This window comes from Hemibagrus wyckioides, linkage group LG05 (genome assembly GCF_019097595.1).
Source record: "Hemibagrus wyckioides isolate EC202008001 linkage group LG05, SWU_Hwy_1.0, whole genome shotgun sequence".
NCBI lineage: Eukaryota > Metazoa > Chordata > Actinopteri > Siluriformes > Bagridae > Hemibagrus > Hemibagrus wyckioides.
Genome location: NC_080714.1, coordinates 16798479 through 16942657, shown reverse-complemented (window position 1 = coordinate 16942657; position 144179 = coordinate 16798479). Strand labels below are relative to the sequence as shown.

At 38.0% G+C, this 144179-nt stretch overlaps 9 protein-coding genes across 22 annotated transcripts in view; 3 read left to right on the top strand and 6 right to left on the bottom strand.

Moving 5' to 3' along the window:
• The window catches only part of slc38a5b (solute carrier family 38 member 5b), a 22680-nt gene extending 13629 nt beyond the window's left edge, over window positions 1-9051 (top strand). For both annotated transcript variants that reach the window (XM_058389370.1, XM_058389369.1), the window contains exons 8-16: window positions 243-325; window positions 2433-2491; window positions 2751-2867; window positions 3119-3198; window positions 3420-3520; window positions 4014-4138; window positions 6304-6448; window positions 6595-6698; window positions 6797-9051. In XM_058389370.1, the coding sequence (XP_058245353.1) occupies window positions 243-325; window positions 2433-2491; window positions 2751-2867; window positions 3119-3198; window positions 3420-3520; window positions 4014-4138; window positions 6304-6448; window positions 6595-6698; window positions 6797-6901 (919 nt within the window). In that variant the 3' untranslated portion in view covers window positions 6902-9051. The remainder of the gene's footprint in view (window positions 1-242; window positions 326-2432; window positions 2492-2750; window positions 2868-3118; window positions 3199-3419; window positions 3521-4013; window positions 4139-6303; window positions 6449-6594; window positions 6699-6796) is intronic.
• Window positions 9052-10239: 1188 nt separating this feature from the next.
• wasb (WASP actin nucleation promoting factor b) lies at window positions 10240-19589 on the top strand. The gene is made up of 12 exons (XM_058389706.1): window positions 10240-10480; window positions 11157-11297; window positions 11528-11614; window positions 12588-12684; window positions 15910-15936; window positions 16043-16078; window positions 16257-16440; window positions 16539-16581; window positions 16686-16839; window positions 16982-17403; window positions 18742-18853; window positions 18948-19589. Exons 1-12 carry the CDS (start codon window positions 10379-10381, stop codon window positions 19001-19003), a joined length of 1461 nt encoding a protein of 486 aa, XP_058245689.1. The 5' UTR covers window positions 10240-10378; the 3' UTR covers window positions 19004-19589.
• Window positions 19590-20328: 739 nt separating this feature from the next.
• sema3gb (sema domain, immunoglobulin domain (Ig), short basic domain, secreted, (semaphorin) 3Gb) lies at window positions 20329-53144 on the bottom strand. 2 transcript variants are annotated; one of them, XM_058389704.1, is made up of 18 exons: window positions 52763-53144; window positions 40628-40770; window positions 31088-31248; window positions 30227-30289; window positions 29932-30051; window positions 29732-29825; window positions 29480-29599; window positions 29202-29347; window positions 28427-28541; window positions 28256-28325; window positions 27681-27825; window positions 27279-27501; window positions 27005-27093; window positions 26822-26863; window positions 25936-26093; window positions 25766-25833; window positions 25386-25513; window positions 20329-23472 (listed from the first exon to the last, which is right to left on the bottom strand). In XM_058389704.1, the coding sequence occupies exons 2-18, from the start codon at window positions 40737-40739 to the stop codon at window positions 23065-23067; spliced, it is 2262 nt and encodes a 753-aa protein (XP_058245687.1). In that variant the 5' UTR covers window positions 40740-40770; window positions 52763-53144; the 3' UTR covers window positions 20329-23064. The 2 variants fall into 2 exon arrangements, with proteins under 2 accessions (XP_058245687.1, XP_058245688.1); XM_058389705.1 differs by having other exon boundaries at window positions 25386-25510.
• A 13947-nt stretch (window positions 53145-67091) lies between these two features.
• foxp3b (forkhead box P3b) lies at window positions 67092-76043 on the bottom strand. The gene is made up of 12 exons (XM_058389058.1): window positions 75778-76043; window positions 73927-74091; window positions 73535-73643; window positions 73185-73317; window positions 72820-72918; window positions 72616-72703; window positions 71224-71286; window positions 70849-70987; window positions 70595-70671; window positions 70306-70407; window positions 68754-68875; window positions 67092-67425 (listed from the first exon to the last, which is right to left on the bottom strand). Exons 1-12 carry the CDS (start codon window positions 75886-75888, stop codon window positions 67374-67376), a joined length of 1260 nt encoding a protein of 419 aa, XP_058245041.1. The 5' UTR covers window positions 75889-76043; the 3' UTR covers window positions 67092-67373.
• Window positions 76044-83519: 7476 nt separating this feature from the next.
• On the top strand, window positions 83520-91931 carry gpr173 (G protein-coupled receptor 173). The gene is made up of 2 exons (XM_058388964.1): window positions 83520-84570; window positions 88968-91931. Exon 2 carries the CDS (start codon window positions 89215-89217, stop codon window positions 90376-90378), a length of 1164 nt encoding a protein of 387 aa, XP_058244947.1. The 5' UTR covers window positions 83520-84570; window positions 88968-89214; the 3' UTR covers window positions 90379-91931.
• A 6526-nt stretch (window positions 91932-98457) lies between these two features.
• Window positions 98458-102211, bottom strand: suv39h1a (SUV39H1 histone lysine methyltransferase a). The gene is made up of 6 exons (XM_058390065.1): window positions 102139-102211; window positions 101841-101986; window positions 101082-101741; window positions 100148-100294; window positions 99617-99746; window positions 98458-99479 (listed from the first exon to the last, which is right to left on the bottom strand). Exons 1-6 carry the CDS (start codon window positions 102155-102157, stop codon window positions 99346-99348), a joined length of 1236 nt encoding a protein of 411 aa, XP_058246048.1. The 5' UTR covers window positions 102158-102211; the 3' UTR covers window positions 98458-99345.
• A 2067-nt stretch (window positions 102212-104278) lies between these two features.
• si:dkey-16n15.6 (organic solute transporter subunit alpha) lies at window positions 104279-108626 on the bottom strand. The gene is made up of 7 exons (XM_058390357.1): window positions 108473-108626; window positions 107833-107984; window positions 107648-107721; window positions 107373-107528; window positions 107115-107226; window positions 105691-105943; window positions 104279-105597 (listed from the first exon to the last, which is right to left on the bottom strand). The coding sequence occupies exons 1-7, from the start codon at window positions 108540-108542 to the stop codon at window positions 105182-105184; spliced, it is 1233 nt and encodes a 410-aa protein (XP_058246340.1). The 5' UTR covers window positions 108543-108626; the 3' UTR covers window positions 104279-105181.
• Window positions 108627-118304: 9678 nt separating this feature from the next.
• mapre1a (microtubule-associated protein, RP/EB family, member 1a) lies at window positions 118305-122100 on the bottom strand. 7 transcript variants are annotated; one of them, XM_058389038.1, is made up of 8 exons: window positions 121994-122046; window positions 121327-121449; window positions 120241-120443; window positions 119897-120092; window positions 119212-119250; window positions 119022-119113; window positions 118685-118837; window positions 118305-118597 (listed from the first exon to the last, which is right to left on the bottom strand). In XM_058389038.1, exons 2-8 carry the CDS (start codon window positions 121445-121447, stop codon window positions 118544-118546), a joined length of 858 nt encoding a protein of 285 aa, XP_058245021.1. In that variant the 5' UTR covers window positions 121448-121449; window positions 121994-122046; the 3' UTR covers window positions 118305-118543. The 7 variants fall into 7 exon arrangements, with proteins under 7 accessions (XP_058245021.1, XP_058245019.1, XP_058245018.1 ...); XM_058389036.1 differs by having other exon boundaries at window positions 118305-118594; window positions 121945-122022; XM_058389035.1 differs by having other exon boundaries at window positions 121945-122021.
• Window positions 122101-123574: 1474 nt separating this feature from the next.
• On the bottom strand, window positions 123575-143080 carry dnmt3ba (DNA (cytosine-5-)-methyltransferase 3 beta, duplicate a). 6 transcript variants are annotated; one of them, XM_058390557.1, is made up of 26 exons: window positions 143014-143080; window positions 138611-138745; window positions 138361-138506; window positions 138027-138231; window positions 136137-137857; window positions 135742-135901; window positions 135024-135092; window positions 134725-134789; window positions 134394-134525; window positions 132383-132463; window positions 131496-131645; window positions 130765-130872; window positions 130551-130683; window positions 128504-128623; window positions 128335-128379; window positions 128167-128246; window positions 127954-128066; window positions 127668-127851; window positions 127346-127430; window positions 127103-127248; window positions 126879-126969; window positions 126628-126776; window positions 126017-126102; window positions 125808-125877; window positions 125607-125725; window positions 123575-125443 (listed from the first exon to the last, which is right to left on the bottom strand). In XM_058390557.1, exons 2-26 carry the CDS (start codon window positions 138732-138734, stop codon window positions 125299-125301), a joined length of 4527 nt encoding a protein of 1508 aa, XP_058246540.1. In that variant the 5' UTR covers window positions 138735-138745; window positions 143014-143080; the 3' UTR covers window positions 123575-125298. The 6 variants fall into 6 exon arrangements, with proteins under 6 accessions (XP_058246540.1, XP_058246539.1, XP_058246541.1 ...); XM_058390556.1 differs by lacking the exon at window positions 143014-143080 and adding an exon at window positions 140451-140575; XM_058390558.1 differs by lacking the exon at window positions 143014-143080 and adding an exon at window positions 139453-139471.
• Window positions 143081-144179: the final 1099 nt, after the last annotated feature.

The following is a 144179-nucleotide window of genomic DNA, read 5'->3' as shown; positions in this document are numbered from 1 at the left end:
GCAACTTCCAGCTTATTATTAAGTGATGTGTGTTAAAGTGAAGCTAATAACATAGGTATGTAGCTATGAGCGTGGGAACTAAGGCAGCTCCTGAGAGTTTAAGGGATTAAATAAGGTTTTAAAAGTATCAAATATTAGAATATTGTACTGTTTGGCATGTTGTACTATAAACTTTCAATACTGTGTATAGCACTAGGTCTAAATAACCTATTTAATTTTTTTTTTTTTTTTTTTGTATCTAGACAGTGGTACCTGAATGGCAACTATTTGATCATCATTGTGTCTATCTGTATTATTCTACCACTGGCTATGATGAGACAGCTTGGTAAGTCTATTCTTAACTTAAAGTTTATTTACTTTGCACATTCTTTCCTTAACCCTCAAACCCCACCCCTCAACCCACCCACTCCGACCTAACACACACACACACACACACACGGATAAATAAATCATAAGCACTCTGCAACTTTATAATAATTATTTATTTTATATAAAGCAGTGTAACAAGCCTAGCTCAAAATTGTACAGTTCAGTACTTCTACCTGATCACCTCTTAAAGCTGACCATCTGTCATTGCATACATAACTTAGGGCAGTCCTAGACAACTAACTGTCCTTCTCACTACTCATCACTTGACATACTCGCTCATGCAAGTTTCTCCGTTACAAATTCAGAAAGATTTGGCATTTTCTATCCACAGAGGCCACTTGTTCAGTCCCTTGTCATTTCAAGAGTGAACTTCTGCCACTCGCTCCTGGCAGGTCTTCCTCTGCACGCCATCTGACCCTCTGCAACTAATCCAGAATGCAGATGCATGGCTTGTTTCCAACCTTCCAAAGTTCTCCAACTCAACCCACCCGATTTCTACTCTCAGTCCAAAGGCTTCATGTAGTTGCCCACATCAGATTTAAAACACTGGTGTTTGCCAGCAAAGTAGACCAGCACTCATCTTTCTTAACCTGTTAAAGCACTACAATATGCTCAGTCCAAGCCTCTTGCACTGCTTGATTGGAACCACCATCTCTCAGAGTATGGGAAACATATATTAAAGTAGCTGTCTGTAGACTTGAATCAGTACATGTCTGTTTCCCAAGCACTTAAATTAGCACAATGTTAATTCCTTATCTTGTATATTTTGCATACTAGACTAGCCTCCCCAACAGGGTTTTTACCCTGATGGTGCTCTTAGTCCCTGACAACTGTAAATCATGCTGAATAAATAATATAATGTAAATGCTAACTTAAATATAAAATGTCATAGGTCAAACTGACATTACTGGCATGGTACAGAACAAAATATTTGTAACATTTTAGCACTAATGTTATGCTTTATTCTGTTATTCAGATTTAAATGGCCGACTTTTTGCTGTCTTTCATTGCTTTTGGTTGTTAGTAAAATGCGTTTGTTGTATAAGAGCTCAAGCAGAACAAATGCAAATCCAAATCCAAGACACTGGAGAGACAGAACTTGCTTGAAGTAAGGTTAAACAAAAAAAAAAGAAGAAGAAGAAGAAGAAGAAAAAAAGAAAATAGGCATTAACCCCTTCCCCACATCTTGGCCATGAATGTTGTATTTCTTGTTTGTTTTTTTTTGGATCACATTTCTAATTGGCTGGTGATGGTGAAATACATTAATTTGTGTGACAAAGTCTTGATTTACAATCACTTTACACCAAACATACAACATAACTTAAGTGTCTGTGGTGCAACTGAAATTCTGCACCACACCACTCCCAGTGTATGGTTTCCGATTGTTTGGTAAAGTATAATTCACACCCTAAGTTGCAACTGGCTGTACAACAAAAAATTGTTTGCTTTGGCAAACCATGCAGGGTAAAATTTTGAACTTTACCTCCGGGAAGCTTGGAATGCAATGGTGAGAATTATTTTTACTTGCCTGTGAATTTCACACGAAAGACTTTTGTGACTCCTGAAATATGACTACATGAACAGTTCAGTTTTGTTTTGCACACATAGATATCACATATTCATATGAAGGAATGTATGTAGCATCCTCATATGGAAGACAAAAAGTATATTCATTTATATTACAAAATATGAAGAAGTATAACCATTTAAAGAAGAACTCAAATTCCAAATATTTTTTTATATTCCGTCAAATTTTAAGAAAAAATATATAAAATATGTAATATTGTAATCATTTTAGATTTCTTTATTTATCACACTGTATATGACACACATACACACACAACATATGCAGTTTTACTGTCTTTTTCAAAAGCTCTGGTATATTTTGAGAACATGTGGTGTTCCAAAGTTGAAAATAATTATATGAAAAAGGAATCAAAACAGAGCACAAGAAGAAATGTAGAAGTAGAAATATATAGTGCTTATATTAGAAATATACTGTATAAGCACACATAGTGAAGTTTTATACAGTTAATGTGAAGTTGTGGCATGTGTGTCTTTAGGGTACCTGGGCTACACCAGTGGTTTCTCACTCACATGCATGGTTTTCTTCCTCATCTCAGTGAGTATCAAATGGGACAGAAACGTCATGCTTCTCTTACAGGATTCAATTCTACCTGTATACTATACCACTCTGCATTTCAGCAGTAGCACTGTATTTAATTTTTCAATGATTGTCTTTAATTTAACTACTACCGGTATTCTGAATGTTCTGAATGGAGAGACATAACTTTACTTTCACTGTTACTCAGTATCTTCTGTTACCCATAATTCCTTTCCTCTGTCTCTTTTTCTTCCTTATTTGTGTCATTCCGATCTAGGTCATTTATAAGAAGTTCAACATCCCCTGTCCTCTGAATAATTACAATAATCATACAACTATCAACAGCACAATAGAAGAAGCATGTGAGGCCAAGTTCTTCACTGTCAACCAGCAGGTCAGTGAAACAAAGCTGTTTCAGAACGAAACCTTTTCAAGGTCAAAGGCTGTCTACCATTTTAAGAAAAAATAATCCGGTGTGATAAAGCTTCCAGTCACCCAGGTCACATTTATGTGCCTGACTGTAGTGACATGACAAGTGACTGTGTTGAAGCAGTTTAGTGTTTTCACATGAAGTCTCTTGGGTTAATCCACATGTACTTTACATCCTACTCTCATTACCTGATTTTTTCTCCACATGTCTTGCAGACGGCCTATACAGTTCCCATTTTGGCTTTCGCATTTGTGTGCCACCCAGAAGTGCTGCCTATCTACACTGAATTGCGCAAGTATGTTTAGGAGCCCACACTGTAAACAAGCACATGTGAAGGATTTCAAATATTTACCATGTGAATCATAGGAGCAAGTAGAAATTAGTTGATGATAAGTTGCAGGAATATTATGACACATAATGAATATGTTTGTATGTAAATTGTTTTCCAGATGTGTTCTATGATAATCTAACACAAGTTATTTATCAATTTATGTATTTCCTTGGTTTCTTTAACAGCCCCACTAAGCGTCGTATGCAGGCCATCGCCAATGTGTCCATCCTAAGCATGTTTGTAATGTACCTGCTGACCGCAATTTTTGGATACCTCACCTTTTATGGTGAGCCTTTTATATCCCTATCCATTTATTTAGGCATTGCATTATCTAGAAAACATTTTGTTATGTGTATGGGGGCCAGAGAAAATGCCTGAATAATTTTTTGGTTTCCCTGTTGCATACGTGGACATCTCAAATTTTAAGAACACATAAATAAATTTCATTGCAAAAACCTGGAAACATCATGCTACCTTAAACCTTGCTATCTTAGAATAATTTCCTCGCAGAGTCAGTTTCATGCTTTGATCAATTTATTGGAAGAGGACATAGAATATTGAATACACATTTTCTCCATTGTAACTATTTAAGGTTGATATATAGAGAAGAGAAAATATTTCAGAATAAGAAGGCTATTGATTTTGCAAGTATTTCACCATGTTAAGAGATTTCCCAGGCTGTCACACATATTTCCAGTATGCTTTGGTCTAAAATGTCTAAGACATTTCTTGTTACATGCTTTTTATAGAGTGAACTTGATTTTTCTCTGTTTGAACAGGAAATACAGAGCCAGAGCTGCTACACACCTACAGTAGAGTGGACCCGCTGGACATACTGATCCTGTGTGTCAGAGTGGCTGTACTGGTGGCTGTCACACTGACTGTACCTGTGGTGCTTTTCCCGGTAACCTCACAATTTACATAAAATAATGCCATTTGGACCCTGTTATTCACTTTTCTTGCAATAATGTATCAACAACACTCTGCAGACAGTCAGAACAGGTTTAGGATCACTGTGCAATGAAAGCTCTCGGTTTGCTACCAAGCTTCATCACATTCTTTAATTCTTGGCTGTTGACTGACTAAAGTACTGATCTAATATGGTGTTGAACCACCACAAATTTAATTATTGTCCAAAATCAGCACAACCCAAAGTGTTATTCCTCTCATACCAGTGCAGTCTTTTGCATAAAAAAAAAAAAAAATTCATGAATGACATTTGATGAATGACATATCATGCTTGTTCATTTAATGTTGTGGGAAGTTGTTGTGGAAAGAGGTTTCTGCAATTGCTTATGAACAACCTCCTTTTTTGTGTCTTTGGTCCAACCTTCCTCTCTCTCTCTCTCTGTAACAGTTAATGCCTTACCTATGTGCAGAAACCAGTCTTCTCCTCATAGAATACTTCACAATATCAGCAATTACATGCTTTTTGAAAAACCTGTTTCTGTAGCACATCTGCCATGTTATAATAGGAACAATAGCATATATAGTAAGAACAAGTGCATTACTATAAAACTTGCAGCCAGTGTTATTGGCAGATCTGTGCTTTTACCGGAAATGAGCCAATACCTTCTGACCAATGACCCAGAATTTAGCTAGAGCTGTGAAGTAATTTTCAGTTTTCAGTTTCAGTGAGTAATCGCAATAAGCAAATCGCAATCAGTATTATAACATGTGTATATATATATATATATATATATATATATATATATATATACACACACACACACACACACACACACACACACACACACAGGGGTTGGACAATGAAACTGAAACACTGGCCAATTTAGTGTTGGAGGTTTCATGGCTAAATTTGACCAGCCTGGTGGCCAATCTTCATTGATTGCACATTCCACCAGTAAGAGCAGAGTGTGAAGGTTTAATTAGCAGAGTAATAGCACAGTTTTGCTTAAAATATTGCAATGCACAAAACATTATGGGTGACATATCAGAGTTCAAAAGAGGACAAATTGTTGGTGCATATCTCGCTGGCGCATCTGTGACTAAGACAGCAAGTCTTTGTGATGTATCAAGAGCCACAGTATCCAGGGTAATGTCAGCATACCACCAAGAAGGACGAACCACATCCAACAGGAGTAACTGTGGACGCAAGAGGAAGCTGTCTGAAAGGGATGTCCGGGTGCTAACCCGGATTGTATCCAAAAAACATGCTGCCCAACTCACTGCAGAATTAAACGTGCACCTCAACTCTCCTGTTTCCACCAAAACTGTCCGTCGGGAGCTCCACAGGGTCAATGTACATGGCCGGGCTGCTATAGCCAAACCTTTGGTCACTCGTGCCATTGCCAAACGTCGGTTTCATTGATGCCAGCAGCGAAAATCTTGGGCTGTGGACAATGTGAAACATGTATTGTTCTCTGATGAGTCCACCTTCACTGTCTTTCCCACATCCGGGAGAGTTACGGTGTGGAGAAGCCCCAAAGAAGCGTACCACCCAGACTGTTGTATGCCCAGAGTGAAGCATGGGGGTGGATCAGTGATGGTTTGGGCTGCAATATCATGGCATTCCCTAGGCCCAATACTTGTGCTAGATGGGCGCGTCACTACCAAGGACTACCGAACCATTCTGGTGGACCATGTGCACCCAATGGTTCAAACATTGTATCCTGAAGGCAGTGCCGTGTATCAGGATGATAATGCACCAATACACACAGCAAAACTGGTGACAGAGTGGTTTGATGAACATGAAAGTGAAGCTGAACATCTCCCATGGCCTCCACAGTCACCAGGTCTAAATATTATTGAGCCACTTTGGGGTGTTTTGGAGGAGCGAGTCAGGAAACGTTTTCCTCCTCCAGCATCACGTAGTGACCTGGCCACTATTCTGCAAGAAGAATGGCTCAAAATCCCTCTGGCCACTGTGCAGGACTTGTATCTCTCATTCCCAAGATGAATTGATGCTGTATTGGCCGCAAAAGGAGGCCCTACACCATACTAATGAATTATTGTGGTCTAAAACCAGGCGTTTCAGTTTCATTGTCCAACCTCTGTATATATATATGTATGATCAGTGATGTAAACATCAGTATTATTTTTGTTTAGATTCGGCGTGCTCTACTGCAGCTGATTTTCCCAGAGAAACCTTTTCACTGGGTTCGTCACATATCCATTGCTGTGTGCCTCCTATTTGCTGTCAATTTGCTTGTCATCTTTGTACCTAACATCCGAGACATCTTTGGTATCATCGGTATGTACAAATTTCCTCTTGTATATCTACAACAGATTGAAGAATTAAGCTCTGTCAGAAAATTCTTGTTTTGGACAAAACTAAATCATTGAACTGCCTATGTGACATTTTTCTGTCATGTGCATGCTGTGTTTCCTTATCTTCAGGTGCTACCTCTGCACCGAGCTTGATCTTCATCCTCCCGGGTCTTTTCTATATCCGCATTGTTCCAGTAGACCAGGAGCCATTGTTGTCAAGAACAAAAATTCAGGTGAGTTGAATGACAAATAAATAAAAGACATTTATGAATGGATTTCAGTGACAAGTCTTTAAGAACTGTCCATATATATCACTTTTTTCCCCCCTCAGGCTATTTGTTTCACAGCTCTGGGTTTCATCTTCATGTCGATGAGTTTAACATTCATTGCCCTGGACTGGTTTAATGGAGAGAGCCGCAGTGGTGGGGGACACTAATTCCCAACCACAAACACAAGGGGTCCAGTATGCCTGCTCAGCAGAACACCATCTATCTGTCCTCTTCCCTCAAATCCTGGTTTTGGAACCGGAGAGAAGAGCAAAAACAAACAAAAAAAAATATATCACTGATAGGCTGGGCCCATCTCACCTCTGGTCCCTTCCCTCACTGAGTGAGGGTAGGACCTGCTTCCCACCATATTTCAAATTAAATAGAGGAGTGTTGTTGTGGTGGAGGATCTTGGCCGAACATGATGACATCACGCCCTTTTGAGGCAGTGCCATTTAAGATCCTGTACAGCAGTCATTTGCTTTGACAATCCACAGAGATAAATGCCAATTAGGTTTCTGATTGCAACTGCTTACAGATGCAACTTCCAAGAGTTCTTTTGCAACATCTGTAAGAGAATCCCAAAACACAGATGTTGGTTTATTTTCTTCCTTCAGTGTAAACAGGAAAAATCCATTTTTACTGCAAAACCAAAACCTACAGAACTTTTGTTGATTCTGTTTAAGCTTGGTTTTAGGGCAAATAGATTTAAGCCATGCGCATAAAGCATATTATTTCACCCTGTTGGTCTGCTGCACTTCAGTTCTTGGAGAAAATGTTATACAAATTTCTCCATCACAGCCTGATTTTGGTAATGGGTGAGGTTTTCAGTCACAAACCGTAAACTTGAATGCTGAAACTAGCAAAATAAATAAATAAATAAACCACATATAAACAACATTAAAACCAAAATCAGTCATTTCTAAAGACAATTCTATTAACAGTAAATTCATTTCATTACAGCTATTCTTATGAATAGCTTCTTTACAGTATTTAAAGTGCCAAGTAAGGTAACTGGCATTACCTCAAAAAAAACCCCCAAAAAAACAAAAACATAATGTGAATTGAAAACTCTCGGTGTATTCCTTCTTCCCAGTTTCCTTTTTTTAAATGCCTTTTTCAGTACTGGGCCTCAAATGATTGCTTTCAAGTCCCTGACTGTGGTTTTACAGCTGAATGGACGAATTAGAAAGTACATTGTTTAATTGTAGACGTTTCAAAACAGTTTTTCTTTGGGTTTACGCAGGATTACACTTTCTCCGAATAAGAAAGGTACAGCTGATTAGAATCTCTGTAATGGACTTCAGTGCTGAGCTATTAGCTTTAAAGAAAAAATCATTTAAGCAGTAGAATAAGAGCAAAGGCCCCATCTGTATTTATATCCACATGAATGAGTGAAGATTGATCATTCAGAACTTATTATGTGCCATTTTCTTTTATGTATTTAGCAGCACTTCTACTGTGGCCTTTAGTTTTAGGTTGATATTTTTTTCCTGGGCCACAGATAAAATCTCCACAAATTTCCAAAGGGAAATATTAAGAAGGAAATTAAGAAAAAAAAGAAAAGAAAAGAAAGATCACTTTTTAAAAAAATGCCAAGCTATGAATTTAAGCCAATATGACAATGCAGTATCTGTTGGAATTATGGGTTAAATTGTTTTTCCTCTTACTGTAGAGGTTACTGTGAAATATGTTTTCAAATAAGACTAATATCCATGTCTATATATCCACAGATACACAGGAGTAACTAGAAATCCGAAACCTAAACTATTCACTATTAAAAGGAGACAAATCTGTCTGTTTAATGCATTTAGTGTCCGTAAATAAAAGGTAACATTTAGGATTATTGTCCATTTAGTAATGACCACTTGGACACCTGACTTGAATTTTTAGCCGATAGAATCTTCTACAATCATCACACTAATAAAGTGGGTCAATCTGACAATTTACATCCCATGAACTTGACAGTTTTACATTTATACATCTTATCTACACGGTTAGTTATCTAGCTTACACTCAAGTAACTCAAACCTGTTTCTTTGTTTTATCCCCGAATGCGAACCATGCTACTCTTCACGTATAGAAGTGTTGTACTTTGAGCTGTTTCAACAGTCCTGCATCTTCTCTGCGACCTTAAAGAAGATGGTGCTAATGTTTGATGAAGTTAAACAGATGTTAAACAGAATATCCAGTGATGCCAAAGATACTTTGCCGCTGATGAAGTTACTTCATCAACTGTTTTTTTGTTGTTTTTTGTTTACTGAATTGGCTGTAGACTTGGTCATGCTTACAGTTTTCAATAAAGATGAATTCTGAATGATATGAGTTTTTAGTTTGTTGTGATTTGCATAAGTATTCACTGAACTGAACTCAACTAAGATTACACTGAATCTATACAAAATAGCCCATCATACTGAACTGGGGGAAAATCAATAATTGTTTGTTTAATTATTATTATTATTTTTTACAAATAAAACAATAAAAGCTATGATTGCACATGTACTGACCCCATTGCTGTGTAATTCACCTGCGTGCAATTAAAGTATCATATGATCATATTACAAAAACAACTGTTCCTAGAAGGCCTCCAAATTTTTACCGAAACAAACAGCATAGGAAAGAGTAAGGAGCTAGCAAAACATTTTGGGACAAAGTTCTTGAAACACAACTCTCCTAGAGGAGGACAGTAAAAATCAGTATACAAGTGTACATACACTGACACACACACCTATGAAGCACTTTATTAGGAACACCGGTACACCTATTTATATTTACATTTCCAGAATTTAGCAGACACCCTTATACAGAGCAACTTACACTTTATCTTTTTATAAAACTAAGCAGTTGAGGTTTAAAGCTGCCTAAGGCCCCAGCAGTGGCAGCTTGGTGGACCTCTGATCAGTAGTCCACCACCTTAACGACTACCACTTCCCTGTTTTCCTTTCAAAAACAAAACAAAAACAAATTTACAAATTTATATAATTAGCTGGTCATGTGGAAAAAACCTGAAAGATATGGGCAATGGGTAAGCTCTGGGTAATGTTCATGTCATCCATCAAAATGAAGTAAATTGTGAACTTAGTTGACCTCATAGAGAACAATTGATTGATGCCACAAAGGAAAATTTGGCTGTTTTGAAATCAAATCAATCAGTCTAGCTGTATACATTATCAGTTGTGTTAAGACTTCCTGAGGTGAGCAGTGAATATAAAACTCCTCAAAGCACACAGGAACTGAGCAGGGTTGCAGAAACTAGCTGCAAAGTTTATGGTGTCCTAAATGCCTGAGCAGTCCCACAAAGAGCTTGTTAAAAGTGTGTCAGTGTGGGAAAATCATGTACAATTGTGCCATTGTGGTGTTCATGAAGAAATCCAATTGAGATGGAGAAAAAAGTCGACTCAGTCAGCAGATGACTAGAGGTTGTGTGTAGTTCTTGTTTAAGCTGTAGCTTGAGACTAATCAGGCCTAACGGAACAGATACACAGTGTGGTTGCTCTTCCTGTTCACAAAGACTGACATCATATCACAGAACGCGGAAGTCCCAGTTCCCCAACCTCTCGCCCAAATATATTTAGTTTTTGTACAGCAAAAGTGGACCAGATCAGGGCACTACTTTGGGTCCAATTGTGTTTCCACAGTGAGGAGAGATGAGCAAAGGGAAGTCTAAAGGGCAGGAGAACATGCCCAGCTCCCTCCTCAGCATCCAGGAGAATGAACGTCTTGTGGACCTGCTGGGCCGGAGATGTGTGGTGAGCAAGATGGTTTCTATCAAGCGAACCAAGCTTAAGGAGGATAAAGTCAGCTGTGAACTGGGATAATATCTGAAATTAGCATAAGTAATATGTAGATTAAAAGTATGCCTGGATGCTTCTAGAAAGTTTCAAAAATACTAAAAATAAATATAGTTTTCTTGTTATAGACTGAGAGACAGCATATGCTACTGCTAAGTTTTATCAAATGTAGCTACAGTATTAAACTAAATGTGTTCATGTTCTTTGTGGTTATTCTGTTAACACAATGCAGATTAAGCTGACATAACAATATATTGCCCTAGAATATAACCTGATCATTTAAATGAACTGGGGTATTTCCTTATGATGTGATCTGAACTGATCAAATGGCAGAAACAGGACTATTAACTGTATATTGATAAATTATATGACTGATATGTGGCTAAATTATTCAATGTAAAATATAGAAAAAAAGTATATACATAATTGATATGTGGCTAAATTAACGCCACACATGAATATGAGAAATGGTATTGAATCAAATGACAGGAAGCAGTGTTTGGAGCCACTTCCTGTTGTTGGCAGGAACTGCTATATTTGTGAACTGTTTTATATGTTTTAGCTGTATCTTTCTATATATGCATCCTTTTGTGTTTGTTTGTGTGTGCGTGTGTGTGTGTGTGTGTGTGTATAGGCTATGGCCACTGCTGTTGTGCAGCTCTATATGGCCCTTCCCAACAGTCCAGCCCACTGGAGTCTACAGCATACCGGAGTGGTTTGTTTTGTCAAGGACAACCCACGCCGCTCATACTTCATCCGCCTTTATGATCTCAAGGTTCCTTCTGCAAATATTTACTCTTATTTTATTTAATAGCTCCTTAAGTACATATGCTATATTTACAGTGTTCAAAAATAACATTGTTGCTGGTTTTAATAATAATAATAATAATAATAATAATAATAATAATAATAATAATAATAATAATAATAATAATAATAATAAATTTGATAAATGTGTACACATAGTAATGTAAGTGTGTGTTTATGTACGTTTCTGTATTTCAGGAAGGGAAAATGATATGGGAGCAAGAATTATACAATCAGATGACATACTCCACTCCAAAGCAGTTTTTCCACAGTTTCCCAGCAGATGTAAGAATATAGCCATTACTGACTAAATCTACTTTGTGATTTTTGAGGTAACTCTGAAAAAGCAAACATATGATGATTTACACTGATCAGGCATAACACAGACATAAAACAGACCTGACCTGTCGAGGCATGGACTCTAGATCCCTGAAGGTGTGCTGTGGTATCTGGCACCAAGATGTTAGCAGCAGATCCTTTAAGTCCTGTAAGTTGTGAGGTAGGGCCTCCATGGACCGCACCTCGCAACTTACAGGACTTAAAGGATACTTACAGGACTTAAATGACTTAAAGGACTTACAGGATACTTTTGATAGATACTGACCACTGCAGGCCAGGGAACACCCAACAAGAGCTGCAGTTTTGGAGATGCTCTGATCCAGTCGTCTAGCCATCACAAGTTGGCCCTTTTCAAACTCACTGAAATCCTTTTGCTTTCCCATTTTTCCTGCTTCTAACACATCAACTTTGAGGACAAAATTGCTGCCTAATATATCCCACCCACTAACAGGTGCCATGTTGAGGAGATAATCAGTGTTATTCACGGCATCTGTCGGTGGTCATAATGTTATGCATGATCTGTGTATATTACCATTACATACTGTGCCCTGAGTGATATGCTGAGCTTAAACATACAGTGGCATTTTTTAAATGTTTCTTTTATTTACAAAGAAAAAATTATGCTGCTTTATGTTCTTTTTTTAATTTATCAAACAATTCTCCTATTGAGTGTAAACAATGCTTATTTGTATGATGGGAGCCAAATATTATGGACTGCACTCTAATAAAATTAAGAGGGATTTGCAAAAGGTTCATTGTTTACAGTTGGTGTGTGGCATATAGTTAACCTACTTATTGCTCCAACTGAAAGCATGTGACATTCTCAGAGAGCCATGTTCTCAGAGATTGTAGCAGTTTGACACATTTTTAACCTACGAAAAAGGTCAGTCATTTATTTCGTTTCATCTGTATGTTTCAGGATTGCCAAGTGGGGCTAAACTTTGCAAATGAGCAGGAATCTGAGCTGTTCAGAAACACGGTAGAGGAAAAGATCAACCAGCGATCCAATCGCCAAGGTCACATAGCAACACTTTCACATACGCTATTGATTTACAGACCCTATTCATTTAGGCTGGTTAAAGGTGGAGAGGCCTATAGATGGTGTAGTATTAAACCTGTCTCATATCAAGAGTTTCTGAGAGTTTCAGGCTCAGTGGTTCCTGAAAAACTGTAGCATGTGTATGGCTCCAGCACCCACATTGTGTAGCTCAGATTTACTACACAATACGATAGCATTTAAATATGAGCATAAATCCTGTATTCTATGTTTTGATTAACTGTACAGTGTGAGCATATAACTGTAAGCTTTGGCCTTGCTGGACAGGCTGTGTGTGTTGTAAGCAAGTAACAAAAATTCTAAACTGTCTGTTTGTTCGTCATGTACAAATCGATCCAAGCCATCTACTACATCAAAAACCCAGATAACCCAAACCACAGAAACTGAAGTATCTTCTTTCTCACTCACTCAGCTTCTTTGTGCCTGAACAACCTTAAGTGAAACTGCATGTAGTTAGCACTACAAATTTTATATTCACCATTTAAGCACTGCACTTTATATGTACTAGTGGCAAGTCGTTCTGTTTTGTGAAAAAGAGCACTGAATGGAATACGTTTAGAAGAAAAGGTGCACATTACACCAACACACTCTGCCTGTTTTTATCTAGCACTGCCTGTGTTGTTCTTTACATTTGTTGGAAGATGCTACTGTGATTTGTAAAGTGATCTGGCACATCCAACCAGCACTACTGGAGAATGTCAAAGTCAAGAGGGATTTTATTCAATATAATAATATGCAATATATCTTTCCGTGAAAGAGAAAACAACCTTTAATATCATTATGCATTACCTCACTATTATTATTGATGGTATTATTATTATTGTTATTATTATTGCTGTTATAATAATAATAATAATAATAATAATAATAATAATAATAATAATTATTATTATTATTATTATTATAATAATAATTATTATTATTATTATTATTATTATTATTATTATTATTGCAAACATTCCATTTATTTTGGCATGGAGCACATTCTTGATACAAAGTTAAGGATATTTGGATTTTGGGTGAAATTTATGGAAAATGGAAAACATTCACACTACAGTGATATTATATCATGAAAGTAGGGCATTTAAGTTGAAGCATGCAATGGTGTTTGGTTTACAAAAGTAAAAGCCAACAACAGTGGTGGGTATACCACAACAAAAAATGTCAGTGTCTCAATAATTTGTCATGTGCCCTTGACCATCGATTACAGCTTGACAACGACGTCTCATGCTGTTCACGAGTAGACTTATTGTCTGCTTAGGCATGGCATTCCACTCTTCTTGAAGGGCGTCCCTCAGGTCATTGAGGTTCTGGGGTGCAGGGTTACGAGCCTCTACATGGCAACTCAGCTGATCCCATAGGTTTTCTATGGGATTCAGGTCTGGAGAAAGTGCAGGCCACTCCATTTGAGGTACCCCAGCCTCCAGCCGCTGTTCCCTAATGATGATGAAATTAGGCCTGTGTTGTTCATGCAGGGGCACAATGACTGGATAAATGATGTTATTCAGGTAGTATTGGCTTGTCACTGTACCATTCACACGATGTAGGGCAGTTCTGTATTGAGTAGACACACCTACCCAGACTGTAACACCACCACCACCAAAGGCTCATCTGGTGACAACAGTGGCTGATGCATAGCGCTCTCCTTGACGTCTCCAACATCATTGGCAGCCATCATTTCTGCTCAACGTGAATCGACTTTCATCAGAGAACAGCACTGAGGCCCACCGGTCCTCGTCCAGCGTAAATACTCCCTGGCCCATGCAGGTCGTCTAGCACGCAGACCACGCTGATGTAAACGGTTTTGAATGGTCTGACCTGACACTTGGGTGCCTCTCACCTCCCTTAAATGTGCCTGGAGTTGAGTGGCATTCATCATCCGGTTCCACAGGGCACTGTTCACAATGAAGCGGTCATCAACGTGGGATGTGGCCAAAGGACGTCCACTTCTATGCCTTTCTGTGACTCTTCCAGTATCTCTGTCGCAACCTGCTGATGACACTCTGTGACACTAAGCTCAGTGGCCACTTCCCTCTGAGAACATCCTGTTTGTACTGTTGATCAATTGTTAGGTGTGGTCTTGATCTCATGATGTCAAAATGTGAACAGCATGATGAAGAGGACTGTTTAAATTCCAGTTCTAATTGAACCAGAAAATTTATTGGTCGATTCATGGATCAAACACCAGTTGTGAATTTTGCCGTTAAGCACCTTGTGAACAGCAAGTTATGCAAAAAAGTACTGAAACACTGAACAGTTGGACATGTGCATTCAAAAGTGTAGAGAAGGTCAAATTAAGTTCACCTGTAAAGGTTATAGTGCATTTTAGGTGCATCCTGAAATTTCACCCGAAAGCCGAATATCCAAATATGTAAATGGTGCCTCAGATATTGTACATAGTGCTATTAACTCTAATTTGGTTATCACTTTTGGGTTCAGAGGAAAATGAACCACCAGCACTCCAGTTAATTCAATTTATTCAGTTCTGTGCTTTCTTCCGAAAGTGAATACAGTAAGCACACCTCCCAGAAAGATAGAAAAGAGGTGGGCTCTTCATTAACAATTTCTCAATACTACATCAATGTGATTTTAATAAAGACAATAAGTTATAATTACAGGTTAACACAGGGGTGCAGGCATGCTTCCTTAAAGCTCCATTGTCCATGAACTTAGGATATTATGTGTCCAGGTTCTCTGGTTTCCTACCACCTCTGAAAAGCATGATTGTAGATGAATTAGTTTCATAAATTGCCCCAGAATCATTATGAATGCGTGTGTGCAGTGTGTGATGGACTTATGTTCCATTCATTCCTGTGTCACAATCAGTGACTCCATATCTATCAGGACAATGAGATTACACAACCTGAGTGAGTAATAATCAAGTTAAATAAATTGAAGTTGAAAGGTTACAGTAACATTAAATATAGCCACACTCTTAATACTCTCTTTTATGTAAAGCCAAGGAACAACTATTATGTAATTTCACGTTTTGACATTAGCCTTACGGAAACTCTCCAGTATCGCTTTAGTGAATATTTATGAAATGCGTATGTGTTCTGAAGGCCCAATGTCGACATCCTTTCTACACTGCCTTTTCAAAAATGTTACTATTCGTAACCATGTTGCCTGAGCTTTTATCATACCTGCACCTCATCAGCCTTCATCTATATTTGTTTCTTATTAGAAAGAAGACAGAATGTTCCAAATGAAGGTAAGTCTCTGCAAATGTTCTTTGACATTTACTTTTCTTAAATTAAATGCCACTGTTCTATTTCATGTTCCGAAGAAAATAAGTTGACCTTCTTTTTTGCTGTCAGGAAAACGAGCGCTACCACCCATGCCACCATCGAATGGTCAGTACTATGCTGTTGTGAGCCTGGATATATAAGTCCCATAGGCTTATGTCTTAAAGCTATTTGCTGAGTATAAACATTTTCCTGTTGAATGATGCTAACGATGCTTGCTAACGGTGCCGCTGGTGTGTATACCTACCTTCTGGTTTCACATATTGAATGCTGTGCTTATTTTCAGGTCCAGTGATGTCAGGTGGCATGGCCACAACAGATGGCCCAAACCCAGACATTTTGGCCTCCCAGAATCGATCTCCTAGTGTCCCTGTGCCTGCACCTGCCAGCTTCAGCTTATTAAAAAAGAAGGGCAAGAAGAAGGGACCTCGACTTACCAAGGCAGATATTGGAGCACCCAGTGGTTTTAAGTAAGTTTGCTTAATAAGTGTCTTTTATAGTAAGCATCAGTTTAAATTCTAATTCTTTCTTTTTCTTTTATTTTTATCTTGCATTTGCCTCTTTTCAGGCATGTCACACATGTAGGATGGGATCCAAACACTGGTTTTGATGTAAGAAAGTCTGCTTTTCAATGCTATGTAAAATAAAGTGCAAATAGGATTGACCTTACCATGATTTATGTGTAACATTCCTGTTATTTTTTCTTTTATTCTAGACCAATAATCTGGACCCAGCCCTGAAAAAACTGTTTTCCTTTGCTGGAATCAGTGAAGACCAACTAACAGATAAAGAGACATCCAAACTTATCTTCGATGTTATTGAGCGGTCTGGTGGCCTGGATGCTGTCAGAGAGGAGATGAATAAGCAGGGTGAGTGCTGACTTCATGGATTCTTGTAGAACTAACAGGTTTTGAAATTACACAGACTTATTGTTGAATACAGCTAATTCTGTTTATGCAAATAACATAATTTACATTAGTTAAGATGTCACAAGTTCTACTTTCGTCACAGATGGAATAGGTCCTCCATCTCGGAGTATTCCCCCAGTCCCTGGTGGTGCACCTGCAGCCCCTCCACCTCGTGGAGACCGGGGTCTTCCTCCCATCCCTGGCCAACCTCCACCAGCTCCTCCAAACCGCAATCAGAGACCTCCCCAACGTGGACCGCTTCCACCACCTCCTCCCACTGGAAGAGCTGGACCCCCACGTCCTCCACCTCCCTCTGGTGGTTACTCAGCTCACCCACCTCCTCCTCCCGGTGCTCCTATGGGTGGAGGAGGAGCACCTCCCCCTCCCCCTCCCCCTCCACCTCCTCCACCTCCTGCTCCTGTCAGTAGCTCCAACAGTAGCAGCCCGGTTACTCCTTCTCCAAGTCCAGCAGGAGGCAGAGGAGCTTTATTGGACCAGATACGACATGGCACCAAGCTTAAGAATGTAAGAAAGTGTACTATGTGCAAACAAAGGGGAATGTTCAGAGTTGGCAATATATGGTCAATATTTAAATGGAGAATGTTACACATTATCTTGAGGCAGGTAGTGTGTTTATGCCTCTGATGTTTTTCTTGAGTAGAAACGTCTGAGGTGGGTTTTTTTTTAGTAACTTTTTGTCTACCACCTTGAACCACAAGCATTTCTTCATCTTTAAGCCTAGCTATCAACAAAAAATTAATATGATAATATATAACCAAGACCCTAGCAAGCATTCAAATAAACAATCTAATTGCAGCGTAGCATTTTGCCAATGTATCACTGCATAAACATATTGCTGAATGATTATCATATTAGCCACTAACAAAATTTGTTTTAGTTTGACCTATAGGGCTTCCACGGGTATTATTTTACAGCTTATAAAATAGCACTTGATCCAGCACTTCTTAAATATTGCTCTCTTAGGTAATTGTACACACAGAAAAAAATAATAATTATGACAACAGTCCTAAAGTGTACATGCGGAGTGGTTATTTCATCATGCTTTTAATTAAATAAAATAAAAATATTGCCAAGAAAAGGTGTCAACACATGGAAGAATAACCTGACCAAGTGATAATCTACTAATTCAGAAATGTATTAATCTCTCTGATTATGATGCTGTCTGTGAATGTGGAATGTGGTGTTCAGCGTTGAATTTCTTTGTCATATCACTCTCCACAGTGGTGGTTAATGGCTCATATGTATGTAGACACTCAGGGATTTAATAATTTGTAGCTTTTCATAAATATTTCTGTTTTTAACTTAAGCTACAAGGGGCAATAGTTATAACAATAAAATAAAATAAAAAACAAAACTGTTCATTTTTTCTTAAATCTTCGAAGTAAATGGTGATATCAAACCCATTTCTGCTCTCTGAGATGCTTGTTCATAGGCAACTAAAACCAAAAAGCGTTATCTTCAACCACTAAAATCTCATACTGAAACACAACAGTGTCCTGACAAATTTTATACCAAACTTGCAGCGATAAAATAATTAATTTGTTAATTGAAGATGTCTGGTATGTTGATTTCCGTTCTGCTGGTGGAATGCAATGCCAGTGTGCTGGTTGCAAAGTTTTAATATTTTGCATAACTCAACTTTGAATTTCATCAGGCACATGTAAATGGTTATGTTTAATGCATTAATAATATGTTTAAACAACTAATTCACCAATTACTCATGTTGTTAATGATAGATATATGCATGTTAATTTATTTTCTGATTTTTTGACTCTCTCATATTCAGTGATGACTCATTCATTTTGCTGAATTAATGCATCTCTGTCTTGCTGCTTGTTTCAGGTTACAGACAGTCCTGATCCTCATCCTACTTCACAAGATCAAGGTGGGGAAGGCATTGTTGGTGCGCTGATGATGGTGATGCAGAAAAGAAGCAAAGTCATTCATTCCTCAGGTAAAAATCCAAGTATTAAATATGTTGGATAAATGATGTATGACTGTATGAACTGCCTCATAGGGATGTCTAATTTCAATTGAACTTTCCTTAGATGATGAAGAAGATGATGGAATTGAGGATGAAGATGATGATGAATGGGATGACTAATATCATTATCCATCTCTGGTATAAACACCCTTGTGTACACACACACATACACAAACACACACACGCACACACACACACACACACACACACACACACAGACACACACACACACAAAGGGATACATTCATGTATAAGTATTGCATTTGGTGGTTAAAGTAGATAACAAGCTATTAAATGTGAATAATCTTAATCCTTTATTATATACCTAGGTGTCTTAGTAGGTATTTGTAGGTACCTCAGTTCATCTTGATATGATATCTAACATGAAAAATGATATCTAAGATGATTTCATCCAAATTGTTGTGATCATGTAATTCTCTCAGTAATAGTAAAATACATTTTTTCCACAGAATTTAGACATTACAGAACGTGGTTTACATGTAAATTGTTATTTTGTCAATCATTTAGATTTTTTTTTTTTTTTGCTCTTTTTGCTTTTGTTTGCCATTTTGTTACTGGTACTGATTGTAGGGGTAGAAAATGTCACAGGCCACTAAAAACCATGCATTTAAGGATTGAGGTAGTAACAAATCTAAGTATTATTAAAACTGAATAAAGCAAATTCACTGTGCAATCTTTGAGAATAGCATTGTGTCTGACTATTTTTTCCCTTCTGTCTGGATACATCTATTGTTGCTTAATTGATGCAAAGATAACTTTAAGTGAATATAACATATAACTATAACAGAACGTAGTTTAGCTCAGCATGTGCAAAATAAAAGCTGTTAAAGCTGTGAGAATTTTACATTTAATCTTATCCCCAACGTAACACCCAAATAAGCCCAAATGCACTTCAATCATACTCAGAAATACTTTGAGATGTGCGACAAATTAAAGGAAAAACTGAACTCTGCTGTCCTGTATGAGGAATTTTGCTGCCATGGTTTGTCCACTCATTCCCTGGTCACTGCAATTCAATACTCTGGTTTATCAATTTAATTCTATGATGAAAGAATCCCATCGTAATGGAATTGGTCTCTTCTAAGATGACAGTATCCACATCCACAGGGCATGAAAGCCCACAGAATGCTTTGCTAAGTATGAAAACCTATAGGAGATTTTGGAAAGACAGGTTAGACAGTGCTCTGCATCATTATCATCATCATCATCGTCATCATCATCAAAACACCACCTGAAGCAATATCTTTGATGTTTCTCCGTTCAGTACTGCTACAGGGATTCTACAAATTCCGATCCCAAGGCACTCTGAAGCTGCTCTGGCGTTTCAGGGAGTCCCAAATCCTTACTAACTTGCATCATGTTGTGTTTTCCTTTAATTAGTCACAAGTGTCTGCTTAAATATTTATTCAAAACATTTTTACAGATCAATACGGTATTGTCCATACAAAGAACTGGAACTGAACTGGAAAAAAAGCCTGAACTTGCTCTGATGGATTAAACTCATGGCATCATTTTATAAACTGGAAATCTTTAAATATGATGAAGTCTTCCTAGTTTCTAGATATTTTGATAACAGCTTCATTAAAAAAGACTAAAAAAGCAGAGGTTACATAAGAACAAATACAGCAGTTTATTGTTATGATTATAAAACATCTATGAGTATTTCCAACCTCACAATATAATCATAATAAAATATTATTTATTACAAATGACCACGTTAACTTAAGCTAACAAAAACACGGTGAATACATAAGAGAATTGTTGTAATATGCAGCCACTTGAGCAAAGATACAGAAGAACGAACATCATCTGGGTTGCATACGACATTTCCTCTAAAAGCCCATATCTTTCACCACAATAACATTTAAAAGACTAAAAACGATTACGGTTCAGACTTTTGTGCAAGTCCCCAGACAGCATCGCTGTGCTTTCTGGCCTAAATATACATACATACATATCACTGACGAGGATTTTTCTGTATTGTCCATAAACTTTTCATACAAAATTATTTGACTTTTTTCTAGTCAAATGACAAGTTTACATTTTATATTTTTTTCTTACCTGTCAGTTGAACTGCACTGAAACATTATTTCATTCTTTCTCACACTGTATTCAACATACTACCAAACCCTCCCAAAAAAACAAAACAAAACTAATACAAACAAACAAACAAACAAAAAAACCCACCCATGTCCATGAAACAAACTAGACTGTTGAATATCATCACAACTGCAGAAAAAACCCCAACTTGCACCATTTTGCTACAAGCATCTCTGTGAGTCTGTATATTCTGTACTGGTCCTGTTAGTGAGTACAAACAATAAAATCTGCTATTCCCACTCGTATTCCACCACCAAACAGTACAATGGCCATGAATATGTACATTCTCAAAATAAATATGTTGTGTGGAGAGAGAGAGAGAGAGAGAGAGAGAGACAGACAGAGAGAGAGAGAGAGAGAGAAATAGGTTAGAGTTCAAATTTGACCAACAATCAAATACCTACCACTTTTATGTACATGTGTAATAATCATACACAAAACCAAACACAAGGACTGCCTTTACACAAGCACAAGACCACAGCTGACCACAGGAAACATCTACCACTGATATGCAAACGCTGCAGGAGTTACAGAACGACTATTTTTGTGTGTGTTTTATCTGGAGGATGCAACCATAACAAGTTACAAAAATTCCCAGCAAAATATGACCGTGATTCTGATTATGCAAGAAAAATACCGTAGATGGTTGTCCCACATCACTTTCCCAGCACATGACTTTGTTTCACAGGACAGAAACAAGTAGACTGTTATTTTCCCCTAGGAGTATGTGCTTCTATTCATATGCAAAAATGTACCAGAGCCATAAAAATGTGTTTGACTCTACCTCAATATTCTCATTTTTGTGTGTGTGTGTGTGTGTGTGTGAGCTAGTGCTTCCATTTTCAAAGCTTCCCACCTTCCTCTACAGTATTTACGTATTTTCTTGCAGATCCCTCTTACTATGACAGGAGGCTGGAGCAGATTTTGGTCCATACATCTATCTTGCTGAAAAGTATCTTATCCTTCCAGTGAACCTGCAACCACCTCCAAATCCTAGTAGATTTCTTTAATATCTCCTCAATATTAATAGAACAGAGTAGAGTTTAGCTTTTAGAGTAATAATTACTTATAATTACCTGGTAATAATGCCACTTGGGACTTTCATAGGACTATTGCAAAAATTGTTATAAACACTGTTTGCTATTAATCGTTATAAATAAACACATTAGGACACTCGAGTTCATAATTTGCAGCTGTGATTTGTCTGATGCAGACTAGCTCAAGAGTACGTACTATCAAAAACCGAAAAGGAACGCTACCACATCTACCTTTACAAATCCTGATTATAATTCACCCTTGGTCTTGATTACATTAATATTGGTCAGCATAATGCATGTCATGATTACTTCCAAATACTGGACCGAAAGGCTTCTTTTTTGATGAATCAGCAGACAGCTGTGCCATGAAAGATGGTGGAATCATATAGAAGTCCTGCACAGCATTTTTCTTCCACTGCTGTTTTCCACACACTGAGGACTAACAATCATCTGACTCAACACAACAAGCTTTAAATACAAGCACTGCAAAGGAGCAGAGTTACACAACTACAAAGTTTATGGAACACTGTTTTTTTTTTTTTTTTCGCTCTTTAAATTATCAATGGTAAACAAAACAGATTAATCCTTATATACGTAATGCTGGTGTGAATCAGTTTTCTGTGTTTTTTTGGAAACATAAACACTTACTATAGGCAGATGTGACTGATAATCAGTGAGAAAAGTGCGTAGATACAATGTAGGTGTAGCATACCTGCTAAACTGCTAGCTCAGTGAATGTAAATGATTCCAAAATGCACTGCACAGCAAACATGTAGACATGAATTGTAATTTGTGTCAAAGCCAAAGTAAAAACCGAGCTGAAGGAACAGCACCATGCGTCTTACCCAATGTCCAACATGCAGTGTAAAATTCCAAATGTATAAAATAAGTCTATTAGCTTTGACCTTGTGCGTGGCCCCAGGGGATGAACATGACATTAAGCTTAGAAACAGTTTATAGTGAATCTGCCTGCTCACACAATGCACAGAATGCAACCAAAAAGTGGCTTTTCACTCAACATGATCACTGCACCTGCAGCTCCTCAGGCTCTGATTTCTCTGTATGCCTGCGGTTAGTGCGCTTGGGCTTGGGAGGCTGTTTCCAGTAGGTCTGGCAGTACTGGTTGATGAGCGTCACCTCGGGCTGTGGGTGCATCTGGAGAGGTGGGGGCAGGGTTTGAGGTGGGGGAGGAGGAGGAGGTGGGCGGTGCTGCTTGTCGTTTTGGTGATGGCGCTCGGGATCTGAGGGGCCGTCTGGAGCCGTCAGGGCCTCCACGATCTCACGGTCGAGGATGCGCAGGGCCACGCGAGCCACCGTGTGCTTAAAGTTGTTCTCCGTGGCCAGGCAGTGGTAGAGGCCGGCGTCTGATTGGCTCAGAGATTTCAGCAGAATGCCATGAGCTGTCTTTAGAACATCTTTATCACGAGTGAGCTGTGAAATGGACATTATTTCTGTTATTGTGGAAAGTGTTAAAAAATAGTGATCATCAGTGTCTAGTAGAAGAATGTCCATTATATACAAGATTTCACCACAACTCCAATCATAACAGGGCAGTGTAAGACACAAAGAAGAATATTCTTCCGAGTCTATGATTGGTTAGTGTTTTTGTGATTGACAGGACAGAGAGAGTATCCCATCCCTCCCAACTAACAACACAAACAGGTTTGCTCTCTTGGCTCTGCTCTTAGGTATCATCAGGTTTCAAGCTTGCAATCTCCTGATGATGGCATAACACTTTTCTGTCACAACAGGAGCAGAACTAGCATGGGTTTATTATCATCCTTAGATTACATGAAGCATCAGTCACATACATCCATGTGAAATAGCTATAACTGTATACACATTAACGGATTAAAACACAATATTATAAAATGTTTTAAGGGTAACAAATATCATCTTTAGTTTCAAGAATCAGACATTTTATGAACGTACATTTTTAATCATGACATATACACTATATTGCCAAAAGTATTCGCTCACCTGCCTTGACTCGCATATGAACTTAAGTGACATCCCATTCCTAATCCATAGGGTTCAATATGACGTCGGTCCACCCTTTGCAGCTATAACAGCTTCAACTCTTCTGGGAAGGCTGTCCACAAGGTTTAGGAGTGTGTTTATGGGAATTTTTGACCATTCTTCCAGAAGCGCATTTGTGAGGTCACACACTGATGTTGGACGAGAAGGCCTGGCTCTCAGTCTCTGCTCTAATTCATCCCAATGGTGTTCTATCGGGTTGAGGTCAGGACTCTGTGCAGGCCAGTCAAGTTCATCCACACCAGACTCTGTCATCCATGTCTTTATGGACCTTGCTTTGTGCACTGGTGCACAGTCATGTTGGAAGAGGAAGGGGCCAGCTCCAAACTGTTCCCACAAAGTTGGGAGCATGGAATTGTCCAAAATGTCTTGGTATGCTGAAGCATTCAGAGTTCCTTTCACTGGAACTAAGGGGCCAAGCCCAGCTCCTGAAAAACAACCCCACACCATAATCCCCCCTCCACCAAACTTTACACTTGGCACAATGCAGTCAGACAAGTACCGTTCTCCTGGCAACCGCCAAACCCAGACTCGTCCATCAGACTGCCAGATGGAGAAGCGTGATTCGTCACTCCAGAGAACGCGTCTCCACTGCTCTAGAGTCCAGTGGCGGCGTGCTTTACACCACTGCATCCGACGCTTTGCATTGCACTTGGTGATGTATGGCTTGGATGCAGCTGCTCGGCCATGGAAACCCATTCCATGAAGCTCTCTGCGCACTGTTCTTGAGCTAATCTGAAGGCCACATGAAGTTTGGAGGTCTGTAGCGATTGACCTCTTCGCACTATGCGCCTCAGCATCTGCTGACCCCGCTCCGTCAGTTTACGTGGCCTACCACTTCGTGGCTGAGTTGCTGTCGTTCCCAAACACTTCCACGTTCTTATAATACAGCTGACAGTTGACTGTGGAATATTTAGGAGCGAGGAAATTTCATGACTGGATTTGTTGCACAGGTGGCATCCTATCACAGTTCCACGCTGGAATTCACTGAGCTCCTGAGAGCGACCCATTCTTTCACAAATGTTTGTAAAAACAGTCTGCATGCCTAGGTGCTTGATTTTATACACCTGTGGCCATGGAAGTGATTGGAACACCTGATTCTGATTATTTGGATGGGTGAGCGAATACTTTTGGCAATATAGTGTATGAACATTTAAAATTTTTTTTAAATTCAAAACCATGAGGGTGCAAAAGTTTAAGGTCAACAGTGCAACAAAATGTTAGCTTTAATCTTATGCAGTGTCTGTACTTGTGCAGTGTGAAAACCTTCCCAGAATGTACTTGTAAGTTTTGATTTGTAATCTTACCGCTTTACGTTTTCCATCTTTCTGACAGAACCACTTCACAGTAGCCTGAGGAGACCTGGGCTGGCACTCCAGAAACGCACTGCTGCCCTCCACCCCGAACTGCACTGTCTCCCTCAGACGCTTCTCTACTGAGAGACAGGAAGAAATGTTTAAGCAGCGGACGTTATTTTTCTGCGGATTTTCAAATCATTTCACTGTAGCTTTCACATGCTGTGGCCTAATAATCAAAACTGCAATGTATATATGCACTTTAGTTTAATATTTCCCTGTTTTACAAAATGTGTAAAAGCCATGAAGCAAAAAAAAAATATACAGAGAGATTTCTTTTCTTTCTAGGATCTTTCTCTTATCCTTATGCATTCATAATCACATGCACAAACCTTTAGAGTTGAAGCCTCTGCATTGACGTAACGGATCGCCATGTTTGATATCCTGTCTCCTGCTTCTCCTAAAGAATTATCAACAGATTTTTTCCATGAACAAAAGCATGAACAATGATTCAGATCTTACACACACACACACACACACAGGCAGGCAGAGAAAACGACACCTCTTGGTGGCGGGGGTGAAAGCAGAGCAACTCTCTCCATCCCAGGCACAGTAAGGGTCTCTGGCCAGGCAGCAGTCAGAGCAGGCTTTACCATAAGCAGGACACCGATGCAAAGACACCTGGGTAAGTCCTCGTGCCGATGACACATACAGCTGTTGCTGTTAGTCATAATAGAGAAAAACAATAGTCATAACACACAGACAGGTCAACTTGAAGACATGAAATTTCATGAGGGATTTATAGCGCCAGTTCTTCTTTAGCCAGTTTTGCTCACTCTAGCTTATTGTTCTAACCTTTTATGACCACTGATTTCCATTTTCCCCCTGTTCTGCCTTTGACTCTGTGTTTTGACCTTTTTCCCTTCATGGTACTGAATTATATGTACGTTTTTCACCCTAGTGCTTTGAACAATATTTCTCAATTAAGATTCCATCATTTTCTAAAAACTATTAAACAAGGCATAGAGAATAGATCACTGTATGAGTGAGTTAATGATGTGTGCTGCAGTAATGTGGTCATTAACAACTGATAATTAATAACACATAATAGCACGACATATGTTGCTAAATGTAAATATGCAACATAACAGTTTAAGTGCAAGCAAAAAGCTGGATACTGTAAACTAGTTCAGTTTCAAATAAGGATTTCAAAAAATAGCAAAAACCAGTTTAAATATTCTTTCTTGAATAATAAATGGTGAATGAGTAGAATGTCTAAATAGTTTTAGATAGATCATTTAAATAGTAATTATAAAAAATGTAGACTAGTAAACCATAATCTGTAATAATATATTTTATATACTATAAATGATGTTTGCAAAAAAAATAAATAAATAAAATACAGGAAATTATAATTATAATATAGGAAATTAATTATAATTCCTTACCCTTTTAGAGGAAATTTTCAGCGTTTTCACTGGGGCTGGTGACTGAAAAAAAAAAAAATCAGTGATGGATATTCAGCTGCCTTGTGTAGTGTTTCAGTTATCATTTGATTTGTAAAGAACCTTTTTTAGTCAAAAGCGCTTTTATTCATAAAAAAAGTAGAATACATTTAATATTATCTTTACCCTAAAAACTTCCACCTCTTCAAGAATGAGCTCTTCTGTCGTGCTCGTATCTTTCGGCAGTACAATCACCTTCTGGACTGTTCCCCTGTCTGCCAAGCAACAAGTCAGAAGCATCACTTCAGGGAACTTGAAGAGATTTGAAAAGCAAGCAAAACTGTGCCAGAATTTTTTTTTATACTTAAATTATTTAAAAAAATGATTTTCAACATTTCTTTGTTTCTTTTTAAAAAAGGAAACTCTTTTATACTTATGCAACTAATCACATGAAATGTACCTGTTCCCAAAAAGAGCACCTCATATCTCCCATCCACAGCATCCACCATGTCCACAGCGATAGTGGTGAAACGGTAGTCCACTCCTGTCCGCACCACAAGGGGGCGCTTGTGTGTAGGGTATATGGGATGGTACATTAGAGGGTGAGCGCGAACAAAGTTGACAGCTTCGTCAGAGAAGGCTTTGGTGCTGTGGACTCCAGGAGTGAATGTTCCTCCAGGGCACTGGGTTTAGTCAGAGAAACAAAGAGAAGATTTGAATCATTTATAAAACCGTAAAAGCACAGCAATAGCCGTTCACAGTAGAAAAAAGGTTTAAAAGAGAATAAAATATAATGCACTAAAGAACTACTACAGTGCTTGATTTTTGAGGGTTAATAATTTTCCATCAGGTTTGTACTCACTGTCCCTGGGCGAGGATAAGGAATTTTTCCAGTGTAAGGTGTCCACTGGTAGTTGTGCCCATGTTTATGAGAAAAGGGTCCATTAAAGACATTTCTGATGTCAGACATGGAGTACACACACACTGCTGAACCTTTAAACACAGACCTAAAAAGTGAGATTGAGAGAAAGCAGAGAGACACTTGTCACCTTTTTATTGGAAGCTTATACATACAGTGACTCGCAGTGAAAAAGTGACCAGAGATCATTCATTATGAATGAGGTGCCAACATGAGCTACAGCAGCAACCCTTTAACTTTATCTAAACCTGGGAGCGACTTGGTACAACAACTAGGAACTGGAGTGAAATCAGTAGAGCACACGTGTCAAAGAGCACACACTGCTTCTCTCTTCATCTTGCATGACATGATGCATATATATGAATGTGAATTTTTATATACAAATCCTTTATATTTTAAATAATCACTTCATATTTGGATGAAGCATTTAACGTTATGGACGTCTAAAGGGTTTCACAAGCCACACTGACCTGAAGATTCGAAAAGGTGCAGTTAATACATTCCTGCACAGTCCTTACCCAGCAGTGGAGAAGAGAGCATACACCATGGGATTGCGTTCATCATTAGTCCGCTGAATGAAGACGTCCCCTGAACACAAAATATTAATCTCTCACACCAGTGGATTCAGAAAAGCAACACATCTCATTGTAGCAAAAGGAAAAAATATCTAAATACACACTCTTACTTACTTAGTTCATCAAAATATGTCTCGACTCCATCCGTCCCAATTACAGAACAGACCAGGCGTGCCTTCAGGAAAGTTGTCCACTTATTTACCAATGACCTTTGACCTCCATCGTCATTCTAAGGGAATAAAAAGACACAGAACATGCACTCTGTAATATAATGCATAAAAGCTTGTTGTTATTTTCTCAGCAGTTAATGAATCATAGAGCAAAGACCTACATTGAAGCTCTTTTCTATAAAACAAACTGCATGTGCATTATAATTCTAAACATTATAATATACTGTGATAATACACTTCCATGTGTTTTACAGCACCAGAGCTCTACTTGCTGTTCATATAAACCAAAAGTGAACTCTTTGCTTTTTTTCTGAAAATGTGTGTCCAAAATGATCTTTTATCAATTTAGTATCAAAGCTGTAATGATCAATTTTAGTCCTTGTGCTCATGTAATGCATGTAGTCATGTGTTTTAATCCTCAGTCCTTAAGTCAGGTGTATGTTCTGAAAGTTGTAATCCTTAGGTCATACATATATAATTATTAGTTTTTGAGTCCCATGTGCTTAAGTGATGTTTACTGTCCTTAGGTCATGTTCAGTATATGTTGAGACTTTATGTCTGGTGAATGTTATGAGTGCTACAGTTCTTAAATCTTAGTATGTTTTGAGTGTTTTAGGTAAGAACCATAAAATAAAAGAACTTTCTTTAAAATGTTTTTTTAAGGGAAATGAAGATTATGTCCTAATCAAAATGACATGTCTTTTTGTACAAGTTCTCACCAGACAAACTCTGCCCACTCTGGCCAGCACACTGGGGGTGCTGCCTCCTGCTGCATCCAAACTCTTTTCCCGAAAGAAAAAGTACAGCTTGTCATCATTCTTCTCTGTGCTATCTGGAATTTTCTGAATTTTTACAAACACAGGCTCTATGAGAAAAAGAGTATAATAAAGGTTAGTGTTAAAACCTGAAAAAAAAGATCAGAATCACTCCTATACATTTCTACTTAATACCCATGTTTGTTTTGCTCTTGGCATACATCTTTCTGTTCACATCCTACCATTGAGCCACCGTGAGTCGTACTGCTCTGTCCTGACAGCAGGTCTGTCTCCTAGGGTCCGGAATATGGCTGGGTCTGTGCCCATGAAGTCTACATGCACTCCAGCATACAGGTTCCCATCTGGCAAAGATAGAGAATTGTGTGGAGACAGAAAAAAATTAAATGTTAATGAAGCATGACTCTGCCATAGCAGCTCATTTCTTATGAATTACAGAGGAAGAGGGGAGAGAGAGGGAGTGAGTGAAGACTCACTAATTAAAGCGGCAGCATTTTCTTGGCGTGGATCATAGGGGCATTTTCCCTTTCCAGAGTCCACATAGCCAGGCACCAGTCGGAAGAGGTATTCCTGAACACATTGACACACATAGACAGGATCAACATCAAGCTTTTACTGTGACAGAGGTGTTGTATATAGACCTCATGTGTGGGTATGTGTACATTTGAGTGCACACCTCAGCCCTCCAGCCTCTGTTTACGAAGGTGCAGATGGGCTTGTAAGCTCCAGTACCACATGTGTACAGATGGGTCCTGTTCCATGGCTCGATCAGGCGCACAAAGTTTGCACACTCTCCCTGTAACGAAAGGAAGAAAAGCTGAGTATGCCTCAGGAGAACTCATTTCATCTTTCACCCACACATGGAAAGGTCATCAAAACCCCAAAACCAGACAGTCAGCTATAATTAGTCATTCACTTATGCCTACAGCTAAGCATTCATTCAGAAAGAGTCAGGATGACTGTAGACTTACTTGTCCTCCTTTTCCTGCCATCTTGCACTCCGCTTTTCTTTGGCCAGTAGCAGGCCAGTGGATCTAGGATCAAACACTGATTTATTCTCCACACACCATAGTATAATCTGTGTGCATACACTGCAATTGTAATAAATAAATGGACACTGTACAAAACTCCCAACAGGGTCTCACACTTGCAAAATCATAATCCTTTGTACAACTCAATTTGTATGAAAAGTTACAAAGTTTAAGGTGTAGGGTCACCATTCAGTTCCCTTAGGCCTACATTTAAATGAAATCAAATGTAATTCCAATAACTAAATTTGAATGCTAAAGTTTTACTAAAGAATGCTAAAGTTTGCATTCTACATGGTTTCTGCATGAAAAAGGGATTCATAAAAAGGAAACTATTCTGTTTTATCAAATTATTTGCAAAAACAATTCAAATGTATGGCAAAATTAACAGAAAAATAGAAAGAATTTGAAGAAGGCAAGCTAGTGAAGTGATGTGTACAACTGGACAACTGATAGGATTCAAAAGCTGATCAGAGAACATGACAAGTTTTGGAAGCATCGTGGAAACAAAGGCTGGGCATGGAAATTGTGAGAAAATATTGATATTAGATTTTCTATAATTAGTATCATAACATACACATATTTCAATACTCTAATTATGTCTACTAATAAAAGAACATTTGTAAAAGCTCCCAAACTGAATGTTTTTTTTTTTTGGTTCAAATTTTAAAATGTTAAAGTTATGGAAACATCTGTCCCATTTTTTTTTATCTTGCTATGTTAATTTGGTATTATCTAATACAGCTTACGGCTCTATTCAGTTCAATTCAGTGACTAAATTGTTGACTTGCAAAAGTGTATTACAATTAGTGGCTCCTTGTTGATGTTCTGCATGTCCAGAGAGACTATATACTCGCAGCTGCCCAAGTAAAGGCGGCCCTGGTCCTGGTCCATGTGGAGGATTCGGTAGTCGGTGGTGTTGAAGGAAAAGCTGAATGGCCGGATGGTCCTCGTTTCCAGCAGCTCTGTGGAGAAAAAAAAATTCAGCTTTGAATGGTTCAATCCTAGTGTTCTCATAACATAATAAAGCAGTTAAGGAATTTGTAAGTATTATAAGTACCCAAGTGGTAAGCAATGAATGCACTGTTGATATATTTTTGGTATTAATACAACTGCAGCATTCATTTTAAAATATGTAATATCCAAACACAGCTGGTATAAATGTGCCAGAAGGACTATGCCTGTATCGCTGGGGCACAAGGTCACAGGGTGTAAACCCCACACACACCCATTGTACAGACAATTTAGAGATGCCAACAAGCCAAACATACATGTCTTTGGACTGGAGGGACGAAACCAGAGTATGCAGATAAACCTAAAGCCCTCACAGTACAAAAAAGAATGCTATACAGAAGTGATGCTGTGGCTGGTTTCTTTCTAGCACAGACTATATTTTCAGACATTCTACCAGTGACAATTGTCTCAGGTGAGTACACTTGGGTAAATAATCTGCATTTGGGCTGATATTGCTTCCATTACTGATGTATTAGTAACACCACATCAGCAATGACTGTAAAGTTGAAATACTTTCATGGGAATAACGAGTGTAAATAATATTTACAAGATTTACTCTGCAAGGTTTTTGGAGATTTATTCCATTTTCCTTTTTCTCACAAAATGCCTTTAGAAGAGTAAATACATATAGACAGACTAAACACACAATGGCTTATCAATGTGCAAACAACACAAATAACACTGATGACAGAACTATAAAAATGATTGTTTCAGTTTTAATGAAAGTTTTAAAGTTACAGCTTTTCTGTTTGCTATGTTTGTTATTTAGAGGAAACATAGGTATGAAACCTGGTGGTCATTATGGATTTGAAACACTTAAAAAAAATCTAAATTGTTAATGCAGCCTCTTATCTAAGACCTTGTGATATAATGCATTGCTCAGCCTTAATAGTTTTTATGTCAAGCTATTGACAAGATGGCAGAAGTTAGGCATCAGCTCAAATATAATGACCAGCTCTCACTTAAATATAAGGAATTCTTTTCTACTGGGATCCTCCTTCCAGCAGGTACATGCAAAGTTGCGAGAAGTGATATGTATCAAACGTTTTAATCTTATGTATACACATACAGCTTCATTTCTCTCTGTCATACAGCAGGTGGCAGTCATTTCAGTGCTATTCTCACTGCGAATCTGTGTGCCTCTTGCTGAGTTCCTCTGTCTCTAATGCTGAGTGGGAACAAGGGACCAGAGCAGGTGCAGAGATGAAAGATGACTTCAGCTGTCTGAGTATGCTGGATGGCTGCACACTAAACTGTCCCGTTCTGTGATCTCAGGGCTTTCTCTTCAATTTGTCATATACACTAATCTAATGTTTTTAAGCAAATGTTTTTGTTACCACAAATGTACACAAGGCTTTATATTTCCCATGTTACAATGACGACTGATAATGTCATTGAGGTATCATGTAACTTGAGGTCAATTTAGAGAGGAAGCAAAAATACAAAGAGAGAAAAGGCTAGAGGGTGGGCTAGGGATTGGCTTTAGATATAAATCTGGAGTTATGAAGAGGTGATGACATCGTTGCCCTCTACTAGTACAAGTGGAAGTGCATGTTTAGCACAGAGAAAGGGTGTCACGGACCAAACCTATAAATTACTTCATGTTAACCTCATACCATTCTGCACTTTGATCTCAGAGGACCGCTGAGCTTCCTCCCAAATAATAACCTGACTCACCCAAGGTTCACTGAATAAATAGAAATAGAATTAGTGCTTAGTGGTGAGAAGGTCACATCCATGCACTTGTTTATGTTGTTGATGAGGTTTCAGGTAGTGTGCATGACAAACCTGAAATGAATGTTATTTAATATAACAGAGATGTAGGTCGGTACTGTCACAGTGGCTGTAATACCACAAAACTGAGTAAGAACTAAAAGCTAGTCATAGTGCAAGAGATGGGATTAATTACAGCTCAGGAGGAAAATGCAGGTAAGCATTTATTATATTTTAGTCATTTATTAAAATCATGTTCTGAATTGTGATTGTAAACAATGTGATATACCTTGCTATGATTTTAAAATTCTAAACATCTACTCATTTTATGTTTCTGTCTTTCTCCTGCACATGGTCATCCGGAACCTGAAGCCTATCACAGGGGACTCAAGGTACAAGGCAGGGGACTCCCTGGACATGGTGCCAACCTATTGCAGGGCACATTCACACACTGAAAATCTATGCCAAGCAGCCTACAACACATGTCTGGGGACTAGGGAAGGAAACTGGAGTACCCAGAGGAAACCCCTGAAGCACTGGGAGAACATGCAAACTTGAAGTGTGAAGTAAATGTGCTAAGTACTAAGCCATTTTATTATCGACATAGATGTATAACATATGGATTAATTTCCTTTACAATGTCAGTGCCATTAAAGATCTCACAGCCATGAAAAACTATATGAGTGTGTTTGTGTGCAAACTTCTGGCTGTGTGGTTGATTTTCTTCTTGGTGCTCTAACTAGGTGGTGAAGTGTGCTGATGGTATGTGTGTGTGAGTGTGTGAGTGTGTGTGCGTGTGTCTCCCTCTGGCAGCTATATGGGTGATCCTCCAGCCATGGACACAATCTTACTGGCACTCCCGGCATTCCTGACACCATCATGCTATTCTCAGAGCCCTCTTCTCATCCCTGTCCAACACAAAATCCAGGCCACAAAATCCACTATCTCCGGGTAAAGGAAGGACAGAAGGTCAAGCTCCTGTCTGCAAAGAACAAGCCAAACCGCCCAGATATGTATATGTATTTACTAAGACCTGTAACTAGGCGAGAATAAGACAGACATGATGTAGAATCTTTTACCCAGGAGTGACTGAAACTGGTAATGTGTAATTTCTTTTCTGCCATTATATAAAAACCGAGTCATTTTGTGTTCACTAAACCTGCAATCTGTGTTTGATGTTCATCTACACTTGTACACATTTTTCCTAAATGGATATTCATCTTCCTTTACTCATTCACCTGACTTAGTGACACCAGTCTGACCTCATTCCTATAATCCATACTTTGACATCTCCTAGTCTGCTGCGTACACAGTCAAACAAAAACAAAGCATGTTACTGCTCATAAGGCTTCAGGGAACGGAAATGTTATTGGACTGGCTGACGTTCTGTGGCCTCTGAACTCAGATAAGTCACAGTGCATTACCCCTCTTATGACACCTCCTTATTTACACACAGTTTAGTCAAGCATTTCAGCATTTCGTTGCTGAGATTAAGGTTTGGAGTACATGGTTAGGTGTAGACAAAGAATTAAGCAGATACAGTAATATCTTTATATCTAGATGGATATCACGTGCCAATAAGGAAGCAATATCTAACTGTTTTGACTTTGTGAGAAAACTTTTGGCAGGAAAACTGCCTTCCAACACCACCCTTCACCACATCCCCAAAACCTGCAGATTTTATTTTAAATGGGCCAAAAGATTCATTTAGGTTACCGTGGTTGAGATTAGAGTTAGGTTTATCTGGAGGCATAACAGTAAGTATTAATAATGTATTAATAATTATGTAAGGTCCTCAGAACAATATTTAGACAAACGTGTGTGTATGTGCAAACTTAAAGTCACATGAGCACAATGGAAGAGATGACATCATGGTGCACTGTTTTTCTGCTGATTTGGTGCAATTCATCAGCTATTAAGAAACTTTACTTCTGTTCAGAGTGCCAGTGTGTGATGTGTGATGAAATAAAGTAGGCTAAGAGTGAAAGGCGATGAATATGCATAATTGGCCTACAAGTAAACCGATCTGCCCTGAAATAAACTCCACTGAACAAAACCATATGGAGCAGACAGAACTGTACCTAGCTGTCTATGAACAGTGAAAAAATGTACATTATATATTATATATCTACTATTTATTATGTAACAGCAAAGAGAGGGTCTGAGCCATGTTTATGAATCTGATTGAATCGAAATATTTGCCAACTGGCCTTGACTAAGGTGAATATTAATGTGTATGTGGTGTGTGTGTGTGTGTGTGTACTAAATGGTGCCAGGGTTAAATCCTCCAGCCAAAAGCTGGTGTAATGCGATTCATTTATGGAGAACAAAAGTGGTCACATTTTCCACTGTCTCTCTCTCTCTCTCTCTCCCCCTCTCCCTCTCCTCAATAAGCATGGGGTTCAAGCTGGCCTCACAAACCCAGAGCCTCTTGTAAATGAAGAACTGAATCTTAGCACAAAGAGAAGAATAGTTTAAATACAGCATATGGATGAGAATAATAAATTCTATAAAATAATAATAAAACTGAGATGATAACACTGACTAAGTATAACTTTAGTGACTACATATATTACCCCTGACAGGTAAGAGTATATTCGGGGTTATAATTTTAGGGCATGTTTTTCACCTGGAACTCCACTAACCAGCTGGAGGTGACTTATTTCTGGGGAAGGTGGATGGATGTGCTCCAAGGCACAAAGGAGACCTTCTTTTCAGACAGTATTTGGTGTTTCTGTACATTTATATGTAATTCCATGCAGCACACATGCTCTTTCATTATCTGGATTTATGTTCCATAACTCAAATCTATCATTCATCATAATTTGCAGAGCAACCAACATGCATGTTTTAACTTGCTGTTTTTCAAATTCTTACAAAAATCTGCCCTGATAATTTCTGGCTTCAGAGAGCCACATGGTGTACACAATCACCACACACACACACACACACACACACACACTCTCCCTCTCTCTCTCTCTCTCTCTCTCTCTCTCTGATTGGACTAAATTGTTAATTCTAATAATGTGCAACACGTGACAAACCACATAGAGCTTTTGCTAAGTAGGTCATTAAAGCTTATTATGTGCCCAGAAATCAAGTGCAAGCTGGCACTTGAGTCAAGAGCACAAGATTTTAATGGACTGGCCACTAGGGCACTACATTGTATTTATGAAGAACACCTATAGGTGTATACAATTGGTGAAAATAATAACCACTTGTTATCAGCCATTTACTCTATCCACCAATAGAAAGAGACCACCTTAGGGCTACCACTGGTGCTAAGAATGCTCCACCACTTAAATAAAACCTTCAGCAGCAGTCCTAATGTACTCTATTTCCACTGATGGACTGGATAGAGGGGAGCTTATAAATTGTGCACAGCATCAGATATAGTCAAAATTGATCTAAAATAAATTTATTAAGTAAAATGTCCAATTAATTTTCAATTTAATGCATTGTGATATGCATAAGTAATAATTTGACCTTAATACAAAGTGACAGGCTGTCCAGAGTTCAGGGACTGGCTGAATTATAGGGCAGGGAAGTTTCCACATAATTAAAAACCCCACTGCTGCCTGCAATGTAACAGGGTCTAAATAAAAGCCTAAATACTTCAGTTTATTCATGGTGGAGATATGATATATTTATTAAATGTGTTTATGGTCCTAACCTAAGCAAACCCACTTTTGAAGGGCAAGCTATCTTTAAAATCCTTAAATTTGACATTATAATCTAGTTTTTTCAGCAGGAAAGTATGCTGACTGCTATGTCTACAGTTCAATCAGGTCAGAAAGCAGATTCTGACTGTTTAGAAAATGCAAAAAACAGTCTGTGTCTGAATGTTTCTTTTGGTAAATGCTAAGGTGAGCCTAGTCTAAACTCCAGCTGCAAACCCATCTTTACAGCTGTTTCACTGTGGGCAATACCAACCGATTCAGCAGTTTATCGGGAAAGGAAGCCATTAAAGCTGTCTCTTAGGTCTCATATCATTGCCATAACTTTGCTCTTAGGGATACAAAAAGTATATTAGAAATCTGTATTATTGCTCTACATTCTTTACTCAGATTTGCCCAAATAAGAAAGCAGCAGGACCTTGTGGTGTGATGATTAACAATCTAACACTAATCCCTAATATTTTTCAAACAGTAGGAGGACTCTGAGTTGACTGCCGGCCATTAGAGCTGGCTATAGGTCAGAACTCATGAAAACATGTCTAAAATGCCATGAAAGCCCATACAAATCCATAAAATTTCTATAACTCTATGACTAATTTTGTTCTTCGAGCACTAATTTTAGAACTTGGATGAGCTTATAATGGCAAAAACTAGGGTTTGATTCCATCAATTATCTTCCAAAATGTTACAAGAAGACCATAGCGAAGGGTTAAAAGGGTTTGTAGAATTCCTCAGTTTCTCTTGGGAAACAATGTAAAATGGGTCATTCGCACTGACCTATTAAGATTGTTGCTGTTTTACTCTCTCTTCATATTAAAGTTCCCAATTATGGAAACAAACTGTCTGTCCAAATATCTGGTTGCAATATGTTCAGGAAACACCTCACAGAATAAGCTCAACAAAGACAGAAAAGTCCATCATTACACTGAGAGACATCTAAAGGTTTTATACAAGATAGTGTATAAAATCAGTGTTAGATGAAATTTATCAATGCCTTTTCTCTCTTTTTTTCTTTTCTCTAAAACAGAGATCTGAAGCTTTTGTACTTTTAGCAAGTGTGCAGTAAAATTATCATTTAAATTCATCACTATTGCTCTGTTCTCATCCAAACCACTGTACTAGAGCCTGCAGACTTGAGTTCTGACATTAAAAGATTCATCAGAAGTAAGAAAAAACAAAAAGAAGCCTTTCCCATAAGGCTATTTCTGATCTCTCAGCTATTAATCCTACTCGTTTTTCCAGTTATTGAGCATATGCATGTCTTTCTACTTTCCAAAGCTGTTTCCCACATTTCCAAGGGAGCGTCACTATCAGTCCTGTGGCGTCAGGCAATCTGGGAAAAGGGCTTCATTCCAGGAAGAGACACCAGGCCTGCTATATCTCAATCTGTCCATTAGAAAACTACGGGGGTTGGAGGGATATGTAGACCCAGTACAAGTTTCTGACATTGCTTAGTTACTTGGTTACATATAAACCTACAGTGATTCAGACTGGAACTGGATAACACCAGCTGAAGCTCAGCATGTGTAGGTTTGTGTGTGTGTCTGTGTGTGTGTGTGTGTGTGTGTGTGTGTGTGCGTGCACCATACCAGAGCAGGTTGCTGGCGTCAGGTGCCTGCGTGCTCTGGGGGGCTTCCCTGTGCTCGGCTAAACACAGCAACCGCACAGGCTAATAATACTCTGGCAACTACACAAGCCTATCCCATTTCTCAGAACAGGGATCTGTTCCACTGTCACCTTCGCACACAATACCTCCACTCAGACCATGCTCATAATTAACCTCACACACACACACACACACACACACACACACACTCCGAGCTCACAGAAGATTGAAAATTCATATATAACTCTTCAATCATCAAGGTTGCCTTTAAACAAATACAATCTAAAACAATCATATGCAAATTCCACCATCAGCTCTCTTTTCCAATCACTTGTCCTCTCTTATCTCTTGTCCTAAATCTAAAATAAAAAAATCAATCTTCTGGGTATGTATACAATCAAACATGCTGAAAATGCTTGATCAGTCAATAAATATCAATATATTGGTATATAAGTAATATAATATAAGTATCATCAGTAATTATAGCAAGTTGATGGTGATGATATAGGAAGTATCATCAAACAGAAAGTGTGAATGTCAGTGTTTCATTACTTACTTTGTGTAGATGAACTAAAGATTTGTTTATTTCATTTGAACGGAAACATGATCAACAAGTTTTGTTTCATTATTTATGAAATCTTTTAATGAAATAATGAATTAATTCAGGTAAATGTGAGTTCTAAAATAAATATATAAATAAAAATCTCACTATAAAGAGTTCCTATTCCATGCAGGTGAGATTCAGTTTATGATTTTAGCCTTATACAGTATTTTTTAGCGTGCACAGTTGTGCAACTGATTTCTTTTTATTTACAGTAGACTCAGACAAAAGCACCTCTAACACAGATACATGGACATGTATATTATCCCTTCTTCTGTGTACTTTTTCCCTCCGAACTTGGACGACACTTACTTGAAGGTAGATCAGGGTGTGTCATTTGCATGCATAATAAGAGACTAGTGAGAGCTTGAGTCCACACAGTTGATTCATCCTTTGTGCTCAAACCACAGCTTGTTTTGATGCTGCATGACAGTTTCATTAATCAAATGCAGACTCGTTTATATCCATTTTGTGTGCTGAAATCTGCTCAAAACTTTGATGAATATGGGCCATAGTTTGCACACATCCTCTGTAACTTTTACACACATATCTGCATGCAAACATTCCCCACTTGTGCACACACACACACACACACACATACCTCTGTCCTTCTCTCTACCTCAACCTCCATCTCTCATGCCTCTGGGCTGCTCATCAGTCCTCTCCTTTCAGTTCCCTCCCACGATTCCCTCTTCCATATTTATCTTGTCTGTTTCCCCGTCCTCTGTCTCTCTCTCTCTCTCTCTCTCTCTCTCTCTCTCGCTCTCTCAGTGCACATTGTCCCCTACCTCTAGACCTTTCTTCTTCATCCATCCAATTTATTCTACAGTTCCTCTCTGCCATCCTGCTGTGGCATGCTATCTCTTTTCCTAACTCCAGTATCTTCTCACAAATTAATCATGCTTTTTCTCCTTTGTTAACCTCTCTGAACTTAGAGCATATTCATGCCAGTATCTGACCTACAGGCTGCAAGCATGTGTTAGATGCTCAGGGCTACGGACAGTTGTATAAACGTGTCTGTGTTTAGCCGTCACTTAATCGTGCAGAACAAACACCTTTTCAGCAACTAAAGTGTGTCATTATTCACTAGCTCTTTGTCTATAAGCAGCTCCTATAGTGATAAATTCTAATGGCATTGTGAGAGACTTTTTAACATCAAACGCTCCTCTCTCTGCATGACTCTCTTTGTGCCCCACAGTGACACGTCAACATGCAGGGGGGATGATGGGTAGTCACTTCTCTGGAGCATTAATTGGGCGATGAGGCATGCTGGTGATACACTCTGCCAGAGAAGGACAGAAAGCGATAGGCAGGGAGTGTGTGTGAGAGAAGGCACCGTGTAGTGAATATAGAGGCGAAAAACTGTCATGCTGCAAAACTCGGCAATGGATGACAGTTGTCACAGACGCACCATTAAAAAACATCTCCTTTAGAGAAGATCCTATATATATGCTTAATTCAAGTATGCCTAATGAAATGTCTTTTCCTACATGCCTTCAACAATTAGTGGCAGAAACAAACAGAGTAATTAATCATGCACTCGTTTAAACTGAATATACTGACGAGTTGGCCAATATGTTACACCTGTTTCATTAAATTGCAAAGCTGGTTTAATATAAAGAAAACATTAAACATGAATAGGGGAGGTGTTGAATTGTTGATCTGAGGTATTATGAGAAAACAAAGATTTCTCTTCTGTTACCGGTGCAGTAGTAAACAGAAACCATGCTCACCTTTGTAAGACAGATACACTCTGGGGGTCGGGCGGAGGTTGCCATGACAACTGTGTGCACACACACTCAGTAAGAGGAGGAGGAGTGGGAGGAGGGCCCGGGTCGTCTCCATGGAAATGACAGCAGAGTTAACCTTCCGAGACCTGCAAGGTGGCATGAGAGAAGTTCAGGAAAAGTTCCTGGCAAAACATGCTATACAACATTCATGTGGAGTTTTTGAGTTAATTCTAGTAAGTTTCCATAAATCAACAAGCGCCATTAACCAGAAGCTGTTTCGTTAGAAAAAAAAAAGCTTCCAGTCTTTAACTAGAAAGTTAAACACACCCTCGTAACGGCACTGAACCAAATTACAGGCCACACATCGGTCAGCACACATGTGACGCACGGCCTCTCCCTCCTGCCATATGAAGAGATTGTAAATGTAACACAAAAAGGAAACAAAGCCTTTAAAGGGGTGTGTTAGCTATAGATTGCCTGACATCTTCCCAGGGTGCACTAAGTTTGGCCTTAAGACAAAACTTCATTCCTTGATTTAGAAGCTTAGATAGAAAAAAATTTAAGAGACTTCAGTGAGGGAAAAAAAATGTTTCTTTTAAAAATTTAATGCCAAAACCCTGCTATTAAAATTGTTTGGATCATCTATTTTTTGTTAGCCATGACTCTTGAACCCATCCCTTCACAGTATGAGCAGTAACAAAGCTCTTGATTTAGTGGGAAAAGGGTAGCAGACCCTTCTGCGAAAGGGACACGCTCCCATGAGAGATTATATAAGGATGCACTTCAAATTGAAAGGGCTCTTAGATTCAGCAGCCAGGGCAAATCCCTGTCAAACTGCCTTGCTTTAAATCTTAAACTCTTAAAGTCTCAGCCAGCAGGGGTGACCACAAACACAGGGGGGTCTCTGCAACTTCTGTCTCCATGGTCATATCGCAAGAGAGAGCAAAGACAATGGAGCGCATGTCTGTGTTTCGATGTATGTGTAGTAATGATGAAGTTAACCTCTGGAGTTGTTTTTGGGTCCACACTCACATTCTCATAACTACATAACTTTCATATTAGTTTCATTGTACTGAATAATTCAGAGGTTACTGAACAATATAGTTTAAGCTGAATATCTGAACAAGCTAGGATTTTAATATTTGAAAGAAAATTTGCATGTGGAATGTAAAGTGTTGGAATAGCCCTAAGCAAAAAAACATATTTCTGTTGCATTAATACTTGAAAAGAGCCCATGACACTGGAACAATGGCTTATTTTGTTTGGGTTGAGGGGAATAATAATCAATTAATCTGATGTGCAGTTCATGTATAAAGCAGGATGCTTATATCATTTCCAAAACATTTAAGACATGAGATAATGAATAATGCAGTTGAAGAACTACTTTAGCTTTCACTGCCACGAGAAACAGAAACAAAAAAGACATTTGGAAACCTTTTAAAATTCCTTTATAAAAAAATAAATAAATAAACTGTTGATCTAGACTGACTGGAAGGAGAACGTTGTGTGCAAATGGCTTTCTTTTTATCCAGCACATAACACAGGGATGACACTTACTGCATATGACACTATAGACTCCCCAAAATAGTAGTGCTTTTATTATAGGTACTCATCCACAAATTTCCCATGGCTATGGTCAGTACAGAACTGGAAACTTTGAGCTAAACATAAACCTGTCTGTCCTATATCCTTGACTTCTCGTGGTAAAAAAAAAAGCAAGGTGTGTTCTGTGTGGCCTACAGAATACCTATCTTTAAAAATCTGCACATGTCTACTCACTAATTATGAGCCACAAGTGGCAGCGAATGTGTCATTATCTGTGTGTGTGTCGTGTGAGTGTGTTTGTGTGTAATGAGACCACACCTGGACACACACTAAGACTGAAGAGGCGTACAGTATGTAGAGCAAACAGACCTCTCAAAATAGACTGAGGTCTAAGAAATCAAGGTAGTCGTATAAAAAAACAACAACAAAAAGAATCCCGCAACACAATTAACTTGATCTGTGCTCATCTTGTTATATATTATATTCAGAGTAGAAGACTGTGTAGCTTTAAAAATCAGCCCCAAAATATGGAGAAACAGATGAATAAAATGAAATGGCCATCTATTCACCTCACATCAAAAACATAAATCAAGATTTGGGAGTCTTTACTTAAGCAATCTAACAGCAGCAGATCCTTATCTTCTGAGGCGATGCTTTGCCCCGGCAAAGTGCCACTAAATCACCCATGCGTGGTGAGCAAACATGAGGGTGTTTGTTGATGTGATGTCTGTATTTCAGGGTCAGCTTGAAATGAAGTCCTGCTTGCTGACAAAAAAAAAAAAAAAAAGGACAAAGGTTGAAGGTAGTCTCGTTAACGCAAGTCAGTCTTGTGATAAGGAATGCAACGTCCTCAGACAAAAGATCCACTGACAAATGAATGGTTTAAAGGCTCTTCTGAGTAGAAGTCTGAGAAAGCAGACAACAGCACTGACAGCATTTTTCACGAGCTTGCTTTTCAAAAGAATGTGTATTTAATGTTAATAGTGCTCTCTTATCACACAAAAAGATCGGTAAGATGAGAGCCATCTGTCTCAGTAATGCACACTGATAAATGACTCAAAGCTGAAGCTTGGAAAGCCTTCCCATGCATTAAGTGAGGGGAAAAAGCCCCAAGTCTGCTGTAGCTAGTTCTGAGCTAGAAACCTTAAACCTGAAAAGCCTTCAATCCTACACAGTTAAATCAAAAGGTAAGCTGGCTATTAAAGGGCAACTAATCCAAGCATAAAAGCTGTATTTTCTTTTGTCCAATCAATTTTCTTAGCTGTAAACAGGATAGTAAATCTATTGTCTTGAACCTGTCTTCCTGATCCAACTGTTGTTGGTGAAACTGGCGTTTATCCTGTGTGGAGTGGTGAATATTAATGAACACAGTGTTGTACACATTGCGTTGCGTTTGCCTCATTTATCAAGCTGGATACAAACAAATTTTGTTTGCAAATCATTCACACAAGCATTTACACAAAAAAATTTGGTATTCATGAAAATCCAGTCAGTCCAGGGAGGAAAAATATTTGTATTCTATGAGATCTTTTTGTAAATTTACATGTTCACTTAGAGGTAGGCATCAAAAGTATAACTAGCACGAGTCACTTTAATATTATATACAGATTGCACTGTTAAGTTTAAATTGCTTATATATTTCAGTTACACACAGATTTAGTGAAACCTTGACATGTCATATTAATGATATGAAAGAAACCAATCTGAAACAAGACCTTAAATATGATAAATAAGTCTAGCTGTCTGTTCAATTAGAGCAAATATAATGCCATTTAAAAGTAGCAATGGCCGAGCTGCATTAATTTAAGAGTTTTTCAGTTTTGAGATTATCATCGTTGCCATGAATGCATATAATTTGTCTGACTGACATTTACCAACATACACACATGAATATGAAAAAAATCAACATTATCTTTAAACCTTTGTAAATCTGGCGGGAATTTTTAACTCAGCTTAATGGCCTACAAAACCATTTACACCCATTTATAAAAATTGATAAATGAGGCCCAGTCTATTTACACTGAGTGGCCATTTTATGAGTTTAACCTACCATATTGTTGCACTTTGTATGCATAAAATGACTGACTGCAGCCCATCTGTTGCTCTGCAGTTTGTCAGCTACCCTCTACACCCTCTATCTAACGTAATCATATGCTATGATACAAATCACATAGAAGTACATAGAAAAATATGACCCAGAGTCTCTATACTCTCTGCTCAAGGTGTACAAACAAGGTGGGTGTGTCTAATAAAATCATCTACACAGTGTTTTGTTGTCTGCCCCTTAAGCATAAAAAAAAGGTCAGCAGTGGTTTTGCTGCATAAGTCTATGCAGCAATCACAGAGTTAGCTAACAGTGAAGAAAGAAATGTGGCAGTAAATGAGTTTGCTCTATGTTATGATATTTCATTTATGCAACACACGTTTTAGACAAGTGGCACAATAAAATCAGAGAGAAAGCAATCGTTTCACACAATCATCATCATGATAAGCAACAAAACCAGCACAGAACAGAGAGATACTATAAGAGGAAAAGTGGGGTATGTTTAATCACACAGGCAGACTCATTTTGATAGGAAAACTACACACCATTTATCCAGGAAATTGTCCAGTCAACCAATCGTGTGGCAGTGGTGCAAGGAATAATAAGTCAAGAGCTTCAGTTAACATTCATATCAAACATCAGAATGGTGAAAGAGAGGAAGCCTTAATTATTGCCACACATTGCATTACAGCACAGTGGAATTCTTTTCTTTGCATATCCCAGCTTCTTTTGTGGAGGTTGGGGTCAGGGCACAGGGTCAATCATTATACAGCACCCCTGGAGCAGAGAGGGTCGAGGGCCTTGCTCGGGGGTCCAGCAGAGGCAGCTTGGCAGTGCTGAGGTTTAAACCCGATCTTCCAATCCACAACCAAGAGCCTTAACCACTTGAGAATATTTCAAACATGGTTAATCTCTTGGGATCATCACAGTCAAATAGTTTGCAAAAAAAAAAAAATCCAGTGAGTGGCAGTTATGTGAGAAAAAATGCCTTGCTGGTGAGAGAGGTCAGAGGAGAATGGCCAGACTGGGTGGAGTTGCCAGGAAGTCAGATCATTCAAATAATGGCTTTTTACAACTATGGTGCACAGAAGAGCATCACAGAATGCACAACATGTTAAACATTGAGTGTATAACAGCAGAAGACCAAATCAGGTGTCAATCCTCTCAGCTTAGAACAGGAATCTGAGGCTACAATGGGCACACACTCACTAAATTGTACAGTTGAAAATTGGAAAAACATTGACTGAGTTTTTCTAATCTTCACCTATCCAATTTAATTGAATTTGATACTAATTATACTAACTTATACTAATACACACCTTTCAGGCTTTAAACTCAGTAAATCACATCGCAGGTGCAAATTGTATCCACCATGTTGACACCATGTTTTCTTTTTCACTTTCAGCTGGAAAAGCCCAAAGTGCATATTCATTAAGCCAGACAATCAAAACACACAAGATATTTTTTTTTCTTGTGTGAAAGACTTAATCCTCTACAGATCCTGTTAGTAAATCAGCTTCCACATTTTTGTGGGGCGTTTATCAAGTACAAACACAAACCTCTAGGAAATCAGGGATTGCATGTTACTTTAACAGCTCTGTCTTTTCCCAGAACAGTCTCTTTATTTCTGTTCAAGTGTGGTAGTTATACTACAGTGAATCTGAAAGGCCAAAGAGTCACTTGTCACCAAAATGGTAAATCCTGCCATTCTTTTCAAACTTGTCTCTATAAAAGGTCCAGAAAGAGTATTAAATTGTATAGCAAAATAGAATATTCCTTCTTCAATGCTAGAAGTGAAAATATTGATCTAATTGGAACTCTTGCCTTGTTCATTAAGCAAACTGTTCTCATAAAATACACAACAAAAGCAATCACATGTAACACAAAGAATCCAGAAACTCATTGCTTTATTCTGCAAAAGTAGCCCTGCAGTTCTTCTTAGCCAACAGCCAAAGGACTCAACAATTAATGACCAGACTTAAGTATGCATGCCAACAAAACAAAATAAAAAAACAATTTACTGAGAAAAAAACAGACTTTACAGGGAAAAAACAATAACTTACTTACAATAACTAACTGCATTTATTTGTTCTGTACTGTTTAAGACGTGGTTAGATTTCCATGTGTCACTATGCAAAGTTGAGTGTCTTTGTTACTCATAGCTATAAAACATCCTGGAGTTTAAGACCGTCCTCTTAACCAAAGCCTTTTTCCTGGCAAGAGAAATAGAGGCATGGGAAAAGAATTATAACAAACAATTCCCTGAAGCTGTTTGCTCCCTCATAACTGGTATTAAGTGGACAGTATGTGCTTCTCTAGGCCCTCTGCTCACATTGGACCTAGAAATAGTGGTATATGAGAACAAATCTGAGGTTGACGGGATGTTGTAGGTATATGTTCTAAGATTTATTCTAATATGACAATATCAAATCTGTGGCAAGGTGGATAATACAAACTACGGGACATAATTATCACTCATAGTATTGGCACTGACAGCTTTATACTTCATGTTTTTTTGGTGAAATTCAATTTTCTACTCATAATCCCAATCTTTTAAATTGTATATACTCAGCACCAGAAAATCTCCCCTTCTTTACTTCTCTGAATAAAAGCACTGGTTATAGAACATAGTCATTAGAACATTTTAGCAATGCAGCATATTTGATGTACAGTACAATATAGAGAATATTACTTTCAATATTGCTTCTTTAATAGAGCAATGTAATTAGCTGCAGGTTTAAACAATGTCTATGTTGATGTTAGAATTCCTCAACACAGAAAAACTCCAGAGGACAATACTGGAGTAAAACCTCAAGGAACAAGAAGAACAACAGAGACAGCAACAAAAATGATGCCTGGTGTTTTAACTGTGGAAGTGGAAAGTGCTACCTATAACAATAACACTGGGCCAAAATTTCCCATAGGTTTTCTAATGGGTTGATATTGACCGTGAATGCCATTGCAAATGGAGTACATCATTTTCAGACTCAGACAGTCAAGACAGTCAGCTGACAAGTTCTGCTTCCAAAATGCCTGGACAAATGTTACCAGCAGATCTCCTTTACAAAACTGGAAGATTGTGTGTCTATAGTGTTAACCACAGTTACACCACCCTCAAACATTTCCACATTTTCCCTCATGGTGTTGAAATGTCCTTAATTGGTATTAACATTTGAAGGTTGAAGACGTGCTCTGTATTTGGCTCCTTTAATCTTTTTCTTAAACCTGACCAGTTTCCCAGTCTCTGCTTATGAAAATCATCCCACCCCCACCTCCCTAACATGATGCTACCAGCACCATGCTTCTGTGTGTGAATGGTGTTCTCAGAATGATGAACAGTTTTGGGTTTCTCTTTGTGCTGAGGCCAAATGGTTTAGTTTTGGTCTCATCCGAACAGATAATCCACTTGAGCCTCCGATATGCTTTTTAGGAAACCCAATATGTTTTTTTTTCTTTCTTCTTGTCACTCTTCCATAAAGCCCAGCTTTGTTGAATGCTATGCTTGCCATTTGATCAACTTCTCCCATGGCCTCTGGGTTGCTTCTCTGACTAATCCCATCTTTGGTGACACTTGGTGGATGGCTTCCTCTAGGCAGAATTTTGGTTGCGCCATATTCTTTAGAGTTTTAATAATGAATTTAATATTCTCCACAGGATGTTCAAAGTTTAAAATTGTTTTAAATTGGCGATCATGTGACTAAACATGTGGCCACAACTATAGCATTAAAACATATGTAATCATATATATTTTTTTAATTCTAAATAATTTTGAAAACTATATTGAGTTTCCTTCCTCTCTTCAATAAAATAGTTTATTTTGAGAGATTCATAGCATAAAAGTCAAAGTGCAAAATATATACTTATGGAAATGAACTGATAATTATAAATGCAGTTTTTTTTTTTTAATCATACCATGGGTTGATTTGTTTGGAGGTTTTTTTGCTGCTATTTATCTTTTCTTCAAAGATTTTGTAAAATGTCTAAGATCTCTAAGAGATCACTTTAATATGTAATACAATACCATAATACATTACAAACTATATTATATATAATATAGACAGTGAGCCTGAAAGTGAGGTGCTGACAGATGTCTTATGCAGAGACTTAAAGACAGGCATGTGAAATGTCTGCCAAGAACACCTAAATGGGTTGCCTAATATTATTAATCTGCTAACATTAAGGTAACAGAATTGTTAATATCAGCTTAGAAAAGTTGTGTTTTTAACATGTATACATACTTTCTATATTCATAGTTGAGTCCATGCCACAGATGAGAGAATCATGGCCTTTTTCCAAGACTGTGTTTGGCCACTGCACTGGACTACATTAAAGCAAGGCAATGTGCTGAAATTTGCAGTCCCTTGCTAAGCTTCTCCACCTTAAATGTCAGATTTTCCAACTCTCTTCAAAGGCTGCTGAACACCAGAGGTCTTGCGTAGCACATGTTGATGTGACCACTACTCTCAGTCATATCATTTTCACCTCAATAGTGATATGATGCTGCTGATATGACACTAAGCAACCTGCAACAACGCCATCAAAACAGAGGCAAAAGCAAAGAGTGTGTAATGGAGCTCAACAGCGGTATGAGAGTACAGAACACAATTGCGTTTACTGTCTAAGAAGAGCTTGAACCTAGTCATTTTCCAAGTCCGAGAATAACTGGGCTACGTCTTCCTGCTGCAAGATGAAACCTGATCAAAAGAAGATCTCGACTGAACAGTTGTTTCAGGAATTATAATGCAGGTGCCTCTGCTTCCAAAGGGGATAAGAACATGGCACGCCTGGCAGCATAGTAAAACTGGGGCTCTTGCATCATCTAGCACTTATGTACTCCATCGTACACCCCCTAGCCACACACACACACACACACTGACTCTGCCAGTCTCTGTATATAATCCCGTCCCTCTCTCAGAAGAGCCTGATCTCTCAAACCTCTTATGTTGTAATACTCCAAATCAAGATAGAGAGCATTAGGAGGACTTTACTCAGGAGAGGGATCTGTACGCATCACATTCCAACACCTCTTTTGATGGGCCTCACTCTTTTCATTTACACGATAAACACTGGATTCCTTAGCCATTATCCAGCACTTGTAACAGGCTCACCTATTCATAGCTCACAGCTGTTTTCCAACATCAGTTTGCTTTATGAGCGAGCACAATTTTTGTCATGTTTGCTTTGGTATTTTCCAGGATTAAGTGCAGTGAGTTATGAGTTATGAAGTGAGCCACGGCCGGACATTTGTTTGCTGCTAAGCAGCTCATGCACTCCTGGCTGCTTGAAAATTTTACTCAGCTCAGCTATAAGAAAACTTTATGACACATGGCCAATTATCACATGCAAATGTGGGATAATCGATTTAATACCTCATCTAGTGTAATGCTTCCCTGAACTCACCATGGTCTATGAACAAATCTTATAAAGTGCTTGTATTAGTCTCTTTAATATGACTACATGGCTTTAATTTTCTTTGCCTTTTCATCCCTTTCAGTTAAGAGAATAGACTCACTGACTGTCCATGTGCTTTGAAATGGATTATAGTAGGTCTTTGGTTGGCAAAGGCTCAAGAATCCTCAGAATGGAGGCTTAATACCCCCTGGGCTGACAGCTGCAGGGATAAACCACCCTTGCTCACTGTCATTGACGCCCCTGTGTTGTGCCATTCCCCGTAAAAGTGGCACCAGAATTAGGAGGGGAGGGTAAGAGAGATCGAGGTGAACATTCTAAAGTCTTGTCAGGTGCTTCTGCTTTTCAAGTGTACACTGATACAACCACTAAACCTTTCTGATTTCAGCATTTTAAAAAAAGGCTATTAATCATGAAAACTGGAAAGTGGTGCCATTTCCATTGAAATTGATGTTAGTAGCAAATGAGCTATTTTCTACCTGGAAAATGCTAGAAGGGATGTGACATTGTCTTTAACCTCTCGCTCTACCAACAACACTGACCTACCTTTTCTTAACAACTCCTTCAAAGGGACTCTTTAATCCACTGTTTCAAGACATGTGGACAAAAAAATACATAAGGTTTAAATATTTAAAATCTGTACGATATTAATAGTTAATATGAAGCAGTTGCTATGAAGAGCTACACAACCACAAAGGGTATCAGTGAATAATCAGCCCAGTTCAAGGTGAAAAAATGACAAAGTGACAACATGCGCAGAGCAGAATTCATTTTCTTAAAAGGCGATAGATGAGGCAGGATTTGACGTGAGACCGTACTTATTAGAAACGTAGCACCCTGCCACCTCCGCTGAGGTATCACTAAATTATCACTTGTACCCTCACTTTCCCCTCCTTTCAATAACACCCCACCCCCCAAAAGTCCCGTCTGGCCCACGGCTGACCCCTAGAATCTCTCATGACAACCGTCTCTGGGGGATTGTTATATTTGTAGAGAGCAACAAGGCTGTGTATGACTAACTCTGTATATATTTATGCATGTGCATGTGTTTGCATATGTGTTGAGACAAGGAGAATCCTGGCAACTGCCTAGAAGCAGAGCTATTGATGACAAATGGGAGGCTGAGAGTATGATTAGAGTGATGAATAAAACCCTGGAGAGTAGATAAATAAGTTTCATAAAAAGAAAATCCATCTAACTTTAGATGAAAGAGGTTGAATGTGTATTTGCTCAGCTCAAGGACTATTAGTCCTATTAAATGAGAACAGATTAGAATATTGCTGAAGACATATTGATTTGAATTTTATATAATTGATCTAAAAATGTTAGGAGAACGTGTCTTGAAATAATGACAGCCTACAAATTTAATATCAGTAAGGCTGCTGTCATAAAATCTGAGTGAACATGCAGAACAAAGAGGCAGAATAGAGCAAATTGCTTGAGGTTAAACATTTGTGCAGGTATTCAGCTATAAATTCAGCTATAAAAAATGATTGAAACATAACTCAAGGAATGTCTATAAACCTTGCCAAAGTGTAATTTTCACTCTTACTCCTAATTCCTAATTCTTAATTACATGTATAATCGTCTCAGGTCAGTGTATTTTGCTTCTGATAAAACATATACTTGTTTCATATACTGATCTCATTCAAAAGCAACAAAAAAGACGTACAAAAAGAAAAAATAACACTGCATCAAAAGAAAATATATGTAATTCTCAAATATACCACAATATACCAAAATTCCAGTTATCGTTTAAAAAAATACACAGTACAAAATGGCATGCCCTCAGAAATGGGGAAATTTGCTTTAGCTTTAAAACCAAGGTAACATCACCCCAAAATCAATGAAATACAGCTAGCTCTGGCTGCCCATGACTGACAGAATAAATATTTCACAAAGCTTGTTAGTGATCTCACAACATGCACTGGTGAGCTTGCCCAGAGAGCAAAAGTCCTGAGAACAAGATGCCTCTGTATTGATTTTTTACCCACATTTTTCTTCAACCTTGAGTTTAGCCATATTAATAATTGATGAGGCAGCATCCCGCCTGGCTCTCTGGATTCCTCAAAATTTATGCTCTCGTCTGTTGGTTTTAAGATTAATGTCAATATAGTCAATAAGCTGGAGCAAATGCTACAATAACCTAAAAAATATAATATGATTGGCATCTATGTTGGGATTGTAGTCCAAACAGCAAAAACACAATCACTTTCATATGTGACATTACTTCCTTGCTCATTAGTTTATGTGTAAAGTTGGACACTCAAAACCCAAGGCAGGTAGATAGATAGTGCTATTGTCAAATGCTTTACTAAATAAATAAATAAATAAATAAATAAATAAATAAATAGCCACAAATCCAAAAATGAGGATGGATACCAGTAGCTGAAAGTGAAAGTGATGCAACAGCATGTACAATGTGCACTCTCTCTCTAAAAAAAAAAATCTCAAAAATTAATAAATAATAATAAATTAAATATAAAAAAAAGGTAAAAGTTACACTATATACACCTTCCTAGAGAGGCTACATACTGAGGGTATAAAAAGTGCATGCTTGAGGGTAGCACCTTATTACACTTTATTATGCATTTTCAGAGTTTGAGGGGAAAGAAACATAATGTTGACATACAATGTTTAACAGCAACAATAATATAGTGTTATGGTAAATTGTTTCGTTTTGTTTTGTATTTGAAGAACATATAATCATAATCACAAAACAAAAAACTTGTATTAAAACACAGAAGTCAGTAGTCTGAGAAGTCTAAATGGATTGTCAAAGGGAAAAAAAGACCCTTAAGTAAAAGACAAAAGCTGATGTGGAGACTTCATGATATGCCAAAAAAAAATGCTTTCACTCTGAACGTTTTATACACCGATGACCAGAAGCTTAGAGAAAGGCAAAGCCTAAAAAGTAATCTGAATATTTATAAAGCAGTGAAGGTGAACGGAATGTGAATAGGTTTAAAGATGCAACTCGAACGAGCATTATCGATACATTCAGCGCTTTTTCCCCACTCCTTAACTGAAACTAAAGGGGAAAAAGAAACATTTCAGTAGCAACAGAATCATTACGTTCAGAATAATTGCGTTCATCAGAAATGTGTACTGCTATTGATCATCAATAAGAAGCGACTCACTTCACTACAGGTAACTCCGGCGGCTGAGGCGTTTGTGTTGGTCGTTACATTCCGCGGCGTCGGACGAAGCTATCCATAAATCCCACCACACACAAAACACTCAAAAACTACCAAACGCGGCGTGTTTCTGTCCATTTGACGGAGGCTGGTCAGCTTGCGAGTTACCAAAGTTTTCCTGCCGTCAAAAAAAAACCGTCTGATCAGACCACAACCCCTCGAAATAGCCTGCACCGTGCTCCAAAACTCTTATCACCACTCCATCCACATAAAGCTTTCCTTAAAGTCCGAAGTGAAAGACTTTATGAAGAGGAAAAGAGGTGGCAGGTGCTCGTTGTGTGGGTTGTCCTGCTACCTCAGTGTTAAAATCCACCCAGCCGTGTTAAGCAGTTAACCACATCCATGCCAGAGAGAGAGAGAGAGAGAGAGAGAGAGAGAGAGAGAGAGAGAGAGAGAGAGAGAGAGAGAGAGAGAGAGAGAGCAGTCCCTCTGAAGTCATAAGTGAGCTCTCACCCAATTTGGTCCCTTAATGGAAAATCATTCATTAAATCCAGGAGTGCCAATACTAATTTGGGGGCCTCTATATGCACACTAGGTTAATATGCGCATTAGGACACCCCCAAGAACAGTTTTAACTAATTTTATTCCATATGGATTTCCTACTCAGGACACACTCCATTTATGGCATTCCTGATTATTCATTCATTCATATTCTGTAAGCGCTTTATCCTGGTCAGCATCATGGAGGATCCGGAGTCTTTCCCAGGAACACTGGGCAGTGAGGCATGAATACACCCTAGAGAGGATGTCAGTCCATTTCAGGGCACCATGCACACACCCATACATGTAGGAGCAATTTTAAGCAGCCATGTTAGTGAGAGAAAACAGAAATAAACAGAAATATAGCTGAACCTTATTCACATATGGGTGTCAGGTCGAACATTCTCTGAGAAGAAATTTGCTCCCCCTATTCTTTATCCTTTGTGGTTGCTGTGATGCCAGTGCTTATACCTGTGTGAGTAAGTCAAGCTGGCTGGACTTGTACAATGCTGAAGCTGTTAACTGTTTTGTAATTGTGTGTTAAGTCTAGTCTTGACATTTTGCATCAGATAATTCATATTAAACTAGACAGATTAATCATCACAGAACTACTGTAAGACTGAGGTCCACTTTGACAATATGCCACTCTAGTTTGCCCCATGAGTCTTGTTTCCCCATATTCAAAGAGCAGAGAAAGCAGCATTGCTTTTATGCAATTTATGCAATTTTATGCAATCCCGCCAGTCGTCTGACTGCATTATGGAGTTTGAAAGAGCAGTTCTTCAGGGCAAGCCTCGAGGGCTAGACTTGGGCCCCACTGGTTTAGGACATCACAGTGGGGGTGCTGTGAGAATAGAAACTCTTATTAAACATAACCCCTTATTTCGGGGGGGGGCTTGGGGGGGCATAAGTGATTGGGGTGGCACAGTGCCTCAGTGGGTAGTGATGCCGCCAAGGTTCCTGGCTTGATAATGAGATTGTGTTAGCCTAGATTCTCTGTGGACTTTAACATGTTTCCCTGGGTTCTATGGTTTTATCCCACCTCCCAAAAAATGCCGGTATGTGGATTGGTGCTTAAATTCCCTTAGTTGGCAATGACTGTGTGACTGGGGCCTTGGGTTGGACTGTGTTACTGCAGATAAATTAATGGATAAGTGGAAAATTGTAATAAATTTTTCAGTACTTTGATATTTTATACTTTGATTTTTAATTCTGATATATTTTCCATAGTGATACCCTGCCATTTTAGCTTTTTCCTTTTCTGCTTGTTTCATGGGCTTTTTGCCTTCTGTTTACTTGTTATCCTTTACAAGCTGCAAAAAATGTGGACTGACTCTCAACATCAGACTTGACACTAAACACATGGATGAAATCTTCATAAATTAGGACAAAGCAACATGGTAATAAAAAGTGCAATAAGAGAATAAATGGTCATGTGTAATATTGTGCCTTTAGGGCATCACATGTAACACTGTCAAGTTTTTTAAAGCATATGTGTAATAGATAGAGCGTAAGCAAAGTACCTTCAGGTTTTATAAGAAATATTAAACCACACCCGAGTATGTTAGTATGAATAGTTTGTTCTTCATCTAGTCCTATTCCTGTACATGTGTTTTAATGCTTTCTATGCATATACAAATATCATAAGTGTTATTTTGTTACATATACCACATATTATTCTTTATTGTGATCTACAAAAGAAGTAGGCAGTAACTTATATAGTTAGCACTAACAGTATGAGTATTAACAAAAGTACATGACTAAAATATACGACATGAGACTTGATTCAGCCTTCATCTCAAACGCTTGCGATTTGTATCAGACATGGAAAGAATGACTTAACAACATTTGCAGGATTTATGAAGTTTGTTCATCGTGCAGTGAGCTGTTACTTCATCAGTAAATTGAAGTGTTACAGTATGTGCCAGATCATTAACACTCTGACTTTATCCACTAGACTTTCCTCAGTCCACTCTGGTCTCCCCCATCCCAATCCCCATCTCATCTGCCCAAAACATTTTGTCTCTTAAGCCTTTTTTGTGTCCCTTTAAGAAAACTGCAACTTGTCTTTTCAGTCCATGATGCATGCCAGCATTTTCTAACAGTACATGCTGGTGTATTTCTTCATATATGGTAGTCTTTTAATAAGATTTTGTGGTATTTTGGGTCGTGTTATGTTGCCAGTCTCACCAGTGGAGTTAGGTTTCATAATACTGTAGCATGCAGTTCATTTTTGGTTATTTATTGTTATGGCTTTCAGGCTCATGTTGGTTTACTGAATTAACTTTTATTTGTTTTTCATGTTCAGTGGTTAAGAACACACATGCAATTCTTGCATATATATATGAACCCTACTACTGGGCACACTGTGGTTGAAAAATGAAGGTAGAAAAGCCATGGTTTGTGTATTCTGACTCTGTTCCTCAGTTCCTCAAACTCAGGGGGAAAAAGAATACATACCCTATTCATATTTCATATTTGTATCTGCATAGAATACATTATCTGTTTATTCCTAATAATGCATTTGTATTCAGTTACATTCTTACTGTATATCTGTGTGTAAATCTTAGGGTTTTTTTTTTGTCCCAGTGATCTGCTCTCAAGCTTGTGATTTTCAGAGAAGACTTTGGTGTCACTGGTTTCAAAAAAAGAAAGAACTCTTTGAATTTTTTTTTCACCTTGGTGCCGATAGAGAGTTATTCAGCTCTGAGTACTTCTAAAGTTTGTGTTGAAACACTTTAAAGAGCAGAATTTTTCTTCACTCCAAGAAACTTTTCACTTGAAATGCAAAAGTCTTCACATTTTCGAGTAAAAAGAACAACACGCTAAAGTTCCTTGAAACTACTTAAACAGCAGGTGTATAAAAATCATATAAATCATATAAAAAATCATATAGCATTTAGAGCATATTAGCTCATTACACTCATTATTTTAGTTGAAAGCCAAGCCACTATGCTATTCTAGTAAAATTGGTTAATGAAAAAATAGAATAATATGATTCAAATCCTAACTTAATGCATGGTTTGTTATTATATTGTAATATTATTGTAAAGGAGAAAGGAGTTAAAGATAATATTGTATTATTCAGACATTCTCAAGCACCGTTTAAAATACATGCATCAATCAGACTTGTCTTTATCACATACCCAAAGAGGAGGCTATTGGTTAAACACTCCAGTGTGTGAATGAGAGCGATGCTAAGAGAGAGTGACAAGGACCTTAAACTACTCAACAGGAGTGAATGAGCCATTATTGTGTTCTATGCCCCAGTGAGAAAAAGCGTCATGAGAATTCCTGGGATTCCGTGGAGTCCGCCCTGGTGGCGCACAGCAAGTGAAGCGGGGTGACCAGGAGAGGGATTAAAAACAGCATTCACATCAGGGCACACTCACATTCCCCTCCTGTGTGAGTGTGTGTGTGCAGGGCTTGTCTGTTCCCAAAACAAACCGGGTGTCTCTACTCAGCTCTTTGTGTGGAGGTCACTGTGTTCCCCAGCTCCGCCTGAGAGGCGTCACCCTTCAATCAATCACAAGCCTGTTCACTTTAGACTCTCCATTCTGTCTTAGCATAACTATAGATACTCTGCATTTCATTGACACACACACTGTGGGGGTCCTTTACCTGCTATGACAGTCATGTAGCTGACCTAGTGTACCCACAAAGAAGACAGTGTTTCGTGCTTTATCTGTTGCTGGCTGAAAGAAACTACTGTCAGTTTTGTTGATGGTGATGTGTCTATAGGGGGCTACTGCAGGTCTCACTAGACATGACACTACTGAGCAGTGTATGATATTATTGTCAGGTTCTGGACATCAGCCAATCTCAGTGAGGATGAATTTTATGGCGGTTTTTAAGTGGTCACATAGTCAGTTTTAGTCCATCATTGGATTTTTATAGACTGTATTTTTCCACTATGTAGACATAGATTTATCTGCTGATTTATTTCCTTAATTAATGTTCTTTTTCCTCTTTCCATATTTCCATCTTTCCATAGACACTTTTGTTTTTCTAATTCCTCAGACCTAAGCGTTAACATTTCTTGGGTGAGTTAATGATTAGGATTCCATTTAGATCTTATAGAAATATTTTTTTTTTAGAAATGAATATTAAACATTGACTCTAGAAAATCTAAATCAACAATATCATTTTTATAAGGTTATTAGCTGATAATTTACTTTCAATCCATTCAATCCAATTTGGGCAGGATTGTCCTTTCAAAGTGACCTCATCGGTTGATATTACAATATCATTGAAAATAAAGAAATAAAAAGAATGACAGAACATTTTACTTTTTCCAGTACTCATCAGGAAATCTGGATGATGGAACTTGTTCAACATGTGACAGAATATGTCAAAGATCTCATAGCGGTAAATGTGTTCTGTTAACAAATGTTTTTGGGAGACCACAAAAATGTACATTTTTCATAACCTATAATGATGGAGATTTCAAGCATGAGATGTAAACTGGATTTATACTTTAATGCAAAATATTTTATATTTTATGGTAGTGTAGTTATATGTAACGTTTTTGTTTAATAATGTAAAAAGTTATTTATCTGAAATAAGAGCATAGTTTGCTGTGAAGAAGACATTATGTTCATGGTTATATAAAATTTGTAAATGTAATAGCAGTGGGACAAAAGGCACCTCAGATGTTGGGTCACAGAGAAGTGTAATGCTTTAATTCTTTCTTGCCTTTAGGTGCCATGCCAGCTCCTTGTATCAAAGGTAGTTTCTCCAGTCATTTCATATGTAATACTAAACTGGCACATGAAGGAACACAATATGTTGGGTCCTTATAACATTATATGTCTGCCCCCAAACTAGATGTTTTATGTGTCTTTTGTCTACTCCATTACCAAATAAACTGTGAATGCCTCACGGCGACAATTCATACGCACATTTTCCCCATTGTCAGTATTTTTTTTTCACTTGCTGGTAAAGAGCAGGAAAACTGGTCTATGTGTTTGTTTCAGTCCATGTGTGTGTCAGGATGTAGCCTGGTTGCCCACCCTGGGCACAGTGGTTGTCGGATATCCTTGTAACGCACATTGTGATATAACACACCGGTACATATCTGTGGGTGGAAACACACCAGCTGCCCCAACAGGATATGATGCAGCATGTATATATAATTGAGGGTTTGGTGTTTCTGATCTGCAGTGAGGTTTGATCAGATTGTTACACCCATTTACTCGGAGTGTGGGTCCATTAAATATTACACTTAACAATTATATTTCCATTCTAAATGTCATCCCAGAGTTATACTCTGTGGTTATTATGTTCTTGTTTTCATCTCTACATTTGACTCTTGACAAGTCTTCCAGTGATGCTTTGCTTGGCAAGCAGCCTGCAACCACATCTATGTGAGGTCTTTCTGACATTTGTCAGGAAAATGATTGCTAAAACTACTGTGTGAGTCATCATGATTTTTGGGCAAACTGAACAGAGATGAATGAATGAATATTGAAATGAAATCTATTCTGTGAAAGCAGTTAAGGTTATCTTATTCTTCTCTTTTTTAAGTTTAGCAGGAATGAATCTGAATGTTACAGAAGGAAACACAGGGAAAAAAACAAATCGAAATACAAAGGTTTTGGTCCTTGAATCTTTCATAAACATGAATTCAACATGCAGACAAATAATAAATAAGATAGTACAAGGTCTTGAAATAAGTGGGGATTGGTATTATTATATATTATATTATTGTAAAAGAGAGAGCAGTTAAAGATATGACTATGTCACTGTGAAATTCTCAACCATTTAAAATACATGCATCACTCAGACTTGTTTTTATCGCTGTACCCAAAAGAGAAGGCGTTTTTTGCAAAACCCTCCAATGTGTGAATGAAACAGATGGAAACAGGGAGTGAGAGAGACTTTAAAATAGTCAACATGAAATTGGTTGGCTTAATTTGTGTAGCAAAACAATAGTCAATGTTTAATGCTTTAACATTTGGATAGATGCCATAAGTCGTCACTTCTGGCTCATGACTGCAGAATCAGCTTCCTGTTACAGAAAAGAACAACTTCCCATATCAGATGAGAAACAGGAAAAGGCAATGACATAGAGTCAACAAGACCCACCTGTAACTTCTCATTTCCCAGAACAGTCCTCCAGGGGAGGGCTTATCGGTTTTCTATTAAGCCCTTTTCTGGTTTCGCTGACTCTGAGAATACAGTCAAATGTTGGGATAGTCAGGACTCAAACATGCCCTTATAAAACCTTAGACAAACCTAAATTTAGTATCCAATGTGTGTAAACCCACCATCCAGTGTGACCCAGCAGATGATGGGTTCCCTTTTGAGTCTGCTTCTTCTCAAGGTTTCTTTTCCATAATGTCTCATGGAGTTGTTCCTCATCACTGTCTCTTCAGCCTTGCTCATAAAGGATCTAAATCTTTATCCAGAATTCTGTAAAGTTGCTTTGTTGCAATGCCTCTTGTTAAAAGTGCTGTAGAAATGATACATGAACACCACTGGTCCAAACGTGTACACCGACTGACACTGCTAGAGGCAGAAGTCATTTTCTTTTCATAGATAAAGGTGCCTTTGGCATTATAGGCTATAATGAGCTGTCAACTTCTACAGAGGACTGATTACATGTAAAGGTACTATTACAGGGAAAGGTACAGAACAGGTACAATCTATTATGATATAAGACAGGTGCTCATTTTTTCAATCTATTATGTATTTACACACATTTCTGCTTGTAGCAGGTTAAAATTTGATTAATTAAAAATCTGTTTTATTTTCTTTAATACTGTTTAAAGGGCACATGGGCAATTTAGGTAAATTTAACCAGAGCTCCACAGATTAATGACATCATTTTGTCCTTTAAAATGTAAATAATAATCCCATACTTCATAATTACCAAAAGTGTCAAGGCAGCAGACCTGAACTGCTTAGATCTTCTTAGTTTCCCTTCAAATTCCTGTCATACAGTTTTAAGCAGTTTCTCAGCACTCTCTTTAAAGAATCATCCTCGAGTTGGCAAAGGGGATTTTTAGGGAGAGAGGCTATGAGAAAATGAGAGAAGGGGTTTTGGTACTGAACCCAAAGGGGATGCTCTTTCACTCTGCTCCTCCTGTCTGAATGGTGGGATGGGAAGAGAGGATGAGGGGGATGGGTGAATATGAGAAGTAGAGAGGTGGGGGTGAGTGGAGGAGGTCGGACAAGCCTGTTCTTTTCTATGAGTCTCATCCATCTAGGCTGCATATTTCTGTCAGGTCCTGGGAGATGAGGCTAATTATCCAGCTATTCATCTTCTGCCTCTTTATCCTAATCTCCCCATCCCTTGCTCCACCTCGCTGTGTATGCATACATGGGTTTTTTTTTTGGAGTGCATTCACCATGTGTGTGTATGGGATTTCACAGTACGTGCTTGTGCATGAATGTGTGTTTTCATGCATGTAAGATTGGTCTTTCGAGGGCTGCCGGTATCATGATCTCATTTTTACTCGACTGTCTCATTTAAAGTTCCATAGACAGGAACAGCATTCTGACACATTTGAATCCATTGGAAACCCGTGGACCAGAATTAAGCATAACATGTTTGGGTCTGTAATGGCGATGTCAATCTAATGGCCATGCAAATTCAAATCCATGCTTAGGCCCCCTCTGTGTGTGTGTGTGTGTGTGTTTGCACTTATAATTCAACTAGCAGGGAATCTAGTTGTGATTCATTTGGGCAGCCTAGCATCACACAGAGAAGTATCAAAGACATAATAATGTTTTATAATGTAATGACTTTTTTGATTGCAGAGTGCATCTCACCTTGCCAGATGTCTACACCGCAGACCGTGGTAATTAAATCTCAACACTCGTTAAGATAAAGCCTAGAGGGCCTCTTTCTCTCTCTCTCTATTTTCCATTATCACCCATCGCTCCCCTAAAGCTATTTAACTCCTGCAATGTGACATGAAAGTTGTGGAAAGTCCTGGGCTGTCAGGAGGCATCAGAGAGCTGTCATGCCCCGCGGTGCGAGTCTCCCCACGCTGAAATGGAAACCAGAGCCCTTTTATCTCCTCTCCTTGGAAGATACACTTTCATTCTCTCAAAGCCAACATATCTGAAAACATCAAGGTGGAGAGGAGTGATGGGTGCAGCCAGAGAGAGCACTGCTTTGCAACTGAGATGCTTCACTGCCCAGGCTTTATTATGACCGTGAATGTATAGAGGATGTGTTATAGCTATTCCAAATAAGAAAATAGAACAAATAAGACTGTGGGTTGTGCTGGAATTCATTCTATATTGATGTCTGAATTAGGGTGTAACTTCTCTCCTTGACAGATTGAATGAATGTATGAACAAGGCCACTTCTAAAAAGAATGTAATGAGGTCTGGCTGTGCCTGGAGAAATTTGTCTCTCTCTCTTCAGTAAGGTTGTCCCCACAAGGTCATCAGATGAAGATGGATTTATAGAACTATGTGAACATTTTATTAAGCCTCTTAAGAATCAAGGAGAAGAATCCTTGCGTTGCACCAGCTCTAAGCCCTGCTGGCATTATATTAATCATCATCCACATCTATTAGGAGAGAACAAGAGTGCTCATTCTCTCCTGATACAGATTACGACATGCCAATGTACTATGCTGTGCTGGAGATCTGAAGATGCTCGCTTCAGGCAAGAGCCAGTTAATTGTATCCAAATGATTCTAATTAGGATATAATAGCAGTTCACATTACAAAAAATATGCTGGAAAAAAATGAGCATGATGAAATTATATAATGTGTTAATTGCTAGTTGTGGATGAATGTTTTGTTTGAGTGATAAATTTGCTGGTAAAGTGATAAAGGACAGCTGCAAATATAAAAGCATAAAATAATTTTTAAGAAATGTTAAAACACCCCCATTATTACCTCAGCTGTCATTATTAATAAAAAAGAAAACCACACTGAAATACTTCATACTGGTGTTCTTATGCTGCCTTGGAAGTCTGGCTTGGAAGCCTATGTACAATTTCAGAGGTTGTTATAACAATTTGGTGCGCTGACACAGTGCGGTAAAACAAGCTAAGAGAAAGAGAAAACTTCTTTTTGTCTTTTCTTAATTGTTTGTGTTACAATATCAATAAATTTGACTTTGTGTTAATATTTTGAACAGGATGATCAGTGTAAATTGTCATTATTTTTATAGTGCTGCCTTTCAGAAGCTAACCAGAACACAAAAATAATAATAATTTACACAGATCATTGTTATTATCAAACTGTGGGAAGTTTAACTGCCCAGGACAAACAAGTAACCTCATAAACAACTATCCCGAAACATAAAAACAGTCTTTGATGATCCAGGTAACAACATATAGTATTAATAATCAAGCAGATGTAAAATTTTGAACTGGTTCATTTGTCCAAATTCAGTTATTATCTTGTCTTGTGGACTATGTAAACATTTATAAAGACAATTTATGAGATCCCTCCTATTTAATATATATTTTTTAAAGTATTAAGGTTTTGCAGATTCAGCAAGGGGTATGTAAATGTCTATGGCTTTAACTGTATGCATTTTTCCACTTCTGTCTTACTACCTGTATTATAAAGGTTTAATGAAGTTACCAGAAAAGACAATTAAATGTTTAATTACAGTTCTGTGTCAGACATGTAATTATCTGTTAACATTTCAAAATCAAGACAGACCTACACTCTTGAAAATAAAGGTGTTAGGAAGAACCAAAAATTTTGGTTTTTGCAATGATGCCACAGAAGAACCATTTTTGATTCTTCGAAGAACCTTCAGTAAATGGTTCTTAAAAGAATCCCTTATTTTCTTAGTGCCATAAAGAACATGTTTCAAATCTAAAGAACCTTTTTCCACTACAGTGAACCTTTCCATGGAGGTTCTTTGTAGAACCATACGCCTTGACAAAGAACCACTTAAGAACCTTTATTTTTAAGAGTGTAGTCATTGTAATGAACGACGAACAGGAAAAGAAACATAATTTGGAGGTGGAAATTCTTTTTAAAGTTTCATTGCAATTATAATATATGTTCATAGTGAGGGTGTAATTACGTCTATAAAAAGTCTACATCTACATTAAAAAAAGGTGCAGTGGCAGCAGAAGCGTGTAATCTCATGGGCGACTGATGTTCTTTGCTGAGTTATCTTGTCTGGGCTTGTGTATACAGGTGGTTCCTAACGGATGGGCAGTTTAGCTTTTGTCAGACACACTATGAGTTAAGCTTGGCCTTTAGCCCTGTAATCTTAGTGAAAACAGTGAGAGAGAGAGATGAATAATCATATGGTGTCAGCAATGAAACCACGTCTGTCCGGTTCTCATTGAGGTACATATGAAAACCTGTTAGTCAAATAGCCAAATGCCTCCAGCATCACACGCTAAGACTACAGTCCCCGGAAAGTTTAACAATTTTATTTGCAAATGTCTGATTTCACACAAATGTGACCTCAAAGCCTGAATACTGAAACACACCTACATGTGAAAGATGAAACTGCCTGTACGGTTTGATCAGGGCATAAAGATGATCAAAAACATGCAAATTTAGCAGGCATCATCTTACTGTGGAAAACACCTTGAGAATGTGAATTGTTGTGGTTTTCAAAGTGCACACCTCATCACTGTGGCATATCCTCTCTAGGAGTACGTTAGCATGCACAATAAGAGAGTCTGTCTCAGGCGTTGTTAATGGAGTGAGTGCAGGTTTATAGATGGTTGCATCAGATGTTTCTGTTTGATGTGTAATCTATAACCTGTCCTGCTCAGGTAAGATTTAGCACTTTGCTGTGGTATGGAATTGAGGTTTCAGGATTGCCTTTTCAACTATTCTTTATCTCTGTTTAGACCTGTCAGAAATACCAGGCTCTCAGCTCAGGCAGAGAGCTCGCCTGTCTCGGTGATGGCCAATAGAGATGATAAGCTGTCTTTTTCCAGACTTGAAACCAAAACTGGTTTCGGCACATTCTCACTAATAGCTCCGAAAGGGGGAGAAAAGATAACTTTGTGATTGAGATCTGACAAAATAGCCTCTGCTCTCATCAGAACACATTTTACTTCATTTAACCTAACTCATAAATGCACTCTTAATTAAGGGTGTACAGTATAATAGACACTAAAAAGATATCAGTAAATTAAGTAAGGAATAAAATATGTTTTTGTAACCAACAACGTGATGGTTTGAAGAGAAGATTTCATACAACACATCCTGAAGTGTCTTGTTCTTAAACTACAGTAATTTTGCACACGGCTTATTATTTTTGATTTTATCCAAGACAAATGAAGGTCCTCTGTTATAATGACGTTCTCATGTGGCAGAAAACTTCTTTACATAATGGATCTACTTCCATAAATGCTAAATAAACATATTGCGTACATAAAGCTTAACCCTATATAACATGAAATAACATAAATGATAATTTTATGTGTTGCTATGTTAGCAAAGAAAACCATATATTTGTTGATTTGGTGAATCTTTTCCAGTGGAGACGTAATGAAAGAGTTTCCAGGATCAGCTTTTTCGTAACAGTTAAAAGTAAAACTGTTACTTTAGGTTTTCTAACAACAGAAAGTTTTCAGGACAGAGGAAGTTGCTCTTTATAGTTTGTTAGTGACATAACAAGTAATTTTTTTTATTCAAAAGAGAAACAGTAAGAGGCTGTTGAAGGAATATCTGTTTATAATGTTTATAACTGCTATAACATAAGTGACAGCAGAGACTAGCTTGTCTTGCAGATGTTTCACAACTATAAAGGAGGCCACTTTGTTCTTCAATAAATAAGAATTATAAAGTTGGCAAATAACAGCCAACAACCCATATGAGCATGTCCTGCCATGTTTTATTCCTTAAGAAAATCATCACGTCTTTATAAACATGCATCAGACACCAACTGCAGCACATTCTGACAAAATTCTCTAACAGTTTCTAGCACTTACCTGTCCATATTATAAAAGCAGTGATATAGGTAGAGGTACAATTGTTATTAGTATACAAAACAACTGTCTATTTACTAAAGCAGAATGTTTTTACTGCCAGAAAAACATGTTCAGAAAGTACATACCTGCCTGCATTTCCACAGCTTTTCTATCCCAGGTTGGATAATGAAAATGCCACAGCCGTATAACACAGAGGATCCGGGGGCTGAGACACCTGTTAGGAAGCCGGTGTTGATGCTACAGGAAGCGCATGTAATAAGCACCTGACAAGGTGAGAAGACTGTCACAATTTGTGAGGCTGTCCAGAAGCCCATATAATAGGCTGATTTTTCTAAAGGAAATGCCCCTGAGAATAATTGAGGTGCAGGAAAATTCAGTGCCTGCGGCTGTCTTTTATGACACGATACATCTGTAGGCTCATCTCAAGGCCATCAGGAAAAAAAAACCTGTCCTTGTGAATTTGAAAGATACATTGCCAGATCTAGGCAAACAACATTTACTACACTGGGCAAGGATGAAACGATCTGTTGACATGGAGAATTCCAACTATAAAATACATATATGACAAGTATTTTTGGCCTTGATTACGTTTAATCGTAGAAAAAATGTTATCAAATAGGTTTGAGGTCTTTTATGTCCTTGAGCTTCATCAGGAGTTAAATCGTTTAGCCCTGTCTTTCAAATCAAAACCCTACAGTGAAAGAAAGAAATGATTTTTCAGCCTGTGCGCAGGAGTGATTGTGGGAATTGACAAGAACAAAAAGCTTAGGGGACTGAGGAGGCTGGGGAGGATATGCAGAGAGGCACACGCAGAGGAATCATGAGGGATCTGTTCGTTTCATCTATGCTGGAAGACAAAACAGGGGTGGGGATAAAGGGATTTATTTACACCCCACCGATTAACTATAGCACAAAAGTGTGTGTGCATGCATGGGTGTGTGTGTGTGTGTGTGTGTGTGTGGTAATATAGTTTGGAACCTTTTTTCAATTTTAGCTTTAGTTCTGTTGACTCAGAATGCAAGAAAAATTACACATTTATTAACAATTGTTAGCATAATTGCAATTTTACAGCAGCACACCAAAAATGCATATCTTTTTTTTTATCTATTTATGCATATCTTTGTTTGCACATGTGTCAACAGTGTAGATGTGCTGAGTTTATTTACACTTTGCTGTAGGTTGGCTCGTCTGGTATTTTTATTGGCCAATATACTTAACACAATCTGGTCTGTGTGTGTGTGTGTGTGTACAGGTTGCCCCCAAAGTCTCCATACATAGGGGAAATTAACACTTTTATCCAAAATATATCATTCTTAGTTTATTTTATGTATTTTAATTTTCTCTTAGCCTTTAAGAATGCCTCTGACATTAGACTGTATACCAGGAAAAAGATACAGCACAAAAGATTATTTAAATGAACACATCAAAGTGCAACTAGATGTGTTAACACAAGTTCATCATGAGTGGGAGAGATGACACAGTGTGTGTTTACAAAGAAGACAGAGTTTTAAACACTGCTCTTTTGTCTGACCCATATTTCTATATATGCCTGATGTATATCTGTGTCTGTGTATGAAAATGCTCTAAGGGGAAGCTTTACCACGCCCAAGCCCACCGAGCCCACTGTTAGTCCCCTCTTCTGGCCAAACCCTGCCATAACACCAACAAATGACTCCAGATCATTGTTAGAACAATTTTGTTTTAATTTTTTAACGTCAGTATTAAAACATAATGCAAGGATGATAAATAAATATTGATAAATCTTAGTATTAAGTCACAAAATCAGAAAACAGAACACAGATTATTGTTAAATTAATAGTAAGAAGATTTAATGAAACATTAGCCTTATAGCACAAAGTATAAAGGTAATATTAAGCTTTAAATGTTCTTAATCATTTGGCTGATGAAGTTTGTTTCTTTCTAGAAATAAATGCTTAAAAGTAGAAAATGTGTCAAAAGAAAAAAAACTATTTCAATCTTGCAACAAAATTGATTTAATAATATTTTATTTATTGTAATGTTGTCATAGGAAATACTAGATATTGTCAAAAAATGTCACTGCTTCTAGTTGACAGAAACAGACTTGACTTTACAGTTTGTCACACAAAAACAAATGATGAATAAAAAAAAACACAGTCCAACACCATTATGGGAAACAGCTTCTCATTGCACGCTGTCAGGAAAGCTTAGGGCACTTTTGGAGGATGAGAGAAATGAGCCATCCATTTCAAAGAATCCCTTAAAAAAGGAAAAGAAAAGGTAATCATCTTGATATTAGCCAGTTTCAGCATCTGAGTTTCCAAATAAAGACTTTGCTCCAGTTTAACAACCAGCGCACCGTCACATACCGTAGTGCAGTTCACTCGAGTCAACGAGTCAAATACTGTTCTTAATATTCTGTCCATCGTTATGCTGTACAAACAGCTCAGATACAGTGTATGTTATGTACAGAACTGAACCATGAATACTGATTATTTCTCAGTCACGGCGTCACAGGGTGTTGTTGGTTTTTTTTATGTAATCCGAGAAAGGTTCTTAAGAAATGTCAATCAACTCCCAAAGGTCACCTAAAAGAGTCGACTCATTGATTTGTCATTCACGATCCGTTCAACGACAAGGTGTCTTTGCTCTCGAGTCCTGGACATCACTTGATGAGAGATTGTTAGATGGATGCTTTGTGATGGATCAAGGTTGGGAAAGGGCCTGGCTTTTACTAAGCAAGTTTTCTAAGCTATATCTAATAAGGTTAAGGAAGACACGATCATTTTGTGAGAAGAAACAGCACCCCATTTATTTTTTGAATGTAACATAAATATGAAAAATCTGAGCTGATTTAAGGTCTTTTATTTTCAGTCCTAAAGAAATTAATCTCAAATATATTACTTTCTTTTTATTCATTCATTCATTTATTATTATTATTATTATTATTATTATTATTATTATTATTATTATTATTATTATTATTATTATTATTATTATGAAAGCCCTGCCCACTTATCTCTTGAATATGTTACCAACTTTATTATATTATATGCAATTTTATTATTCATAAACATAAATGGCCAAGATCTCCTCTGTCTTTCAATATTTCTTCTTGAATTCGACTCTTCTTGAATTTCATCCCTCAAATTTAAACATATAAATACCAAAATGTTTTATGCTTTTTGAAAGCTTACATAAAGATGCAATAAAACATGATTAAAAAATAATATTGTGCTTTTCTTCTAATTGTGCATTTTCCTGTGTTATTGTAGCCCATTCAAGGTATGCATGTGTCATGTATGCAAAAAGAGGGATTGTGAGAATCAGGAATCACAAAATCAAGAGCCAAAACATTGAATGAAATTGAACTGAAGTAAATTTTGCTTGAAATCTTGTCACATCCCTTATTCCAGTACATTGTAAACCTTAAAGGAATTTAACAGAGCTAATAAAACTGTAGCATTTTAAACAATTATTTCCTTGTGGTTACTAAATAATTCAGAAATATTTATTTTTTAAGTTGAACAATTGACTAATCTATCATTACAAAGTGAACAAATTAAAAATTAGGTTTGAATTGCTACCTGTTAAACCTTTGTCCCTTTCTCTTCTGAAACTCCTTCTCATCCACAGTCCAGACAGCACCTTTTCCTCCATCCACTCGCACAAAGCACTTATGAAGGCTGAGGTTGTGACGGACTGCATTCTGCTTACAAATAACAAAAAAGAATTTCTGCATTCAGAAAATAATTCCATTCATTTTCTGTACCACTTATCCTACACAAGTTCATGGGGAGCATGAGGTCTATCTCAGGGGGCTTGGGGTACAACCCTGGAAGGGGGGCCAACCCATTGCAGGGTACAATCACACTCCCTCCACACACACACACACACACACAACAATTTAGCGATGATAATCAGCCTACAACACATGTCTTTGGACTGGGTAAGGAAACCAGAGTACCCAGAGGAAACCCCTGAAGCCTAGGGAGAGCATGCATATTCCACACCCCCTTAATGGTGCAAAGCAAACGTGATAAACACCAAGCCATCATGCCCTCTAGTTCAGAAAATTTAAGATGGCAAAAAAAAAATTCTCTATGTAATTACTGCCATCTAGTGGATATACAACAGGCTACACAAAAGCAGACGCTAATATTCACTTTTTTAGAAGCACCTGCTCGTTAATACAGTTATCAAACCAGCCAATCATTTGAGAGCAGCAATATATATATATAAAATCATGCAGATACAAGGTAACGCTTATTAACGTTCAAACATCAGAACAACAACAAATCAAATCTGGGAGTTGGACTGTATTGTGTTGTTTGTGTCTGACAGGCTGGTTTTGAGTTTTTAAAAAAACTCCAGGTCAGTGGATAATGTCCAGACTGGTTCAAGCTAACAGGAATGCTCAACACTTTGAACCTTGAGGTGGATGGGCTAGCAGAAGACCACACTGGATTCTACTGCTGAGGCTACATTGGCACAGGCTCACAGAAACTGGACAGTGAAGATTCGGAAAATGTCACCTGACTTGATGAATTTCTATTTCATCTTGAATTCAAGCCTGGTGACAATGGTGTAGACGAGCTGCGTGCCAGACAGTAAGGGGGTGGGGGGTGTCCCTGTTTTAGGGGGGGGCCCCGATGAAGTGAAGAAAAAAAACTTTCTACCTGTTTATTAATGTGGTTTTGATTATATGCTAATAAAGTGGCTAATACTCACCACAACTGTATTGTGTTGGGAGGGAATGTCTAGACTGGTATACTGGTAATAAAGCCTATACACACTGCGGTATGAAATTTTGAAAGGCTAAACAACAAAACCATGATTTCAGGCAGATCCATCTTCTACTATGCTGTAAAATTCAATATATAATTTGACTAGATCCTATATTTACACATGGGGTTTCAATGAGGAATGAATCCCAGGACCACCAAGCTGCCACTACTGGGCCCCTGAGCAAGGTGCTTAACCCTCAATTACGTACTTGTATAAATGAAATAAATGTAGGTCACTCTGGATAAGGGCATCTGACATAAAATGTAAAATGTAAATGTCATGTGAAATATTAACCGGCAACGCTGAGGTGTGTTGGCTGAAGCTGCTAATCTTTCAGTCATGATACTATACCTTCCATGTGGGAGTGTTGTGACGGAAGTAAAAGAATCTTTGAATGAACCAACTGTAGATTTCATTCAGAGCTCTTTGCTTATCTGGTGCCTCCAGTATTGACTACGGGAAAAACAGGACATAAATATAAATAAATATAGATATGCATATAGTGATGAGAAACCTCAATATAGATATTGTAACTAGCCTAAAATATCAGAATATGTGTTTGTATGTTGTAAATATGCATATACACATATTGTAAAAATATTATAATTGAATGTTTCATTTCTATAACTTGGGTACTTACACATCTAATAAGAAAAGCATAAGTATATGGAGGTCTGATATTGACATATTTGTAGCATTCCATACTGTTGACGAAATCTAGAATGTAGAAGAAAAATTTTTTACATAACACAGGTTGGGTTTTGGCTGGAAATGAGTAATTCTAGCAATATTTTCTTGAAACACTGAACGCAAAAAATGGTCTAGCATGTAAGCACATGTGTATATTATTGAATCTGACAGCCCTGGGAAAATCAGTGTGTGAATAGGCTTTACCTGTCAGTAGGTGGGAGGTGGCTGTGGGCCAGTATTCATGGCGCCCTGTGGCATCGATGGCCCACTCTACACTTCCATCTGGCTCCTCAGACGGGGGTGCAGGCAGTGCCAGCGGACTCCACCAGCCTAGAGCTGCTCTCTGACAGAGCGGCACACAACACACACCCGCGCGCTTCAGAAAGCAAAAACGTAGTGCAACAACACCAACTATTCGAATGGCAAAACTAGAAGGAGGCTATGAAATAGATTTATTATTCCTAGTAAAACATTATGGTAAATTCTTCCTGATGCATTATTAATTCTGATTTTTTTCCCTAGTTATAAAATTTCTAAATAGTTTCCAAAGGGGAGTGAGTGATGAAGTGATTTACTTACTGGGTTTTCAGTCAGTCTTAGATGGAGCTGCATGGCCTGGAGCTTCTGTCTTTCCTGAACAAGCTTAAACACAATTTACAGAAAATCTGTTTCAGTATTGCACTGGATCAGAATCAATATCCTGGGCAGTTTCCAAAAAAAGTACCAGGCATCATAATGGTATTAAAAGAATAATTCAATAAATAAGCATAGAATCGCTTGGCGAAATTGGACAAAGCCTATCAGATGAATTTGGAGCAAAGAGAAACTTCAACAGTTCTCTATCCATTTCACATACACATGGAGTTCACATAATCCTCCTCATGACCAGTGAAATAATCATTAGCATCACCGTTTATAAATCTAGCATATACAAAATATCATGACGACAGGCAAGAGTAGTGTACATAACCAAGGGTGGTGTTCAGAGCTGCTTAAAAAAACAAATGTTTATTCCAACACCGTATGAAATACAACTATAAAATAATTCATCAAAATGTAAAAATATCAGTTTGTTACAATTTTGCTCTGACATTTTTTTCCTTTATTAAGTGGAACTGGTGTAAATGACATCCTGATTTCTCTGAACAATGATTAGTCTGTTATGATGATAGAGCATTGTATACATTTGTTTTAATAGCATAGCCTCAAGAATCCTGGCCATGCAATGAATTCAGGTTGAATATTCTTGTCACACAACTGTCAATAAATCGTAGCGCTGACTACCTAAAATGAATTTATTACCTGTTCCTAAAAAAGAAACATATAAACATAGAAATGTTTCATATAACTGATTTATAAAGCCATTTAGATAAAACTAGCCTCTATGTGCCCACTAGCCTGTTAACATTTGACTAGTAATATTTGGTCTTGTTTCTCTATCTAAACAACATTGCAAAAATATGCCTTTTCATTAGAAATGAAATAGGTTGCTCTAAGCATTTCTTAAATGCTCTTTAATATCTGATTACATGGGCCTTTTGAGCACAATATAATTATATCCATTAACTGAATAAGCAGTTTAAAGTTGCCTCCATTTTAATTACATCTGTTCAATATATAGCTCTTTTCTCTGCCAGTCAAATAGATCGAAAGTAGTTTTGGCTGAACAAGGCATGATCAGTAGAGCCAATTTTACTTTTTTGAGTCAACATGACATAACAGAATGGATCAGTAAAAAGTAAGAAGCTGTAGTGAATTTTCACAGTGAATAATACATCTGCTTGAGTCTGTTAGAATAAGGCTTTATAAATGCTTGTATGGGTTTGTTAGTTGTCATATATGTAGCTGTCCTGTAGGTTTTATTTTATTGTTCTTAGATAAAGTATTAACTTGCTTTTCATTGAAATACGCATGCGCTGAAAAATAATGTGAACATCTTATTTGTTTGAATGCTACTACGTATTCATCTACCTGACTCTCCATCTGGCGAACCCTTTCTTCCTGCACCCTCCACTGTGCAATTGTTTTTTCTCCCCAGCTGTGTCTGTTGTTCAGGTGTCTAAACAATTTGAGGAATATGATATTATTTACAAAACATAAAACAGCAAAAGAGGAATTGCAGATATACATTTGGCATATTTGGTTTAAATGCTGCAAAAACGGACGAAGACTCACTTCAGGAAAACAGGATATTCTCTGAAGGCTTCATCACAATCAGGCCAGCGACAACGGCCGTTGACAAACAGAGAGTTTATGACATTTGACTGGATTAAGCTGTGATGGGGAAATGTAAATTAATGCACTGACATATGCAGCTGAAACTTTTCAGGGCATGTGTTTTATTGTTATTTTCTTGGCTCTGTTCCATTGCAATAGATACATAAATATATATGTGTATATACACACACACACACACACACACGCATGCATATGCATGTGATTTCAAGAGAAGTCAGCTCCAGAGGTGTTAAAATTAAAACAAAGCTCAGTGCAAGGTTTGGGATTTCAAATGAGTTTAATGTTTTCTGTTTGAGTCTTACCTGTTCATATGAGTGCTGGGGTTTTTGTGCTGATCAATCTGTTCTTGAATAGACATGGACTCACGCTCCTTTCTGGCACTTTTAACTGCTGACTCACACTTTTTAGGTGAGATCTGAGAAATACTGTTGCGTTCTAGTGAAGGAATATGATCGGGAAATGCATGATGAGTAATATATGCATTTCCAGACCCATGTTTACAGAATAGAGGTAAAGATTAATGTAATAAGGTACTATAATTTGTTGCTCATGTATTATCAAAGCATTTTTAAAAATAATAATAATTCTTTGATGTACAGAGCATACTGAGGTGGAATGTGTAGTTAAAAACACTGGATGTTGCAGTACAGACCCAGAGGTAGCAGAGAGGTAGAGCAGAGCACAGATGGTCTGTTCTGGGTTGGCTGAGGACTCTGGTACTCTAGAAGAAGAACGTGTGTTTGTGTTGTTTTTTCAGCACTCTGCACACACACACACACACACACACACACAGAGAGAGAAAGAGAGAGAGAGAGAGAGAGACACAATGTTATGAATTTATAATTAACTGATAGATAGCTGTGGCATTGTGCCTGACTAATTAACTGCTTTAGGTGGATAATCTCAATGATAATTTTCACTGAGAATTATGAACAGAATGTAGAATGAAGGAAATGACTTGATGGAAAGTCCAAATGCAAATATGTTTAAGCTTATCTATTCTTTAGCGTGAACTGACTTTTTACTCCGTAAACTACAGGTTACCTGAGTGAGTGAGTCTTCTTCAGAAAGGAGTGAGGCATCACATTTATTTGGCATGTAAATCTTATTCTCCTGCTCTTCTTCCTGAATTGGAGTCACATCTTCATCCCTTACACCTCTACTGCTGTCACTCTGATTGTTAAGCTGTGACATTCCTCCTGTAAAACTCTGAAACAGAAAAAAAGAAGAATTTTTTTTCTCATTCCTTCTTTGAGCCCTAAATCATCTTGACGTCACTGATGCACTGCAGATTATTTCTTTGCTTCACTGGCAAGAAAAAGTAACGCATTAGAGTTTGGTTAGCTACCTATTAAACACTCAGAAATCCTCAAAAGAATAGAAAGGAGGACAAAATTTAAATACTCTTCTCTTCGCCCAGCCACAACATCGCTGGGTTTTTTCCCTTTTCATCATTAACATCATGAGGGTGAGAAGCAAAAACACGAAAGTAGAATAATAAACGTAGAGAACAAGCACAGCTAAAGTGAGTGGGAAGCTGCTATAATAGATCTATCACACAAAAACTTGATACTACTAAGTGATAGGGCCTGGCGGGTTTTGGTGGATTCACGTTTTAATTCAGAGGTGAACAAAGCAAATATGGATCTGTTTCAAAATGCACACCAAACTTCTCCGTCGAGAAAAACCATAAACACCACACAAGCAAGCTAAGATGAATAACCATTTACAGATAAATACATGTATGCTCACTTTGCATGCTGCAAAAACATGCACGAGATAAGCAGGCCAGGAAGAGGAAATAGGATATGGGTAAATAGAAAGAGAAAGTTTGCAATCTTTGCGGTTTCTGATGTTATCCTTGTGTACAAAAAAACATTTGAGCTGCAATCACAGATCTAAATATAAAATAACTGCAGTTGCACAGTGTGGCAATGAGCATGTCTTATATCTTTAAAATTAATAACTATGAAACAAAATAATTATATTACATTTTTAGCAGGCACAATCACACTATACACGCACAGTCAAACTATGCTTCATGATAAAACCTAGATCTACAGTAAGACTTTAGTCTATATTATAATATAATAGTGCATTATAATTTACCTGTGATTACTGTGACATAACCACAGAGATGGAAAATTACTCACTGCCAAAAGCAATACTTCTTTTTAATTTATACCATGGAACGTTTCGTTATTACAAACCACTTTCCCACAAAGCTCTTCAAAAGTCCATCAAACTAGTAAAAAATCTATCTTGGAATTAATTTCTACTAACCACTCGTTCTACCACATATCCTATATAGGAACAACAGAACAGCACTATCTGAGCAGAAAGGCTTTTTGGGTGTTCCTCATTTTCTGGCCGATTTGCACTAAACCATGTAGGATATGAAAAATGTAAACTGTACTATAATACAAAGCAGCAATCTGACTATAACCACCAACACACACACAGTCCTACACATGCAGTCCTACAACTTTCAATTTTCACACAAACTGTGAACTTTGTACAGAAAGTTTAAATCTGACTTATAGGTTCTTTATAAAAATGAATCAAAGGTTTGCAAGAGTTAATTCAGTATCTTAAATTATCTTCATTAAGTTAGAAATAAAATGGATTATATATATAACGTATTCCTTGCATGGTAAAAAAAAAAAAGGTGGTTGGGGTAATTATGTTACAATGGTTAATTAATGAATAAACACACAAATGGCATAAATGATTGTGATTGAAATAAACACACCTATAAAACTTAAAACTAAAAAACACGATCACTTTAACAGTCACAAGCTACATAAGTCTAAACCATATTTAAAAGTTGAGGACATGTACTCAAATCATTACCTTTTTACACATATTTCTCTAATTCTTTAGGAAGGCAAATACCTGCTCAAGTACAGACGTCTTTATGCCTTTTTTGCACCTCCTGTTCTCTTCCTGTCTTTTGCTTGTTGAACAGAATAAATTAAAATGAGGTAAAATCTTATTTTTAAACATCCAAGCTGTTAAAGCTCCACAACGAAAGCCATAGGCAAGGACCCGCTTAGAACGAGATTCTTTTTTCTCGACGTTAAAAGACAAATAAATGCATCACTTCAAAAGACTACAGTGCTTCATGTCAAGCTCTTGTGTACCTGTTTGCATGCCAAGGTGTTCAGGCGCTCTTTGTGAGGTTAAGAAACGCGTAAATGGAAAAATACACCCAAACCTCAGTTATCTAAACCAGACATTTTCATATCTGAAAAAGATTCTTTCTGCACATTTAGACTCAAACAAGATGATCAATATAAAGAACACCATCATTAATGTTCCATCAATATAGCATTCAATTATTCTTTGATATTTTCATTTTGTATAAAGTTTGTAATCGTTTCTGTAGTTCAAAGAATGCTGCAATTTCTCATTGAATGGTTGGCCTCTTTTCCAGAATAACTGTGAGCAACAGAAAGCTAATCTTCTACAGTTTGGACATATCAGCCTTCTTTTTCTTTCTTTTTTTAAATATCAGATGCTATTTCAAAGGATAAATCATTTTACATCTACTGACACTGTCACTGAAGAGGTTGACCTTTGGCCAGTTGTAAAGGGAATTGCTATAAAGACTTTAAAAATGAGGTACTTTCTATTCCACTTTCTTATCTAAATGTGTAGTTGTTTTTAAACCTGTAAACAAATTTGCCAAACCTTAGCCAGCAGTGGAAAGATCTGTCTGTGACTCACCTGAACTTGTCTCTTTCTCAGAAAATTATGCAGCATGATCTCTGTGTCCACCTGTATTTATAGTCAGATGGTTTACTTTCTTGAGAGGAGAAAACTGAGTCATTGTCATAATTATGTTATTAATGTATGTGGTTGACACTAAAATATTGCTAGGAAGTATTTAAAAAAAAATAATGCTGAGTAGTTGCATCTGCTTTAATGTCAAAGCTTCATGGCTTTATCTTTAAATCAGTGATTTCTCTGATACAGCCATATAATATTTATGTCTCCAAATGTCAAATTAAGGAAATTAGAATGCAGTGCACAATTGTCTACAATATAATGAACTGTCTGAATGTAAAAGAAATAGTCTGCTCAAAAACGGGGCAATTCGACAGTGAAATTAAAAATGTAGTAAGACATTGAAAGCAATAGCAAAGTGCCATCCACGATTATCGGTTCTAAACGTTATTTCTTTATATTATATTTTTAAGGAGACATATCAGAACATTTATTAAGCATTTATATGTGATTTAATGACAACAAAAGTATTAATGGCAAGTGTCTTAATTAAACCAATGGATGCTACAAAAATAAATTACAAATATTGACGCTAAAATTCAAGTAAATATAAAGATATGCATATGAATCTGAATATGAATATATATATATCAGTATGAATAAGAACTATCAGACATATTTATTAGAAAGAATTTTGATTTTAAAAAACTTCATTCACATTTAACATAAAAACGCATTTTAGTTGATGTCACAGAGATCAAAAAAAAGGAAGCACTGTAACCGGTATTGTTATAGGAAAGATTTTTGGTGGAGGAAAAATGACTTTTGTTGTTGTTGTTGTTGATGGTGGTGGTGATGATGATGATGATGATGATGATGATGATGCTGATTGTGGAAAGAACATAAGTAGTTAAAGATCCAAAATAGCTGCTGTACAACAAATGTTATAAATTTTCATTATGTTAATCTATCTATCTATCTATCTATCTATCTATCTATCTATCTATCTATCTATCTATCTATCTATCTATCTATCTATTATGCCTTGCATAATTATTCACCGACTTAAACTTTTCCACAATTTCTAATGTTACTTTATTTATGTTTCTTTATTTACAAAGTGGGATTTGAAACAGGCTTATTTGTCATTTCGTCCATTTCATTGTCAACATGTCTAATATTGCTAGCTGAAAATATCTTTATTGTAACATAACTGTTTTTTAAAATACATATTGTTTGGTACATTTTGGTTGGTTCCATATGTTTTGCTGCTATGATTGCCCTGTGTTTGGATCCATCTTACATTTAATCGAGACCAGCTTCCCTGTCTCTGCTGAAGAAAGGCATTCCCACAAAAGAAAGGTTCAATTACTACGCTTTAATGTGGTAATAGTCTCATCCACCCAAATCCCACACATCTTCCGACCACTACCCTTTCATATAGAGTATTTTATATAGGGTCAGGGTAGGCCCCTTGGTTTCTTCTCTGACTAATGTCCTACTTTCCTTCATGTGTCATAGTTGTACTATATTCTTCTTCTTTTGTGTAATGGTGATTTAACAGTATTTCATGACATGAGCAAATTTTGTGATATTTATTTTATAACCAAACTTTTAATTGATACTTCAATACTTTGTCTTGGACTTGTTTTAATAGATTTTTGGTCTTGGTGATCCTAATGCTATTTGGTTTGGCTGTAGGTTTGTTCTCCAACAAACTCTGGGACCTTCAAAGAACATAATCATTTTGCAAACCTTTTAAAAATCATTTTTAATAAAGAAAAAACATCCTTTCACTTCAGTATTATACGTTATTTTGTATAGATTCATAAAATATTATCCCCTTTTCACTTTCAGGGTGTAAGGCTACAAAATGTATCTATTTTTTTTTTATTTTTTTACATGTTATGCACTGATTCATCTAAATATGTTTAACGTTTGACTCATTGCATTTCTGACTTATTTTCCCTTGTATGTGTGAAGTTACATATGAGATTAAGCTGATATAATGTGTAGCTGAAACTCAGTGACTCATATACGCTTTTCAGTTATAGTATGGATGTGTTTATGCCAACTGCCTTAGCAATACGGTTATTAGAAGAGAGCATACATTTTCTTTTGCACGAGTGTGTGAATCGGGGCATAGATCAAAGAATCGTTTCACATGTTTTGATTATGTGTCCATGTTACACCATGAACTTTATGACAATATTGCTTATTAACACCACAGCTGTTATCACCAGTACTGTCACTGTCATCTGTCATATTCAAGATCTATTTTAAATAACAGCATTTTTTTTTTTTTACATAAGGGAAATTTCCTTGTTATCTTAGTGATGTTTTTGTGGAACACAATAAACATGTTTGCAATTTAAATTCACGTGTAGAAGTTAATAAACCACAAACGGAAAGGCAACAAAAATCTTGAAAACATCACATTGTGGGACTGTCCTTATGAGGCAAATGACGTGCATGCTGACGGCCTGTTTTTTTTTTATATATTTTTTATTTTTTTGTGGTTAGCAAATGTTACCACAGTGTCTGTAAGTTGACTTGTGCATTTTTATTTCTGTCAAAACACTGCATTTTTTCTGTGTGTGTGCTGACAAATGTGCAATGATAAACACTTTCGTTTACATGAATCATAAACTTTGCAGAAACATGTCCTTATTTTCTAGACAGAGATGAGTAAATGTATATATATATTTGTGTATGTGTATCAGTATACACACACACACACACACTTACACACACATACAAATATATATATATATATAAATATAGATATATATATATAAATATACCTATATATATATATATATATATATATATATATATATATATATATATATATATATATATAACTACTTGCTGAAATTACAGTAGTTGTTAAATGCCAATTTTGTATACAATGTGGATGGGGCACCAGTCCATGACAAATCTGCACACTCAACCACAACTATGATCAATTTCGAGGAGCTAATCCATCTCTTGGCATGTTATTGGCAGTGGGACAAAACCAGAGAACCTGGAGGAAACCCCACACAGACACAAGGAGCAAGATTCCAAACTAATACAACAAGCTGGGGTATAAATTGCCTGATGTTTTTCCAATCACTAAGTGTCTGGTTTCAGTGAATCTGTGGGCAGGGCCAGGTCTGTTCTTGCCTGGCACGACTTTTTAGCTCTGTATGGTGGTAAAGGGTGGTTATTTGATTTAACTTAGCCTTTATGTCGGCTTGTCATCATTGTTTGTAGACACTGTTGTGTATGAGAAGCCCAGCAATTTGTGAAATACTCAAACCAGCCTGTGTAGAACCAACAGCCTTACCATGGTCCAATTCACATTTAACATTTTCCCTCATTCTGATGTTTCATGTGAACATTTAATGAAGTGCTTCACCTACATCTGCATGATTTTTACATTTTCCTTCCACGTGATTCACTAATTGGATAATAACATGAATGATAAATAAAGTAGCCAGTAAGTAAATACACACAAGACATACATATATGTACACAAATAATAGAATGTGTTTCACTTAATTCTCTTAAAATAACCTGGCCACTGCACCATCAGTGTTTAATTCTACTGAGTAGCTGAGTGGTACAGTATGTCCTAAGCTGTTTTTCCTTTTGTGTGATGTGGCCATCTGTTCTCAGGGCTTCCAGCAGTTCCAACAGCTGTTCTGGCAGCCATAAGGGCACTATGTCATGCAGAGACAAACCACCTTTTTACCAGCAACTTACAGATAGACTTAATGCTCTGGCAACAAGGGCCTACTGAGTGAGCTGGCTTACCAAACACACTCATTTTCATCAAACACACTCCAAAGAGTGGCAAAGGATCAATGTTTAACAAAGCAGGGCTACTGACTTGCCAGGTGGATTTTGCATGTGCTTCTGTAATCAGTCAGCATTCTGAAGAAATGCAGCTGAAAAATAGCTTTTCTTCAGGAGAAATGTAGGTAAAATACAGACACAATGTGCCCTTTGATAATTAATATTAAATATATTCCTAATTTTGTAACTTATATAATAGTAACATATATTATTTTTAATTAAAAATGTAAAGTTTTAGATTTATAGCTTTCAAAAACTCCTTACAGAGGGTAGTGTAGAAGACGTTGCTAAAACTACACTACAGGGGGCACTCTATCTCTGATGATGTTAAATGAATTAATATATATTTGATTGTTAGTACTTTTCCCCTAAGGAACTGCTACAATTGCTTAAGCACACCTCTACTCTCTGCAATTTGGAGATGCTCCCTATCCAAAATAGACAGGAGTACTGATTTGCATCGTTATATTTACAGTGGTTAAACCTGTGCAAATATACCACACCCTAAAATATGTAATCCCTAGCAGTCAGAGTTTCACTTCAAGATTTACGTAAATTTGTTCTTCAAGGCTACACTCACTAACATAACATACAATAACATAACTGTTATTTTTAAAATGCATATTTTTGGCCTTTACATAAGTATTGCTTCTTGGATTGCCCTGCATTTGGATCCATACAGCTTACATTGAATCAAGGACAGTTTCCCTGTCTCTGCTGAAGAAAGGCATTCCCACAAACAGAAAGGTAATAGTGTCATCCACCTAAATCCCACACATCCTGCCACCACTACCCTTCCATATAGAATATTTTGTATAGGGTCCGGGTTAGCACCTTGGTTTCTTTTCTGACTAATGACCTACTTTCCTTCATATTTCATAGTTGTACTATATTCTTTTTTAACAATGGTTAGTTAATAGTACATTAAGGCATGAGCAAATTTTGTGATATTTATTCTATAACCAAACTCTGATTAGTACTTCAATACTTTGTCCTGGACTTGTTTGAATAGCTTTTTGGTCTAGATGATCCTAATGCTGTTTAGTTTGGCTGTAGGTTTGTTCTCTAACAAACTCTGGGACCTTCCAGGAACATAATCATTTTGCAAACCTTTTGAGAGGAATGGTGAGTGAATAAAATCAGGTACAATACAATCAGATAAGGCCTCTTTAGTGCACTGTTGTTACTTTGGTACCTGCATAATGTTTTTTTTATCTTTTAGTACTGCCAAATGTGACATGTGTATGCTTATAGTAATGTAACCATGTTCTGATAAATGTTGTTTAATGTAATTTCATGAATTTAATTTCAATGAATTTCTAAAATAATCTATTAGTCTCATCACTTGGCCATGTATTTTAACACACAACATCGTGACTGTGTGACTTTGCTGGTCACAGTAGATTCACAGTGGATTTGTATTGCAAGACAAAATATCAGATGTGAGGTTGATGAAAAACACTTGCTGGACAGACAGGAGTGAATGATGAGAGGGTGAGTGAGGGGAAATTTAATGTAATGTTATTTTCATTCCTATTTAGTTCAATTAGTTCCTAGTTCACATAAGATAGATAGATAGATAGATAGATAGATAGATAGATAGATAGATAGATAGATAGATAGATAGATAGACAGACAGACAGACAGACAGACAGACAGACAGACAGACAGACAGATAGATAGATAGATAGATAGATAGATAGATAGATAGATAGATAGATAGATAGATAGATAGATAGATTGATTCATTGATTGATTCATTGATTGATTGATTAAGAAAACCTTAAATATAGAATACAATAAGTTATGTTAAGTGTAGTTGTGCAAATATGAAACACAGTTGTGGATTTAACAATATTTACATTAATATCCACATCACAGTATACATGTTCAAATTGGCAGTAGATAATGAACATGTAGTACCTTGAGAGTCTAGAAAATAGTGTTAATGGTTGTAGTAGTGCAATGTGAAAGTGTTATCACCTGTCTAATATTATTGCATTGAGATTTTTTTCTGTTTCACATTACTGTAAAAGTACATAATATGAAGACATAATTGTAATATTCCTTGACACTATTTTTTTTTAGCATTTTGTTTAATAAAAGGTCATTTAAATTTGTTGGAACTGGTTTTATTGATTGATTTATTAAATTGTGAAACATAAGTTAACTTAAGTTAAATTAGTGAAATATTTTGTGCTGCACAGAATAAGGCTGTACAGTGATTGTAAGCTTTATGCAGTAGCTATGGTGTACTTCAGTTATGTAAATCTCAAAGGCTCTTAGGAAACATGGCAGATCTCCATAGCTGGACACAAAGAATGTTTCTGAAACTCTGGGAGATGAACCTGTCTGTGTTAGGAACACTATATGGTCATAGGTTTGTGGAAACCTATCATACCACTATGTGCTTTTTGAACATTTCCCATTTCAGATTAATTTTCCTTTTTAAAAAAATAATATTCTCCAATCTTCTAGAAAGGCTATATACTAAATTTTGGAGCATGGCTGTGGGAATTTGTCCATTCATCCAACAAACATTAATAAAGTCAGGCACTGATGTCAGACAAGGAGGCCTGGCATGTAGTCAGAGCTCCAATCTGTCCCAAAATGTTCACTGCACAGATTATTCGAGTTCTTCCACTCCAACCTTGTCAAACCAGGTCTTCATGGACCTTCATGGGCATTGGTATGCTGGAATATGTTTGAGCTTTCTTAGTGAAAGAAAATAATAATGCTACAGTAAACAATGACATGCAATACAATTCCAACTTAGTGAGATTAGTTTGGAGAAGACCCACATGTACTGTAAGCGCTGTGTTCATAAACATATAGTGTAGTTTCTGCTTGTAATTTCTCTTTATTAAGTTAATAAAAACCCAGGCTAGCTTGAAGAGCTATTCCTCTGTTACATTAAAGGGAAATGCTGATCTTACAAGGACTCCTTAGAGAAGCACGCAGTAGCGCGCGATATTGCCGAAGCTTCACGAGTTACAATCGGCCTTTTCCGTAAAAAGCCGAGAGAGAGCCGAACTGATGCCGAGTCGCGTTTTCTTATCCTCTGTAGAGCAAAGAGCGTTTCCATTGTATTATAATCTTTTACACTTTTCCTCAGTTTATTGATGAATCGTTGTTTCTTGAAGACCATGGCACATTTCCTTACGCCGAACTGTGACCTACAAGCATAATAGTTATTTTGCCTTTTTTTTTTTTTAATCCAAGGCAGTATGTGGCGTCTATGTGTTTTAAATAGGGCGCCTGTTTGCGCCGTGTAGCCTCCACATCCACACACAGGAGGAGGAGGATGAGAGCACTGGGCGAAAGGACAACGATCACAGCGCTGGAGACGCGGAGATGCTTAACTCACCAGACAGATTAAATCCGTTTGACGACGAGCTGTGTGGATGTCGCTGTGGCGGAGGAGCACGGCTTCAGCTCCGGTTGAAATTTCGGGATGAAAATGAAGATTGTGAGGAAACATCATCTTGAGCTGGAATGCTATTAGGGAGCGCCAAGGCGTTATGAACACAGTACTGCGTACCTCAACATGACACTGCCGCGTATCACAGGATTTTACATTAGGCTACCATAAAAGCGAAATATAACAGTCTAGCAGTGTCCATGTATTTATTTTATTCTACCACAGTGCGATGGGAATATACGGCTGAGGCTTAGGCTAGCGTTTATGGAAAACCCGAAGACATGACATGCACACGAAAAAAAAGGAAACGACATTTTCTGCTTTTTAAATCCCGTGTTTACATAAGCTAACGAGCCGCTGGCTAAACAACGGAGCTAGCATTTCGACACGAAACAGGTTTTTTTGCGTTATTTCCCCAGACGTAACCGTTTTGTTTATTAATTCGGTTTTTCTTTTTTTTCATCCATCATCATAAATTTTTCCGGGTCTGTTGCTGGTAAACGAATTGACAGTCGATACTGGATCACATATTTCTGGATTCATGTTTGATTCTCTGAGCGAGGTGTGCCATTTGGAAACGAACAATTTTTGCATCTTTTGTGTGTTTTTGGTTCTTGACAACTGCAACAAGCTCCCGTTCAGGCCTGCTGTCCAAGCCAAAGCCATTGTGTTGAGGACAAACTGGAGATTTCCAGGTAGAAGCTCCATCTCGGCCTCACATTCATCACTCTTCTCTGAAAATTGTCATTAAAGAAAAAAAAAAAAAAAAGCTAGACTAATTGGGATAACCTTTTAACCTATACATTATAATGATACAATCTTGGGAGGAAATTCTTAACCTTGCAAGGATAGACAAAGTAGCATCATCTCATGTCGCATAGTCAATGATATAAGGTATAAGGTAACTGAAAATAAGTGTCATTGTTATTTCAGCGTGATACGCACACACGGTTGCTGTATTGTGTACCTGGATTAAGGAGGCCCGTGGAGTTACACAGATCTAAATGACACCCGAGAGAAATCAGCATAAACCCGTATCAGTATGATTCGCTTTAGACGCTTATACAGGTCGTTTGCACTTTTTTTGCGTAGGCATTTGGACGCATTAGCACTGTCTGCTTTTCTCTCATCGCCAGCTCTCAAAAATGAATCATTATCATCACATTCAGCCCGAATGAAATCGAGCATCAGCCGCAGGTTGGACGCACTAGAAACTCGGCATTAATGTTTAAATGGCGCATCAAGCGCAATGCTCACACAAAACCCTAGCACACAAACCAAGATACGGCAAAATGGCCTAATGAGATTTTTTTTTTCACCATTTTCTAGCTGAACGGTAGGTATGGGACAGTGGGAGTGATTGTGTCTGCTTTTGGTTGGTGAATTCCGTGTCGCCTGCTCCTCCCATAGTGAGAGCCGTTAGCCGCACTCTCTCTGCTGTTGCTATCCAGCCTTTAACTGTACCGCGGCCTGCTGCTTCCATACCGACTTTACACCAGTCCATCCGACTCCTCCCTGAGCTGACACACGCTTTTAGCCGGTATTACTACCAGAAATTTCAGTGTAACCAGACTACACAGCCACAGAGTCTACAAGTACCCGTGGGTTTGCGGAGATGGTGCGTTATGGCGCGGTTAGGCGCAAGCGTCGGATGCCTATTTACATTCTGTACCGCTCTTTTGGCTACGACTTATGATTATTATTAGTCTCCATGTTTCCTTTTATTATTATTTGTTGTAGATTTAAATGAAACCTTTATGAAGCTAGAGTTGTTACTAGTGGTCATGCTTGAGGTTGGGTGGGACCCATAAACCTGTCCAGTAAACTAATATATTACACTGTTCATATAAGTGCTAAAAAAAAAATGATACACTCACATAAAAGTCATAGATCAACGTTTAAATCATTGGACCCCTTCAGGGGGTATGAAAGCCAACGATATTTGTTTTTTTTTTTATTTGTTATTTTATTTACTTTAACATTTTTTGTCAACAGTAGCTATGTGTTATTAACTGAACTGAATTTCAGCGCCTATTTGATGGATATTTGCGGATTTGCACGTCATTTACTGAAAGATGCACTGAAGTTTGCATAACCATGTGATAGAATGCTCTGTTGTAAAATTAGAGTATTTTTCAAATGGATTTTAAACCTTTAGTCCAACAGTGATTACCACCTTATTCCCTGTATAAAAAATGGTAAAGTCATTTGTCTTGGATGTAGGATAAGCAATGGATTTGGATAAGCAAGGTGATGCATTCTATTCAGATTTGAGAAATGGCAGCAACCTGTTGCAAGCAGTTTTTATACCACAGATGCCATCCATTAGGCATCTTTATACACTCTTAGAAAAAAGGCCAGATCTATAACTCTTTTAGGATCTACTGTTCTTTGGCTTTCCCTCTGGGGGAATCCTTAAAGGTTTTTTGTCAGACTCTAAGTGTTTTTCTTTTAAGTGGCAAGTATTCCCTTTTAGCAAGATGAGAACCCTTAACTGTCCAAAGAGCAATCTAAGAACCTTATCTGTAAAGAGTGTACCACTTCACAAGTTCCAAGTTAAGATGAGTTAAGACAAGTGGTCATGCAGCATGAATTAGCCATAATGGTCACCATAAAAATTGTCTTCTAAATAACAGGTGGGCATTGTGTGTCACAAATGTACAATTCCCAGTGTCTGTTTCGGACGAAATCCAGACAATTTAATATCTATATCAGATTTTGTAACTTTATCAGTAAATAGTACTGAGGCAAATTCCATATAGTTACATTTGAATTACATTTTACAGTTATATTTTATTTTTGTTAAATGTGTAATGAACATTCAGAGCTATGACATGAAGCTGATAACATGAGTTTGATCCTTGCTGTTTAAATTTGCATATTTTCACCTTGCATTAGCTAAAAAAGGGGTGGGGGACTATTCATCATCCACCTATTTCAGACTAATATTGTTTTTCTTAACAGAACTGATAATTTCAGGTAATGCTGAATGACTAATCTGCCACTACACAAAAACAAAACATTCAGTCTTTTTTTCCTTTGGTAGTTGATTGCCTCTGATGAGCAATCCCTCCCACCTCGCTTCAGCACATACAAATTCGAAAGCATTAAGTTGTACGAAGACACACCACACCACACACACACACACACACACACACACACACACACACTGCATGAGGCAGAAGGATCCTGTAGCTTAGCAACAAGCTGCTGTAATTGCTGTAACAGAAGTACATTAGTATGACTGCTCTAAAACAATAGGTTGTTCTCTGTCCTTTTGGAGTCTGACACTCTGTAATAATCACACAAGGTCTTTAATAATTGCAGACGTCTCTTAGGTAAAAATCTAGTAGCCATTCATAGAAATGGTCAGTGTCAGCACATAAAGAGAGCAATGTCAGTATACAGATGAGTATTTTTTTCCAGTTAGCATTCACCTTCTCTAGACATACATTTAAGCCGATTCTCTGCTTTTCCTGTTGGATCTTGACATCTAGCTACAACTTGATGGTTTCTCAGCCTCAGTGTAGATCATGAGTGATTAGCTCCCCCCACCTCTCTTTCCTGCTCCCCATCCCTCTGCCTCTCTCTCTCTCTATAGAGATACCCACATGCAACACACCAAACGTGATGTTAGGTGTTGTAGCCTAGCAACAAGTGAGGTAATCACTGTGACAGACTAGTTGCTGGCATGCCATGTTGCATGTGGTGGGAACAGCTGATCTGCTCTGTGCAGAGAGCAAGGCAGATGATGTTCCTCAGCATGCTACAGCAGCTGCTTACTGGAGCCCTGCTTCTCCCTTTTAGGAGACTATTGATTGATTTATGTTTACAACTGACATGTACAAATGTGTAGCCCCCGATCCCACTAAGTTTTAGAGAGATGTCAAATTCTGGTCATAGCCTTTCTGTTTTGGTTTTACATCTAAATTAACACTTTACAAAATATTTGTAAATCCAAATACTTTGAGTTTGCCAGTGGACTATTTTAAGTACAGTATGCTGTAGGTCTGGCAGTGACATTTGTTATCCATATTTTTTTCTTCTTCCTGACCTCCTTTTGTTTGGCAGGAATTAAATCTGGCTAATTTTGGCAAGGCATCAAAGAAACACTAAAAACGGTCAACAGACTTACCTGATTCAGGTATATTTGGAGCTGAAATAAAACAGCCCCAGATTGGCAGGAGTGCCTTGAGCTTAAACATATACCGCTAATTTAAATTAGACCGTTAAATCAAAAAAGCATAGCATACTTCTGTTTTTTTTTTGTTTTTTTGCACACATCAAGAATTAGCATGAAAGTGAATGATCTTGTCTAGATTTTGCAGCATTGCAATAGGTCTACACTAAATGAACAAGGCTTGGGGGTGAGAATGTACCAGCTGAGGCTCCAGAGGAACAGAATTCATTAATGTTTTACAATAGACACCAAACACTCCAGAGCATTTGGAACAGGGCTTTTGAAGATCAGTTTCATCTAAAATTAAATTTACCATCTACCCATCACTAGTCTTGACCCTTGATTCATCCACATATACGATGTGGTGGTGATTTTATGGTGATACCGATATTGATACCGTGGTTCATGATACATATTTGTGAAGTGCGGTTTGGTAGCATTAATAGACAAACTGGTGGCTGATGGCTTTTTTGTAGAGTGTTATATGGTATATCTCTGTTGGATAAAAAAGGCTAGTAATAATGGGTTAAAGCAAGGTATAGGCCCCAAGAATGCAGAACAGATCAGAGTTCTTCTGATTTGTAGTAGATGTTAAGAAAACATTAAAATCCCTAAAAAGTATTAGCTGATATAACAGAGGGTAACAGTCTGAGAGATCAAGGACAATCAACTGGTAGTCAAGAAAATTTAAGAATATGTGTATTTTGCTTATTTGTTATACAGATTGTCATGCATCAAACATTTCTTTCTTGAGCAATATTCAGGACATAATTACCTTAGCATATTGTCCATTTATCCATCGAATCAATCTTGGCCACATAAAGATTATTATGCATACCTTTTGAATTGATCATTATTAAGTATTTCTAACATTTATTTTGAACAATAATAATTATTTTACTTTGCCCATAGGTGTTGTGAAGGGTCAGGAGGGGAGACATTTTTGAAAGAGAGCTCCTAAGAGAACTGTGCAAAATGAGGCAATGCAGAACCAGCTTCTCCTGTTCCATGTGAGACAACAAAGAGAGGCAACCACGTGGACGAAAGACAGCTCAACCGGAGGAGGTGGAGGAGGAGGAGGTGGTGGAGGAGGTGACAGTAAAGGAGGTGTTGGTTCTAAAGGAGAGGACGAAGCTCTACAGTCAGAGCAGCAAGAGGTATGGCCAACGGAAACGAGAGTAGTGATGGGTCCCATAACCCCCTGGCAGCAGTTGTGGCTACTACGGGTGGCACAGTGAATGGAGGGCCTTCATCAGCTGTGTCTACCTATATCAAGCTTGTCCTGCTAGGGTTGATCATATGCATCAGCCTAGTGGGCAACCTGGTGGTATCTTTGCTAGTTTTACGGGACAGAGCCCTACACAAGGCCCCATACTATTTCTTACTGGATCTTTGCTTGGCTGACACAATTCGGTCAGCAGTCTGCTTCCCCTTTGTACTGGTGTCCATCAAGAATGGCTCAACCTGGACCTACAGTGTACTCAGCTGCAAGGTGGTGGCTTTCATGGCCGTGTTGTTTTGCTTTCATGCAGCCTTCATGCTGTTCTGCATTAGTGTCACACGGTACATGGCCATTGCCCACCATCGGTTCTACTCTAAGCGTATGACCTTCTGGACGTGCGTTGCAGTGGTGTGTATGGTCTGGACACTGTCAGTTGCTATGGCCTTTCCACCTGTATTTGACGTGGGCACCTATAAGTTCATTCGTGAAGAAGATCAGTGCATTTTTGAGCACCGTTACTTTAAGGCCAATGACACACTGGGATTCATGCTTATGCTGGCTGTGCTTATTCTAGCCACTCACGTGGTCTACATGAAGCTCTTGCTCTTTGAGTACAAGCACCGCAAGATGAAGCCCGTCCAGATGGTACCTGCCATCAGCCAAAACTGGACCTTTCATGGGCCTGGAGCCACTGGCCAGGCAGCAGCCAATTGGATTGCAGGTTTCGGCCGAGGCCCAATGCCACCTACCCTGTTGGGTATCAGGCAGAACTTGCACAACCAGAACCGACGGCTGCTAGGTATGGAGGAGTTCAAGGCAGAGAAGCAGCTTGGCAGGATGTTTTACGTAATCACCCTGTTTTTTCTGGTGCTCTGGTCACCATATATTGTGGCCTGTTACTGGCGGGTTTTTGTGAAAGCATGTACCATCCCACACCGGTACCTCTCCACTACGGTGTGGATGAGTTTCGCCCAAGCAGGGGTGAACCCCATTATCTGCTTTTTCCTTAACAAGGACCTCAAAAAGGGTCTGCTGGCCCATTTGCCTCCCTGTTGTAGAACTAAACCTCAACTACCCCGTGAGCCTTACTGTGTCATGTAAAGACAAGTGTTTATTTATTTCTGTTGTTATCATTTCCTTTATTTCTGTTTGGGTGGGCCACAATTGGACAGGTTTTAAAAAGGTATTTGAAAATGGAGGCATGAGGAATGAATTCTTTTGTTGGAAGGTTCTTTTATTGTTTACTTTTTCTTGCTGTTATTAAGGGAAAGGGTTCAGGGTTAAAATGCGAGGCACTAAATCAAATACGAATAGGTTTTGAGAAACAGTGCTATTTACTACAGCCTTGATGATGCTATCATTCTAAAGACAAAAACTGTTTTCATAACAAACCATCGTTGGTAATGAGCGTATGAGGGTCAGAAATGCGATCGATCTGTGAAAATAGTTAAACATGACATTAACATTACTTCAGTAATTCAGTGATCATGTACCATTAAGCTTCAAAGCTTCACTTTGGCATAGTAATTTCTATTTGAAATTATAACTGCTAAAAAAATGCATATATTAAGGTAATCAAAAAAAATAAAAAAAATATCTGCATGTATTCTTAAATCTTAAAGTGCCATGGGCCAAAAAACTCATGAGAGTCGAAACAGCAAATTTGGTACTGCAAATTTTGAGCACGACAGGTTGAAATATTTCCTGTAGAACTCTTCGATTCTTCTGGAGGTTTGGACGTATAGAACAGAACTATACCTGAGAACAAGTACCTGTAACTGTACCTGAAAACAAGTTGGAGTTTAATCTTTGAAGTTTTATCTTTGAAGTTTCATCTTTGAATTGTCTGTAATGGCATTCGCTCTCATCTCATGACTTATCATGTTTGCCTCCCTGCCATATTTATAAATTACTTTCCACTGATGAAAGTTTTTTAATGCCGAAAATGACGATTTCCCATTTGATGTGGTTGCTCAATCCGTGAGTCATGCGTTGATATCAAAACAGAAACCTTTAAAATTGCAAAGGCTATATAACACCGCTAATCGTTTTTGAAAGCATTTCAAATTTTTGCCTGCTTTTGATGTTCTATAAAAAAATCCCCTAATTGGATGAATGTACTAAAAGTACTAAAACAGATTTCAGTCTTTTTGGCTGATCCTATGTAATGTTTAACAGGACAAAATTACCAGTTAGTTGAATCCAATTCGAAGTCACATCTCTGTAGGGTAAAAGAAATGTGTTTTATGAGAAAATGCAGAACAGCTATACGTCACTTGGATTTTTTTTTTTTTTGGATTCGGTGATATTCCCAGAAGACTATGAATTAAACATATAATATGGGTTATTATAAGGTTGTGGTTGTTTGACCTACCATAAGAGTGATATAATAACACACACAATGACATATGAAACTTCTAGTGTATTCTAGTAATATTCCCGAACACCAACATTTGAATGAAGACTTTACCATCACACATGGTTTTATTTAATAATGTTTCAGAAACTAGTGTAAGTAATAGTAGACATGAGGAATTTGGAATGGATAATGTTCTGATTAATTGGCCTGATGATAATATTTTGCACACAGCTTCTGAAAGTGTTGATTATGGAAATGTTTTGTTAGTTATATATATATTTTTTGGTGGTGGTGGCGGTGGTGTTGGTGCGGGTGGGGGTAGTTGAGGGGGGGGGGGGCGGTCAGGGAGTAGAATGTTGATTGGTAGAATGATGTAGACACAGCGATTGTAATATTTAGCTGAATGTTACAGAGAGCAGGAAATTGACTTTTTATGAGGTAGTCAGGTTCAGCCTGGAATGGTCTAATTCCTTTCTGCTCCAGTTTTTTTGCAAGATCAAATTAAAAAGAAAAAGCAAAAAACAGAAGAAACAAACAAAACAGAATATCAGGAAAATGAATGGCATCTACACCAAGAGCTAAATCCACCCACCCACTATTAAAATGGGGAGAATTCTTATTGTTATTTGCATCTATTGCCTTAGTCTATTACGAAGGTTTAACATTACTGATGTAAGGAAGATTTGACAGCTCTATGCCTCTAAAGACATTGGGTGGTGGGGTGGGAGGGGTTGAATGCTGGGGAAAAAACAACACTGTGTCTTTGCTGACTATTGGAGGACATTCTTCACTCCCCGTCACAACCATACAAACTGAGGTCAAGAAGAAAAAAATGCATCAAAAGGGCACTAAACTAGCTGGAAACTAATTGCCAAATTGTGACACTAATGTGTACAGTTTTGCACAGTTCAATGGAAAGACTTGAATTCCAAAACTTGATTTCCGAGTGGAATTAAAAGGAACTTCCTTCATCCTTGTGGAATTCTTTGAGACATTTTTGGGTTTTGTTTTGTTTTTTGTTTTTTTTTTCCTTCTTCTTATCTTCGAGGGTGGGAGAAAATGATGCAGGTGAAGGTTGGTGATATTGTGTGTATTCATATGTTGAAAGGATCAGAAAAAAAAGAACAAGTGCTCATATTGGTGTTTGGGAGGGAGGGCATGTGGGCGGGTGAACAGGGAGTGATTTTTTTTGTAACAAGCAAAAATGCCTGGTAGAACATTTTTAGTTGCTTCAGGCATTCTATCTTTTGTAAAATAACTGTGACCTCTGTGTGATTTCCTGTGTATTATATGGACTATGGACTAACGTCAAACTGGGGGGAGGGAAAGGGATGGACTCTTGGTTATCATCTTTTTACCACGCATGTGTGAGTGATTGTTTATGCCAAGTATGAATGTGGGAGAGGATTTGGGAAATGGGGGGGGGCTGCTATGGATGAAGCCACATCAAGCATGGTACGGTCAGAGGTGAACAGCTTCATGAAAAATGTCACTCCTACAGTTGATCAAGGTCACTTTCCCCTTACCAAATCAAGCCAAATTGCAGTTAATGTAAATGTGTACAACTGACCTAAAGCACTCATCTGCTCTGCATTTGAAGAGGCTTTTAAATTGGGAGGAGGAATATTAACTGATTTACATAATGATTCTTAAAATACCCACAAGTCCAAGGGAAGGTAACTAAAGTAGTAACTCAGTGCGTTCCATTTTTTATAAGTGTTTGTGACATGTATGAAATAAATTGCTTAAAGGCAGAATCTTAATCCATGTGACATTTCTATTAGCTTTAAGGCTGTAAACTGCACTATTCCCACAACTGTTATCTCTAATTGTCTGCCAATTTCATTGTCACACTGATTACAGGGAATAAAGGAAAGAATAATTGAAATGCAAATGAATAGACAGGAATATGATTCACAAACAAATATTTATAGGCATCAGATGTGGTTCAATTTAATATTGTTAGTGCAAAATACAGTTCAAACATACAATGGTCTAAATGACCATAAGGATTCATTATTAAGATTCAATTTCAGTCAAGTATTAAGTTCAGCTTCTGTCTTTAAGTCTTACCCTTTTAGCATAAGCTAATTTGGATTTTTAAGTAAGCATTTTTGATACAACGTGCATAACATAGACACCAGTGCATCACATGGTGTCGACATGCACGTCAAGCTCTGTCTGAGATATGACATCCTTTTTCCGGATTTATATATCTTTAATTTGATTTCTAATTTGATTTGAAAGTCAGCAAATCTCCATATCAGTATGAATTAAGTGCCTGTCATGGTTGGCTTATTTCAAAATCTCTATCGCATTTGTTTCACCCCTCTTACCTGTTTGTTAATTGTGCCAAATACACAACTTCTATGAAATCATTTTCGCTTCAGACAACAAAAATATACTTCAAAGACATTTTAGCAGCTTGTATACCACAAAGGTCGAAAATGTGGATTGAATTACTGAGACATGACATAAGAAGAAAGAAAATGCTCAGTGATAACATTGCACACTGACTCAAATATTTCTGTGATCAACTCCGGAGTCATATTTTTCATGAGTGTATGATAAACGATAAGAAATGAGAGGGGAAAAAATGAGCAAGAATGTCAAGTTCGATTTCAGATACTCGTTCTGTAAATTAAAGGGTTTTCCCCCCCGACATGACAATAAAAGTTTACTTTTGTTGCGTTTTGGACTGTTAATGTGGTGTACACTTTGTTCCCAGGGCATTGCATCTTTGTATATGTGGTCTATATATACATTACTGTGGAAAGGTGAAGCCTGGGACTGAGATTTGTGCTTCCAGACCCAAGCTGCTACTTAAAGTACTGCAGAACAATTTCTTTTCTTTTCTTCCTTAAGTGTCTTTGTTTTCGTTTTATTTTTTTCTGCCAGTAAATCACAAAAGGCTCACAATATAATGGAAATTGAAACGACAAAATAACAAGCTATGACAGCAGAGGACTTATTCAGAGGAAACTCAGATGCACTTACCGCCAAAGATTTCAGACATGGCTCATCTTTAACAATGGTGATTCTTCCTGTTTCATCCTGATATTTTGTCCCACAAGGAATAAAGACGCAAGCTAGACAACACACAGATGCCTAGTGTTGACACTGTCAGGATACGAGCAGTAGCTTCTTAGCTATACTTTGCAGTAAACCGGATATGAAGGTGAGTGTGAACCTTATCAGCATGACAGTCATTTGTTGCTTACAGAACTAAACCTCTGACTCTGCTATTAAGGTCATTTTTACATCATTTATCAAACATTAATGCAAAATGAGACTGAGCGGCTATTTATTATTCAATGATACATTATTAACAGTGACGCAAATCAAATTTTTACCTGTTGGAAGATCTTCATATGAATTATGTATGTTTTTTCTTGGGTATGACTGTGAATGTGTGTGTGTGTGTGTGTGTGTATGCACTGTGTATTCTCATACCACGATAAGCAATGGGACCACAGTGACCCTGACCAGGATATAGGAGTTATTGAGAATGGATGGATGGATGGATGGATAACTGAACCTATTCATGTTCTATCCACAGCCACACAGCTTTGGTTAACTTGATTTTGCCGTGATATTACACTGAATACAATAATTGTATAAGCAAATATTATTCCATACTCCCCCCCCCCCAAACACACACACACATACTTTAAATAGAATTTAGTAGCAACAGTGTGGCTTCTGACACCGTCTGTTCATTGTATTACTTTCTGTATAAAAAGAGAAACAGGAAGACCAAGGTCCAAGTTATGGAAAAGTATCAATCAGGGTTTGGTGAAAAAGTAAATATATCAAATGCTACATCCCATGGAATACCTTTAAAATTCATTCATTCATTCATTGTCTATCCCAGCGCACATAGGGCGAAAGGCAGGGGTACACCCTAGACAGGTCGCCAGTCCATCGCAGACCTTTAAAATTATTATTTAAAAAAATATGGACAGAATATTGAACAATTGTGAGTATGCAAAAGAGAGGACATTAGTCAGAGAAGCACCAAAGAGGTCGTGGACACTCCCAAAAAAAAAAGAGTGGCGAGAGGAAAATAAGGACCTTGGTCCTATTGAGAACATGTGGCAAGACAGAAAAGGCTGTTTCTCAACATAATTTGGGTAAGAATGGGCAAAAATATCAGGATTCAGGTGTGGAAAGCTGATAGACTTAGAAGACTTACAGTTGCAATTGCAGCTAAAGGTCATTCTACCAAGAATGATGGAGATGGGTAAATACTATACAACCAACAAATACTAACTAGCACATCTGGGTTTTTTGTTGTTTAAAAACCTTTAGCCATTAGACAAATTGGTTAAAATACCAATTATGTACATTTTGAAGTTCAGTAGTTTTTAGTGTGATATTTATATTTAAAATATTTTATATTTCTATATATATTTCTATGATTTCGATATATATAATTCTACATAGCACTGTATTAGGTTATTAGGTGACTGTGTTAGGCATGAGTGTGATAATATTTTGATAACCCAAAAGCGTTCTTGATAACAGTGATGATAATAACAGTTGAAATAAATACTTCATGCTGCATTTTGCTCTTCTTTAACATTTGCCGGAATACAGGGAAAATACTGAGTCTTGTAAAGTTGTAATGCCTGCTTTAGTACTAATCCCTTTTTGTAACATTGTGATATTTTGTACTAAATTGTGATAACCCTGATAACTTACGGCTAAAAATAACCACGATAATGACATAGAAGAAGGATCCGAATGACACTTTAACCCACACCAATTCACCCTGCCATCTGTGTAAGGGTTGTGATGTCCAAACTCTGTGTCCATATGACTGAGCTCAGCTTCTAGCATCACAGACTCCATACTTAGGACTGATCCACCATAAATCCACAAAATCCAATAATGTCCAATGAGAGAAGCCTGCACTCAGCCCAAGTTAAAAGCATGCTGTGGAGGTGCTGTAGCATGAAAAGCAAAGGATAGAAAGAAGTACTGAATTTGGACACAACATGGCAGAAGGGAAAGATAGATCTGCTAAGACAAAGATCAAAGAGAAAAGATGAACAGACAGAAAGATAGATGGAGGTCAGAGAACGTAGACCTTTGGAAAGTAACATAAAGCCCAATAGAGCTGACTGACCTAAACTCAGACCCCAGAGGGAACAGCTGCAGATTTTTCATTATGCTCAGGAAGACCAACTGAACTACCCAAGCACCTGACTTGGAAACAGCCTTAAAAAAAACTGTATAGGAACGTTATTATGTCTACAATTTTAGGTATGTATGTCATTCATTCGTGTAGAAAAGTGATATTGGGGGGGTTGAGAGAGAAAGTGAATTTCTTTTTAGTGGCTTTTAAAAGGAAAACCTTTAGGGAATAAAAATGATAAATGGCTCAGTTTGTCTTGCACATAGATTTGTCATTTACATGTGTCTGAATGTGGTAGTCACAGGCATCTGAATACAATCATGCTTTTCTCATGAAAACAAATTTGAGGCACCAAGAGATAAACCAGAGAAAGTCAACACTCACAGTGCATGCAGCATAAACAGGACTCATAACACTGTGGCACCACATTGCTAATGCTTGATTACAAGTTTCTGCCTGGGCCATGTCAGCATATTTGTGATATGCTGAAGGGCCATATCTGAAGTCTCACTCAGTGTCCACTTTATTAGGAACACCTGTACATTCAGGCAGTTATATAGTCAACCAGTCATGAGGCGGCACAATGCATAAAATCCTGCAAATACAGGGCAAGAGCTTCAATTAATGTTCAATCAGACATCAGAATGATGAAAAATTGTGATCTCCGGGACTATAGCGTAGTTGTTGGTAATAGACGAGCTGGTTTGAGTATTTCAGAAACTGCTGATCTACTGGAATTTTCACACACACACAGCAGTCTCTAAATACACAAACCCCATCTTGATATTTGATGTGAACATGAAGTGCTTTACCTGTTATCTGCATGATTTTATGCATTGTGCTGCTGCAGGTGTATATGTGTTCCTGTTAAAGTTTATTATGATTATATATATGATTTAGCAATACTCTTGATTTAGGCAAACCTATTGATTTAGCAATACTCTATGATTTAGGCAAACCTAAGCTCATGGGTGTTGATTTTAACCTACATATCAGTCCGTGTTCAACCCAAACATGACAGAAACCGAGAGAGCACACATACACAGCGGTATGCAGTAAATTTACAGTAAATACCCTGTACATATTTTAAAAACAATCAGTTTTAGTAAAGCAGTGTGAGATGTGTTCGCACACACAGCCCAATTCTGGTCACTGTGCTACAGTCCTGTTGCGAATTTTGGATAGTGTGAAAACGTTGAGCAGTAGTGCTCAGTGCCATTTCACTATTTTCCAAGTCCACACAGGCCAAATGGAGCAAGCCTGCAGGCTGGATTTGGCACACAGGCCTTGTGTTTGACACTTGGTTTAACTGAATATGTGTTGCAATTTGTCAATGTACAAACAACTGCCTAAATGTTAGCATTATAAAACAAAAAGCTTCATGTTTAATTACTAGGAAGGTATAGAAAGCATTACACATTGATTACATCTTCATTAAAATGTGTTGTGCATGCTGTTTTCACCTGAATGCAGTTTCAGCAAGCGTTCATGTAAAATGACCCACAAACAATGTCGCTTTGCTTCATTTGCATGTACCACAGCATGAGGAATACAGTGGCACCATCTGCTGGCTGTAACAGGCTTCATTAGGACAAAGACACTATAATGCACTCTAGTGGTTTATCTGCCTTTTATTGGAAGTTACAACCATATCTAAAATGGACATACGGGAAAAATGTTTTGTAGTAAAACATTGCTGAACATCCTAGGTGAATCACAACTTCATTAGGTTACCAAAATATATTAAACGGTCTAGAATATTCATTCTTTCTTTTTAGTAACCACTTCATCTTGGTCAGGGTTTTGTTGGATCTGGAGTCAATGGGCACATGGCAGGAATACATCCTAAATGGGACAACAGTCCATCACAAGGCATCACATTCACACCCAGTTTAGCAAAGCCAATCTACTTATAAGCATGTTTTTGGGACTTTGGAGAAAATGAGAAAACCCAGAGAAAATGCATGTCATTGGGGAACAGTAAAGCAGGATTAAACCCTGGATTCTGAAACTGAGACACCACCTGTGTGTACTTGCTACATCACAGTTTATTGTCTAGAATACTGCTTTTAGCTATTTTAATCTATAGCCTTGTGATGGACTTGAGTCTAATACAAAGATATGGATCCCCAGAAAGGCTCTGGATCTATTGAGACCCAAAGCAGGACAAAGTTGTTATTAATGTTGAATGAAGGAACAAATGAATGCATTTTGATTACAGAGAGATTTACTTAAAATAATGGTCAGAATAACAAATACATTTTCATTACAATGAAAAAGGCAAATAGACAACAGTGTGAAAACTGATGGTAAAAGCAGCGTTGTAAAACTTCAAGCAGTAAAATTTCGTAAAATTAGAGTTGTGATAACCAAAAAATATACAAAATGCAGAGACTGGTCTATTTTTGGTCAAAATAATTGTAAATCATAATTTGTATTATCATCAACAACAATAATGGGCATGTAGTTTATATAAAAGGTAACCATTAAATAAATAAAATCTATATCAGAGAGACATCTGTAGAGAGGAGAACATAAGAAGATGGAAAGATTGTGTTTGCAGGCAGGACTAAAATAGGTATTTTCTGCAGCTCTCTACTCCACATTTGCACTCCATGCGAATGCGATGGTTAGGTGCATCAGGCATTCCTGCCAGGCTGAAATTAGTGTCCATTTTGTTGCTTTCTGCATCTACTTCATCAACTGTAACACACAGAACACCACAGCAGACTCATTACTATTTAAGCCTTTAAAATGACTACAAAAGGTCATAGTTTTCAGGATATGCTTGCTATGAAATGTTGAACAAGTACAATGAGGTGAAACTGTCACATGCTTACTTGTCATTTTGTAGTCAAAAGTGAGCTCTTCTCCTGCTCTTATTGATCGTGTTGCAAAGAAAGCAATCTGAGGAAGCCGTTCATCCAAATTTTCAATGAAAACGTTATACACTTGCAGGTTTGGGTTGCACTGCAAAATAGTATGCAAAATGGTGTCAAAATGATACTAAGATCTTTGTCAGTTATATGTGGGATGCTGAGCTATACCAACTCAGACAAAACGCTTAGGTTTCTGCCACAAAAAAAGAGAAGACGAGCAATTTGACAAAATGGAAAAAGTACTCGAATGTCAAAAAGAGCATTTAATGACACTACACTTCATGGTAAGCCTAGGGCCAGATCATTTAAAGTAAGAAATCTTGTACATGACTGATGTAAAATAATGCATCATGGCTTTATATCACATCAGGTTGTCATTTACACCAATTAGATTATCTCCATTAAATAATTAAAACTGACTGTTAGCATTGTTACAGTCTGTTTTAACACACCAGACTGACAGCTAATCAGCATATGATCAGTCACACTCACACTGTGGTTGACAAAGTGAGAGATGTTTCCGTAGTGGGCAGCATCCACAGTAAAGACATCAGCCACGTAATCCAGATCAAACAGGTAGGTGACACCCTGCTGGTCATACATCTGTCCTCTTCTCTCAGCCTCCTCTGAGGTGATGATCTTAAAAATCACACAAGGGATAGAAAGCAACTGAATGCAGTGTAAGACTAATTCTTATAAATGTAGATCCTGATTTCTACATAAGAAAGTAAGTCTTTCACTTGTTTCAGGTCTCTTGGCACATTGTATACAATCGACTGTTTAAATAAATAAATAAAACCCTGTTTCTTTCTTAGCTATGCCAAGTTACTGATTTCGACTACATAACCCTGTACTAAGAGGAAGGAAAAATATAATTATTTAATAATATTTTTCATGTTTCACATCCTCTCCCTCACCCCAGGTATCACTGAATGAAAACGCTGATCCTGTTTAACATAAACATCTCATCTCATCACATCACATCGCAAATGGCATGCAGCCCTTATAATAATGCTTAGCCATGGGGATTGTTGTTTTTTTGTTTTTGTTTTTTTTTACACCATTTATACCGATATGACAAGGGATCCATGATTTATACCAATTCTACAAGCTATTTCAGAGACAGCAGCACCAAAATATGGCTTAAAAGAATGGTTCTGCTCTGATTTATTCAATCTTCAGTAATCTCTTTACTGGTACCCTGAAGCTGTGAGTGCAATACTACAAATTGCCTCTAGCTTCCTGATTCTACTTGTTGCATTTATAGTGTTGCAGTGATTATTAACCCTTACAGTCCTCGTGTTTAGTTGTCACATTGTGTTTCTTCTGCAACTCTGGCTTGTCAAGTTTTCTATCTGACAAATGAACTGGACCTCACCTGCAAGCTTCTTTGGCCTAATGTGCACGTGCACCACAGAGCACTCACCTCTCCAAGGTACTCCATGACAAAAGAGTTTTTGGGAATTCTCTCGAGTGTGCGCACACCCCAGCCTCTTCCATTAGCTGTTTTAAAGATGCACAAGTCGTATTGGATGCCCCTCTGGACCACTCTGTTCTTGCAGTCTGTCCCACATCCACACCGGGAGTTACACTCGTAGATGGGCATACCGGGCCTGATTTTCACCTGCATGTGGTCATTATACGCTGTGCGGTTATCGGATGCTCCTGCGCAACAGCCGTTTACAGGCGCCTTAATACAGTCTGTGCATTCACAACCTACTGCTACTTCGTTGAGCTCCACACCTGCACCGATTTTATAGCTGTTGATGTAGGTGAAGTTTTTGGGAGGGCCGTCCAGGTCCACGTCATTCCTGACAAAGATCCGCCCCTTGTGCTGACATGCTCGGTTCAGATCTTCCTCCCAGCGCCGCAGCTTCACGCGCTGCTTGGCCCTCTGGATGATGAAGGACACTGCAGGAGCATCCAGTGAGCTCGTGTCCAGAGGCATGTTAGTATGAAGCAGAGCTAAACGCATGTCCTGCCGGAAATGCTGGAGGAGTTTGGGACATTTAAGGTGTTTTTGCGGTTCCCATGTGTTCTCTGACTCCGAGTATCCTTTCCACTTCACCAGGAAAAACTCCCGAGTCTACACAGGGGCGTAGTACATATAGGAAATTTAAATTAAAAAAGCAATATCAGTGAAATAAGATCAATTTCCTCTTACACCCCTGTAATTTTTGCTCACCTTAATTCTTCTATAATTACACAGATATTCCACCACATAGTCACCGAAGTCGTTCTCAGTCACAGCCAGCTGCTTGCACACTAACTTCTGTCTCCGACAAAGGACCTGCAGGTCATCCCACGAGTATTTGCAAGACACACTGCAGTCTTCAGAGCATGCGAGGAAAGAAGGGCATGCAAATATATTAGGAACTAACCGCTGCCTGTCTTACAGATCGCTTCAGTTTGCTTTTTCTTCTTTAAAGCCTTTTAACGACGTGCATAGAATAATGATCATAAACTGCCCCAGTATTACTTACCTTTTAAATACCGCGCCATCCTTCCTTGCGCCAGCCTTCCAAAACATAGCTCAAATATACCGGAAGTGAGGTAAACATTACGCTTAGGTGATTGGCCGAGATGTTGCCAAGAGAAAGCTGCTCGATTTCCATTGGATAATTCTTCTTCCTCTGACCGCAGGCATGCTGTTTTGCGGTTAGTGATTCATGATTCTGTCGGTAATAAATCCGCAGTAGTCAGAGGCTGTTAGTCATAATGTATTTTTTATTTGTGGAAATATTACCGCACACTATATTGCCAAAAGTTTGGATTGAATTCAGGTGTTAATTTTCAGGGCTTGGGCTCGGCCCCTTAGTTCCAGTGAAAGGAACTCTTAATGCTTCAGTATACTAAGATATTTTGGACAATTTCCCAACTTTGTGGGAAAAGTTTGGGGATGACCCCTTCCTGTTCCAACATGACTGCACACCAGTGCACAAAGCAAGGTCCATAAAGACATGGATGATTGAGCTTGGTGTGGAGGAACTTCACAGAGTCCTGACCTCAACCTGATAGAACATCTATGGGCTGAATTAGAGCAGAGACTGTGAGCCAGGACTTCTCGTCCAACATCACCTCACAAATGCGTTTCTAGAGGAATGGGCTTCCCAGAAACACACTCCTAATCCTGGTGGAAAGCCTTTCCAGAAGAGCTGAAGCTGTTATAGCTGCAAAGGGCGGGCCAACTCCATATTAAATTCATGTGCATGTGAAGGCAGACGTCCCAGTTTTGGCCTGGCTCACAGTCTCCGCTCTAATTCATCCTAAAGGTGTTGTATTGGGTTGAAGTCAGGACTCTTTGCAGGCCAGTCAAGTTCCTCCACACCAAACTTGCTCTTTATGCTCTTTATGGACCTTGCTTTGGGCACTGGTGTGCAGTCATGTTGGAAAAGGAAAGGGCCATCCCCAAACTGACTAATGTCTGACCAATGAAATTGTGCAAAATGTCTTGGTATGCTGAAGCATTAAGAGTTCCTTTCACTGGAACTAAGGGGCCAAGTCCAACCCCTGAAAAACAACACGTGAATTTAATGATTTGGAGGGGTATCCCAAAACTTTTGGGAATACAGTGCATTTTACTTCATTTTCTAACATGTATAATGTCTAAAGCTAGTCACTCAGAGGAATAAAACTTGCTTCAAAATGACCAGGGTAAATTGTGAATTTTTTCACAGTCCGATTTAGTTTGTCAGTGGTAAATATAGTCTTGACTTTAAGACTCTATACTGTATGAAAATCCACTTTTGTTTGATTTGTTAAAACTACTAGAATTCGATTTGTTAAAACTATCACTTTGATAGAAAAACTTTGATAGCTTAGTACAGACCTACTTCCATATGAAGTAACAGTGTGTTTCAAGCACTGAAACCTTAATGTACGAAACATAAAAATATTGACCATCTACACTGCTAAATACAACCTGTTGGACATTCCAGGTTGGTCCCAAATTTTCATGTTATACTAACCTTTTTGGAAGGCTTTTCACTAGATTTTGGAACATGGCTGTGGGGATTTGTTAATAAAGCCACAAGAGCATTAGTGAGACCAGACACTGATGACAGGTGAGGAGGCCTGGGGTTCAGCCAGTGTTCTTTTTATCCCAAAGGTGTTCAGTTGGATTGAGGTCAGGACGCTTGAGTGCTTTCACTCCAACTTTAAAATCCCTACCTTCATGGAGCTGTTTTGTGCACAGCTAAGTGTATGTGTAAGCTATTTACTGATTTGATTGTGGGGCCACTATGCTCTGGACTGAAGCTATTGATCACTTGTCTACACTGATGAAGACTACTGTTCTTTTCTCACTTAAGGACATGATTTGTTACATGAAATGAGCACAAGGATGGTTAATTAAAATATTTGTACATTATCCATGGCAAATTGTTTATACACAACCATGTAAACCAAGGATATTTAAAACAGTCCCATATTTTCGTTTCGTTTGCTGGACAATTGACTTTCTTAGTTCCAGTAATGCAAATAGTGTGCTCCTCTACAGTGCAGAAAACAGCATAAAGCATTAAATCACCTCACAGTCTCCATTGTTCTTTAGTAATCATATATTTTGTATAGTTTTTATTTTTATTTTTTTTTATGTAAAATTAGATAAATCATGTCAGAACTTTTTCCATCCTCAATGTGAAAATACAGCACATACAAATTCAGTGAAAAGCAAACAGTTTAGGGGGCAAAAAGTTACAATAACCTGGTTGCAATAGTATGCACTGGGGATATTGCTGTTTTCAGAATGAACCAATCACAATGTCATGTTCAAAAATAAATATTATACAGCTGTCATCAATTCAACAATTCTCATCTATCTAAAATGTTTTTGCAAGAAAGAGTGGGAAAATATTTAAAGTCAAGATGTGCCATGATAATGGACTTGTTTCTAAAAAGACTGGGTGACTAAAATAAAATTAAAAAGTGCTTGTGTGTGTATTAATGCATCTTTTTAACATACATTTTAGATATAAAATATCTTCCTTTTCTTGGGAAGAATTGTTTGTCTATTTATTGCACAAAACATATGCCTATTGTACAGTATCTTATTTATAGTAATTATGGCTTGCCCATTGCATCAAGGTAGATTATTGGTTTTGAGTTGTTTCTGTAATCTATGTTTGATAATAAATTACTTATTTGTTAGTTAAGTCTATGAATTAGTGAGTTTAAATTATATACTGAATATGGATAGACGAAAATGAGTTTACATCATTATGGGAAATTAACAATACTACACTTAACATTATAAATACTGCATTAAACATTTTGGTTTCATACAAAACAACTGTAATATTTCATCAAGAAAAGTATTTTACAATGACATACATCATATACAGTCAAGTGATGTAATACATGCTCACACTTAAAGCTGTGGTTTACAGATTGACGCACAGAGACTGAAAGTGATCGAGTTTCTGTGCTTTTTGTCATTTTTGGGCTTATACACAGCTGCTGACATGAGCTGAAAGTTGAGAGATAAATGAGAGATCAGTGGTTTTATCTGGCTTAAAACATCTGCTGCTATACAACAGTGACATCAGAATTTACCACATAGTTGATCTCAGCACTGACTGTTATGGTTGAGGGTTCTGTGCTCTTACACTCCTCAGGTAGCTTATCGCTGTCTACCTCTGACAAATCCACAGGCTTGGACTGTAAGGGAAAAGGAAAGTGGTCTAGCGGAGCATGTTCGATTCTGCACAGGCTATCTTCACTATCGCTGCTGTAGCCAGGGTTAGAACACCATGGCTCCTCTGCCTGAGAGCTGAGCTGCACTGCAAGAGGCAACTGTGCTTCTGTTTGAATGGCCTTGTGAATCATGATTCCTTCCTCAAGGCTATATGCATCCTCTGGACTGGGCTCCACTTTCCGGAATATGTTGCGAGCAAAGAGGCTGATGCAGAACATCTCCACGATGACTGAATAGTGATAGATTACTGAGACAGAGAAAAGAAAGGAAATTCAAATTAAGGGTTCAGTGCTTATTTCAGCAAATATAAAATAACCCCAGGACTGATGCAAGGACTCACGCTGAGAGCGAAACAGAGCAGAGAATGGAGGTGCACAGGGCACAACTTTTAATGCCCCCATAGTTTCCAAAATTCCATTCTGAAGTCCACACAGGACTAAGACAACAATGATGCAAACAAATTTGGCTCGAAGCCCATAGCCGTGCAGCGCTCTCTTGGTTGCCTTGTAAAACAGCAGGTAGCCGTAGTAGGACAGGAAGGTGGACACGCCAATGATTGCATTTACATAAATGTTTGGATCAACTGAATCAACCTGGGATAAATAACACAAGAAAAATCAAAGAATTGTGTAGTTAATGGATGGATTAGCATGCAGTATATTGAAGTAAATTAGCAAAGTATTTGGTTAAACTAGTGCTTTATATTCTAAAATTAAACAGCTGTTTAAAAACGCTCTACAGAATTGTCTCATCAGAATAATCTACAGGACAGCAATTGATATATTAATATGACCATATACTGGCATGTAATATTTGCACTTCAGTTCATATGTTACGGTTCATATGCTAGTTGATGAAGTTTAATATTAAGATTAAAGTTGTTGTTTTTTTCTTTAAGAATGAATAGTGGTACCGTTATCACACTCTGACATTTTCATATAATTCTACACTTATTAGGAAACGGGAAATACCTGTGTCACTGAGTGGTGAAGGAATTCAAATTTTATTTCTCACATACACAATCATACACAATAAGACATATAGTGAAATGTTTTCTATGATTGTCCTTTATATAAAATAATGCCAATTAACACTCCAGTGAAAAGAATAAAAATAAGGTAAAGGAATAAAAAGAAGAAGGCAGTAAAGTAGAAATAGAACATCTAGGGCATGTAGGTAAAATATGGTGAAAAATTGCAATAGAAAAATAGGGAGGTAGTATCTGAATATAGTACAGTGATGTGTATGAATATGAATATAGAATGTTGTATACACTGTATTGCCCAAAGTTTTGGGACACCCCTCCAAATCATTGAATTCAGGGGTTGGGCTTGGCCCCTTAGTTCCAGTGAAATGAACTGACCTCAACTTGATGGGATGAATTAGAGCGGAGATTGTGAACAAGGCCTTCTTGACCGATATCAGTACCTGGCCTCACAAATACACTTCTAGAGGAATGGTTTAAAATAAAACTAAGGGGCTAAGCCCACCCTGTGAAAAACATCACCTGAATTCAATGATTTGGAGGGGTATCCCAAAACATTTGCCAATATAGTGTCTATAGATAGAATATATATAGGTAGAATGATGTTTTCTGAGATTCTGTGTTTTTGCACCTCAACAACAAGTGGTTGAATGTCTGTAGGACCTGTTAGGTCAATTTTTTTTCATTAGCTTTCTTTATGTTTGAAGTATATATTAAGAGTATATTCTGGCACACAAATTAGTAAGAAGAAAGACTAGACTTGTTGGTAGCAGACTCACATCACCATAGTCATACTGTTCATCAGTCCAGAGGACAAGGGTGATGAAGAACACAAGAGTTCTGACCACAGAGAGCTGGAGAACTGCAGCCATCATCCATCCCAGACTTGTCCTGTAGCACAGGGCTGTGTGTGATGTTTACAGCAAACTAGTTTTATTAAATATTTAGATAAAGCCTTTAAAATCTAACCCAGACAGCACAAAATCATATACTTGAACACATTACAAAATGAGCATATGGATGCGCCCCACCTTTACCTGTTGATGTTAATGAGGGGCAAACAGCAGCAGCAACAGCAGGGAAAAGGGTCAGGAGAAACCTGTTCCCCTGCCAGAACCTCAAACATTCGGGCCTTCCCTCCAAAGAAGCTTTCTATAAGTCCCATGAACTTCAACAGAGTAATGGAGTGATATCTTTAACACAAAAATAAGTATACTTTTGAGCAATTTCTGAGTATACATTCTCTAGAACTACTTGAAGAATCATGCAAAGATATGTAGATGATTTTGCATCATCTTACAAATTCACTTACAAAGAAGCTATAAAATTGCACAACGAGGAGGACCGAGGTACGTATAGTGCAATGATGGAGGTCATGCCAAAGACCTGATGTGAAAGGATAGCAATAACTAAACTGATATCATCAAGCTTCCAAAGCAAATCACATTAAAAAACCATCTGCTGACTGATGGTGACCCATCACAGGCGTTCTTTTACCGGATACATGCCCAGGATCCACAGGCTGAGGCACCTGCGTCTGGATGAAGGCATGTGGCGGAGGAAGAAGCCAACCTCCTCCAGGAACAGAGCCAGTAGCAGGGCAGCCAGAGCAGCCGGGACGAGGTACAACCACAGCTCGTTTTTAATCACTTCATGCAGAGAAAACATTAACAACATCCCTTCAATTATGAACAGTATGAACTTTATTATGTAGAAAACCAATGTGGCCAAATTAATATTAGCGCAAAGATTGTGTAGTGTTTGGCATTTTAATTATAAAACACAACAAAAAAGCTTGTAGCCATTAGGGAGTACTTGAAGGCATTTCTGCAATACACAATATGTTTTCTAGAAGTGTCTAGTTGTGTTAAAAACTATGAAAATCTGAGCTTAATGTCTACAGAAAGTAAAACTTAAAATTAAAATGTGGAAACTAATTCTATATCAATTTTATATAATAATAATTATAAATACTCTTAACAGCTGTGGTGAAAAGAAAAGCATCTTTTTTCTTAAACGCTGTCTAAGCAATACATAAGCCATATGCTCCATCATACAATTACAGAATGTTAAAGCATAGTATCAGAGATAAACAAGGCACAGGTGATAAGTCAAAGCTTCACGTTTTGTCTCCTACCTTTAAAGAACTCGGATGAAAATGGGATCTCAGCACCCATCAGGCTGCAGTTGTCTACTTTCCTGCTCATCTCAGGACTTTTTATAAATTTGCTCAGACTAATTTAAGGGGGGAAAAACAGGAGCAAAAGATGGTCAGTGAGAATCTGCTCTGTGCTAAGGAAGTTCCTGATTGTCTTCCTGATCTGAGAAATTAATGATTGACAAATACAGGTAGAGTTACAGGTAAGGGGCCAAGTCCATCCACTTTCATACAAGCTTTTCACTACACGTTTCTTAATGTTAGTGCTTGACTGGGCTGAGCAAGCACTAACATTAAGAATCTCTCTCTCTCTCTCTCACTCTCAAAGGAACAACTTTGAATAAATCATCATCTTATCTGAAGCTGGGAAATGTATTATTTACTGACTATTTAATAAATTACAAATGACTATGTAACAATATTAGATATTTAATATTCAGCTTTATGTACATTATTTAGCACAACCCCCCACCCACCCCCACCCCCCGAATGAAGTCCTTCACAGAAACCAAAATATCTACTTAAGAACAAATATTAAATACTGAATTCTTAAAAATTACATAAAAAAATAGTGTGCAAATGAATCTAATAAAACATAATAATGATAAATAAAATAATGATTAAACATAATAATAAATAAAATACACAGGTACAACTTTATTCCATGTATAGTGTTATGCTTTAAAATAACTTTATATTTATATTTCATATTTATTATTCCGAATTGGCGAGACTTTTATTTTGGAATTTAGATCTTAGCAAACAGGAACTAACTAAAAATGCAATAAGAGTCATTTGAGATTAAACTAGTAGGCTTATACGGAAATGACAGTAAACTTGGTGGGTTAAAATCAATAAGAAGAGCGTCGTAGCTGGTTATAGTGCGCTGTTAGAATGTTTATTTTGGCGAATAAAGTGCAGGTCCTCAGGTGACACATGTTAAATGTTCCAGCCTCTTCCCTGTTTTAGAGTAATGGAGTCTCTCTACAGGAGATTTGACTCATATGACTTTAACAGCGATGCTCGATTTCAAGACGGTCTGAAGAAAGTAAACAAACCAGCATCCAAAGAGGATTTGCTGAAACTCAAGATCTTCTTTTATAACAGGTAAATGTCCCGAAGCCTTCTGTTTGTTTGTTTGTTTGTTTATCAATACTAACATCATCTACAGAATATCTTGTAACGTGTGGTTCAGTTTCTAAAAGTCGAATACACACTGATCAGGCATAACATTATGAGCAGTGAGCAGTGAAGTGAATAACACTGATTATCTCCTCATCATGGCACCTGTTAGTGGGTGGGATATATTAGGCAGCAAGTGAACATTTTATCCTCAAAGTTGATGTGTTAGAAGCAGGAAAAATGGGCAAGCGTAAGGATTTGAGTGAGTTTGACAAGGACCAAATTGTGATGGCTAGACGACTGGATCAGGGCATCTCCAAAACTGCAGCTCTTGTGGGGTGTTCCCGGTCTGCAGTGGTCAGTATCTATCAAAAGTAGTCCAAGGAAGGAACAGTGGAGAACTGGCGACAGGGTCATGGGCAGCCAAGGGGAGTGAAGGCTGGCCCGTGTGATCCGATCCAACAGAACTGTTGTTCAAATTGCTAAAGAAGTTCATGCTGGGTCTGATAGAAAGGTGTCAGTGCATCACTTTGTTGTGTATGGGGCTGCATAGCCATAGACCAGTCATAGACCACTCAGGGTGCCCATGTTGACCCCTGTGCACTGCCAAAAGCACAACAATGGGCACTTGAGCATCAGAACTGGACCACAGAGCAATGGAAGAAGGTGGCCTGGTCTGATGAATCATGTTTTTTCTTACATAACATGGCTGGCCGGGTGCGTGTAAGTCTTTTACCAGGGGAACACATGGCACCAGGATGCACTATGGGAACCGGCGGATGCAGTGTCATGTTTTAGGCAATGTTCTGCTGGGAACCCTTGGGCCCTGCCATCCATGTGGATGTTACTTTAACATGTACCACCTACCTAAGCATTGTTGCAGACCCTATACACCCTTTCATGGAACTGTATTTGTTGATGGCTGTGGCCTCTTTCAGCAGGATAATGCACTGTGCCACAAAGGAAAAATGGTTTGATGAGCACTACGGCGAGTTGGAGGCATTGACTTGGCCTCCAAATTCCGCAGATCTCAATCCAATCAAATATCTGTGGGATGTGCCTGGACACATAAGTCAGATCCATGGAGACCCCACCTCGCAACTTACAGGACTTAAAGGATCTGCTACTAAAATCTTGGTGCCAGATACCACAGCACACCTTCAGGGATCTAATGGAGTCCATGCCTTGACGGGTCAGGGCTGTTTTGGCAGCAAAAGGGGGACCAACACGTTATTAGGCAGTTGGACATAATGTTATACCTGATCTATATGGTTTAATTAGCTTTTGTCTGTTTCTCTGTAAAGGGGCATATCAGGGGCATCGCAGATTTTGCACTATTTAATGGCTCAGTTGCTGTTCCTTTGGGTATATAACGCTTTTCCCGCAGTGTTATCTTTAAGGATGTTTTTCACAGACTGCTGTTCTGAGGACTTTTTGGTAGCTTTCAGATAGATTTGAATGGATATTGATTTTCTTCTTTTTAATTAGAAGTTGTTTAGAAGGCTCTGGGTGATTTTATTATTGCATGTTAGGCCAGATGGGGGAGAACTTTTTTCTTGATTAAAAAAGACAATAAAGCAAGATTTGTCATTAAAGCAAATGCTCATGCCTGGCAGTGTTGGTGTATGGATTTAAACACTGTAATGTAAACATTTTGCATGAAAGCCAGCAGCATTAATTCATCGCCAGATAGCAGGAACTTAAACGTAATATCATAAAGACACATTAAGACTTGCTCATCAAACAAATTCTGTTCTCTTCTATGTATGTTGATTTTTTTTTAAGGCACAGGAATGTAGGATAGAGACAGAAAATCTCCATCATGCCAGATTAAGTGAAAGACTTTAAAAAGATTTTTTTTTAAGCAAAAGGTGTTTATTACACAGCAGAAAATATTTGCAATTTTGTTATTGACTCTCTCACTAACAAAATAGTCATTATGTCCAGATATTATGGAAAGAAGAAAAAAATGTAAATCTAATGTGAAGAGATTCATGTTTTTAACCGCATGGTTACTTTTCTTTCATTCCAGGTTTGTCGAAGCAATTCACCTGAATGGTTACAAGGAGTGGTGTGCTCTGCAAGATCGATCACACCAGGTTGCTGAGGAGATGAGAAGAGTTCAAGATGACGCCGGTACTAGTGACTCTGAGAAAGTGCTTCTTTCACAGACCGACATGGAGGCCGATTCAGCACAGGACGCACAGCTCTCTTTTGCAGCAGTGTTTCGAATGATTCAAGCAGGAGAAGAGATTCCTGGACTCCAAAAGCTGGACATCAAACCTTGTAACCAACTTCCCACATCGTCACAAATGACAAGGAAGTTAAAACCTTGGGAAAAGTGAATCCCAGAATAATGAACTGACGCAAAAATAATGTTTTAATTATTAGTCACTGTGTGCTTTGTATTAATTTAGTGCAAATTACAAGCAATAAAAGTTTCATTGCAAAACATCATCTTTAGCAATTACAAGAGAACTTTTATTTTACTCTGTAATTTTATTCTGATTCTTTATATCTATAATCGTCTTTTTATTGACCACAGACTATTTGAGGACCGATATAATGTCTATATTTTTCAGAATTCTATTGTTTTTTTTGCATAACAAACATTAAGTTCACTTCCTATTTCACTTATGCATTTCCATAATGAAGGATAAAAACAAGCTTTCCATGTGCCTTACCTTGGAAGCATACTTGTAGCATTTTCTTTTTCGTGCTTGACTCCTTTTCTGTTTTTGTGGCGCTTTAAGAACCACAGAAATGAGGACCTGTGATGGGGAGTAGGTTACTTTATTGCTAGAGAGAAAGAAAGAGAGAGAATGCATGAATCTCATGACTGAGAACATCCTTCAGGTTTTTTTTAAAAATTGAAGAAAGAGTTGTATGGGTTGGGTAAGCACAACACAGTGGCCAAAAATCGCTTGTTACATGTGTAAGATGAGGGAGTCGAAGATCTTAATGAAGAAGAAGTTTATTGCAGCGTCGCAGTGACAAAATACATAAAGTACTTTGGGTTCTTCTGAGTCAAAAGGAACGCAGGTCAAACATTTTACACAGTGTTTCCTGTGTGTTATTTAAATGAGTTTCACTTTAAATGTAAATTAGTGCAAGTACTGAGTATCTCCCAAATGGCCGGGTGTCTTTAAATGATAATCATGGTCACGTACACCTTGGCATGGTATTGTTCTAAGGTGTTAAGGTGTAGGGTGATAGTAAATGGTAATCACGGTCACGTATTCCCTTTGTTCAGTGATGGTCCTTGATGTCTTGCTGCCGCTCCCATACTAATAACTGATTGGATTAAGTGTTCTAAATGTTTGGTAAGGCTACTTTGAGCCAATGCAAAAACACCATACAGATAAAATTAATTGAATTAAACATATTTCTATATGATATGTAAGCCTTTTTGGGAATAAGCTCTTTCTGATGTGTACTGTGGAATGAAATCTGGGATGAGGCAGTCTTACACGTGTCGTCCTTCTTTCAAATTTTTTATAATCAGTGCTAGTATTAATATAAAAACAGTATCCCTCCTCCTAATGACCCAGTGCTCTGTCTCACCACGGCTGACATGAGGAGAACTCTATGCAGAGTTAACCCACGGAAGTCTGCTGGACCAGACAACATTCCTGGCAGAGTTCTCAGGGAGTATGCAGAGCAGCTAGCAGATGTTTTCACTGATATCTTCAACATCTCGCTGAGCAGCTCCTTCATCCCAACATGCCTCAAGACAACGACCATCGTCCCTGTGCCAAAGAAGTCTATGGTTTCCTGCCTCAATGACTATTGTCCCGTTGCACTCACACCAATCGTGATGAAATGCTTCGAGAGGCTTGTCATGAGGCAGATCAAAACACAGCTACCATCCTCGCTGGACCCCTTGCAGTCTGTGTATTGTCCTAACCGCTCCACGGACGACGCCATCACCACAACCCTCCATCTGGCCCTCACACACCTGGACTGTAAGGACTCCTACGTTCAAATGCTGTTCATATATTTCAGTTCAGCATTCAACACAATCATCCCTCAGCAGCTGATTGAGAAGCTGAGTCTGCTCGGCCTGAACATCTCTCTCTGCAACTGGATCCTGGATTTCCTGACTGGGAGACCTCAGTCAGTCCGGATCGGGAACAGTATCTCCAGCACCACCACACTGAGCACTGGAGCTCCTAAGGGCTGTGTGCTCAGTCCATTGCTGTTCACTCTGCTGACTCATGACTGTGCAGCAATGCACAGCTCCAACCACATCGTCAAGTTCGCCAATGACACGACCATGGTGGGTCTCATCAGCAAGAACAACGAGCCAGCATACAGAGAGGAGGTGCAACATCTAACAGCCTGGTGCAGAGCCAACAACCTCTCCCTGAATGTCGACAAGACCAAAGAGATGGTTGTTGACTTCAGGAGAGCATAGAGTGACCATTCTCCGCTGTCCATCGACGGATCCTCGGTGGAGATCGTCAAGAGCACCAAATTCCTTGGTGTCCATCTGGCGGAGAACTTCACCTGGTCACTCAACACCAGCTCCATCACCAAGAAAGCCCAGCAGCGCCTCTACTTCCTGAGGAGGCTGAGGAAAGCCCATCTCCCTTCCCCCATCCTGACTGTGTTCTACAGAGGGACCATCGAGAGCATCCTGAGCAGCTGCATCACTGCCTGGTTTGGGAACTGCACCGTCTCGGATCGCAAGACCCTTCAGCGTATAGTGAGGACAGCTGAGAAGATCATCGGAGTCTCTCTCCCCTCTATCACGGACATTTACACCGCACGCTGCATCCGCAAAGCTAACAGCATTCGTGGATGACCCCACACACCCCTCACACACACTCTTCACCCTCCTGCCATCTGGAAAGAGGTCCCGGAGCATTCGGGCCCTCACAACCAGACTGTTGAACAGTTTCTTTCCTCAAGCCATCAGGCTTCTCAACAACCAGGACTGAACTGTTCTACTCTCTCACACACACACACACACTCAGGACTGAACTGTTCTACACTCTCTCTCTCTCTCACACACACACACACACTCTCACTCAGGACTGAACTGTATACAACTCTCTGTCTCTCTCACACACATACACACACACTCTCTCTCTCTTGACTGTGTGGACGCACACACACGCACACACATAATTTATATTGTTCATTGCTTATTGCACTACCTCTACCTGTCATCCGCTGCTATAGTTATATTTATGTTTATTTCTATTTGCACTACCTCAACCGCTGCTGTTGTATTTTTGCACAATATTTTTTTTACATCATTTCATTTTATCTTATTTTATTTCACTTACATTCCATTACACGTTCTTTTCTTTCTTTTTCGGCGCTAAGTGTCCTGTGTTCTTTTTGTGTTGTCTTTCTTGTATTTATTGTCTTTTGCACTGTCTTGTCTATGCTCTGTTTGCACCTAGCTGCACACTGTGCACTTTACGTGGCTAAGACAAACTTCTGTCCTAGCTCTGTGGTGGTGTTTTTTTGTGTTGAACTCTTTATTGTTATTTGTTTATGTAGCACCAGGTCCTGGAGAAACGTTGTTTCATTTCACTATGTACTGCGCCAGCTATATGTGGTTGAAATGACAATAAAGCTTCTTGAATCTTGAATCTGGTAGTGCTCTGTGTCCGTTCGTCAGTTATACCAATCTCAAAGGCCTTGTATGTCTAAATTTCATTAAGACAATAAATTTGGCTGGAATGAACGATTACTACAGCTGTAGTTGTTCTTACTTAAGCAGTTTTTCTCAGCAATATCTACCATGAAACATCTCAGATTATTGTTTTATTATAAAGGGTTTTTTGCCTGTATCTGGTAGTGTGGTAAACACAGCATGTGTAAGTTGTAAGAGGCTGTATTAAATACTGCTGGTCTGCAAAGCACAAATCCAAATTAGGTGGCGAAGTAGATACTACAATACAGTCAAAGAAAATTAAATTTCATATAAATGCAGCAGCAAACTAACAAGTTTATCTTGCCATTACCAAAGATTTCGGATACAAATGGTGCATGCAGTGTCTTCACTGGCTTGGCCTTCTCCTGCCAGAGTTCCCAGGTGTGTTCAATCTGCTCAGCACTGGAGGTGGCGATGCTGGATTTTGCAGCTACTAGCGCTCCCTGCTGACTAATTCACTGAAGGCAGTCATGGAAGAATGGTGATGTCTCTGAGATGCCAGTTTTGCCAAGATTTTTTTGGCATGGCCACACGATTGACTTGACCTGTGGCGAACACAAACTGATAGCCATTATAGGTAAATACATATTTAATAGATAACCAGAGAGGTCTCAACCATTCATTAGTGTTTTTTTTTTTTTTTAGATTAAGACATTGCTAGATATTGTGATATGCAATAAATAAAATAACAAAACAAGAAAATCTAGCATCCAGATTTTATAAAATATTAAATTTAGACATGTTATGGTAAAGAAAAAGGTTTCACAGTATACTTAATACAATATAACTCCCTAAAACATAGGTCTTGAAAGCTCAAGTTTACTGTATATACACTGATCAGGCATAACATTATGACCACCTGCCTAATATTGTGTTGGTCCCCCTTTTGCTGCCTAAACAGCCCTGACTCATCATGCACTGTGTATTCTGACACCTTTCTATCAGAACCAGCATTAATTTTTTCAGCAATTTGAGCAACAGTAGCTCATCTGTTGGATCGGACCACGCAGGCCAGCTTTTGCTCCCCATGTGCATCAATGAACCATGGCCGCCCACGACCCTGTTGCCGCTTCACCACTGTTCCTTCCTTGGGCCACTTTTGATAGATACTGACTACTACAGACCAGGAACACCACACAAGAGCTGCAGTTTTGGAGATGATCTGATCCAGTCGTCTAGATATCACAATTTTGCCCTTGTCAAACTCGCTCAAATCCTTACACTTGCCCATTTTTTCTGCTTCTAACACATCAACTTTGAGGACAAAATGTTCACTTGCTGCCTAATATATCCCACCCACTAACAGGTGCCATAATGAGGAGATAATCAATGTTATTCACGGCACCTCTCACTGTTCATAATGTTATGCCTGATCGGTGTGTAATATTATTTAAACTCCAGTTTGGATGTGAGGGTCTGGGATGAACCTATATCCTGCAGGTCTAGAGGCAGCTTAGTGGGCACAGTGCCAAAACCAGACACTTATCTAATCTGCTCAGAAATTCCTGCCCAACCCAACCCGTATTAGAACATCCACTGATCTGTGCCACTGAAATGCTGAAGAATGTACTGTAAGGAGTTAATTTTATGGCTATTTTAAATTATTTTTAAAGAAAATACTAAAATACACAAAATTTTAAATGATCAAAATCTCCAGTTTGGGTGAGTCTGTGTCCATGCTAGCTTTAGATTCTTGTTCATAAGTGACATGTGGAACCTGATGAGGTCTTCTACTGTTGTAGCCCATCCACCTCAGAGATTAATGTAATGTGCATACTGAGATGCTTTTCTGCTCACCATGATTGTCAAGAAATTTGAGTTACTATAGACAGCTCAGATTAGTCTGGTCTTTCTCCTCTAATGTCTCTCAACAACAAGGTGTTTCCAACCACAGATCGGTCACTTAGTGTTTTTTTTTTTTTTTTTTTTTTTTTATTGTTTGTACATAGTAAACTAAAGACTGTCATATGGGCAAACTACATTAACAACTACAATCAGATCTATTAAATGCAGCATGCAAAATTGCACTGCTTAACAATGGAGAAACACAGTCATTTCATCTGTGTAGATTTTAAAATAAACTATTTTTAATGAGGTGGTGTTGCAACAAATAATGCCCATAAATACCCAAAGTCATATTAAAAAAATATAAAGCATTCCCAGAAGAGACATGTAGGACATAACACTACTATATCCTTGTAATAATTAGCTCTGTGCTTGTTGTGTTCATATGTAAAGCACCTTGTTAAACATTTAGCGATGATTCTAAGCTTGCCTCCTAACTAAATAAGATACAGCTCTGAAAGTAGACATTCATTGTTCCGGAGGCACCAGCAAGTCACCTGCATAGGCTCCTCTACATTTTTCTGAAACCACAGTACCTCTTGCTCATCACATCTCAGACATTCAGGTGGGGGAGGGGGTTGAGGCTAGGTTCTGTAAATGTTCCTCCAGGCACCTAGTGGTTTCTGTTAATACTGTAAACCTAAAACTAAATGTTATTACTGGTGTCTATCTAACGATATGTAAAACACTACCACCTTGTAATTTGATGACGCTTTAAAAGCATCCATGTTTGTTCTGGCACAGTGTAGTTTTTGGTCCAAGACAATTTAAGTCCCTAGATCAATTTAAGTCCCTAGAGAAAAACCATTTGCCCAAGAATAAATAAAAGCATACAATCCCAAATGTTCCATTGCATCAGAAAGAGGTGAAAGTGATTCCTAGAATAACTAGAAGTCTTGTACTTGCTTGTACTTGATTTCACTTCTAACCAGCGTCTGAGAAAAAGGGAAGTTGCCAGAAGCAAGACCACAAAACAGAAGCTTTACAACACATGTATGGTAGAGGAAGTAACGATAAAAGCTAGAACTCAACACATGTAGCAGCAACAACGGTTTAGGAAATTTAGGAAATTTTAGGTCTTATTATGGGCACAATGCTGCGATACAGGCATTAAAGCAACCTTGTTTAAATATTAAGAGCATTAAAAACGTTACCCATTACGTAAAAAAGCCACATTCCATAGAAAGTGTGACAAACATCCACCTTTAATAATATCAAAATGAGTCATCTGTTGATGCAAAAATAAATAGTTGAAGCCACAGAAATCGAACATTTACAATTATAAAACATTCAAACGTCAACATTCACAAGCAAAGGCTCAGTGGCAGCTGAATGAAGAAAGATGGCATGTGGGAAACACACCCACTTGAACAAGAGCTTAACATTACATCAGGCAACTGCATAAAGATAGCTCAAAACTCTTCGGGTTCACCAGCACCTTCCTCTGGGATCTCAAAACCTTCCTGCTAAAACAAAATCATTAAACATGATGGAATGGCTGACTAAAACTATACAGTCTATAAATACATCTTACAATAGTGATCAACACTTACATCTGTGGCATATAGAATGTCAACAATTTTTTGCAACATTGGATCAGCTTCCCCCTCTTTTTCCTGGCAAATGAGCTCAATGTTCCTCAATTTGCCGAAATAAAAGTCCCTCTCCTTCTCCAGATCAGCAATGGTGCATTTTAGTTCACTGATCTGGTGAAAATACAAGTGAAATTGAATGCAAAGCTTGGTATGATACAAGTGGAATTGTACGATACAAGGAATACATCTGCCTCGGCATGCCAGTTCATCACAGGGCTCCCACATGTCCCCCCTATTAAAACATTATGAAGTAAAATTTTAACCATAAAAATTTAAAACCATAGCAAAATCTAACCATCTGCATGAGCTCATCTCCCGTCCCTGAATCTGTTCTCTGCACTGGAGGAGTTGCCCGCTTAGGAGAAGCTGCAGCCATTCTCTGTGGAGCTGGGGAACACCGTGGTACACAGCACAATGATTCAAATGTGCAATAAGACATCATAGAGTGGTGGAGCATTCATTAAAGCACACTTTAGGTATCTTACCCACTGGAGCCGTGGGCTTCACTGAACTAATCCGTGTCTCTGAGATTAAGAAAAAAACATTTTAATAAAAGTCATTCAGACTGAGTTACACCGACACAAAGCTAAATAGTAGAAAATGACAAAAAGATGAATTAATTGGTACATGCAGAAACATTTTTTGAGAATATGCAATGGGGGACATGCTCTAGCATTCTGGGTCAAAGCATCAACAATTTGTGTTATATTAGACAGAAATATCTATGTAAAAGAAACAGAAATTCCTAAACTTGGGATAAAATACCTGGGGAAAAATCCTTTGACCACTCAGTACAGATTGTAACTAATATTATGCGCTAATATTAAACGTTATTTCATTTTGGGAAATATTTGGGCTATTTATTACCATAGAGCTTCAAGTTTCTGAACTTTTCATTCAGTTGACATTAGAGGCTGAATTGTATTTCAGTTATTGTTGTTTGGATTAAACCCATTTAATTTCAGTAAGTCAAACAGCGAAAATATCTCAAAAACAAACAATATAATTAGTAATTGTGGGCTGTGATTTCTATCACTGGAATATAATAATAAAAAATCATGGACCTGCCAATGTCTCAGAGAACCATTGATTCTTTGATCCCATTTTGAGAATGAATGGTCTCAAAATGGCAATAGTAAATTCTGCTATAATTAACTTAATTCCTCTCACCTAAATTGCCTTTCCGGGGTTTATTAGCCAAACCTGGAGCCGGATACTGGGAGGCAGCAACCTCCTGCCCCTGTCGAGCTGCTTCTGGATCATACTCCTTTCCATCATAGTTAGCGTCAAAGAATTTCTTAAACCACTGCACAAACTCAAAGTTATCCTGAAATTTTCCTTTCACAAGCTTGTCCACTGGGATAATCTAAGAAGAATGCAGGAATATGTTAAACAAACAAAAAAAAAAAACAATTTTAGATATACAGTAGCTCATTATAATCAATACTTCTTCCAAGGAATTAATACTGGATTTTTTATGTTTACACACATCTAATGGTGCTATTTCTACTTACTTTATTAACCCCTAGCTTTTTAAAACTTCCTTGAAGGATTTTAAAGTTGTGGATATACTCATGCTCAAGTCTGGCCTGGAATTTCACTTTCTTCAATGGCACACATGCTGGGAACAACATATCCATGAACTGACAGTAGGCAGCACCTAGGAACATCACAGCAGCAACACAGTCTCCAATGAGAAGAGAATTAGGAGTGTGCTCTGAAATTAAGATGATTTAACATCATTCTGTGTTCATTCCCATCATCTTTAAAGATACACTATATTGCCAAAGGTTTTGGGACACCCCACCAAATCACTGAATTCAGGTGTTGGGTTTGGCCCCTTAGTTCCAGTGAAAGGAACTACCAAGCATACCAAGACATTTTTGGACAATTTCATGCTCCCAAATATGTGGGGAACAGTTTGGGGATGACCCCTTCCTGTTCCAACATGACTGTGCACCAGTGCACACAGCAAGGTCCATAAAGAGATGGATGAGCAAGTTTGTTGTGGAGTAACTTGACTGGCCTGCACAGAGTCCTGACCTCAACCCGACAGAACACCTTATGATGAATTAGAGTGGAGACTGCTTTTACATGCACATGAATTTAATATGCCGTTGGCCTGCCCTTTGCTGCTATAACAGCTTTAACTCTTCTGGGAAGGCTTTCCACAAGGTTTAGGAGTGTGTTTATGGGAATTTTTGACCATTCCTCTAGAAACACATTTGTGAGGTCAGGCACTGATGTTGGACGCGAAGGCCTAGCTCGCAGCCTCTGTTCTAATTCATCCCAAAGATGTTCTATCTGGTTGAGGTCAGATCTGTGCAGGCCAGTCAAGTTCCTCCACATCAAACTCACTCATCCATGTCTTTATGGACCTTGCTTTGTGCACAGTCATGTTGGAACAGGAAGGGGTCATCCCCAAACTGTTCCCACAAAGTTGGGAGCATGAAATTGTCCAAAATGTCTTGGTATGCTGAAGCATTAAGAGTTCCTTTCACTGGAAAGCCAAGCCCAAGCCCTGAATTGAATGATTTTACTATGTCCCATAGTACATCAAGACTGTTGAGGGTGGACTGGATCTGTGTAAATGCACTAACCTGTACACAGCTGCTCAATCTTGGCATGGTTCATGTGAAGGGAGCTGTTAATCCAGGTCAGCAGATCATGGCGACTGAGGTTCTCACTAGTTACCGACGTGGAGTAAACATTCACAGCCATGACTAGAAGAGGAGATAAAAGATGATTTGGGGGCAAAATCTTCAACGTTCCTTCATTCTTATATGTAGATCACAAAATTTTGCCTTAACAGAAAAACCCACCCTGAACTATTCGATTTTTAATGCATAATATCTACATTACCCACAATGTCTTTGAGCGTGGTTGGAGTCTAATATTCCCTGTCTCCACTATTTAGTGTCTCTCATTAATGGGACATTGAACGTTGCTGAAAAATGGTGAGTTAGAAAAGAAGTTCTTGCTGATTGACTGACTGGTCAGATAAAGGTGGAGGGGAAAGAAAAATGACAAGCTACAAAGTTTGATTTAGGGGTCATCGTTATCTCATGCATGCTAACTCTGCCATGGGAGTTAACTAAACTGGCCAGGTGACAAAATTAAGCTCACGTGCCACGCTTTGTACGCCCTATATCAAGTTATTCACAAACAAGTATAAGTTTGGTAGGTTATTAAAATGAATATTACAGTTAACTCTTTACCAAGCTTAGGTTTTCCACCCATTAAAAACATGAAGTAAACAGCATTCACCATAACACAGAGGGTTAAAACCGGACTAAACTCTCACCGTTGCTCGGTTTGGAAACTGCCGCCTCTCCTGCTACTGCACCCCCGCCGCCTTCATTTAGTGTGGGCGTGTCCCCGTTGTCACGTGACCACTCCTCATAACAATTTAAAGGTTCCAGTAGGGGGGAAAAACACAGAAATGCTGCCATTTTGTGAATAGGTATAAAATCTTCGTAATGGTTGTGAGGGTACATGGAGAGAGCAGGTGGAAAATAGTGCTATTTTGTTAGATACTCATCGTCCACTTTATTAGGAATACCGGCACACCTGTCCATTGACGAGGTTATCTAATCAGCCAATTATATTGTAGGAGCACAATGTGTAAAATCATGCATCTAGAGGTCAAGAGCTTCAGTTGATGAAGCAAACATTACCTGAAGCTTTTGAATAAATTTACATCAGAATGAAGAAAATGTGTGATCTCTGTGACTTTAACCATGGCATGGTTCTCGGTACCAGATGGGCTAGTATGGGTATTACAGAAGCTGTGGATCTTCTGGGATTTGCATACAAAATAGTTGCATGGATTGCATTGTGGGATAACCGTGTGTGACAATTATTCACTCTGTCTCTAACCATAACTACCCAGTGGCAAACTCCACACACAGGTTAGGTTGAGGAAATAAGGAACAATTTGATATACATTGATGAATTAAATATAGGCTGCAAGGGAGCATTCCCATAGTTTCAGTCCTGGAGTGTGAGAAACCAGCACTGTTGTGTAAATTTCCTTCTCAAGTCACATTATACAAATTATTATTCCATACTTGATGTCAAGGCAAACGCTGAAGTCTTTGGGCAGCAATCAAATCCTCCTAGAAGTATTCTAAGCAAGAATTTATTCGGGTAACACCACCTCCCGAATAACTTAGACGGGGTGACTACCTGGTGCCAGAAAGATTTAGCCCTTTCCTTCTTCTGAGACAGAGTGAATAATTGTCTAGTGCACTCACGGTTATCCCACAATGCAATGAATGCAAAAGTATTCTAAGCAAGAATTTATTTGGGGACCACCACAGACGGGGTGACTACCTGGTGCCAGAAAGATATAGCCCTTTCCTTCTTCTCTACATAAAGAGACCTCTGCAGCAGAGCTTTAGTCGTTGGTCTGCCCAGCTCTCTAACTTCATTTTCTGTACCCTCAATTTAAACATATCAGGTTCCAAAGCTTAACTTTCAGGCTATTATAGCCTTTAATATCGCCATGCTTGGCATTTTGTACATTGCTAATTATTCAAACAGTTCTGCTAAGCTCATAGTGTTGCATTGCCTTCTGAAGCTAGGGAGTTCGATATCTGCTGTTTCCACTATTTCTATGTTGGCTAACTCATTAATATGACATTGAACATTGCCGAAAAATGGTGAGTAAGAAAAGAAGTTCTTACTCTTTTGGGTTGTAATTATTCTGTGCAAGTTTGCACCCCTATAACTTTACTGTATACTGATTATTAAGCACCGCTGATAACCCGAAGAAAAGAAGCTGTGTTTAATTCTTCAATAATTAAGAATGCAGAGCAGATTGAGACTAAACAGTATAGATTGAAACAATTTATTAGTTGCCAGTTACATCATGTCATTCAAGCTTAGTGTAGAAATATTTTTTATAAAAACGTAAACTTAGCCCTGTTTATAAGATGTGACTATCTTTTCTGCAAGACATTTCCAGAGGCTATACCTATAGTTGTTGGTAACAAACACTCACACAGTAAAAAGGTTCATGAGAAAAGTTCAGCACTAAAATCAATCACAGGAAAATAAAAAAAGTCTAACTAATTAAAAACAAGAGCAACAACTGATTTGTCAATAAAAATAATAACGTTTTTTTTCTAAAGTGTTCTCCATGGATGCGAGACCTGCTGGTGTAAAGAGTTTAGTTCATGTAGATTCTCCTGATATGCTAACATTTACCGTGCTACCAAAAGCAACATAAACACACACATTACATGAATGAATTAACAATTGCCAGCTAGTCAGACCTCATGCATCTTGCATCAACACATGCATTTTATCATTTAGTTTACATTTCTGATGTGAACACAGCAAGCTGTTTGTTATGAAGCATTGCTCTAACTGATTTAATGGAAAAATGTCAGTAAACAGTAACCAATTACCATAATTTTGTATACAGAATAAATACTAAATCTACAGCTTCCACAGAATAAGCACCACGCACCAAGCAAATGCTGCAATTGTTAGCACCTCGAACTGTCCTGGGTAAATATGCCTACCTACACTTATAGCACCTCACTGATGAATGGACAGTTGGAACTACAGAATGTGTTTTTTTTGGCATTCCTTAATGTGAGCACAAATTGTTGATGTGATTTGATTCTGCATTCAAAATACACTGATATTGGTAGTCAAGAATCACAGTAGTCATGTCTAAAATATTAACTGTCCTCTTGTATAGGCACTTAAGTTATTTCAGTACGTTGTCTTTTCCTCTTGTTTATATTACATAAACCTGAATAAAACTGGTATACTGGCATCAGAAGCTCAAAAGGTAAAGCTGTCAACTTAAAAAGGCTGAGGTTTATTCACTTTATGGTTAGATTTTTCATATTTATATTCAAATTCATATTCACAATTCATATTCAAATCTGCTTTGGGATTTGTACTATAAAAATGACATGATTTCAATTAATTAATTAATTAATTAATTAATTAAAAATATTACATAATTTAATCAAAAATTGTCAAGGGAATCAGTGATTGTAGTGTAAAATTAATATAAAAACTGAGACAGAAAAAAAAATCTGTTGGAAGAACTGTTTTGATGCTTAGATAAGATAATGAAAAGTTTAGATAGGTTGATGTAATAAGTAATGAGTGCCTATAAGACCAACTCATTCATTACATATAAATAGGTAAACAGCATTTCTCCAGACAATGCACCAGTCACATATCATAACTGAGGTAGTGGGGCTGGGGTTTCAGTGGCTCTCTGTAGCACAACATTTCATTAAGACAGTCTAAACAAAACTAAATCAACAGTACGTAAGATGTAGAAAATAGAACCAAAAAGTGCATTCTGAACAAGCTGAAAAAATGATCTTTAAAATAGTAAAAGTGTGCCATAAAACAGATTTTCAATGAGGTCAAAGTTCACAAAGCACCAAAAAAAACTTATTAAAAGCACCAAAAATTATTTCGTTAAAAAAACTGTTAACAAACATAGACTGTAGGGTTGTAGGTAGAAAATTCCACGACATTACTTTTCCTTTTCTATGGAATATCAAGGTTGTTAAAGGATAGTAGTTAAAGGATAACTAAGACTCGCATGCAAAGTAATCCTTCAGTGGTGCAAATAAGTGACGAATCACAGGAACACTCCAAGAACGTCCCAGAACCTTCTGCCTCTGGCCTCGACCCATGTTATTGACATCAGTGTAATGCTTAGGGAAGCCAAATATGCTGCAATAAAGAGACCGCATTTAAATAAAGCTGAATGAAGTCATGATGCACAACAATATAATATGGCACATGCTCAAAGCTGTTCTGTGGTCAATTAACATGCTAACATATTTAAATAGATTTGCATATGGCTCTGTGATGCTTTTTTATTATTCATGCTCACCTTTCCATCTCTGTACACCAGAGGTAATCCTCCTTTCCATTCATGGTAACAGGAAGAGGCCCCATTTTCCCTTGCTTAATGGAATTAGATTTTGTTGTGATGGTGCGAACTTTATTAAACTGTAAAAACAGTGCAGTATAATGTCAGGACAGGTCAATAGGTTTCTACAAATGATTAATATTAATTAATGTTCATTCTGACCTGAGCAACCCGACCGACTTCCAGGCAATCCTGCAGGTCTACTTTGTCGCTAAGTGATGTAGCCACAGGTCTGTAAAGATGCATATTATCATATTTTGTCATAATATAACCTAATATAACTTGATTCATCAAAAGTAATTTATTTCACTCTTAGCAAATGGTTGGTTGTTTGGTGTTCAGTGGAACAGAATGATTTTATGATGATGTACCTGTTCATTCCAGGTAGATTTCCCCAGAAGTAGCGAGCTCTGTGGGCAGGACTCACTTTCACAGCATCAATCAGGATAGGATTACACTAACAACAGAAAAGGAAACAAAATAAAATATACAAAATATAAATAGGAAAAAATGGTCTGCATGACTTCATAGAAGAAAAGAAATTAATGAGGCACATGTAATTAATAACTGTGAGAGTAAAATTTAGAGAATAATAGATCATATGAATCCTCTAATTTATGAATGGACCCCAACTAATTACTACTTTTGGCTCAACAATTGTCTTACAACAACTTCTTGTTAGTAATGTCTGTACAATGAGCTCCAATATTTTTGGCATCCTTCATAAACATTTGCAGAGAAATACATTTATATATATATAAACATTGCACAAAATTAATATATAAAAAAATAGGAGTATAATACAAAAAATAGGAGAAACTGATAAATAAAATTAGTTAAAATTACAATAAGCACCATTAAAGCACAGGAAAGAGGTTTCTGGGAGAGTTGACAATCCAGTAGGATTTGGCCTATAAGCAATTTGTTTTAAAAGATGCCACATTACGTGCCACATTTTGTAAGATTCATATAAAAAGTCTACCTCCAAAAAGCGACAAATGTCAGCTTTATCGTGTGCGCTCATGGCCACCACATTCTCAAAGAGCCAGAAGAACGGGCGGTCGTCATCTTCTTTGGGCCTCATCATAGTTAGCATACGGTAGTACTCAAAGAACAGTCGACCTGTGCCCTCTAGTATGTAGAAAAACAGGAAGAAATGTGGAGCACTTGCAAATGGCAATTTTTATTGTCACTAAAATACAAGACCATATAGAAAAGGAATAACTGTCTTACCAAAAAGGCCTTTTCTGGCTGGGTTCACCATGGACAGATCATTACAGGGACTGCCACCAATCAGAAGGTCAAACGGTCCCCATTCTGCCAGCTGTAGTACAGATGAGGAAAAAGTGATTGAAGGGCTTTATAAAGTAATCTATTGCTCTTATCAATATGCATAGCATGAGCGGTAGTTTAGTTCATGTGAAACCCCCCACAATCACTTATGTAAGTGTACGTACATGTTTCCTTGTGATGGTGCGCACATCATTGACATATTCAATCTTTCCTTCATGCTTGACCATCCCTACAGCAATGGAGTCCTCACAGATCTCAGAAGCAATGTAACGTTCCACCTTAAAGCCTAGATCTTTTAGAACAAGGTAGCCTATAGAAAAAAAGGATATTATAATGATATCTGTTTATTGTGGAGATTCGATTTTGTTTTCTCTCGATTTATATGAAAGAAAACACAAGAAACTGACCTGTGGCAATTCCATCAAAGAGGGATAAAACCTTAATAGGCCGGCGCTGGCGAGCAGGAATTGAGGGGTAAACTCTGTGTGGTTCCTGTACCACAGAGAAAAATGGCACTTATGAATATGTGTAATCATATGTACACACATGGAACTTAAGAATTAATAACCAAAACATTAAATCAATCTTCAATAAGAATGAAGACATTGGTACTGGAGATGAAAGCATGCCTTTACGCCTCACTCTAGTCCAGCAGTTTGATATTTCTTTAGAACAATTCAATCAACAAGAAACTTATTTGCAAGTAAGGCTTTCTTACTTCTTACTTACAAATTCAAAAGCACTGTTATTGGCGAAGAACTCCTGAACACGAACACTCCAATCTGGTCTAAGCTTCAGCACACCATATTTGTTAGGGGGCAGGCAAATGTAGCAGCTCCACGGATCTACATTTGTCAATTTGTCAAATGTTCCTTGTCCAACAAGCACATCAAGACAGTCCTTACAATAACACCTGAAAGATAGAGATATCTGGTGAGATTTGCCACAGATACAAGCAGTTCTTCAGATTATTCACATTTAAAGCAGAGAGAGTGTGTGTTTATTGACTTCTAACCTGCAGCAGCTGGCATTGCCGCAAAGAATGACCTGCAGTCCAGCACAGCAGATAGTGCAGTAAGACTGATATCCATCTTCATCATATCTAAATAAAGTCTCTGTAAAATTCTCCTATAATGACAAATGGGCGCATACACACAAAAAATATATATCAATAACTGCACACAATCACACTGTTAACTCAGCAGAAAGAAAACTTACAATGTGTTACCTTGCATTTTAAACAAAGGCTCCCTTCAAAGAGTGGATGGAAAATCTCAGTGTTTGTAGAACCACATGAGAGGCAGAACTCTAGAGAATGTGTGTAAAAGAACCAGGTTTTTATATGTACAATAATATACATTGCAAAAAAGTTATACATAACATTATACAAACCCACCTTCAATGTTTTTCCCTCTTTTTGAAACTTCTTGGACCATTTGCTCTAATAAAAATATAAAAATAATAAAATAAGTAACAAATCATAAACATGCTGTAGTGTTTTTGCCAATACATGTATAGGAAAGCATTTTGTTAAATCTAGGATATAAAAATATCTTGGCATTTACCTCTTGTGTACTCCTGAGCTGTGGAAGTTCTGGCTTTGTGTACATATTTTCTTTTGGCTGGAGGCTGATAATCAGACACAGATGAGTCTGAAGTGTTACCCTTTTGGTTGACAGGTGAAACTGTGTGGTGAAAAGCCTTGGTTAAGTTCTTAAATTATACACAACTGAACATTCAGTTGTCCATCAGGTTTTACAAACATACATAAAATCATTTAACATCAAAAGCTACTCTTAGCGGCAAGCCGTTAATTAGAACACAGGTTTCTAATACACTAGGTTTCTAACACCACTCAAATCTGTAGTCCAGTCCAGTTAAACAAAACTGTCTGCTTACAAAGATCTGGATAAGCAGCTAACATGACAGAATTGAAAACAATTTACTTTTAAGGCTTAACTGGTAATGGCTATAAATAAGACAATTTAAAAGAGACAATGTTTTTCTGGTCTACTGCTTGCAGGGCTGTTCTGGCTTTCTGTCAGATCCTGTGACACCCACCTACCATTTGTTCCACTGTCGGGACCCCTAGCTCCTATTCCTGCTCAGCAAATAAGAGTGGAAAGTAGCCAAAGGCACTCAAATGGCAACATGCCCAAGGCTGAGTGCCAGAGTATGCGCATACTCCAGCCAGGTGTTTTTCCCATGTTGTGAGACTGGAGGAGGCCAGAAATATGGGGTCTGCTCCATATCTTGGATGACCCTTTCAGTCTGGCCATTCAACTCCAGGGGGATCCCTAAAGATATGTTCACCATAGCACCTACAAGATGGCAAAAGCCCATCCAAAACTGACTGTCGAATTAAGGCCTTGATTAAAGACCAAGTCTGATGGAAAGCTGTGCATCCTTACTACATGCTACATGAGAAGCACTGCAACCTGTCAACCACCACAAGTATCACCCCCATTTGCTTTAGCGCAAAAAGCCCAAACGAGATGCTTCTTTAGTGAGTAAAGATCAAGATGCTGTTAAGGTAGATGAATGCATGGTTGTTCAATGTCTTGCAGAGGCCATTATTTATTGTGGACTCTATGTGTGTATTTGGACTGTGTTTCTGTCATGTCACGATTAAGTTCAGCTGTTTTCAATTTATGTCTTGACCAATAGACCAGTCAACACCTCTGAGTTGCAGTCACAGCCGGAGGTCAACCTGGCAACCTCCGCTGCTTCTGAGCCACAGCCAGAGGTCAACCTGGCAGTCTTCACTGCACCTCAGCCAAAGATGGAGGTCAACCCAACCACCTCCCACGCCCGAGGTGTTGGCCTCCCACGACCTGTGCTACACAGAGGCCGGCATGGCGGCTTCACAAGCCCTGCTCCAGGCCATGGTCCAACCCCTGCTCCAGGCCATGTCCTAAGCCTTGCTTCCAGCCCTGTCCCACACCATGATTTGGCAGTCCAACCCTGGCAATCCTGCCCCTGACAGGCTTCCGAACCAGAAACCCCACATGAGTGACTATGTCTGCTTTGTGACCATGTGCTTGGGGAGTTAATTTTGCCCACAGGAGCAGGAACACTGAGCTGTGTAGCGCATGCAACAGCCCACAGAGCTACAGTATTCATGTCATCTGTCGCTTTTGTTCAATGTTTTTATTGCTTTATTTATGTTTACATGTTTGTATTAGTTCATGTCTTATCTTCATCCGTTTTGTCATTTCCTGTTTTCCTCATGTGACACATTTAAGTGTCTTGATTTATGTACATATTTAAACCCTTTTGTTGTGTGTATACTTTGTGAAGTATATACTCCATACCCTAAAGTCTGCAAAATTTGTTTGTTGTTTACTTGTCTGTCTATTCTATCCTCGGTTTTTGTCCACAGCCTGTTCTTTGACCTTGTCCTAACCTAGCCCACGATACTCGTTTTGACTATAGCCTGTTTTGACATTCCTTTTTCCATTCCCCTGTTGGATTTGTTTCTGGATTTAATAAAATAAGCTCTCCTGCACTAGTGTCCTCACAGCTTGCCTCTCTTCACATAACACTACAGAGCTAATAAAATGTAAAGATAAAGGCCAAAAATACAGAGATCTTTGAGTGCTGTAATCTTACCATTAGTGTCTGGTGCAAATCCTTCAGGGCCTGTGGGTTGAAAGCCCCCAAAAGCCCAGTCCAACATAGTCTTTATCTCTTCCTGTTTATTCCCTGAGGATGCAAAGGTCTTTGAACAACGCTCACCTGCCAACTAAACACACAAGTATATAAGTACACTCTGCTTAACCCACTGAAATGTTTAATATGAAGTATTACTTTTAATCTGGTTTACCTCAAGAACCTGGAATATGGCATTGTGGTAAGTGGGCAGACTAGCATAAGAATTGTTGCAGAAGCACTTTGCAAATGCTCCAAAAGGCAAAAGCCTCTCCGTATAAATCTGCAGAGATAAAGAAAGAGTCAGTGCTGACCATGCTTTTCCTAGGGGAGGAACAGGAAAAATGTTCTACTGGTGAAAGAGCAAGCCTAGGTTTCAGAACATCTTCACACCTCTTAAGTGCATATCACGTAAATGTTGGGAAAATGTGCACTGATGAGCAATATAAAAATGTAGTAGAAGCCATTTTCCATCTGGCCTATTTCTCAGGGAATTTGTAGAGAGCCATACTGGCTATATAACTAGCTTTTTGGCTAACATGCTAACTTGCAAGCAAGGTTACATCAGCTGTCATGTACATAGACTAATTGGCTACATGAAACCCCATTTCCATAGGCCAAATATATATATATATTTTTAAATTATTAAGTGCATTTATTGAATCAGCTTACACTCATAAACACTATTAGTTTTACATTCGATCTTCATTAGACCAGTGTTTTTCCTGATGTCTATAGTCATGTTCACATGCTCCCACTGGCTTCACTTTAGCTACACAAATACTAAGAAGCCATTAGCATAGCATTAGGAATTGACTCTAAAGTGAAATGGTGAATGAAGTTAAGTAGTTGAAGCCATTTTCCATATGGTCTGATTTTGACTGGAATGCAGGGTGAGAGCCTCACCTCTGAGAACATGCCATCTCCAAACCATTCCACACGCCTCATAGATTCAGGAGATTTCTTTGTCTTCCAGGCAACCACAAGACCAGGCCACCATGAGAAACCCTTCACCTTCCCCCACACCAGCTCTCCAACACTAAAACCCCTTCCATCCTACAGGGAAGAGACATGTAAGTGAATTCATCAACATGATCATATTTTTCTTAATGGAAAGATCAAGAAATGTTATTCTTAATATACTGTAAGTATATTCATATGTGCAAGCTGCCCGCATCACTACAGTGCTTACTTCTGCATTGCTCTGTAGCTGTTTATGTTTTTATGTATCTTTGTTTTGATCTTGTCTTCTCCTCTCATGTCTTGTCATCGTTTCCTTAGCATGCCGAGACCTGCTTAGGGGTTTCTCCTTACTTTAGGTTTCATTATTTAAATGCTTGTGTGACTTTTTCACTTTGCAAAGTATATGCTCAGTGTCCATGAGTCCTGTAATTGCTGAGCTGTTTTGTTGTCACTGTGAATTCTCTTTTTTGACTGTGCAGACCTTGAAGTAATGTATTACCTTAAACAGCATCAGTATTTGGTGTGACCAATGTTATATATTTTTATAAGAATCATCTAGCAGGTTATTTGAAACTTGATCCCTTTCTTCCATTTATTTAGGTAATTCCAGACATTTTTTTCCAAAATGTTATATTTTGTCAAGTACCAAATGCACAAACCATTTAGGACAAATTTTCTAACATAATTTAGACTACCCAAGACTTTTGCACAGGCTCTCTGTCCTAAAAAAAAACATATCTTAGTTGATAACTAATCAATTTTAGGTCACTGATTCAGGAATAATTCACCTATTACCACTACAAAGAACAATAAAGTAATGGAAAAATTACCTGATACATTTTAACTCTCTTTCCAGGATTGGGACTCGGTTTAGCGATGTTTGATTCAGCTTGGCTACTGTTGTTTTTGGTCTGGAATTGAGAGAGGGAATCAATACAGAGAACAAAAGGGAAGAGGGAGACTTATCACTTATTACTTAAGTACAACAGGAATGTTTGCACAAAAAAAAGAACATGTAGAGATATCATCCCTTAAACATAAGAAGTTAACTCAAGTGTATTGTTAGTATACTTACTTGCAGCTAAAAAAAATGTAAGTATGCTTAGAATTTACCTTTTATGGACTGATCAAAGATATACTAAATACAATTATACTTAAGTATACTTGGCTGATACTTCAAAAAGTCCAAGTATATTTGGCATACTTGTACTCTTTTAATAGAGAATTGTATAATTCTGACAGAGTACATTATATTTTTCACATATATTGGCATCTTTGATGAAGTACTCCAGCTTCAACTTCATATCCTTTCTTATAAATCTACATACATGTTCCAAATTTATAGTATCAACTGAGTTTTGGGATACAATATCTGAAATACAAGGTTAGACTTATAAAAATTTGTAGTGTACTGAGGAAAAACTACAATGAGGAATAAAAGTATATAAATAGTAAACTAACAGTATACCTATAATTACCTAAAGTATACTTTGATCAACTAAAATGTAGACTAGTATAACACTAATACACTAACAGTATTTGTATAAGCTTACTTCAAAGTATACTTTCGTGAACTAAAAAGTCGGCTAATAGTATAGAAGTAGTATCTTTAAGATTACTTACAAAATAATTCACAATATCGTTGCAGAACAAATGTAGTACACTTCAAAAAATTACTATTAAAAACTGAAAAGTAAGCCAATATAGTCCAAAAAAGTATTAAAATAGTACATATATGAGTATACCACTAGCACAAAGATATTAGGGACCTTTACTTCAAATGCACTTAGGTTTACTTAAGAAAATGGTCTTTAAGTTAACTAAACCATGTTTATTAATCCCCTTTTAGACACACAAAAGAAAAATGGAGTGTGTTAATCAGAATAAGCAGAATAATGAGCTGAATTTGAAAGCATGAAACAAAGAAAAAAAACTTCAAGAAGAATAGAAAGCATGGTGCTGGTGCTTTAAAACAGAGGGCAAGTCATAAGAGATATATATCCAAAGCCAAAGTTGCACCCAGCTGACAAGACAGCAGCAAGACGGATTGAATTGGTCCAATGGGCCAATTAGTCAGCAGACCAATTAAAAGTGCACTGGTAAATATTGTTATTGTTCTTAATATCATGAACATCTGGGGAAATTATTAAATATAATTGTTGAAACAGTCTGATAAATGCAAGAGAAAAGAATAGCTGAAAATGTGCAGGTAGGGCTGTGATGGAAGTCCATCCTGTCAATCATGGTGTAGCAACTTCCATCCATACCCATCTGCCTTGAAATGCAAATATGGTGGAATATAGTTATAATTGGCCATTGTATTTTAGATACTGTTGTTGTGGGGAAAAAACAAAACAAAACGAAACAATTTCCTGCAACAAAGTGCAATGAACCCAAAGAAAGTAAAACATAAATAAATGAATGAATAAATGTATTTGATGGAGAATGTGGAGAAACCTGTTAGAACAACAGCCCCAGCAACATTTCATTTACTTGCTGTGCCAGAATTTCATGTTTATAGCTAACTTTGTGAAAAGAGGATAATAGTGATTATAAACTGGTTACATATACTGGCTAATAAATGATGGGAAGTCAGGTGGAGGCCCAAGGATCCAATAAGTAGGTCTTTATCAAAATATGTTGGTTGGGTAGATTCTGGGAAGTAAGGCATTGTGTACATGTGCACAAATGGGAGATGGGGTCAAGATGAAAGCAAATCCACTATTTTTGTTGATTTGTTTGTCGAACTACTAGAGCCCAAACTCTACCAATGCACCTTTAACCAAGGCTGCTGTCACAATCACAGCTGAGATTCCTGCCTTCATTTTGGCAGGTACATACCGCCTCTTCCTTCTTGTCCAATAGTAGGCTCTGTTGTTTGGCCCAAGTGCCTGACCCAGCCTGAAAGAGAGTACGTGCCTGCGGCTTCTGTCGCAAACTGCTTTCCCAACCGTAAATCCCCCTAATGGAGTTCTGAGGGATAACAAACAAACATGCACACCCTCACTCAGGCCAGGCACCTCCAGCAATAGTGCCAGAGACTGAAGTGTAACCAAAGAAAGATAAGAAAAGAAAGGTGCTAACAAGAAAGACAGATGGAAGGGTTAATGGTGTTTCGTGGAAATTAGTGGTTGTAGCCATAAAGGTAAGAATTTTATATCAGAGTAATTACCCCCTTGGTCCAGACTACATCATCTTCAGTAAAGACTTGGTCCTCATCGTTGTTTATTCTCAACACTAGAAAAGAAGGTGAGATAGAGAAATTCAAGCCACTTGTTCTGTATTCAGCTATATGATGAATAAGAGAATAGTTTCTTTAGACAGACCACTGATGGTCATTTCATTTGAATAGATCAAAATGTTTGATCAGTACAGACAAGAAACACCTGAAGGAGTAAAAAATAAGATGCTTTGCTATGAAGAGCACATGCTCTGACTGTAAAGCACTTATTTACTGTGTCCTGCTCACACCTGTCTTATTGGTTATCTTCTGCAGTCGCACCGTGCATGGCTTCACTGAGACTGAAAGGTCACTCATCTCTGGAAAACAGCATATTGTTTCTATCAATCCAACTGACTTCCATGAGCAAGATAACTGGCTGTGATTGGAAGTGTTAATTCTATACTGCTATATAATACAAATCAAGATTTTTAAGAACCCATGGACACCCTGTTGCAGTGGTTGCAGAAGTACAACAGCTACCACCAAATTCTTGTTGCTGCTCATTGATTTCATTTCCTGTTAGAAGAACCATTAAGGCCTAAAAATAGCAAGTTTTCTAAACACCATTCTCCAAAATGTAGAAAGGGCAGTGATGGAAGTTCCTTAAAACCTATAGCCACATGGTACAAGTGTAAATACCTTAACAAAAAGCTAAGAATTTTAAAGACCTGTACGTTTTCAATACTTTGTGTCATTTGATCCTTGAATTGTACAGATCCTCAACTGCACTGAAAAGTTGTTTGAGATAACAATTCTGGTTTATGCTAAATTAATCAGACATACTGCAAAAAGTAGCTATATGTCAATGTGTCATCTTTCTACAAAGATGAACTGCAACCTATATAACCAAAATGCTACAACTATCTCAGCCCTTGCATACATAAAGCATATTAAGAGTTAAAGGCCAAACTAGCATGTCTAATTTTTTTTTTCTAAGTGTCCAAATTCACTTCATCCTTTGCTTACCTGATGTCTTCTTTTTCTGCCCGGTTCTGACAGGTGATCTGTTAGTGCTGGAGGTTTCTGAGGATGAATCGTCATTAATGGAATCCACTTCTTTGAGGGTATCAGAGTCACTGTCTGCCACATGGCCAGCTAATTTGCTTATGTTCCCATTCTCCATTGCCTGTGTATGATGACAGTTGTCATATTAAATGACCTCAAAGTAAGAACATATTATACTAAATAATATTTAGCAAAATGTGTTCGTTTAGCTATATTAATTTCAGGTACATATCAATACTTATATTGCTTTATACATGCATCATGCACCACAAGACCTTTATGACAAATTTCTTATAAAAAAAAAAGCATGAATATATATAAGCATGTTTATATTTGAACATATTTTTTCTGCATACCTGAGCAAAGACTTTCCCAGCTTCAAGTGGTGGACAGGGCAAAGCTAAAAGACTAAGGACAAGTTTCCTGAAGACAGATGTTTGTGCAATGGTCTTGAGGACGGAACTCCAATGATGCTCCAAGGAATGTCCATTCTCGCCACTGTCTTCCCCATTTCCTTCCTCAAATAGCTGGTACTCTAAAAATTCATCTCTAACCTGGGCAGATAGCTCTGGGTTGGCTAAGAGGCCAAACTTTTCACCAAGCTCTGCAACACTTTTGCTTGTGATCTTTAACCGTCCCTCTGGGCTTAGAAGGTGAGACATACTCCTCAGGATACCATCACTCAAAGGCAGCCCCTTAGCAATGCAAGCTGTAATTGCCTTATAGAAAGTCATATAGTCATCCTGGAATGCCTCTAAAAGGTCAGTCATCTCTGCTTCCCTCTCAGCCAGAAAGTTCTCCACTCTGTCCCCACCAAAGCTCAGTTCATTGCTAGGGAGGTGCAGCTTTGTGTTCTCAAGGATTGCTGGGTCTCGTTCCTTTAGAAAACGCACCACAGCCTGAGGGTGGAGAAATGCTGATGCATAGGAGCGAAGTAGGCCACTTGCCTCCCGCAGGATCTGAACAAGGTCTGCACGAGCAAAACCTTCACGCCTTTCCAGACGATCATTAAAGGCTTTAAGTGGTCCAAAAGCATGGTCCAGGAACATAAAGGCAATCCTGAGTTTCGGATCTTCCAACTGAGAGCAGATGTATTTAGCTTTGTCATCATTCTCACTGCAGGAAGTGAAGTATGAGATCAAGTCTGTCCACATTTCAAGCAACTTGTTTATAAGTATACAAACATTTTTGCTGTTCTGGAAGAGAGTATGGACAGAGCCATTACGCACACAAACACCAGCAAACAATCCCTTAAGACTGTCATTTTTAGTGCAACATGTGGAACAGTGTTCATAAACATTAGCAATAAGCTGTTGAACCTCAGAAAAAGCCTCTACTCCCGCATTGCAGGCTGTGTCTGCCAATCTATAAAGACCACCAAGAGCCACAGCTTTTGGATTGAGTTTCTTCAGTTTCACGGAAACCATCCCAGAGAGCTCATCTTGGTCATCAACATAGAAAGCTGCCATATTGCTCACAGGTAACTCAAATCTTTCCATAATATCCTGCAAAGACTCAACAATAGCGTCAGCAGAGTCTACACGCTGAAAAATATCAAGAATCCTTATGCGATGTTTTGCAGCCTTTTCGTCAAAGAACCCCAGAAGGACGACACAGTTGTAGTTCTCCTGCTCACTCTCTTTACCTAGTGCCACTTGTCCGTATAGGTAGACACAGTAAGGGACATTCTTAGCAGCAGAAGAAATGTCTTTTGGATACTGTAATCCAAGAACATGCCTGGCGGTATGCTTGGAAATCTTCATGTGAGATGGCAAACAGTGGGTTTGAATAAAGCGCATCATGAGTTCACTACATGTGAAATTCTTGACCTGGTTTTCTTTTCTGAATGTCTTTAGTTCTTGCATTTTGTGCTTTTTACACTGCTGGTGGTGTTTTAAATCAAGCAGTCCTGAGTTAAACACAGTAATATTTAAGTCACAGATTGTACAGTATGCATAGATATCCCCCAGAGTGCTGGGCTTGATCCATTTGAAGGTTTCTTGCCACTGGGGGTCATAAGTAATAGACGTTTTTTTAGTGACATCCACATCTGAGTCAGAATCCTCCTTCCCTTCTCCTGCACCAATGATTAATTAAGATAATTAATTATGCACCATTATATTTACATTTTATAATATAATATATAATTAGAAAACCAGAACAGAAAGTATGTCTAATCTGATATCTAACCTAGTCACCTTCAGTATTGAAATTATTTATTATTTTTGTAATAATCGTAGTCTCACCAGAGGTATTGAGGTTTGTTGATGATTTTGATCTCTGGGGAGACTGAAGATTGGGTTGTGCATGTGGAATCTCTTGTCCATTACGTGCCTCAAGGGGGTTATAAACCTGTCCAGTAAAGTTAGCTTGGAAAAACTTACGGAACCACTTTAGAAAAGTAAAATTAGACCTGAATTTCCCTGTTATGAGCTCTTCCATTGGGATAGTCTGTAAAAAGATGCAAATTTGCAAATATAGATTATTATGAAATCATTCGGTTCTTATTTATATTTGGATGCAACACAAATATATAGTAAAATGTATAGTATGGTCAGACACTATGATGGGAAACCTTACTTTTGTGACACCCATTAATTTGAATCCTGTCTGCAAAAGTTTATAGTTGTGAAGAAAGTCTGCCTTGTCCTGACACTGAAACTTCACTTTGCTCATGTCCATGGACCCTGGAAAGAGCCAGTCCATCAGCTGGCAAAAACATGCCCCTGCAAAAAAAAAAGAAAAAAGTACATAATGAATTTTAATTGTTTCAAACATGCCTATGCTATTTATTTTTACGCATGACTTTGCTGTAAAACAAAACACATACCTGAGCTTATCTCTTCCATATTAGTAAACTTAGTTTGAAGGGTCCTGTTAAGCCAGGCCAGGACTTCATAGCGGCTAGATTTGTCCTGGAGCGCTTCTAGTTCCGGGTTTATAATTGTTGCCATTTTCTGGCTTCCTGTAAGACAGTTAACGTATTTAGACCTATCATCAGATGATCACTTGTGCAGCCAACCACAAAAATACATTTGAAATAATCGTTGTTTGTTGTTATATGGTTTAGACAATCATTTCTAATATAAGAATTATACCAAAGCTAGTTCTGGTCCACTCATTTGGACTATGGCAACATGCAGTGCTCTGTCTAGGTGGGGCACTGTTTTCATTGAAGGAGCAAAAACAAACACAGTATTTGACCATATTGTGTCTGAAATATCAGCTGCTCCAAAATATCCGAACTGTGGTTAAAAGCAATATCCAACTTGTGTGTTTTATAGCTGGTTGTTTATTAATCATTGTGTTATTACAATTTGTTACATATTAATTCATGTTCAACAAATATACTGTGTTGTAAGCTGCATTTACGCAACCACTACCCTATATATATATATATATATATATATATATATATATATATATATATATATATATATATATATATATATATATATATATATAGGCTGTGCAAACAAAATAGTCTGTAAAGTAAAAGCTGGCGTTTTACATTGATCTATTTACCTCTAATCAGTTCTGCCTTCAATAGCTACTGCATGTATGAAAACTATGAAAGAAACACATGACCTTTTAAAATGATGAGTTTCAGGTGTTTTATATATTTCTATAATGGGTATCTATATATATATATATTTGTGCAATATCCTTTACCAGGCAAATTTCCTTGAGGGATAAATAACGTAAATCATGCACACTTCATGTAGGTCTTCTAGGAAAACACAGAGACTATTGCACTATTTAGCACATCTGGACACAAATTCTAAATGACACATCTGTGATACATTTTTAATACAGGCTTTTGAGTTTGGATGAAAAGAAAAAAAGAAAAAGAAAGAAGAAGAAGGAACTTTGGGCTTCCTCTTGCCCTCGTCAGTTTCCAAACTTTGAGCTTTGTTTCTCCTCCCCTTTCACCGCACAGCGAGTAACGCCGAGAGAAAAAGATCTCGCGGGACAGAGTTTTTGCCGCGAACTTTCCACGCTTTGGTAGGAAGTTATTTAAGCTCTAAGGCGGCGACTTTTACTTTCAGCGTGCAGCTCGGGTTCAGATAAGAATAAAGCCGTGGGTTTGAATGAAGATGATCACCCGTTACTGAACACATAGCAAACACCAAGCTGGGACACACCGGCTTCTAATATCATGCTTCAAGTAAAAGCTTTCCGAGTTCAAATCACTTCTGCAGAACATATATTTACATAGACACTAAAATACCAGGACATTTGGGCTATTTTGTAAAACCCCGATCCTTTATTTTTGCGTATCGTTGTTTTTTGTTGTTTTTTCTTAACCCACAATCAGATCCAAACCGCTTTGTTTTCGAGTTAATCAAGTTGCAGTCGAACTGCATTGTTTATAGCCTTCCACATAAACACCAAAGACACCAATGTTACTCAAAATGCTAATAACACTATTATAAGCAGTATTACTACACGTAGGATTTTGTGTTTTATTGTATCAAGCCGGCTTTGATAGCCTTTTGTGTTAGAACTGTGTCTTTGTGTGTTAGAGGATAGCATTTGCCCATACATTCACTCCTAGTGCTACAAACAGACAGTGGCGTACAAAATGTTCACGCTTTCTGTGGTTTAATCAAAAGTGATCTGGAAATGTGTTAACACGCGGTTCTTTATAAAACTGAATGCAGTCCTACCTCTGCTTGCTCTTGCTCCCGAAGGCCACTAGGCTCTACTATAGAAACTAATCCCCAATGCATTGCATAGCTGCTGCTCTCACCCCCGGACATCCCCCAACCTATTCACTGTGCTGGATGTTATTGGTGCGGAAGGATGGAGTGGGCGGTCACTCCACGATGCTAGATTTTAGTTAGTAAAATACGCGATCACGTGGCGATGTCTACTCGAATTACTATGATAGTACTGATGTGATAGCCACTCGATCCGTATTGGAGAAAAGTGCGAGTAGTACGCGTTACGTACGGACTGGGTATTTTCAATCATGCTAATGCCTTAATACGATTATTGTATAAATACAATGAAGGCACACCCATGCTGCTGATGAAGTTAACGTAATAGAGAAAAATCAGCCCATGTGCGTGAGCGTTGCTTTGTCGCGTGCTCTCTGATTGACCTTATTGCTATATTATTTATTTCTTTGTTTGTTTGACGAATAAGCTAATAAACGAAATCGCCACTGAATAATGACCGATTACGTCTGAGACGACGTTGTGAAATCTTAGTTGTGTCACGTTTTAAAAGTGAGCCTCGTGTTGCACAATCGCGGCTTATAACATGATTAACTATTGTGCTGTAAGCATGTCGTTACCTAACTCTCTAATAAAGGCACGTTTAATTAAGGCAAGTCGATTTTTCCGTCTTTAATTAATTGGGTTGAATCGATTTTTTATCGTTATGTGTATGTATCTGGTAGAGATCCACTTTGATGACCGTATTCTTTGTTTACTTTTTATTCCCTAATTCGGATGAGGCTTCTCGTGGTGCTTGGAGTGCAATGTGGAAGCAACCGGGCATTTCACTGTCCATGTAGTTTTGTATAATTAAGGCTAATTAGTGAAGAAGGCTGTCTAGGTGAATGTTAAATAATCCTTAACGAAAGTGCACACGCGAAGGTTGTAACGCTGTGAGGAACATGGCGGCGCGCCACAATTCTCTCCGGTTCACTGAAATGGAAGGTCTCTAAACGCGGATGTCAAGGCTATAAACGCTTATATACTTAAACGTGATAATAATGCAGAAGTAGGCTCCCTGAAAAGTTTTAAAACGAGGTTTAGTTATTTTTGTGAGCAAACACAAAACTGCGGAATATGTGTACCACATTCTGTGTAAATACCTAAAACAAAGGAGTGTTGCATGTAGTAAACAAAAATATATAGCAAATTAAGCAAAACAAGGAACAATTGAGATTACTGTTATTATAACTTTCAATTGTGCTGCACTGTGGATGTTTGTGAACATGATGAGCGTATTGTTCTTAGTATTGGACACTATGCCTTATTACTTTCGAAACAAAAAAGAGTAAATCTGGAAACCCATTTCCACAAGGTTTCAAATGTAAAAAAAAAATGCATCCTATTCTTAATGATATATAGTATATGTTGACTTATTTCAAATGGTATTGACATAATCATTCATAATGCTGCCTTTTCTCAAAATGTTGATATATGATTCTAAGTCTGTGCAAATAAAGTGTCCCTCGTAAGCTAGGTTAAAGGCGCAGACCAAAATGTGTGGCTTTCCTTTACCAAGAGCTTAAAGGACCTGTATTTACACCATGACTCCAGGACAAGCAAATTAGGTCTGCCGTATTAGGTCCGCCTCTTCTTTATCACTTTTAAATCTAGTTTATGAAACCATTTTTATTCTATTGCTCTCAAAAAAAAAAAGCCTAATCGTCACACTGGAAGTTTTTATTGTTTTTTTACTTGACTGCATGCATTTTAAATGTGTATAATTCCTTAAACTTTTATATATATATATATATATATATATATATATATATATATATATATATATATATATATATAATTAAGCTGCCTCTGATTATACAACACTGGTGTGCTATGTGCTTTAGAAATAAACTTGATCTGAATTGGCTTGACTGACTATTATTTGCAAAACACACAGTACACAAAACCAGTTTTTCCTGTTAAGCATACACATCTGTTTAACAAACAAATCATCTTTAGTTATCTACATCACTCCCATTTCAAGTGTGAATAGAAGGTGCATTGTCAGAAGGTAGGACCAGGGTTTAGAGCGTTTAGAGTCTCCTCTTAATAAATCAAAGACTTGTCTTGCAAACATATTCTGCAGATAGGAAAGTTTAAAATTCAGTGTAATAAATGGCATTATTTTGACATACCAAGCCAAATATGTTGGCATAATAAATCAGAATTTTCTTCTTGCTTTTGTTAAACAACATGACATGTACTTAAGCTATAAATAAACTACTAGCTATAATAGAAGAACTGATAAAGAACATGATATTCATAATGTGCCATATGGTAGTAAATCTAATCACTAGATCAATATTAAGATTATTAATCTGATTATTTAAAAAGAGCATCAAGAATCACACAGAGAATGGCTCCACATGTATATTGCTGCAGCTACTACTACTACTACTACACTACCAAGACTACATTAATAGTTTACAAATGAACACAAAACAGAACAAACTCAAAAGGCATACACAAAAGCAACAACCTCAGTCTGAGAATGATGTGTCTGATTTACCTTCAGCAGAAAGAAAAATAATAAAAAAATTTGCTTTTCAAGGTCAGACCTCTGTCTTAGCTCTGCTGAGACTGGAGAGAGACTAAGTCATTGGCCAAGCTATATTGTCAGAATAAATTTACAATTCAAATCCAAAAAAAGGAGCTCTCAGTAAATGAAAATGAAAGTGCTCAGCACATATAGGTCATCACTCAACCAGTAGCATCCTACATGAAAGAAACCCTTCTAACAATAACCAAAAATGAACAAAACAAAGCACCTCTTGTTAAATATAGCACTCGTACCATGTCACTAATTTTCCGTTTTAGTGTGTAGCAGCTGCTCTTGTGTGGTTTTGTTTGGATTTCTTGTAATGTCTTTTCACTGATTCATAACCCTGTTAAGTTAACTTGCTCTGTCTTTCACCTGTAAGGTTAACCCTTGCTTCCACTGAGAACTCCGTTTCCCAGACCACAACACGGCCTTCTAATATGGCCATCTTTTTTTCGTTTTACAAGTTTCGTACTGTTTTGATCTGTTATCAACTGATCTGTGCCTTTTTGTAGATTTCTTACTTGCTTCAGTATTTGGATTTGTTTGCCTGTGTGTGTTCTCTCACTACATTTGCATCTGATTCTGCCTACCTTCTTTAACTCCTTAACTGGTCTCCTTAATTATGACCAGTTCAGTCTTGTTCGTTTGTAAATTCTTGTGAAAAGTTTTTTTTTAATTAATGACCAATATTTTCTGTTCCTTTTTCTTATTTTCTGTTCTGTTTTTTTCTTCTGATTATGGATTATTTCTCTTTGTTGTTGCCTTTCCATTTATAGATTCTATAAAACGGACACTGATTGTCCCTAAAGCACACACACCTGCCAATAACAGCGCATTACACTCCTACTTTTACTGGAACTACAATTTGAAATTTGTGTGCTAGATAAATGGTGGATTGGAAATACAGTTGTAGAACATTTATTCTCTGTTGCTGATGGTCCATGGGTTCTTCTGTAGACTGAAGACCTGATGAATACCAGTAAAGACTACCATATATTAACCAAAAACCTGGCTTCAGCACAGTTGTTGTTGTTTTTTAAGTTGAACAAAGAGAATTTACATATGTAAAATGGAGGAGATTTCCTCTGTTGGAGATTACAGAGTGATGTTTTTGAAAGTTACCCCAATATCAG

Bases quoted from the DNA above. Each gene is read 5' to 3' on its own strand.
- si:dkey-16n15.6 (XM_058390357.1), bottom strand. From the start codon at position 108,542: ATGAGCAGGAAAGTAGACAACTGCAGCCTGATGGGTGCTGAGATCCCA. The intron at 107,227-107,372 runs GTAAAGGTGGGG...CCTGTGCTACAG, and splicing joins CCCCTCATTAACATCAACAG to GACAAGTCTGGGATGGATGA. The intron at 105,944-107,114 runs GTGAGTCTGCTA...TATTTATCCCAG, and splicing joins AACAGTATGACTATGGTGAT to GTTGATTCAGTTGATCCAAA.
- foxp3b (XM_058389058.1), bottom strand. From the start codon at position 75,888: ATGTTTAAAAATAAGATTTTACCTCATTTTAATTTATTCTGTTCAACA. The intron at 74,092-75,777 runs GTATTTGCCTTC...TTTCTGTTTCAG, and splicing joins AGACGTCTGTACTTGAGCAG to AGTTTTACAGGAGGAATGTC. The intron at 73,318-73,534 runs GTCTGTACTGCA...TTCCTTCACTAG, and splicing joins TACCTCTCTGCTACCTCTGG to AACGCAACAGTATTTCTCAG.
- suv39h1a (XM_058390065.1), bottom strand. The intron at 101,742-101,840 runs GTGAGCAAAAAT...GCCCCTGTGTAG, and splicing joins GTAATTATAGAAGAATTAAG to ACTCGGGAGTTTTTCCTGGT. The intron at 99,747-100,147 runs GTGAGTGTGACT...ACTATTTTGCAG, and splicing joins CTCACTTTGTCAACCACAGT to TGCAACCCAAACCTGCAAGT.
- gpr173 (XM_058388964.1), top strand. From the start codon at position 89,215: ATGGCCAACGGAAACGAGAGTAGTGATGGGTCCCATAACCCCCTGGCA.
- wasb (XM_058389706.1), top strand. From the start codon at position 10,379: ATGAGCAAAGGGAAGTCTAAAGGGCAGGAGAACATGCCCAGCTCCCTC. The intron at 11,298-11,527 runs GTTCCTTCTGCA...TCTGTATTTCAG, and splicing joins TCCGCCTTTATGATCTCAAG to GAAGGGAAAATGATATGGGA. The intron at 16,840-16,981 runs GTGAGTGCTGAC...CTTTCGTCACAG, and splicing joins AGAGGAGATGAATAAGCAGG to ATGGAATAGGTCCTCCATCT.
- dnmt3ba (XM_058390557.1), bottom strand. From the start codon at position 138,734: ATGGCAACAATTATAAACCCGGAACTAGAAGCGCTCCAGGACAAATCT. The intron at 138,507-138,610 runs GTATGTGTTTTG...TTTTTTTTGCAG, and splicing joins TATGGAAGAGATAAGCTCAG to GGGCATGTTTTTGCCAGCTG. The intron at 130,873-131,495 runs GTGAGGCTCTCA...TTATCTCTGCAG, and splicing joins GAGATGGCATGTTCTCAGAG to ATTTATACGGAGAGGCTTTT.
- mapre1a (XM_058389035.1), bottom strand. From the start codon at position 121,996: ATGGTGAATGCTGTTTACTTCATGTTTTTAATGGGTGGAAAACCTAAG. The intron at 120,444-121,326 runs GTTAGTGCATTT...TCTTAATTTCAG, and splicing joins GATTGAGCAGCTGTGTACAG to AGCACACTCCTAATTCTCTT. The intron at 119,251-119,896 runs GTGAGAGGAATT...TCTTAATCTCAG, and splicing joins ACCCCGGAAAGGCAATTTAG to AGACACGGATTAGTTCAGTG.
- sema3gb (XM_058389704.1), bottom strand. From the start codon at position 40,739: ATGGAGACGACCCGGGCCCTCCTCCCACTCCTCCTCCTCTTACTGAGT. The intron at 27,094-27,278 runs GTACATTTCATG...GTTGCTTGGCAG, and splicing joins GGTGCTCTTTTTGGGAACAG to ACAGGGGAACAGTCCAGAAG. The intron at 25,514-25,765 runs GTTTGTGCATGT...CCTGTCTCTCAG, and splicing joins CAGAGGCTTCAACTCTAAAG to TAGAGAAGCGTCTGAGGGAG.